The sequence below is a fragment of the Felis catus genome, chromosome C2, assembly GCF_018350175.1.
Source record: "Felis catus isolate Fca126 chromosome C2, F.catus_Fca126_mat1.0, whole genome shotgun sequence".
NCBI classification, from domain to species: Eukaryota; Metazoa; Chordata; class Mammalia; order Carnivora; family Felidae; genus Felis; species Felis catus.
In genome coordinates this window covers 6,212,210-6,354,631 of record NC_058376.1, presented here as the reverse complement: position 1 = coordinate 6,354,631, position 142,422 = coordinate 6,212,210, and the positions used below count along the sequence as shown (strand labels likewise).

The window sequence follows — 142,422 nt, the reverse complement described above, 5'->3', positions numbered from 1 at the left end:
GGGCAGAGAGAGAGGGAGACACAGAATCCGAAGCAGGCTCCAGTCTGAGCTGTCAGCACAGAGCCGGATGCGGGACTCGAACCCATAAACACAAGATCATCACCTGAGCTGAAGTCAGACACTTAACCAACTGAGCTACCCAGGCGCCCCAATGGCCTTCTTTATTAACTGCAGAAGCCCACTCAGGGCGCCTGTGTGGCTCAGTTGGTTAAGCATCCAACTTCGGCTCAGGTCATGATCTTATGGTTTGCAGGTTTGAGCCCCACGGGCTCTGTGCTAACAGCTTGGAGCCTAGAGCCTACTTTGGATTCTGTGTTTCCCTCTCTCTCTGCCCCTCCCCGGCTCACACTCTGTCTGTCTCTCAAAAATAAATAAATGTTAAAAAAATTTTAAAAATACTGTTGAAAGAAACCCAAAATGCACAGCTCTCCTAATCTGTGGGAAATCATTAAAGACTCCAGTAATTTATATAAGTGTTCAATTATTGCATTGGTACCCAAACTTATGGCCAACTAAACTAATTTCAATGTCATCATAGGGATAGAAACTATTGTAAATACCACCAGAGTTCCTCCCATTGGAGGAAGATGTGACTACTTAGGCAATGATTCTTTTTGGATTCCAGCATCTACTGACATCTGTGCATTCAGGAAAAATATATGGTTAGGTCCTAAACAACAACAGAGCCCTGAATTCACTCCAACTTGGCCTATAATGGTTATGCCTCTACAAATTAACATATGGCATCTGGGAAAAGGAAGATTTTGTTGGGAAGGTTTACAAAACACCTCTGTAATACTCCTTGATCTGCTTTGTAACCAGAGTACTTTTCATCACAACTCTACTGCTATATAGGGTAATACTGACCTTGTATCTCAAATAGAATTGTCTGCTTCTAACAAAAATTAAACTAATATTGATATTGATGATGAAATGTTTTGGGAGATAGCATTACAATCACCACAAGATGTAATATCTATGGAAACTAACTGGTCAGAGAAATTGTTCCATATAATAACAGACAATTTACTTACCATTTTAAACCAATCAGCCCAAACATATCACAAAGCACAAATAAGTATAGACAAAGGAAATAGATACTCAAATTAATTCAGAATTACAAAGTACCTGTAATGGATTTTTTTTTTTGATTCTTTTCTTTCTAATTCTGTACCTAGTCCCCATTGGTTGCTTCAAATATTATTAAAATTTTTTTTAAGTTTATTTATTTTGAGAGAGAGAGAGCACAAGTGGGGGAGGAGCAGAGAGAGAGAATCTCAAGCAGGTTCCATGCTGCCAGCACAGAGCCTGACGTGGGGCTTGAGCTCAAAAACTTGCAAGACCATGACCTGAGCTGAAATCAAGAGTCCGAGGTTTAACCATCTGAGCCATCCAGACACCCCTGCTTCAAGTGTTATTAATTGGATTTTTATTGCTATTTCTGTGTTTATGCTATAAATGTTACAAAAGTGCAAAAGCAGCACACATACAATGTTTGCACTACAACTGGATCTTACTAAAAAAACGTGTACATATCTATATATCTATCTATGTATATATATTGTAATATTCCCTATTAAAGGACATACTGTTGGCCCCTGCAACATAGATTCCTAGGTGACTTAAATCGAGCCTAGCATTGAGGGACATAATGGACCCAGGGCAGATAAACAATCACCCTGGCATCAAGGGAGAAAATAATGGTCAATGCTTTCTGTTGAAAGATTATTGATCAAAAGGGGGAAATGATGAGAGAAAAACTCTCGAAAGGTCTGATATACAAGGGATGCTATTAGATTTCTTTCTCAGTCAGCATGACTGTGTATAAACTTTGTTCAAACCAAAAGCCTGATTTACGGCCCTCCACCCATGTACTGTACATCTGGGGATGAGTAGCCTGAAGGAAAACCATCTTAAGATATCAATCAAGACTCCTGCTCCCTGCATTCCTTTGTGATGAAACTCATGATTCCTTCTTATGTGCTAATCTGTAACCTCTTGAGCTTGTGCAAGATGTAAAAAAGTATAACCTTGTAAAAACGGATTATTCTCCGAACAGTTTCTTCCCTGTGAAGAGCACGTTTCCCAAACAACTGTCCTAACATGGGCTCGAAGAAAACTTTACTTTTAGAGATTCTAAAAGGTTTGTTTATTTTGCAAGGCCAGTAGAACCACAGCTCCTTGATTCATTTGATTAAATTCTCAAAACCCAACCTTGGCAGAGGGGTGAGCCAAACATCTTTTGCTTTACCCATCATATATAAATGTGAATTGGGATTATTTTGCAGTAAAACCTCATCTTCACCTAAACTTAACGTTATTACGGGCTGACTGTAAGCAGTACCTTCCGATTAAAACTTATTTTTTAGGTATGCAGCTTTGTAAATTGTTTAGATTTCATTGTTTTGTTTTGAAATGTAAACTCAAGGCATTTTACATATAACTACGAAACCTTTCTTTTTAGTCACTTGCTACTACAATTACGATAGTTTTCCATTTACGGAAAGGCTTATTTTAAAATAAATTTATCTAGGAATAAAAGCGAGTCAATTTAAAGAAAGTACTCGTTACGTAAGTGGTTCGCAGCGACAACAAAATTAGAGACGGGAGCAGTCGAATCACCAGAACCGGTAAAACTGCAGCCAGGACACGGTGGGGAGGGTGCAGGAAAACTACGGAAGCCCGAAAGGCCAAGAAGCATGCTGCAAAGCGTTCGCCGGACCGAGAAGAAAAGATGACTCCGCCTCCCCGCCAAGTGCGGCGCAGTGCGCAGGCGCGGCGGCGCGCCTCAGAGGTCGCTGCGTTTCATTGCGCAGGCGCCCGCGAGGGCGTGGGCGCCGGCGTGGTCCCCATGGAGTTACCTTAGCCGAGCCGGCAGCTCTAGGAGATTCCGGGATGAGCGCGGCGGAGGCCGACCGCTGGGCGTGGCTGCTGGTGCTCAGCTTCGTGTTTGGGTGCAATGTCCTCAGGATTCTCCTCCCGTCCTTCTCCTCCTTCGTAAGTGACTGTCTGGCCTTCCAGGGGGCCGGTGGGTCTCCGCCGCTGTCCCCGGCGAGCCCGGTGTAGACACATGGGACTCAGACCAACCGCGTGAGGGCCGGAGAAGCGTCTTGGTTGGGCTGTTCGCCTTAAGGTTTTTCTTTTCTTCCTTCCTTCCTTCCTTCCTTCCTTCCTTCCTTCCTTCCTTCCTTCCTTCCTTCCTTCCCTCCCTCCCTCCCTCCCTCCTTCCTTCCTTCCTTCTTTCCTTCCTTCCTTCCTTCCCTCCTTCCCTCCTTCCCTCCTTCCTTCCGTTGTTAGCGTCTAAAAGTTGCAAGGCTTTACTCCCAAATCCGGATATCTGGATTCTCGGGGAGAAAAAAAAGAATGACCTGGTAACACCTGGCCACGTTTTCACGTGGCAGCAGCCCTCAGACTGGGAGTTCTCAGTGCCCCTCTGCCAGCCACACTTAGTTCCGTTAACCCCCGGTCCCTGGAGGCATCCAGCAGCCTCGCTGCTGGGGGTCCAGTGCCTGGAGGCCCTGGCCCTTTCGTGCATGTAGTGCCAGAGCGCCAGCTCTTCCAGGTCCCATATGGAAGGATCTCAGGGTGCAGCAGCCCCCGTTCTTGGGGTGAGAGGCAGTGTAGACAGAATCTCGGCACTGTGTGATGCTTCCTGTATTCAAGGGAGCAAAGGGCACTGGAATGCAGCTCTCCGCCGTGCGTTTTGCGTAGGCATGAGTGCATAACCTCGGGTCCAGTCGTCACGGCTGCTGTAAGATATGAATGTCATCCCGTCTCCTTTTACTAGCAGAGGAGTCTGACACAGAGGGTCAAGGGGTTGCACTGTGTCATCCGGTTCGGGACTGCGGGGGTGGAGACTGATCTTGGTTTGTGATTCTCCTAGTTTTGTCCCTCTGCCTGTTGGAGCCCGAAGAGAGGTTTGGTGGCAAATTTGATGTCAGGTGTGTGTGGGAAACAGGGAGCTGTTTCCTGGGGAAGGGCGCCCTCTTTATGTCCACAGCGGGAGTGAGGGACTGTCTGACAGAGCTCAGAGACTGGGTGCGAGCATTGGAGCATTATTGCCGGAAACGCAGTTCTGTACTGATTTAAATTGGTGATGGTGGTGATGGTGGTGGTGGTGGTGGTGGTGGTGGTGGTGGTGGTGGTGGTGGTGGTGGTGGTGGTGTGTGTGTGTGTGTGTATCGGTGGGGGGGGGGGTGGAATTGAAGACTAGGCAGGATTTCTACTTTCTTTCTTTATTCTACCAGCATTCACTGAGTGCCTGTTTTGTGTAAAACTCTGTGCCAGGACTTTACTACCTGCATTGTCCTAAGGCATACAGAATTCTCTCTAACCCCCCAACCTCCCTTCAGAATCTATCCTGATGCTACCTAGTCTTTAAGATGATGTCCCAAGTACTTAGCATTGCATAAAAGACCCTTGAAGAGCTGGCCTCTGCCCATCTCTTTTTTTTTTTTTTTTAATGTTTACATTAGAGAGAGAGAGAGACACTTGGGGAGCAGGGGAGTGGCAGAGAGAGAGAGAGACAGACACGGAGACAGAATCCGAAGCAGGCTCCAGGCTCTGAGCTATCAGCACAGAGCCCGATGTGGGGCTCAAATTCACGAACTGTGAGATCACGACCTCAGCCGAAGTTGGACCTCAACCGACTGAGCCACCCAGGCGCCCCTTTTTCCTTTCAAATAAAAAATTGTGGTACAGTACACATAACATAAAATTTACCATTTTATCATTTTTAGGTGTGTAGTTCGGTGGCATGAAGTAATCCACATTGTTGTGCAACCATTACCACTATCCACCTAGAATTTTTCCATCCTCCTAAACTGAAACTTTGTCCATTCAACAGTAAGTCCCTGTCCTCTGTCACCTTGGCCCTGGCATCCACAGTTCTACTTTCTGTCTCTATGAATTTGGCCACTGTGGTTATCTCATGTAGGTGAAATCATGCAATATTTTCCCTTTTATGCCTGGCTTATTTCATTCAGCATAATGTCTCTAAGGCTCTCTCTGTTGCAGCATGTGCTAGGATTACCTTCTTTCCTTTTTAAGGCCGAATAATATTTCATTGTATGTATAGACCACATTTTGGTTATCCATTCATCTTTTTTTTTTAACGTTTATTTATTTATTTATTTATTTATTATTATTTTTTTCAACGTTTATTTATTTTTGGGACAGAGAGAGACAGAGCATGAACGGGGGAGGGGCAGAGAGAGAGGGAGACACAGAATCGGAAACAGGCTCCAGGCTCTGAGCCATCAGCCCAGAGCCGGACGCGGGGCTCGAACTCACGGACCGCAAGATCGTGACCTGGCTGAAGTCGGACGCTTAACCGACTGTGCCACCCAGGCGCCCCAACGTTTATTTATTTTTGAGACAGAGAGAGACAGAGCATGAACGGGGGAGGGTCAGAGAGAGGGAGACACAGAATCTGAAACAGGCTCCAGGCTCTGAGCTGTCAGCACAGAGCCCGACACGGGGCTCGAACTCACGGACCGCGAGATCATGACCTGAGCCGAAGTCGGCCGCTTAACCAACTGAGCCACCCAGGTGCCCCTATCCATTCATCTTTTGATGGACATTTGGATTGTCTCCACCTTTTGGCCCTTGTGAATAATGCTGCTGGAACATTGGTGTACAAATACCTGTTAGAGTCTCTGCTTTCAGTACTTTTGAGTAAATACCCAGAAGTGGAATTTCTGGATCATGTGGTAATTCTATTTTCAATTTTCTGAGAAACTGCCAAACTGTTTTCCACAGCCGCTGCACCATTTTGCATCGTCACCATCAATGTACAAGGTTCTAATTTCTCCACAATTTCCAACACTTGCTATTTTCTGTTTTGTTTTGTTTTTATAATAGCCATCCTCAATGGATGTGAGGTGGCATCTGACTGTGGTTTTGATTTGCATTTTCCTAATGATTAGTGATGTTGAACATCATTTTATACGCTTATTGGCCATCTGTATACCTTCTTTGGAGAAATGTCGATTCAAGTCCTTTGTCCCCTTTAAATATATATGTATGTATTTTAATGTTTATTTATTTTTGAGAAAGAGCGTGAGGCAGGGAGGGGCAGAGAGAGAGGGAGACACAGAATCCGAAGCAGGCTCCAGGCTCCGAGCTGTCAGCACAGAGCCCAACATGGGGCTCAAACTCACAAGCTGTGAGATCATGACCTGAGCCCAAGTTGGACGCTTAACTGACTGAGCCACCCAGGCGCCCCTGTTCCCCTTTTTAATGCAGCTGTCCCTAAGGGAAGGGCATCCTCTGTAGGCCCACAGCAGGGAGTGAATGGTTTTTTGTTTGTTTTTTTTTTGTTCATTTGGTTTTTTGTTGAGTGAGGAGCTGTTTGTATATTGTGGATTAAACTACTTATTAGGTATATGATTTGTACGTATTTTCTTCCATTCTGGGGGTTGCTTGCCCATCTTTCTTGGAGTATCACCTGGATTCTTATGTACCCCATCCCATTTCATCTCTCATGGGAGCCATATGAAACTAACCTAAATTGCTCAAAGAGGCTATGTTCGTTTTGTGCTCCTCTATGAATCGTTCATAATTTCCCATTAGTAGAGGGGGAAAGAGGAGTGTTTGTTTCGGGCGTGGCAGCAGCTATAAGGAAGATCTGTCATCATCTCAGGCTCCTTAACTAAGCTTCCACCAAACTCGTGCTCTGCAGCTAGTGCACACTCACTAAAGGTTGTCGCTGCAGTCTAGTTGTGCCTGGGGCTTGCACCCGTGGATGTTCATCGTGTAGATGAAAGAGCCCTGGGTTTGCCTTTGGACTTGTGTTCACATTCTGTGCCGCTTCCCACAGGAAGTACAGCCTCTCTGACCTTAATCCAGTTAGCTTTCTTAAACCCGTTTCCCCTTGGTTGTAGCGCTATTTGCCAGGGTTGTGAGCCAGGCTCAAAGGATGATGTATAGTTATCCCATCAGAGTACAGCCCTTATTTTTGGTGTTCAGAACAGGGAAGAGTAATGAAGAGATTGTACAGCCTGGTGGCTGGGTTTGTGGCGAGGGTCAGTGTAAAGCTGTAAGGCATGCTTTGGTCCTGGGTCGGGTAAAATGCTGTTCTTTCACGACACTTAGAGGCTGCCCATTACAGGCCCTCCCGAGGAGAATCCGAAAGCTTAATTGGGAATGGGCCATATCCTCGTACTTCCAATTATAGCCTTCCCTACAGTGTTTCCGAAGCATTTCCCACCCAGCCGGAAGCAGAGGAGGGGCACGCCGTCCCATTAGTCGGGTAGGCTGGTTGAGGCCCTATAATCTCTTAAGTATCACAAGTCCCCTGCCTAGCAAAGCCTGGCCAGGTCCTGGCAGGGGATCTCAGCTCGACACTGGGGCGGAGGAGGGGCCTGGATGAGGATACCCAGTCCCTGGTGTTGACTTGGCTGGCATTTCCTCAGAGTTCTTTCTCGTCTTCAAGCTGGTCACAGGACGTATAGATGACAGAGCCTAGTTCCTATAGTAGGCGATCCAGGACTTTGTTCAGCCAAAGGCAGAGGAACAGGTGGACAAAGATGCCCCCTCGAGCGCCCACTCTGCGCGGGTGTAGGGAGGCACGCTGCGCAGGCGCCTCAAGCCTGACGACGGCCCTGGGCCGGGTGAACGTCCCAGCGAGCTGCGTGCACTGCGCAAGCGCCCCGGGAACACCGGTGAGGGGCGGGGTGTAGGGAGATGCAGTGCGCAGGCGCCCCAGGACTGACGCGGCAGAGGGCGGGGTGTAGGGAGGCGCACTGCGCAGACGCCCCAGGATTGACGCGGCCGAGGGTGGGCTCAGCGCTGGCGTGAGCAGCCCCTCCTTCACGGGTCCTCGCTTTGCTGACCCTAGACGCGGGCACAGCGCAGGCTGTCCCCCTGGGACTTGGTTTGTGGGGCCGACTGCCATTTTTATACTTGATGATTTTGGAATTGCCTTCATTTTCTGCTTTAAAAAGTGGCCGCCTCCGTTTCCCTATAGGGGCCCAGGCCACTGAGACGAGGGGCAGACACTGCAGGACCTGCCACTGTAGGTGCCTTCCTGGGACCCTCCTCTCCCTTTCCAAGGAGCATGGTCACCTAGTGAGTTCCTGTTGCAGGCCAGGCGTGAGGATGACCCCCAAGTATTAGTTGTGGGGGCGCTGGGGGTTGGGTGCGCAGGTGCGGCCTTGTGAATGGGGTCGTCCACGTGCGGGGGACCTGTGCTGTGAGGAGGGCTCCCGACTGGAGAGCGCTGACCCGCCGGGCGTGGCACATTGGGCTTTTTTGGGTCCGCAGAAGGGGCCTTGGTCCCTTCTCAGGATGAGGACTGTGTCGCTGTATTAGGGACACATCTGAGCGGGCAACCCCAGCATGTCATTCCCCCTGTGCCTCCTGTGTTCCAGGAGGGATGAGCCATTGGGACTTAAATGGCATTATGCATTGATTAATTTTCAGATGGGTCTGGTCCAGGGAGGTAGGTGCCAGCCATTGAGTGGTAGAGTGGGGTTTCAGTCTAACCTGGTGTGACCCCAAGTTCAAGCCCTAGCATTTTGTCTGTTGGGAAGGGAGTGTGGAACTTAGACAGGACCTGAGGGTGAGTCTGGTAGGACACTGAGCTCATGCAGGCTGGCGGCCAGCGTCTGGGGCACGAGGGTGACGAGAAGGATCGGTTCTATCCTCGTCTTCTCCCAAGATTCTCCTACTGCCTGTCATCTTAATAACTCATTTTCTGCTTGAGAATTCTTTGTAGACCCATCTCCAGGTCTTTGAAAAGCTGTACCCCACACAGCCTATCTGTTTCTGTCAAGTGGGAGGTTTAATGTCCTGGAAGGTGCTTTTGAGTACATAAGGAGGACAGAGGTTTATTTTTGTTTTAAACATTAATATTCAAAACCTTTACATTCAAATCTCATTAAGTGTTACAATTCAATTCATAATTCTAGAATGTTTTAGTTGTCACTTATAGGGAGGTCTTGGATTAATGTGGGTACATATTTGCAAATTTAAACACTTTCGAATAGTTCTGTATACTTGCAGCTGTCATTTATCCGTTCCCCCCCCCCCCCCCCCAAGCACTGCAGTTGTCTAATTTAACCACAAAACTCTTCACTTCTCCCCAAGCTCATTTTCCCACCCTCGCTCACCGAGTGCTGAGTAAACACCTTTGGCCTTCTCGGTTTGTAATTTTCTTGTGTGTTCTGTATATTGCTAAGTAATGTGTTTGTGCTTCTGTTTCTTCTCTTGAAAATCTAGTTTAAAAAAAATTTTTTTTTTAACGTTTATTCATTTTTTGAGAGACAGAAAGAGGCAGCATGAGCAGGGGAGGGGCAGAGAGAGAGGGAGACAGAATCCGAAGCAGGCTCCGGGCTCTGAACCGACAGCACAGAGCCCGATGCGGGGCTTGAACCCACAAACCACGAGATCATGACCTGAGCCAAAGTGGGACGCCCAACCAACTGAGCCACCCAGGTGCCCCTTGAAAATCTAGTTTTAAAAGTGAGGTTTATTGATGTGTAATTTGCATTTAGTGAAATTGACGTTTTCTAGGTAGGTGGGCAATTTGATGAGTTTTGTGGATCTCTTTCACTCAAAAAGTCTACTTCTTGCCCATTTCTTGATGTGTTAAGTTTAAACATCCATAGACTCTTTGCTCTTAAAGAGGATTCTGTGACTTTCTTAAGAAAATTTGTCCTATTTTCATCTCCAGAGTGGATCAGGTTGGAGTATATCTGTCCTTTAGTTAGGGGGTTGGGTAGGGGCCAGGCGAGGGCAGAGGGGGTGAAGACAGAGCTACTCTTGGCATGAGGCCTGCAGGAAGATGTGCGGTAGCAAACACACTGCTTTGTTCAGGTGCCCTTGAGAGACCTCTCGTGTCCCCACGAGAAGGACTTCATTGCGCAGGCACTGGAGGTTGCCATCTCAGAGGGGGTCCCAGGACCCGGCACTTGCGCGGGCGCCGGGGGAGACCCGTGACGGGGACATGGCTTCCCGGTCTCTTTCTGAAGAGTTGCCCTGTTGTGCAGAGGGGAGCCTAAGCCGGAGGGACCGACTCATTGTGCGCGTGCTATGTGCCAGTACACGTCATACGTTATCTTCTTTCTTTTTTTTTTAAGTTTATTTATTTATTTTGAGACAGACAATGCCAGCAGGGGAGGGGCAGAGACCAGGAGAGAGAGAATCCCAACAAGGCTCTGCATTGTCAGAGCAGAGCCTGACGAGGGGCTCCAACTTACCAACCATGAGATCGTGACCTGAGCCAAAATCAAGAGTTGGATGCTTAACAGACTGAGCCATCTGGGTGCTCCTCTTTAGTCTTTAAGAAAAAAAAATATTTTTTTAATGTTTTATTTATTCTTGAGAGAGAGAGCGAGTGAGCGAGCATGAGCAGGGGAGGAGCAGAGCAAGAGAGGCACACAGAATCCAAAGCAGGATCCAGGCTCCCGAGCTGTCAGCACAGAGCCTGACGCGGGGCTCACAAGCTGTGAGATCATGACCTGAGCCGAAGTCGGAGGCTCAGCCGACTGAGCCACCCAGGTGCCCCTCATCTTTTTTTTTAATCAAGCTTTTAAAAATTTTGTAACAAACATGCAGGAAAGTTACGCATACAGTGCAAGGAACCAATATTGTTTCCTGAAACATTTGAAATTAAGCTGTCAACCTGCGCCCCTGCATTCCTGGATGCACTAGTGTATAAACAGGTGGCTTGTCCACAACACAACCATCAGGGACCTTCCTGATCTCTCGTTCCTGTTTTCACTCCTCCCAAGTGAGGTCCTTTGCAGCAAAAGGATCCTGGTCAGTACCATGCGTTGCACATACTTGTCACGCCTCTTCAGTCTGGAAGGATTCTCCGTCTTTCCTGGGCTTGCAGGGCTGACATTTCTGAATAGGGCAAGGGCAGTGAGTTCGCCCGATGGCCTTCTTGGAACATCCTTGTCTGATGTCGCAGAAGGGATGCCGTGTTCTCATTGCAGGTCTTCTGGCGCTGTGGACTTTGATTTAGGGGTGTTCACTCTCCGCTTGGGGTGGGTGCTCCAGGGTTTCTCAGTCCTTCCCCGCCCCAGACCTGCGCTGTGGTTGGGTCTCACTCCACCCTTGCTGTCAGGGGATCTGTACTTGTCCTGGCCGCTGCCCAGCGCCACCTGGTGGCCGCTGCTCCCTGGTCCTGGGGTGGGAGCGAGTGTCCCTGCAGTTGTGTGTGTGCATGCGCAGGTATCTGGGGACGGTGCATGTGAGCGATGGGGGTCTGGCTGTCGGAGGTGCCCCTTCACAAACCTTTACATCTGTATATCTCCATCTGCGGAAAATCACAAGTTCACACCCATATGCCTCCAATTCTAATTCAACACTGCAGGATTCATTCTATTCTTTTCCAGATCCGTATTTCTAATCCCCTTTTCTGACAGTCAGAAAACCGGCTCCCATTATTTTCATTATGTCTGCTGTATTTGATTAAGGCTTTGTAACTCCCATCCTCACTGCTGCCTGCTCCCCCCCCACCCCCCATGCCTGTTCCCCCATGCCTACTCCCCCTCAGCCCCTGTGCCTGCCCCCCCATCCCCCAGGCCTGCTCCCCCTACCCTCCTCCGTGCCTGTGCTCCCCCTCACCCCTGTGCCTGCTCCCCCATGCCTGCTCCCCCCATCCCCCAGGCTGCCCCCCAGGCCTGCTCCCCCCACCCCGTGCCTGCCCCCCACAATGCCTGCTCCCCCCATCCCCCATGCCGGCCAGCCCCTCTTGGGCTCTGTCTCTGTGTTTGGCTGGGTGCTCCCAGCCTGTATCCTGTGTGACTCCTGCGCTCCCTCTAATGCCAGGCCGCCCTTTCTTGGAGACCCCTGTAGCACTGTGCTTGGCTCTGACCCCCTTGCCATGGTGCCCCTCTGTGGGAGTGCCCTCCTCCTGCTGGGCCACGCCCTCCTCACTGGCCCCCTACGCCCACCTTCCTCTGCCTACCTAAGAGGATGTGTGCTCCTTGTCACCCGAGTGGCAACTGGAATTGGTTTTCATTTTGTAATCACAGTTTTGTGGTTAGAGTGAAAGATACGTCCATTTGCACCGGAGCGATCCATGAGCATATCTGCAAAAGGAAACGTAGAATGTGAATAATGGTCCACATCAGAGGGAGTTTTTGTCTTTGTGGTGGTTGTGGGGGCAGGAGGACCAGGCAGCCGAGGCTGGCTATGTAGGTAAGGGGCAGCGCGCCCCGCTGGAAGAGACCTCAGTGGAGTGGTGGAGGAGGTGGGGGAGAAGGTGTACCCCGTGGAAAGGCGCTGATCCCCGCTGTCCGCCCCGCCAGATGTCCAGGGTGCTGCAGAAGGACGCCGAGCAGGAGTCGCAGATGAGAGCGGAGATCCAGGGTATGAAGCAAGAACTCTCCACCGTCAACATGATGGACGAATTCGCCAGATATGCCAGGCTGGAGAGAAAGATCAACAAGATGACGGATAAGCTTAAAACTCACGGTACTGGTTTCAGTTGTAGTGTGGAAAGCTTTACGAGAGCTGATTAATGGGGAAGTTTTTATATAAAGATTCGTAGAATATATGTTTTGATTCTTCGATGTTCTAAATGTTGAAAGGAGCTTTTAGGTTGTCTGGAAGAAACCCAGTGATCATTATTACTTTCTCCTTACTTGCCTGTGAACCTTTGCTTCCTAAACACAGAAACAACTAACATCGTCTGAGTTTTTCTTCGTTTTCTGTAGGTAGACATTTTCAAATTCAATACATTTTGAGACAAGCCTGAAAAAATGTCATCCTGGATTCCCACGGGCTTTTGTGAATACTCTCAAAAATGCCCAGCAGTGTCCTTACCCCAGTATAGACTTCAGGGTCGGGGTTTGGTCTTGTTCACTGCTACTTTTGCCACCACCCCTAGCAGTCTCCTGTGATGAAGACGTTTTTCACCCATGTTCTGGGTGAGAGAGCTGTCTCCATGGCTCGTAAGACATATGGAAGGGCCCACCCAGGCCCAGGACTAGCCAGGTTTCCACTTCTGGGTTAGTGTGCTGTGTAGACAGGGAGGCCTGGGGAGCAAATATAGTCCTCTTGGTGAGTGATAAGTGCACTATAAAAGGAATCTCTGATGTAGATGGATAGTTTTAAGCATCTTCACAATTAAAGCTTCAAATCTTATAATTTGTGTGTGATTCTATTTCTTTAAAAAATTTTTTTTTTTTTAACGTTTCTTTATTTTTGAGACAGAGAGAGACAGAGCATGAGTGGGGGAGGGACAGAGAGAGAGGGAGACACAGAATCGAAAGCAGGCTCCAGGCTCTGAGCTGTCAACACAGAGCTCGATGCAGGGCTTGAACTCACTGACTGTGTGAGATCATGACCTGAGCCGAAGTTGGCCGCTTAACCGACTGAACCACCCAGGCGCCCCTGTGTGTGATTCTATTTTAATGACTGGCATAATGTGTGGCTTTTAAGAAATTCTGTTTTATATTTTCTTTTTTTTTTTCAATGTTTATTTATGAGAGAGAGAGAGCGCGCACACACACACAAGTCGGGGAGGGGCAGAGAGAGAGAGGGAGACACAGGATCCGAAGTAGGCTCCAGGCTCTGAGCTGTCAGCACCGAGCCCAACTTGGGGCTCGAACTCATGAGCCACCAGATCATGACCTGAGCCGAAGTCCAGAATCGGATGTCTAACTGACTGAGCCACCCAGGCACCTGTCTGGTTTATAATTTCTAAATACGCTGAATTAGAAAACATTTTATAAAATGAAAATGACACATCTGTGTACTTTGAGTATTTTCTTCATTTTTCAGGACTGATAATAATGATTTCATCCTTGTTTTCCTTTCAGTGAAAGCTCGGACAGCCCAATTGGCCAAGATAAAATGGGTTATAAGTGTTGCCTTCTATGTATTGCAAGTAAGTGCCCTATTGTGTCACCTGGGGTCCTTAAAATTGGTACCAGACTGTCCTCCAGAACTCTGCAGCCCCCAGAGTCCAGGTGTGAGAATTCAGGCTTTTCCACTCTCGGCCGCTGTGCTGCGTCATCCTGCCAGCATGGAACCGAGCGCTGTGGATTTATAAGTTAGACTAGAAGAAAGCCTTTCTCTCTCTCTTTGAGTTGAAGTACGACATACAGTGTTAGTTTCAGGTGCACAGCATAATGAATCAACAGTTTTCTGTGTTACTTGGTGCTCGCCATCTGCTTTTTTAAAAATTTATTTAGGTCCTAGTTTTTGTGTTTATTCATCTTGTTTTTTTAGATTCCACATGTGAGCGAAATGATATGGTATTTGTCTTTCTCTGTCTGACTTACTTCACACAGCACTGTATTCTCTAGGTTCGTCCATGTTGTTGCAAATGGCAAGATCTCATCTTTTTATTTTTCTTTTTTTTAAGTTTATTTATTTATTTTGAGAGAGACAGAGACAGCACGAGCGGGAGAGGGGCAGAGAGAGAGGGAGACACAGAATCCCTAGCGGGCTCTGTGCCGCCAGCGCAGAGTCTGACACGGGGCTTGAACTCACAATACCATGAAATCATGACCTGAGACGAAACCAAGAGTCGGACGCTTAACCGACTGAGACACCCAGGCGCCCCAAGATCTCATCCTTTTTAATGGCTGAGTAGTATTCCAGTGTGTGTGTGTGTGTGTGTGTGTGTGTGTGTGTGTGTGTGTGTGTGTGTGTCTGTCTCCACCTCCTCTTTATCCACTCATCTGTCACTGGACATTTTGCTTCCGTATCTTGGCTAATGTAAGTAATGCCGCAGTAAACATAAGGATGGCTGTATAGTATTTCAAATTAGTGTTTTCGTTTCCTTTGGGCAAATACCCAGAAGTGGAATTCTATGTTTAATGGAATTCTACGGTAATTGTGTGTTTCATGTTTTGAGGAACCTCCATACTGTTTCGCAGCGGCTGCACCGGCTGTGTTCCCACCAGTGGTGCGCGAGGGCTCCGAGAAAGCCTCGGTTGGAACTGTGAGACGGTTGGAACTGTGAGACGTTGAGGTTTTCAGCATATGAATGCTGAAGTGGCTTCCCTGGAGCTCTTTCCTACTGCCTTTATTCCAATGCAGTTTGGGGAGCGTGTGGGGGAAGGAGAGAAGCTTATTTAGACAGCGTTTTGTTTTTTGTTTTTTTTTAATTTTTTTAAAAAATGTTTTATTTATTTTTGAGACAGAGAGACAGAGCATGAGCAGGGGAGGGGCAGAGAGAGAGGGAGACACAGAATCCGAAGCAGGATCCAGCCTCCGAGCTGTCAGCACAGAGCCCGACGCGGGGCTCGAACCCACAACCTGTGAGATCATGACCTGAGCCGAAGTCCCACGCTTAACCGACTGAGCCACCCAGGCACCCCTAGAGAGCGTATTTTGTGAGAGTGCCAGTTTGGGTCGCTGGCTGTTTTGTGGTGTGTGGACGTGGAAGTGACTGCCCGCTCTCCGGGGCGGGGGGGGGGGGGGTGGCCTGCTGTTCTCGTTAAAGTCCAGCACATTGATTCCCAGCTTTCCTGTCTGGGGTCGGAAGGTTCCTGCGGAACCCCTGCTTCTGCTGCGATACTCTGAGGTCACGGATGTGCTGCGCACACATGAGCGGCTGCCTTCAGTGACCTCTGGGTTTCGACGCTACACGTGGTCCTCACTGGGGAAGGGATTTGGGCCCGCCCCACACAGCCCAGGTTGTCTGGGTACATTTAAGTATCACCCCAAGGCATTGTCACTGTGACACTGGCTGGTTTCCCAAGGGCAGGAATCGAGCCAGATTCCCTCTTTTATGGTCGCTCATTTGAGTGGCTGATTCAAAGCCACGAAATGGGTGAGGACAACTGAAGGGATGCTGCTTCACTGCCTACTGTGTAGACTCCCTGGGCTCCCTCCACGCGTAGAGGCCAGCACCGTGGGTGGGAGATCGACTGGCTTTCCAAGGATCACAGAGGCGTGAGATCACTTTTGTCACTAATAAGGTGTGTTTATCATAGTCTGGCTACTTAAAGGAGATGCTCCATGAGGAAAGAACCCCTTCATTATGCGGGACCCGGGTTGATTTATCAGCTAATTTAATAGTGCATATTTGTTATTCATATTAAAACAGTAAAATGCCAGCTCACAGAAGGCTGCCCCACTTGGCAGCAGTGCGTGCCAATGTCCTGTGGACGAGTCTCTAATTAGACACTATTTCAGGGTGCCGCCAGCGGAAATTAGTGGCTGTGCGTCTGGGTCTGTTTCCCGCGAGGACTGATTGATAGGGCTTGACCTCATCGGTTTGGAGAGTTTCCTTAGTATGTTTGCGCGTTTCTCGTCTTTCTTGGTTATTGGTTGTGTCACTGGCAGGTTGTCCGCTCACCGGCAGTGTCTTTGCAGGCTGCCCTGATGGTGTCGCTCATTTGGAAATACTACTCTGTCCCTGTGGCCGTGGTACCGAGTAAATGGATAACTCCACTAGACCGCCTGGTAGCATTTCCTACCAGAGTAGCAGGTAAGAGTTTTCTGGAAATCCCAGGGGAAGAATATGGACATGTGGGGTACGAGGTGAAGTAACCCCCACCTCGTCCATTCACTAGTGAGCAGTTCTTGGTGTCTGGGCCTCACAGCAGGCTCGCGGTGAAGAAACAGGCCTAGAGAAGTTACCTGCCGTGGCCAGCGTCACCGGCATGTTCGGTAGGAGTGCTAGAGTTCTCTGTCCAGTCTGCTTACAGAGTCGAGGTCCACTCCTTGAGTTTGATACCCTGTTCATTGAAACGCCCATCTCTAGTCCCTAGATTCTGTGACCTCTCTTCGTTCCTCACGCTTGGCATTTCTCCAGCATTTACTGCTATTGGCTGTTCTTTTATTTTTGAAAGGTAACATCCTTGGGATGTTAAAAGCAGTACATATCATTAATGATGAGAAATACAAGAACAATTTTAAAACCATCTCATGGGCTATAGATAACTTCTCTTAACTTTGTGGTATGTTTTTCCAGTCTTATTTTCTATTTGTTTTATACAATTAAAGTCGTCTGGTACATGTAACTTTATATCCCCTTTTACTTTATATTGTAAACCCTTTCCCGTATCAGTAGACTTTTTAAGGAATTTCAAAAAACTGCTCTTCATTAATTTCTCTGTTAAAGATATTTGTTTAGGTCCTAATTTTTTACTGTCGTAGTCTGGTTATGCACCGTGCATCCTTGCCCGCCAGCCTTTGGTTGTGTTTTGTGATCACGCTGGAAGTAATTTACTGAGTGAAAAAGAATAACTGTTCCCAAGGATTCCAATTTCACCGCATCCTTCTCCCTCTGCCCCTCTTCTCCCCCCAGCCTTGTGGGCACTGCTGGTGGGCTCTCAGGGCTGCTGAGCAGGAGAGCACGAGGCCCCGGCATCTCGGGGGCCACGGGCACTCTTGCAGCCTGCTTTCCTATTGCTGCGTCATCACCTGGGCACGAACGGCAAGGGTAGACATGGCCTAGTTTATAACAGTATTTTGAGAAGGAAAAACAAATAGTCTTACAGGGTGGTTTTCTAATTTATTAATGTCATAAATAACAACACACCTCTCTGGCAGGAAAGAAATTCGCATCATTGCCAGTTCGTGTGATTCTTACTGAATGAAGGAGGCAGCCTGTGAATCAGGTCTGATGAGTTTGAATCCAGGAGACACAGTCTGAGTTTTTCGTAGCCTAGCACTGCTGAGAAAGAATTGGATTCCGGTAAATTAAAGGTAGCAGAGGCCGGAAATACGGGCAGAACCGTTGGCATGCTCTCTGATGTTGAATTTCTTGGTTTCTAGGTGGTGTTGGAATCACCTGTTGGATTTTAGTCTGTAACAAAGTCGTGGCTATTGTGCTGCACCCTTTCAGCTGAGAGACCAGACGAGTCCAGCTGAGACGCTTGTCAACAGTGGATTTTCCCTTATAGGTTAAACACCTGATACTTTTTTTTTTTTTTAAAGGAAACAGAAGCACACAGGTTAGGTTTTTTTGTTGAATGTGTTTGTTCTTGGATCTTATGTGAGATACGAGAGGCCTGATCTTGTGCACTTGTCGTTGAGCCAGACGGCCGGTCTCTGGTCTCTCAGGCGAGTGCCCCGGCCAGCAGAGCCGCACGTTTGTCGGGAGAAGGGTGTGGCGTGGGCGTCCACACGCTGTGACTCGGGGTCTGCCCTGTTGGCGTATTTTAAAGGTCATGTTTTGCCAATGGGAAGTCGGTTTTCTAACTTAAGTACTCTAAAGACTTTGTGCTATTCTTGACCCAGATTAGAAAGCAATTTAACTTTAATACCGCCAGTGGAATTTGGAATCTCGTGTAGTACTGCTAAGAGTAACACTAACTGACATTGCTTGTGTTTTTTCCCTTCCTGTGTTGAAATGTCACGTGTTGGGCAAGCCTTTGTGTAGTATTATCTACGTATCTGAAGCTGTTGATTTTTCATCACTGTGTTTTGTAATGTATTCATGAGATCATAATGCATTGTTTTATGCTTGAATTGTATGTTTTGTATTTAAAGCATTTCAAATGAAGTGTGTTTTCTAAGCATTTAATATTTATGCTCTGTAGAATGGAACAAACAAACTGGGAATTCTGATTAAATTAATTTGAGTGTATACATTTTTAAAAACACTTCTTTTTTACTGTTGCTCTTTTTTTTGAATTATAATTGACACATAATGTGTTAGTTTCATGAGTACAACATAGTGATTGGTATTTGTACACACTGTGAAACGATCACGATGAGTCTAGTTTCTCCGTGTAAAACACTTTTTTATAATTAAAAGTTTTGCAAGGGCTTGTGTGACTTTTCCTTCCTTATGGTTACTTAACTTGCTATGACCAGTTTGTAAATGTGACAGGTGACAGAGGGCTTTGACTGTTAACTCAGTTGGCCACTGCACCTTAAAACTAAATCCTGTCACCGGTTTTTAAAAGGTAGTATTTGTATTCCCGAGTCCCCTAATGACCTGCGAAGCTACCAATTGTGCCGGGAAAAGGCAAAGTGCCAGAACGCTCTAGTGTGTGTCTCCAGAGTCGGGGTCAGGTTCCCCTTCTCGTTCCTTCAGACTTCCCAGCCCCGGGCTGACTTAGCTTTTCTCAGAAAGGACGTGGAGCAGGCATCACGGGAGTATTTCTAGCGAAAGCATCCGAGGGGGTGTTTTGGCCACAAAGGATGAGAGGCCCACCTGCCGAGGCGAAGAGGGGGCACCAGGGAGCCTCTGGGGCCAGGCCCTCGAGGCCGCGTGCCTACCGCTGCGCTGAGCGAGCTGCAGGCCTGGAGGCAGGTTGTATGGAGCCGTCGGTGGCCGGGCACGGCGTGCGCAGGGACACCCGTGGATCACTAGTCTGTGTTCAGTCTCCCTGACAAGACCCTTGCTCGTCTCCTCATGATCTGATCTTCCGCTTAATACTCAAGAATTTTGACGGCTGTCACCGAGGCCGGAGGAGGAGATGCGCAGTCCGGGCCCGTGTCCGTTCCGCACGCAGTACTTGCTTGTGAAGGTTACGTCAGGGACGTTTACACGGCCGTCGTGTTTTACAGCATCGCGGCTTTTTAAAAGTCTGTTTGTTTTTAAATAGATAATAAACATCGTACTGGATTCACGAGATACAGAAAGGGATACAGTGAAAAGTAGATCTATCTTCTGACCGGTGAGTGTCCTGTCAGCCCACTTTCTGTTTCCCGTCAGTACCAGTTTCTTACGACTCTCCCAGCGATACCCCGTGTGTGTATGAATATTGATGGATGCGCTTTTAAAATAATTTTTTTTAATTATAAAAGTAATACCTAGGGGTGCCTGGGTGGCTCAAGTCGGTTGAGCGACCGACTTCAGCTCAGGTCATGATCTCACGGTTCATGGGTTCCAGCCCCACATCGGGCTCTGTGCTGACAGCTCGGAGCCTGGAGCCTGCTTCAGATTCTGTCTCCCTCTCTCTCTGCCCCTCCCCCACTCATGCTTTGTCTGTCTCTGTCTCAGAGATAAATAAACATTAAAAAAAAAGTAATACCTAAAAAAATAGTAAGTGCTCATTTAAAAAGAAAAAAAACGACTCTTCCAACGATACCCGGTGTGTATATGAATATTGATGGATGTGTTTTTAAAATAATTTTTTTTAATTATAAAAGTAATACCTAGGGGCGCCTGGGTGGCTCAGTCGGTTGAGCGACCGACTTCACCTCAGCTCATGATCTCACAGCTTGTGAGTTTGAGATCCATGTGAGGCTCTGTGCTGACAGCTCAGAGCCTGGAGCCTGCTTCAGATTCTGTGTCTCCCTCTCTCTCTGCCCCTCCCCTGCTCGCACTCTGTCTCTGTCTCTCTTTCTCAAAAATAAATAGTAAACATTAAAAAAAAAATTAAAAAAACAAACAACTCCTACTTGGAAGCAAGGAAACAAAGTCCATGATTGCACAGAGCGGGGATTCCTGGTATTAACATTTGTGCTTTTCTTTTTTTCTATTTATTTATGGATAGCTATAGGTTTTGCATTTCTAGTAAAAAATACTGGATATAGGGGCGCCTAGGTAGCTCAGTCGGTTAAGTGTCTGACTCTTGATTTCCGCTCAGGTCATGATCTTGAACACCTAAAGCTCTCTTTATGGTCTGCTTTACATTTATGATAAATCAAGTGGAGATCTTTACACATAAACCCACCAACATTTCCTTTTGGGGTTGATACCCTTCTGTTGCCTGGATGAGGGGTAGAATCCTAGTCAACTAGTTCACTCTTCCTTGACCTGGCCGGAGTTTTAAAATAATCTGTGAGGATGCGGCACCTGGATGACTTGAGTTGGTTGGGCATCCGACTTCAGCTCAGGTGATGATCCCTCGGTTCACAGGTTCAGGCCCCGAGTCGGGCTCTGTGCGGACAGCTCGGAGCCTGCAGCCTGCCTCGGACTCTGTGTCTCCCTCTCTCTCTGCCCCTCCTCTACTCACCTCTGTCTCTCTCTTTCCCTCTCAAAAATAAACATTAAAACAAAACAAAACAAAATTATCTGTGGGGATTTCTTGAGACCTGGGTTAAAGACAGGCTTTTCCAGACAGTTTGCGTTTCTACTGCCCTCTGTAGGTAATCCAGTTTTCAGGCTTCCCGGGAGGTTGAGGGCAGACTGGCTACAGACTCTCAGAGTCTGAGACAATTTCTCCAGGTCCTGGAGGCTGGAGGCCCTGGATGTCCCAGCCTTCCGCCCCATGGGTGGGGCTCCTGGCAGGCCCCTGCTTGGGTGGACAGACTTTGTCCCACTGGGTTTTGTCCTGGAGACTCAGTTCTCCAGTTGTGGCAAATGCCTTAGGCGAGAGCTGACTTCAGAGCTCTGTTTACCTGCCTCTCTGGGCACCTGCTTTCACTTCGTGTTTACCGGCTGTGCGACCTAGTTGAAAACTGAACACATGTTCGTTAGAACTGGTACAACATTTTTAGCTTTCTTAATGAGCAGGAATGCTGGAGTTCCTTGTCTTCCAGACTACAGGAAGTGGCTCTCTTGTTTTTATTATAAAACCTTTTTTTCCTGTTGGTTATAGAGCATGTTCATTGTCGAAAATCATAGGAATAAATTTAAAAGTTGACCACAATTGGGGCACTGGGGTGATTCTGTTAAGTGTCCGACTTCGGCTCAGGTCATGATCTCATGGTTCGTGGGTTTGAGTCCCATGTTGGGCTCTGTGCTGACAGCTCAGAGCCTGGAGCCTGCTTCGGATTCTTTGTCTCTCTTTCTTTCTCTCTCTCTCTCTCTGCCCCTCCCCCACTTGTGCTCTGTTTCTCTCAAAAGAAAAAAAAAGTCAGCCACAATTTTATTTTTCAGAAATAAAAAGTTAGCATTTTATTACCTTATATAACCATTCCTATGCATAATTTAAAAAAATGTTTATTTGTTTTGAGAGCAAGAGAGAGAGGAGGGGCAGGGCAGAGAAAGGGAGAGACAGAAGAGCAGGCTCCAGACTCTGAGCTGTCAGCACAGAGCCCAATGTGGGGCTTGAAGTCATGAACTGTGAGACCATGACCTATGCTGAAGTCAAGAGTTGGACCCTTAACTGACTGGGCCACCCAGGTGCTCCTATGCATAATTTTTTAAAAAGTTGAGATGACCAGAAAGCAACAGTCCTGGATTATATTTTTATTAAGTAGTTCCCTACAGAAGCACTTTCGGATGGCTGTGATTTAATGTTTTGATTTATGCTTTTGTTATGGGTAGGCATAAGAAAAGACCCCTTGAAAACTTCTACATCTGCTACAAGGCAAGTAGATGTTATAACATGGAATATTACTCCGTACACCATTTTTAAGAATCCTTTTAGTAAATTTCCCAGAATTCAGGGCCAGGCATTTATGTCAATTGACCTGCATTTGCGAATCTCCCCTTACAAGCCTGGGAGAGGGCTCATTCTCCCTCTGCCTCCCGTTCTCCCCTTCCTACTCTGTTCCCCAGGGTAGTTTTCCTAACGGTCAAACGCATGGCAGTTACAATATTTATCTCATCTTTGGTTTTAAAAACAATGGTTTTCCACCATGGCTTTCACTCTCTTTTAAAAGTTTTGTTTTACTATTCTCAATTTTTTTAAGTGTTATCACACTCTAACCCAATACACCTCTTTGGAAATAGCACGGTCTCCGTTATCAAGAAGCGGCCCTTAAAAATCAATGCAGGTAAGTAAGCTACTTAGCACTGGGAGTCCAGCCCCCATCTTGTCCCCACAGGAGATGCTGTCAGTATCCTGAATCTGTTAGGACAGAGCGGCTGGCTGGAGTGGACAATGATTAGGCCCATATGCTCTTTCAGAACAAGATTAAAAGAATACAGGTCAAGGTGCGTGTATGCCACCAGTAGAAATAAAAAGAGTGAATCTCAGGTGTACATGAGGAAAGTCACCACAAAGGCCTGGTTAACCGAATAGGAGAGCACTCAAAAATAATTTTCATGAAACCAAGCTTGGTAATCACTGTGCCTTTTTCTTTTTTTTTTAAATAGAGTCTTCTGATCATATTGTTCCCTTTCACAGCTGCTTCCATGTTTTTTAGTTAAAACCGAGTGTGATTGCTGAGAACATTGTTATATATATGAGACGTGTGTGTTCTTGGTGACTAACTTGGTCTTATGAGCCATCGAGGTCCGTAGAATATGAAAGCCATGTAATCAGTTTTCCAAAAGATAATGGACATGTTTCATTTGTGGGGAAAAAAAGATACAATTTTATATTTGAAATGTTTTCATTGGCTAATCACAATGGATATTTATTTATTTATTTATTTATTTTTAAGTGTTTATTTGAAAGAAAGGGCAGGAACAGGGAAGCGGCAGAGGAAGGGAGACAGAGAATCCCAAGCAGGCTCTGCACTGTTAGCGAGATGCCTGACGCGGGGCATGAACCCACAAACCATGAGATCATGACCTGAGCCGAAATCAGGAGTCAGACGCTTAACCAACTGAGCCACCCAGGTGCCCCTGGATTTTTAGAATTAGATTATAATAAAACAAAACCTTACTTATCCAGTCAGTCTAAGTACTACAACACACACACACACACACACACACACACACACACACACACACGCTAACGTTGTAAGATGGAAGGCAAGTAAGAATGAGAATATCAAATCAGAATGTTAGGATAAGGCTTCTATTTAAATAATTATTTTCCTTTTCTCTTCGGTGGGCGAAGACGACTTGGAGTTTACCACAGTTACTTTAGAATCTCCAAAAGCATTGCTGGCCGAGGCCTGACCGGGAGGCGGATGGTGCGCCATGCCTTCTGCAGTCTCCTCGGCCCCCCTGGGGGCAGCCGTGCTGGTCGGGTCATGTTTAAAGGCACAGCCTGACCCGAACAGTTCCTCCATGAGACTGCTTTTCTTCTCACTGAAGGTGTCTTTTGCTTTGGGTCGGGAAGACTTGGCAAAAGAGGGTTCGTACCCGCTCACAGAACGTTCTGGTTTCGGTCCCTCCGCGAGCCCGTGGGCCTTGCCTGCGCCGGCCGGCCCCCCTGACGCGGGCAGGCCCAGGTGCAGGTTCTCGGTGGCTTCCGTGAACAAGTAATGCTTTCTCTGCCGGAAGGGTATTTTGACATTCGCAGCTGCGTTTTTCTTGGGCCCCTCACCCGCGTCACTGACTCGCAGACTTCTGAACTCTTCCTTCACTGCGTCGTCTTCCCGCGTGTCCTCCCTGTCAGGGTGAGTCTCTTGAATTCTCTTTGGTGGCACTTGTTCTTTGGGCACTAAAGTGGTTTTCTTCTCTTGATCTTCTTTTTTCTCCCTTTGTCTCTCAGGGTCCTCTGGAGGTGCTCGTACTTCCAAATGGTCCTCTTCCTTTGATAAATCTGTATGTGAAAAATAGTCTGTTTAGTGATCGTTATTATTTTAAATGTGTAGTTATTATTTTTGAGAGAGAGAGAGACAGAGTATGGGGGGGGGCGGTGCAGACAGGGAGACACAGAATCCGAAGCAGGCTCCAGGCTCTGAGCTGTCAGCACAGAGCCCGACACGGGGCTCGAACTCACGGACCGTGAGAATGTGACCTGAGCTGAAGTCGGACGTTCAACTGACTGAACCGCCCAGGTGCCCCGATACCTCACCCTTTCTCAGGGAGAGGTCCCCATTCTAAAATTCTTATATTTAGATGACTCTCACATAGAGTTCTGCAACTGAGATCTTTCTTTTAGTTTCTACACCACCAGGTTGACTTGCTTGTGAGACATACCCACCTGGAGACCCTGTGGGATCCTCAGAGTGGACAATTTCAAGATGGAACTCATCACCCCCATGCTGTGTGGGCTAACTATTCCCCACCTGCCCCCACGGAGCTTCCCTACATCCCCATAGAATGGCTCTTATGGATGCACCTGCATCCACCTCTCACGTGCTCTGGCTTCCTGCTGGGTTGGGCTCATGGGAGGCACTGGCAGGAGACTGAAGGGCAGGTGGAAAATGGAATCTTCCTGTAGGCCCCGGGCGGAGCCGAAACGGACTGAGCTCTTCCTGCCACCATACTCTCGTTTAGTGGTTCTGTCCAATTTTCTCCCTTTGCACCTTGAGGCTCAGGGTGATGGCTCCAGCTGTTCCCGGCCCCGGGGTGCCTCCCCATCCGCGGCTGGTCTCCCCTGGCCTATCCTGCGCCTCCAGAATCTTCTAACCCTCCTCCGTCCGTCCCACCACGTGTGCTTCCTGTCTCCCAAAGACGCTGACACATACCTCTCCCGTGTGTCCCTTCCCTTTACTGACTCCACGGATGGCATCAGCTCACGGTCAGAACCCCAAGCCAGAAGCCGGAGACATGCTTGTCTCTTTCCCTCACCCCACTGCCAGTAGACCCCCCAGTGCCATAACCTTTTCCTCATAGGTTGTCCTCATGGTCCCCTTTGGCTTAACAGAACCGTTCAAGTTGTGGGACTAAATGAATTTGCCACCGCGAGGTAGTCAGCCGCGTCACCTGCACTTTGGCAGAGACCCAAAGGCAGGCAGGGGAGTAGGAAAGCTTCGGCCGGAGAAAAGGAAGGGCTGCAGGCAGGCCCTGATGGGGGCGATAGGCCTGGAAGAGCCGCGGGCAGCTGGCAGTGGGGCCCCCTCAGCGATCGATTGATCAGGGGGTACGGATTCGCCTTTGTCCGGTTGCCGCCAAGGCGACAGAAGAACCAAAAACCAGGGAGGCGGCAGGTTATCCATCGAATCCTGGCCATTCTGGGCCAGCGGTTAGGGAAGCCCTCGCTTGGCCACCTGGGTCGTTCCTAGAGGTGCCGTGTGACGTCCAGCCGGCTGGCGTCCTGGGCTGCGGATTGTACCTGCCCGGCGGGAAAGGGTTTCCGGGGCCGGCCTGCTGCAGCCTGTGGGTCGGCTTCTATTTTTGTCTGCGGTCTGGCCATTTGCATCTTCAGTCTCTCGGGGTCATTGCCAGTTTTTACTAAACAGCGGCCCCAAAGCTGTTATGTTCCTGGTTATAAAGATAGTATATCCTCCTGGAGAACAGTTTAAGCCACCCAGGAAAGTATACGGTATAAAGAAGAGAGCAAAAACCTCACCCCGGGTTCTTCCAGCAAGCCGTAGGCACCGTTAACCTTTTCTTTTCTTTTTGTAAAAAAATTTTTAATGTTTATTTATTTTTGAGAGAGAGCAAGAGAGAGACAGAGCACGAGCGGGGAGGGGCAGAGAGACAGAGAGAGAGGGAGACACAGAATCCGAAGCAGGTTCAGGCTCTGAGCCATCAGCACAGAGCCCGATGTGGGGCTCGAACCCACAAACTGTGAGATCAGACCGACTGAGCCACCCGGGCACCCCTGTTTGGTGATGTTTAAATCCAGTCGGTTTCTATTTCAAGGTGGCACGTGTAGCACACTTACTGACATCTCCCGACAGGCACATGAAAGGGACAACGAGAGGTGAGAAACCAAACGCATCCAACATTAGAACACAGGGGAAGGTGCCGATAACGAGCCTGAAATGCTTGGCTTTCCTAGAACATACCGGGTAAATAGATTTATGAACCCAAATTATGAAAGAAGAAGTAACATTTGCTAAGAAATTATCAGCGGATGTTCATCATTACCAGCTGGGTGTGGTACCAGTTAAAACAACGAGAGCGTTTTTTTACCCATCCAAATGGGCAAGTGATTTCCAGGTTCGGTGAGAATACAGGGAAATTGGAACTTCCGGGTCCCCATTGGTGGGTGTGTCAATGGTACAGCGTTTTCTGGATGGCGACATGGTCAACAAGTTCGCTTCTAGGACCGAATGCGATAAACACACACCCAGGATGTGTACTGTGGCACGGTTTGGTAATGGCGAAGCGTCCCAGGTGTCTGTCGAGGGGTCACGGTTACAGAAACCATAGCACGTGCCGTCGAGAGGGTTCCAGGCGGTGGTTACAGAGAATGGGCTGCGTACACGTGAGCTGACGGGGAAGGACGTTCACAGTGTGTTGTTAATGAAAAAGCCACTTGAAGGTGAACTTCCCCGGTCCATCTCCGGGCACTCAGGAGGCCCTGCCCTCTGCCTCCCGAGGACGGGCTGCCCCACCACCTGATTACTGACCGGCCGCCCATTTGGGAGGGACAATAGGGACAGTGGCATGCATGCACAGAGTTGGAGGATTTTCTCGCATGAACACACAGAAAAAAAATTATTCATTTTAATCCAGGGAACTAGGAATTCTAGCAAGAGAAGTTGTTTTAAGAATTCGTGGTGAGGGAAGAAGCCAGCAGACTCTAGTTAATTCTAAATGACTGTTAGCTGTGCACTGTATACTTGATGCAGATGTGAACGAGTTGGGGGAGACTGCTCATTTTGTGCCTCTGCTGTTCCCAACCCTGGTCTGTCACCTTCCCTCCTGGCCGGGGTGGGAGGCTCCTCCCGGCTGCACGGCAGCCCACAGAGGCAGGTCTGGTCCCTCCTTGACTCGAATCCTGGCACGGCTCCCCATCGCCCCCCCCGGAGAGAAGGCCCGTGTGCCCAGCACGCTACAAAGCTGCACCACATCTGGCCTCCCCTCCCGTCTCTTCGGCTCCCCCCACCCCCACCCCATGACATCTGTCCTCCGGGCCATGGGGTCTTGGCCTGGAATGCTCTTCTCGGGGGTCCGCGTGGCTGGCCCCTTCCCCCCGCCCCACCGCAGCTGCCCTTCCCTAGCCTCCTCTGTTCCACTTGTCTTCCCACCCTCACTTCACGCCCTCGACCTACTGCACACCTTACCTGTTTTACCCAATGTCTGTCTGTCTGCGCTGGAGCGGACACATGTGCGGGCAGGGCGGTTTGTCTTCATCGCTGTACCCCCAGTGCCCAGGGCAGTACCCAGGGCACAGTATATGTTCAATGAACATCCATCAAATGAACGGATGAAGTTTCTAGCAGAATACGAATTACAAACGGACTAAAGGACAAGCGGAAAACTTAGACCAGTGACCCCAGGAGGAAGTGAAAATGGAGTTGTTGGCTTCTGCCCACTGCACCAGACACGGTGGCTTTACAGGTGAGTCGTGCCAAGCCTTTGTGTTATTGAAACGTGTTCTAGGGGCTCCTGGGTGGCTCAGTCAGTCAAGCATCCGACTTCAGCTCAGGTCATGATCTCACAGTTCGTGAACTTGAGCCTCGCGTCAGGCTCTGTGCTGACACCTCGGCCTGGAACCTGTTTTGGATTCTGTGTCTCCCTCTCTCTCTGCCCCTCTCCCAATCATGCTGTCTCTGTTTCTCTCTCTCTCTCAAATAAACATTTAAAAAAAAAAAAAAAAAAGGAAAAGAAACATTCTAAAGCCAGTCTGGCCCCACACCAAAGGTGTGGCCCCTCCAGAGCCTCTCCTAAAGCCCCCCACTCTGCCGAGGGGGAGCAGGTGACCCGGGGCCCTGGGGGACAGTTCTCTCACGGCGATTGTGCTCACACGGCTGTGAGGGACTCCGCATTCCCCTGCGGCAATAATGTGGCATGCACGCAGTGGGGCAGTGCCTTTAAAATTCTGGAGGGAGATCATCTCCAGCCTAGAAGTTTCTTTCTAGCCAGTTATTAATCAGGTACGAGGGCAGAATCACATCTCCAGGTGAAGGTAAACACATTTCCCCCACATGCACCCATTCCCAAGATGTGGCTCTCAGAGATGATGGCACTGGCCAAGGAGGAGGAGGACGCGGTTTAAGAACAAGACCTAGCAGAGGAGGGGGTGACAGGAGCCTGCAGGGGAAGGGAGGTCCCAGCACTATAGCTGCGCGCCAGAGGCAGAGGGCGACCAGCCCGGACGCAAAGAGGCTGAAGCATCGAGGGCTGGTGTCACCGGGATCCCTGCTCTGCAAAGCTCCCGGGCCCCCGATGTCCTTGGCCTGTCCTGCCCGTGGCTCAATGAAGGTGCTGCCCTCTCCATCGTGAGTGGCAGCCTGGGTCGGCTGGGGACTCTCATTCCACCCCCCAGGAGCTGGAGGTGAGTGTGCTGATCTTAGCACAGGGAATTCGGACTGGCCCTGTCCCGGAGTATAGACGCCACGGCTCCGGTGCTCCCCAGCCTCCCAGGGAGCTGCATGGCCTCCTCGGTGCTCCCGGAGGAGCATCCTGGGAGGCTGAAGCCAGTCTGTGCACCTCCTCCTGGAGTCTTCACGTCAAGTCTTTGTTAACGGGAGCGTTGCCCTCTACGCAGCGGGGTTTGGGTTTGCTACTCAGTTTGTCAGAATGGAACATACTGTTTAAAGATGTGTACGAGGACAGGACATGGGGAGGAACGGCAAGGGAGTGACCGGCAGCAAACTGAAGATGTTGGTTGTTTTCTGGTGGGTGGGGGGGCGGGGAAGTGCTTAGGAAGGGCCCACGCATGTTCTGGGCAACACTAACGTCCTAGCTCTTTTTAAATTAAAAAAAAAATTTTTTTTTTTTATTTTGGAGAGAGCGAGTAGGGGAGGGTGGCAGAAGGGGAGAGAGAGAAAGAATCTCACCAGGCTCCACGCTCAGCACGGACCCCGACGTGGGGCTCCATCCCACGACCCCAGGATCATGACCGTAGCTGAAATCAGGAGTTGGATGCTCGACCAACGGAGATGCCCAGGTGCCCCCAAATGACCTAGTTCTTAAGCAGGAGAATGGCCACATAGGTGTTCATTTCATAATAATTCTTTATGTTGTATGATTTTCCCCCCCTAATTTTTGGGAAGGTGCACGCAGGGGAGGGGCAGAGAGAGGGGGACAGAGGATCCTAAGCAGGCTTTGCACTGACAGGCTGACAGCAGCGAGCCCGATGTGGGCCTCGAACTCACAAACCGCAAGATCATGACCTGAGCTGAATGAAGTCAGATGCTCAACTGACAGCCACCCAGGCACCCCTGTATGTATGTGTTTTATGTGTACTTTCACACACACACACACGCACACACACACAGTAATTCACACTTTAAAAAGATCAGGTAAGAGTAAAGGACACTTTTAAAAGCAGTTAAAATTACCTTCGTATTTTTTCTTGGACTCCTCTTGGTTTGGTAGTTTGCTGATACAGGGAGGAACCGCACAGGTCATTCCGGTGGATTTTTCTTTATGACCAATGTTTCCAGTTGTCTTTTTACCCTATAATTTAGGAAAGCAGCAAAAAAAAAAAAAAAAAAAAAAAAAAATTTTGGGGGGGTACAGATAGTTTTCAATTGTATTTTATTCACTGAATACGAATACTTTCTGTGTAGAGTAAGAGACTGTTCATAGTCTATTTTTGTAAATAGACACTGCAAGAATTCAAATTTGTTGTACCTTAGTTGTCAAAGATGGAACATCTTCTGATTTTTGGGTTTCCTGGTGTTTCATGCTTGTAAACAAAAAACTTCTGTCTGCTTGTACGGATTTTGTTGAAGAAACTGCAGAACAGGTACATTATATGTAAGGAACATATTTTACATGTGGGTGCAATATTGAGTTTACAGAGAAAATAACACATTTGTTGTGTAAAACAAAGTATACCAGATATTACAATTTTTTTCTTCCAATATGTATTTAACATTTGCCAGTTTCCTTTCTTCCCTGTCATTTTGCCTGTTTTGTCTCGTTTTGGGGCCACCAAGGTTGCGCGAATCACAGTGTTAGGCTCCAGAGCGAGGAGGCTTTAGGCTAGGTCCACGTTGCTCTGGGAGGACACGCTGTCCCCGCCACAGACACACAGTCGTGAGGGAGTGAATCACAGGGACGTCCTGCGTCAGTGCTCTTGGTAACCAGCGGTTAGATCGTCCACCGCTAAATCTATACCTCACTTTCCTCAAAGTGTTATCCCATCTAAATGGCCCCATGGCTGGTACGATCATCTCTGCTGGCTGTTCTGGATTACACAGCAGAAGCAAACAAAGGAAGGCGAGAAAATGTCAAGGTTGTTGCCTTTATTTATGTATTTATTTAAAGCAGGCTCCACACCCAGGATGGAGCCCAGTGCAGGGCTTGAACTCATGACCTTGAGATGGCGACCTGAGCTGAGATCAAGAGTCAGGTGCTTAACCAGCGGAGCCACCCCGGTGCCCCTGAAATTACTGCCTTTAAAAGTGAGCACGTAGTGACTTTTTCTACCAAAACAGGGTGTTTCTATTGTACCTCTTCTGAGCCAAGCCTGATGCTGGCAGATCTGGGGGGTGGCAGTGGGGGGGGTGGGGGGAATAAGTACACCCCATCTTGAAGGAAAAGTACTACTCAGCAATGAAGAGGGACACACGGATGATGGCAGCAGCAGCATGGGTAAGTCTCCGAAGTATTAGGCTGGACACGAGAAGCCGACCGAATAGCACGTGCTGTGTGATCCCACCTGCGGGAAACTTGAGAACAGGTAAACGAAGCTGCTGTGACAAGGGAAATAAATCAGTGGTTGTCCCAGGGACAAGGACAGGGACTCGTGATGGCAGGGGGCGCGTGGGTGGCCTGAGCAGGGAGAGGTTCTGCACTGACTATGGTCAAAACCTGCTGAATTGCACACTTAAAATGGGTGCATTTTGGGGCATCTGGGAGGCTCAGTCAGTTGAATGTCTGACTCGGTTTCAGCTCAGGTCATGATTTCATGGTTCATGGGATTGAGCCCCACATGAGGCCCTGTGCTGGCAGTGCGGAGCCTGCTTGGGATTCTCTCTTTCTCTCTCTCTCTCCCCCCCCCCCCCCCCCCCGCTCTCTGCCCCTCCCCTGCTTGGTCTGTCTCTCTAAAATATATATATATATAAAATATAAAATATATATATATTTAATACATATAAATATATACAAATGTATAAATATAAAATATAGGGGCTCCTGGGTGGCGCAGTCGGTTAAGCGTCCGACTTCAGCCAGGTCACGATCTCGCGGTCCGTGAGTTCGAGCCCCGCTTTGGGCTCTGGGCTGATGGCTCAGAGCCTGGAGCCTGTTTCCGATTCTGTGACTCCCTCTCTCTCTGCCCCTCCCCCATTCATGCTCTGTCTCTCTCTGTCCCAAAAATAAATAAACATTGAAAAAAAAATTTTTTTAATAAATAAATATAAAATACAAAATAAATATATTAAAATAAATTATAAATTAATTTACATAAATACATATAAACATTAAAAATATATATTATATAATATATATTATAATTATATAATATATAATTATAATCATATAATATATATTATATATAAATATATAATTATATATACTACAATTATATAAAATATATATTATCTATATATATTTAAAAAAAACAAGCCACACACTAAGAGATGCGCTTGGAAAGTTCGCTGTCTGCCAGACATGCTCCTCCAGGCTGGAAGGTGGCCCTCACTCCGCCTGCAGAAAGGGCACGCGGACTGAGCAGAGGCTGGGAGGACCAGGGAGCACGTGCAGTCCCTCCTACCTGTTCCCCCATATCGCAGCTCCTTGTTCTTCTGGAATCACAAAATGTTTCAATGCCTAATAAACTGATGTTTTTAAAATACCCATTATTTCCGTGATACAAAGTAGGAACATAGGACTACATACTTACAAGTAGATTTTGAGCAAAAATAAAGCGTACCTGTCGGATAATCTTTGTCATGTAAATTTTTAAGTATCCGATTCGCATAGATGTTCCTGATTTCAAGCTCTCGGTCCTTCTCCTAAAGAGAACCACAATACCAATCTCTCTATAAATACTTGCTTTTAGCAGCCTGGATTTCTTCTATAAAACACGTTGAGCAAGCTCAGCATTCTTTGAATAAACTCTGTAGATACTGGCAGGAACAGAAATAGGCCATATCCTTCTAGATCATCCCTGACACCAAAAAGTACCTTTTAACAGAGCAACAAACCATTGTGACGGGGACAGTACTGCTGAGGGGTTTGCAAGCCAGCTGCCCTCACTGCAGGTTCTGTCCCCCCGGGTCTGCGCCGTGAAGTTTGCTGGCTTTTCTCGTGGTCCAGGACAGCCACTAGCCACGCTGTGGTCTAAACTAATTAAAATGAAATGCACCGTTCAGTCCCCCGTGGCACTGCCCATATTTCCAGTGCTCAGTGCTGCAGATCTCTGGTGGCCACGTGACTGCACGGTGTGGTAGAACATTCCCACGTGCCACCAGGTTTGACGAGACAGGCCTGTGTTTCGACAGTACGAGTGCAGGGTGGGTAAAGCCTAGAACAAAGGCATCACTGTTCAGCTTTAAATGTCAGGATTGACTTTCTAAAGTCTTGGCAAAACAGGGGTGCTGTGTGGCTCCGTCAGTTAAGCGCCCAACTTCGGCTCAGGTCATGATCTCACGGCTCGTGAGTTCAAGCCCCGCGTCGGGCTCTGTGCTGACAGCTCGGAGCCTGGAGCCTGTTTCAGATTCTGTGTCTCCCCTCTCTTTCTGCCCCTCCCCTGCTCATGCTCTGTTTCTCTCAAAAATTAATAAACATTAAAAACTTTTTTTTAAAGTCTTGACAAAAGTTTTGAAATCCTGGCTTGTTGAGGGAAAAAAAAAAGATTTCATTAAGCACCAAACACTCCTCTTACACATGCACCAAGAGGCCAGCCTGTTAGACTCAAGACCACTGAGTTTTAGTCAAAGCCACAGTCAAAAGGAGTGGGCACTGGTGCCTGGGTGCCTCAGCCAATTAAGCATCCGACTCTTGATTTCAGCTCAGGTCATGATCCCAGGGTCGTGAGATCGAGCCCCGTGTCGGGCTCTGCCCTGAGTTTGGGGCCTGCTTAGGACTCTCTCCCTCTGCCCCTCTCCCCCATCCCTTTAAAAACACAAAAACGGAGTGGGTATATATGAGTTAAGGCTGTCTTCTGTATGGTTAGACAGAAAGGGTCAGAGGAAGGGGCCCAGAGAAGGAGGGTAGAGATAGGAGGAAGGGAGAGAGAGAGAGAAATCAGATGGGGTTCTGGGCTCCCTGCCCCTCAGGGATATTAGGAAGGTGAAGAAACAACTCTGAGGTTTGGAAAAGTCTCAGCGCAGGAGGCCTTGGTGTGGCCTGGGACATTCAAAGCCCGCGGTCAAGCCCCCCTTCAGCGTGGAGCCAGAGTAGTAATGCATTGCCAGTGGTAAGTTGAAAGGGCAGACACGCCATCCAGGCAAAGGGCCAAAGAGAGCACTTCACTCACTTGCACAAGGAGTGAGACCCAGAGAGGGGACGGGAGCAGAGGGAAGAGCGAGAGCCAGGGAGCCTGCTTCCGAGTCTTCAACGTTACTGACCCAGGTGATCCCACAGCACAGGCTCTGGGACCGACCGTCGAGCCAAGGATCCGATGGCACCTCAAGGCATTGGCATCGACAGACAACAAGCGAAGATGGCCGAGATTTGACCTACGGAGCAGAGGCCATGAGCGTCACCGGCCACGTTCAGTACCTGCCACACAGGTCCCGGGCACCCCACTAGTTAGGACCAGTCACTCCTCAGACGAGGGCAAGAGGTTCCAGAGGGTCAGGGGACTCTTTCTCCTTTTACCAACAGGGTAATGGGTGTGCACCCCCTCTTAACGCTAGATGCTGTCTCCACCAAGAGACGCTGCAAGTCTCAGAGACAACCTAAAATGGGGCCAGTTTTGATTAGAACAGACTGAGACAAGCTTCTGCCTAGTCTCCGTGTGCATCCCTATCCCCACCTCCAACTTGTGGGAACGGGGCTCATAAGGAAGTATGGGTCACTTATGGAAACTAAAAATGTTACATATTTGTGCACATCTGAGTTGGAATGGGCAGGTTTTGTACTGATTTCATTTTTAATGTTTATTTATTTTGATGGAGCACGAGTGCATAAGTGAGGGAGGGGCAGAGAGAGAAACAGAGAGAGAGAGAGAGAGGGAGAGAGAGAGTCCCAAGAGAATCTCTGCACTGATGTGCGGAGCCTGACTTGGGGCTCAATCTCACGGACCCATGAGATTATGACCTGAGCCGAAGTCCAACCCTTAAGCGACTGAGCCACCCAGGCGCCCCTGTACTTATTTTAATCATAAAATTAATTTACTATCGGGGCACCTGGGTGGCTCAGTCGGTTAAGTGTCTGACTTCGGCTCAGGTCATGATCTCGCAGTTCGTGGGTTCGAGCCCCGCGGCGGGCTCTGTGCTGACAGCTCAGAGCCTGGAGCCTTCTTCCGATTCTGTGTTTCCCTCTCTCTCTGCTCCTCCCCTGCTCGCACGCTGTCTCTCTCTCCCTCTCAAAAAGAAATAAACATTAAAAAAATTAAAAAATTAATTTATTATCAGAGGTACATAAATGGATACAATATGAGAATATTAGCCTTTTCTAGAATTTAAGTTTCTAGGAGCAAAAATATCAGTATATTTCTCTTTTTCTTTTCTTGTGATAACACCTCATTTAGCAAGAAAGAACGGTAATGGTGACAGTTTATTACCTGAAGGTGGCCAAGTTTATTCTGGATATTGTTTTTTTAAATTTTTTAAAATGTTTATTTTTGACAGAGAGAGAGAGACAGAGCATGAATGGGGAGGGTCAGAGAGAGGGAGACACAGAATCTGAAACAGGCTCCAGGCTCTGAGCTGTCAGCACAGAACCTGACATGGGGCTTGAACTCACGAACTGTGAGATCATGACCTGAGGTGAAGTCGGACACTCAACCGACTGAGCCACCCAGGCACTCCTGGATATTATGTTTAAGAAGAATATAGTGTAGAACATCTTAGAAAGTTTTTTTTTTTTACCCCCCACTGGTTAAGACAAGAAAGATTTTGATGTTTAGAGGGGCAAGCGTTGATCGTCTGGAAAATCCAGTTACTTATTTTGATTCAGGCTGGTTCCTTGGAGGGTCTAGCATGTGCATCAGCAGCAGAGAGCAGGAAGAAGGCAGATAAGAAATGCTGACTGACAGGTGACAGGTGCAGGGCTGGCTGGGGGCAAAAGGGAAGGACAGTCCTCCCTCAGGCCTGGAACGAAGGTTCAAGTCTGGATGCTGTCCACAGACCTGGGTCCAAGATCAAAGACAACAGGTTCAGAACACAATCCAGGATACTTGTGTAGTTGAGGTCAGTCAGTTAATCAAGAGAAAAAATACTGGGGCGCCTGGGTGGCTCGGTCGGGTAAGCGTCTGACTCTTGATTTTGGTTCAGGTCATGATCTCGCGGTTCATGAGTTCGAGCCCCAACAGGGCTCTGCGCTGACAGTGTGGAACCTGCTTGGAATTCTCTCTGTCTGCCCTTCTGCTGGTGTGCAATAAATAAACATTAAAAAAAAAAAACAATAAGAAAAATCCACATGTAGGAATGCTCATGGCATGTTTGTGGAATATTCATAGGAAAGAGGACTCACCAGCTCCAAGGTTATCAGGTCAGAGTTCGGTGGAGGTTGGGTCATGGTGGGGAACCATGTTAAAAGAGCAGGGCAGATGGCTTCCAAAAGACAGAAAACAATGTCTACACAGACAGTGCCACTTTGGCAGGGGTGAGCTTGTAGCCTGGATGTAGGGTAGAGTTGCAGTACCTTATTTGGGAGCCGTGGAGGACTGATATTTATCCCTTTACTTTGGCCCATTTTCTGGAAAGAGAGCAGTGTCTAGAATTGGTGTTGGATGACTTCGAAAATGAGTTTCAGAGTACCAAAACAGAAACTTTGATCTTTGGGACCGTGCCTTCCCAAGGTCAGGTGCTAGTGATTTATGTTAATGTGGCAGATTGCATTTTCTCAGAATTGCTTCAGCAGTATTTCCGGTCCCATATGCTCTTCCGGAAACTTGTGACTCCCCATGAAGAGGTAGAATCTATTGCTCCTCCCATGGTGCCACCTTGACAAAGGGAATGGGGTGGAAGAGATGCTGTGTGATTGGTTCCCTTTTTGTCTGTATCTCCCCACTCTGCTCCTTGGAACCTGGCTGCCATGTTGTGAGGAAGCCCACACCACATGGGGAGGCCACATGTGGGCGGTTCTGGTCAACACCCCAGTTGCCGTCTCAGCTGTTGGTTGACACCAACTGCAGACATACGTGCGAGACTTTAGAGCACTCCAGCCCCAGCCTTTGAACCACTTTAGTTGATGTCGAGAGTGGCGGAGATGGGCTAACCCTGGCAAGCCCTGCCAGATTGTGGATTCGTGAGCAAAATTAATATTGTCATTTCTTTTTTTTCTTCTTCTTTTTTTGAAGTAGGCTTCATGCCTAGCACAGAACCCAGTGTAGGGCTTGAAGCCAGCACCCCAAGATCAACACCTGAGCTGAGATTAAGAGTTAGATGCTTAACTGACTGAGCCACCCAGGTGCCCCCCAGTATTGTCATTTCTTTTTTAATTTTTTAACGTTTAACAGAGCATGAACAGGGAAGGGGCAGAGAGAGGGAGACACAGAATCGGAAGCAGACTCCAGACTCTGAGCTGTCAGCACAGAGCCCAACACAGGGCTCGAACTCATAAACCGCAAGATCATGACCTGAGCCAAAGTCGGACGCTTCACCAACTAAGCCACCCAGGCGCCCTAGTATTGTCATTTCTTAAGCCACTAAGTTGTGGAGTAATATCTTATGCAGCCATAGTGATTGGAACAGTCAGGTTACTAACACATTCTTAAAGGTTCCATCCCTTTATTCCTTGGGTCAGTACCCGGGATGACCATGAAGTATAAAAGTCTATCTTATTTTTCCTGCTGAAACAGGACTGTAAGGGGGTAGGAGTATATCCTGAATGAGGAAGAAACTATAGGTGATAGGCCATGGGTTGAATGATTTGCATTATGGGAAATGATCCAGTGGATTGTTTTAAATTCTTTTGTATAGCACACTCCCTCGGTATCTTCTTTTCCTTCATGTGTTTTTCATCTGTCTTCTGGCTCTGTTTTGGGGAGATTTCCTCAATATCCCTAGATTTTCCTTATCTGCCAGCTCTTTTACTGAATTTTGTATGATGGAATTATCTTTTTAAATTTCCACTTACTGTTTTCTGATTTTTTTCCCATTTTCGTAACATTCTTATTTTATGGGCACACACTATTGTCTATTCTGCATATTAAACTAAGCCTACAGGGTGTGCTGGTCTGCTTGTCATTCTTGTTCTTTCTGCACGATGCTGGAGGCTGGATTATTTTCCTAACCTACTGTTTTGTGTGGACATTCATTTCTGTAGTTAGGCTTCTTTCCTGAATGGAAAGGCTGGCTCTGGGTAAATCAGTGGGACTTGCCGACTGCCAGGTTTCACTCTGAGGGGAGTCATTTGACTAAGTGCCTCCCATATTCCAGAATTTCCCCTTGGAAGGGCATTACCTGGGATACTGGCATTTACCCCAGGTGTCCCAGCCCCATTTCTTCTCAAGTCTTTCATTCACAGCCTTTCTGCCTGATGGAAAATGCTGGACTCTGATGCTGTGAGTCCTGTTGAGAGGGCAGTCAGGTGAGATTGATGACCCAGTCCCCTGTGCTCAAGTGTCTCTTGCTCCTGTGTTCCCCGGGGCAAATGCTTCTCCAAGCACCTCATGCTGTGGCTTCTTCTGCTCTGTGACACCCATAGAGATGCTTCCACCTGTTTTCTGTCTTCAACAAATGTCCCCAAATCTCTACTGTTGGCTGGTGACTTTCCCCAGCTCTTTGCTTCTGTGGGTCCACTTTCTGTCCTTCACTGATCACTTCTGTGGGGTTCTGATAGGAGGGAAGTTACAGAGAGTCTGTCATCACCAACAATTGAGGCCAGAGCGAACAAGGTCCTTCTCAGGCCAAACCAGAGTCCCTGTCTATCTGCTGGTGAATCTGGTGTAAGGCACCCACACCGGGAGATTCTGATTTCACGGATATGGGTGTGGCTAGGGCAGTGGAGTGTTCAAAGCTCCCCAGATCAACGTGTGGCCACGTTTGAGGACCATGGTTTCAACCAAATGTGAAGACAGCTGCCCCAAGGCTTCGCTCCTACTGTCCACTTGTATTGATTCTGAGCTTGGGGTTTCTCTCCCTGTTCCTGTTAAGTCACCAGCAATTTTTTTGCACTGTTATTTAGGTTGTGATTATTGGTGTCTGGTTTCTCGATCAATCCGAAACATTGTTTTTGATCTTTTTATCTTCCAGAAATTCTTTGGAAGTTCTGGTACGATCATGGTGTCCTTTCTGGGGTTATGGGTTATTGCTTTAAAATATGTTGTGCGTCATTTCCATGGGGTTGTGGCAGGAAGAGATGAAAAGCGTGTGTTTAGCTCGTCTTCTTGACCTGGTTCAACTCTTTAGGGCATAAAATATGTAACTTTTCTTATTTTCCCCTTTGAAGGGATTTTATTATAAAAAATGTCAAACATACACAAATGTAGAGAAAATAGTACAGTGAATCTCCATGAACCAGTGAACCAGCTTCACTAATGAACAACTCCTACCCTGTCTCTCTCTACACACCGCCCTCTGATCCCGTTCCCCAGCTATGAATTATTTTGAGGCAAATCCTAGACAGCATAAATTTAATCTGTATTTCACTATGTATTTATAGGAGACAACGGCATCCCTTTTAAAACCTAACCACAGTATGAACATTTCACCTACCAAAAAAAAAAATAATAATAATCCCTTAATATAAACATCCAGTTTGTTTCACATTTTTCCAACTGTCTAATAATTTTTAAATATTTCATCTATTTATTATTTTTTAAATGTTTATTTATTTCTGAGAGAGAGAGACAGAGCACGAGCAGGGGAGGGTAAGAGAGAGATGGAATCCGAAGCAGGCTCCAGGCTCTGAGCTGTAGGCACAGAGCCTGACGACGGGCTCAAACTCATGCACTCTGAGATCATGATCTGAGCCGAAGTCAGATGCCCAACTGACTGAGCCACTCAGGCGCCCCATAAAGTGTTTATTTATTTTTGAGAGAGAGAGAGAGAGAGAGAGACAGAGTATGAGTGGGGGAGGGGCAAAGAGAGAGGGGAACAGAGTGGAGAGGACTCCGTGCTGACAGCAGGAAGCTCCGTGCAGGTCTCAAATTCACAAACCAGGAGATAATGACCTGAGCTGAAGTTGGACGCTCAACCGACTGAGCCACCCAGAGGCCCCTGTCCTATAATTTTTTTTTTTAAGTTTGCTTGAATCAGAATCCAAACAAGGTCCAAAACATTGAGATTAATAGGTCTCTTAGTCTTTAAGAAACCTTGTTTGTATACAGCTTTCTTGATATTATTCAGGTACCATGTAATTTTCCCTTTCAAATTGTACAATCTAGTGGGTTTTCTTTCTATTTTTTTTTATTGTGGTAAAATGCACAGGACATAAAATTCACCATTTCAATCGTTTTAAGTGCCCAGGTCAGTGGCATTAAGTACACTGTCATGCAACCATACCCACTGATCACCTCCAGAACTTTTTTTTTTTTTTTATCTCCCCGGAACTTTTATTTAAACTGAAACTCTATCCCCATGAAACACTGACTCCCATTTTCCTTCTCCCAGCTCCTGGCAACCACCACTACACTCTGTCATTATGATTTTGACTATAAACTAGAATAACACAGGACTCGTCTTTTTGTGACTGGCTTATTTCATTTAGCATAATGTTCTGGAGGTTCATCCATGTTGTAGCAGGTGTCAGAATTTCCTTCCTTTTTAAAGCTGAATAATACTTCATGTGTGTGTGTGTATATACACACACATTATATTTCTCCACTCCTCTGTTGACGGTCACTCGGGTAGCTTCCACATTTTAGCGATTGTAAATAATGCTGCTGTGAATGTGGGGGGACAAATATCTCTTCAAGACCCTGCTTTCCATTCTCTTGGGTATAGACCTAGTGGAATTGTGGGATCATACACATTTTTCATTTTTTGAGGAACCTCCATACTGTTTTCTATAGTGGCTGTAGCATTTTACATTCCCACCAGTGGTGCCCAAGGGTTCCAATTTTTCCACATTCTTCTCAATACTTTTCTTCTTTCCTTCTTTTCTTTTTCTTTCTTTCTTTCTTTTCTTTCTTTCTTTCTTTCTTTCTTTTCTTTCTTTCTTTCTTTATTATTATTTTATAGTAGCCATCCTAATGACTGTGAGGTGGTATTTCCTCACAGTTTTGATTTGCATTTTCCCAGCATTCAGTTGAGCATCTTTTCACATGCTTATTTTTTTTTTTAATTTTTTTCAACGTTTATTTATTTTTTTTTGGGGGACAGAGAGAGACAGAGCATGAACGGGGGAGGGGCAGAGAGAGAGGGAGACACAGAATCAGAAACAGGCTCCAGGCTCTGAGCCATCAGCCCAGAGCCCGACGCGGGGCTCGAACTCACGGACCGCGAGATCGTGACCTGGCTGAAGTCGGACGCTCAACCGACTGCGCCACCCAGGCGCCCCTTTTCACATGCTTATTGGCCATTTGTAGTTCTTCTTTGGAGAAATGCTTAAGTCCTTTGCCCATTTTTGAACTGGGTTGTTTTTTTTTTTTTTTTAGTTGTTGAGGGTTTCTCATAATCTCTTTTACTCTATAAATTCCTCCCTCATCTCTTTTGCTTTGATTCGCTATTTGTTTGCTATAGAAACTGGGTTGTTTGTGCTGTAGAGTTTCAGATGGCCTGATGTTGCTGACTGCATCCCTGAGGTATTACCGTGTTCCGCTGCCCGTATATTTCTTTTCGATCTAAATGTTTGACCACCGGGTGCCTGGCTGGCTCAGTTGGTAGAGTGTGCAACTCTTGATCTCGGGGTTGTGAGTTCCAGCCCCGTGCTGGGTGTAGAGATGACTTAAGAAAAATAATCTTAAAAACAAATATTGGATCACACCTGGGTATGATTTTTTGGGCAAGAACCCACTGTAGGCGGTGGTGTGTACGTCAGTTAGCAAGTACATAGTGTCTGATGGCTTCTCTTGTCATGCTATAAGCCACCGACAACTTGGATCCGCTAACTCACTGGGACTTCCAAAACAGTGGTACTCTAATCCTCTCCTTCCTTTTTCAGTAATTGGAATGCTCTTATAAGGAGGCTCTTCCCTCCTCACAAACTATTTGGTCCCTCTGAGAATAGGAAAGGTAGAAAGAATTGTTTCTTTGCCTTTATTTACCAGTCTTCGAAATAGTGTGCTGGGATCTTAGTATTCTCTAAAGGTGACTAATCACTGAGGTGTTTTGTTTTGTTTTTTAAAGTATCATTATGGACGTTTGGATGTCTATATATTTGATGGGATTCAACCCACGGAGTTACTTCACTGATCCTCAGATTACCCCACCTTTGGCCAATAAGAACCAATCTTAGGTGGCTCCCGATGTTACACTATTAGTTCTCTGTAGTTTCCTTGCTTTTGTAGGACAGTATGTCCCAGGCTCATGCAGTATATTTCATGTTCCAGACCTGAGTTTTTTTTTTTTTTTTTAAGGTGCCTTGATTCTTTTTAGTGTGGTATGGAATTTGAAGACCATAATCTGGGCACTAGGGCTATTCAATGTTAATGGGCTGGTCACATTAGAATATATGTATTTATTTTTAGTTCTGGAGGCTGGGAAGGCCAAGATCAAGGTGCTGGCAGGCTGGCAGATTTAGTTCTGGGGAGGGCCTTCTTTCTTTTTTAGATTTTATTTTTAAGTAATCTCTACATCCACCATGGGACTCAAACTTACAACCCTGAAATCAAGAGTCACACGCTCTACCAAAAACTGAGCCAGCCAGGCGCCCCATTGTATTTATTTTTAAATTAAAAAAAAAAAAAAAACATTTATTTTTGAGACAGAGACAGAGACAGAGCATGAGTGGGGGAGGGGCAGAGGGAGGGAGACACAGAATCCCAACAAAGCAGGCTCCAGGCTCTGAGCTGTCATCACAGAGCCCGACGTGGGGCTCGAACCTACAAACCATGAGATCATGACCTGAGCCGAAGTTGGACTCTTCATCAGCTGAGCTACCCAGGCACCCCTATTTATTTTTAAAGATAAATTATATCATAAATGCATACTTTCACTTCAGGTCACAAACAAGACTATAGGATTTTTAAAAAATGTTTATTTATTTATTTTGGGAGAGAGATTGAGCAGTGGAGGGGCAGGGAGAGAGGGAGACAGAAATCCCAAGCAGGCTTCGCATTGTCAGTGCAGAGCCCAACATTGGGCTTAAATCCACAAACCGTGAAATTGTGACCCAAGCCGAAATCAGGAGTCAGATGCTTAACCAACTGAGCCCCCCAGGTGGTCCCCCAGGACTACAGGATTTTTATTGACCTCATCTTACTTCTGTATTTTCTTTCTTCCATCCCCAAATCCTAGTTCTCAATGACACCAACATAATTCATCGTGTGTTTCATCCCATAGGATAAACACAACAGCTTCAAAATAACCATGCCCACACTATAATCAAGAACGTATTTCACTAGGCACATGCGGTGAAATTAACATGTTTTAAGTCTCTTGGAATGGTGTCTCTGACAATTTCGCTGCCACTGGAATTTACAGTGGGTTGTTTTCATTTGATTTTTGATTTTTAGGGAATGCTTTTCCATTTTTCCTTTTGCATTTCATTCTGCTTCATAATTATGCAAACCATTTGGTGATTCCACAATTTGATATGGTTCTAAAATAAAATCTACCAAAAAGATATTCAAGGAGAGGCACCTGGGTGGCTCAGTCAGTTAAGCATCTGACTTTGGCTCAGTTCATGATTTCACAGTTTGTGAGTTCAAGCCCTGCATTGGGCTCTGTGCTGAAAGGGCAGAGCCCACATTGGATCCTCTGTCTCCCTCTCTCTCTGCCCTTCCTTTGCTCTCTCTCTCTCTCAAAAATAAATGTTAAAAAAAAAAAAAGATATTCAAGGAAATCTAGGTTCTACAATCACCCCTTCTGATCTGTTATCTCCCTACTTCCGTTGTTACTCCACTATTCCTTTTCTTTTAAAAACATAAATAAAAATGTGGATATATTTGTATTCCTTCTGTTTTTTAATTTAACTTTATTTTTTACTTTTTAAAATTTACATCCAAATTAGTATATAGTGAAGCAATGATTTCAGTAGATTCCTTAATGCCCCTTACCCATTTAGCCCATCCCCCCTCCCACAACCCCTCCAGCAACCCTGTTTGTTCTCCATGTTTTGTTTTGTCCCCTTCCGTGTTTTTATATTATTTTTGTTTCCCTTCCCTTATGTTCATCTGTTTTGTCTCTTAAAGTCCTCATATGAGTGAAGTCATATGTTTTTTAAATTTTTTAAATGTTTCTTTAATTTTGAGAGAGACAGAGCACAAGCAGGGGAGGGGCAGAGAGAGGGGCAGAGTGAGGGAGACACAGAATCCAAAGCAGGCTCCAGGCTCTGAGCTATCAGCATAGAGCCCAACACGGGGCTCGAACTCAGGAACTGCAAGATCATGACCTGAGCCAGATGCTTAACTGACTGAGCCACCCAGGTGCTCCTTTATTCCTCCTGTTTTTAAATTCTTCCTGTTTCCTCTGTCTTCCTTTTTTCACTTATCCATATATCCTAGAGATTACCATATTATAATGTAAAGAGTCCCCATTCCTTTCTACAGATGCACAGAAATGTATAGAGGTATATTTACTTTTTTTTTTTTGTAAATAAATTTGGATCTTACTGCATATAGAATTTTGCATCTTCTTTTTCATTAAGTATTTCATTAAGTATTAAAATAGCATTTCCCCTTTCAAAATTGTTTTTTAATGATTGCATAGTATTTATATGCATATCATTGCATATGAAAGCACAAAATTTATTTTAAAATTCTTTGAAAGTGTCTCCATATATGTGGGTGTGTTTGCCTTGACCAGTGGTTCTTGAAGACTCTTCTGTTAGATTTCTAAGCTAGTTGCTATGGCCACACCCATTTTCTGGCATACTTTTCTCTCTGAAGTTACCTGAGACTCTAGGGAAGAAAGAAACAGAACTCTCTTCCTGCTTTGCAAAGGGAAAATTTACATCCAACTTTCTCTTCTCCCCCCCCCCCCCACCCCAGCTTTCTCTCCTAATATCCTTTCCCTGCCTCTGAGTGCTCTCCAGGCTCCTGGGAAATCTGAATTCTCTACTTGTCATAAAAAAGTTAAAGATTCTTGTCTTAAAGAATCAAACTTAAGATTTGCTAGTTGAGGCTTGAAAGAGCTGTATTTCTTAAGTGTTTATCTAGTTTTTTCCAACTTGTTGGCCATTTTAGAAATCTTGAAGGCAGAAAGATAGCAAAAGTCTGAAAAAATAAATATTTTTAATTCTTATCTTTAAAGCACATTTAAAAATTTTTTATAGCGTTTATTTATTGGGGCACCTGTGTGGCTCAGTCGGTTAAGCGGCTGACTTTGGCTCAGGTCAGGATCTTGCGGTTTGTGGGTTCAAGCCCTACATCTGGGCTCTGTGCTGACAGCTCGGAGCCTGCAGCCTGCTTCGGATTCTGTGTCTCCCTCTCTCTCTGCTCACCCTCTGTCTCTCTCTCTCTCAATAATAAATAAATGTTAAAAACATTTTAAATAAAATGTTTATTTATTTTTGAGAGAGAGAGAGACAGAGGGTGAGCAAGGGAGGGGCAGAGAGAGAGGGAGACACAGATTCCTAAGCAGGCTGCAGGCTCCGAGCTGTCAGCACAGAGCCTGACATGGGGCTTGAACTCACCAGCCGTGAGATCACGACCTGAGCTGAAGTCGGCCACTTAACCGACTGAGCCACCCACGTGCCCCTAAAGCACACTTTAAAAGACAGTTTTGCAAGCATTTCCAAGTAGATTTTATTTATTATTTTAATGTTTCTTTTTATTTTGAGATAGTGTGAGCAGGGGAGGGGCAGAGAGAGGGTAAGAGAGAGAGAATCCCAAGCAGGGTCCGTGCTTAGCATGGAGCCTGCTAAACATGGAGCCTGACACTGGGCTTGATCTCACAACCATTAGATTGTGACCTGAGCCAAAATCAAAAGTTGGGCACTTAACCAACTGAGCCAGCCAAGGCGCCCCAATTCAGGTATGCCTTAAAGTGAATTTGTGGGCCATTAAAATGACTAAATATTTTAATGATGTAAGTTAATTTCCAAATTTGAAAACTTAGTTTGGCTTCCATTAAAATGGTAACGAAATACAGTAATATTAATTCATGGGATGAAGTGGGGGTGGAAACAGGAAGTTTTGTTAATGAAGAGTGTAGAGCTTTAACTTCTAGTGACAGCACACGCTCACCAGGCTGTGAACCCACCCTCGTAATTTCAGATCCTCTATCTGTTCCAATGGTCTAGGGAAAAAGTTAATTTGAGAAAGATTCCCAAAGTTAAATAATTTAAAGAATAGCTCTGATATTTTGGGAAGCAGAACTGAACAAATTTTGTTACATTTTGCTTTAAAGAAGTACCTTAAGTTTTTGTTGAAGGCGTTTTATTTCCATTTGCAGAGTCTTTGTAGCTGCCTGGGCTGCTAACGTCTTCCGGTTCTCAGTGGCCAACTGCCGATTAAAGACTCTATTGTTCAGCCTCAACTGTTTTTCCAAGCTCTGAAAACAGTATATATTTTAACTCTTCCGTAACCAATGTAGTATTGTTAACAAAGTTCAACTGTAATGGAACTAATTGCATTTACGAGAAATGCACAGTTTTAACTTAATACAACTTTAGCGCACGACCGGTGCAGGGGACATATGTTAGAGCTGAACATAACCACACGCACAAATACAAAAGCCGAAAAACCCACATATTCCAACTCTAGAGAATAAATATGTTTGGAACCCAATGATTTTCACACCCCTGATTTTGATTAAAAACATAACCTTTGAACACTTCCTGAAAATTAATAAATATAACCAACGCCATGCTTTAAAACTCAACCCAGGTGGCTGTGCCAACTCCAAGACCTGCTAACGCGTCAGGTGCGCACCGGGCCGTGGCCCGCCTCGTCCGTCGGGGGGGGGGGGGGGGGGGGGAGGGGGGGGCGGGTCAGCAGCAGGGCAGCGGCGCATGCGTGAGTCTCGGATGCCTGGTCCCGGAAGCTCCCGCAGGGGTCACAGCCCCGCCCCTTCCCCATAAAGGAATTCCCTGTCAGGGATTCCCTCCCCAGGGACAAAGGAATTCTCAGACCAGGAGAGGTTGGGCAGCTGCAGGCCATCCGTGCCCAGGGCTCACTGGTGCGCGGGCACCTCCTCAGCAGTTTTTTTTGCAGAACTCTTTGATCTGGACTTTGACAGAGGCTTGACCAAAAGGCCTTTTCTTTCCTTTTGTCTTTTTTCCCATTAAGTGCATTTCCCCCCATATTAATATTAATACTCTGTCATTAAAGAAAAGTGGGCAATATGGTAAGCTGAGAGGATGAAATAATCAGTAAAAATCCCAGTCCCCAAAGTATTAACACTAAAGAAAAATACCGACATGTTCTGTTTGGCTCGTCAACATTTTCTCCCCCAGCAAATGCCCTACAACCAACCAAATTTCTCACACAACCAAATGCTTCTGATAAGAAAAGGGTTCTTGAATTCTTTTTGGTTTTGGTTACAGCTACAAAAAACATGAACTAATTCACATGTATACATAAAAAATAGGTAGGTGAGATACAACTACATTTACTTGACAGACGTGAGCTAACATGGGTCCGCTATTAACACAGGAGGCCAATAATCGGACTTTTCTACATTATTTACGTGACTGAAAATGCGGCTGCTCGTCACTTTCTGTAGTTCACATATCCACTTCGTGGGAGGAAGTTCTCCTTGAAAATAGAGGATTTTTACCAAAGAAGAAATAAATAATAAGGAAGTGGATGAAATGAACTTGATATTTTCTTACTATTTCAAGTTTGTAAAAAATACTTGCCTCTCACCATCATTTAAATAATAAGGAATTAAACAGTAACCTAATTTTATTTATGTTTATGTCCGTAGAGACCAAGAACTAACACACAAAAAATTCTCAGTATAATCAGGATGTTCCCCCAAATCATCCCTCATAGAGCAGTCTCCAAGACTTTGACACCCACGGCTATTCTAGAAAATCAGCCCATTCATTAGTGATTTTAATTCCCCTCCCCCTGCTCAGTTCCCAGGAGCATTCTCCGGGAAACACTTCTGTTTCCAGCCTACCAACAATGTCTCTGCGGTAGCGACTAGACAGCTGGCCAGGGGGAGTGCGAGGAGAGGGGCTGGAGAGATGCGGGGGGCAGGCTTCTAGGGAAGCGGGTCTTTAATAAACAGACTCGAGGAGAAGAAGGCTGGCTTCTAAGAGGTTTCACACAACCCCACCCAACACCTTTCCAGCACATGAACACACTTACAGAATGGTCATTTCCAGACGAACGAGCCTGGCCACAACAGAAGGGACATCTCCCCCTGCCCGCCCCCCCTCCCCCGCACTGGATGCCATCACTGGTGTGGCCTGTGAGCAAAGCAGCTGGGGATGCTTCGCTGCACGGGGGCAAGTGTGACGCACGTGTACTCTGCGTATCGTTCTTGGGACATTACAATTTCTAGGCCTCTGAAATACGGACCTGTATTTTTTTGTTGTTTGCCTCTGTTTTCGTTGTGAGGACAGACAATTTTTGAGTGAGTTCTTCCCTCTCTGCAAGATTTTTGTCTTCAGAAAGCCTCTGCAGCTCCTGCAAGGAGTCTTTAGTCTTCAGCAGCTCACTGTCGGTTTCTCGAAGTTTCCTGGATGCGCTTCTTTCCTTTTCCTGGGATTTCCTAAGTAGCTGCCTTAAGTTTTTGACTTCATTCTGATGTTTTACCATAATTTGAGGTAGATTATTTTGTGAATTCTCATATTTCCCTATTGCTTTCAAGTGCCTAAGCTGAAGATGTTTCAAAAATTGGTTTTCTATGACCGTGGCTTCCAATTTACGACGTATATCACATAGTTCGTTTTTGAGCTCTTTAATCTTCTGGAGCCTTGCTGAGAGGATGCGATGAGTCATAGCATCTCTTCTTTGGGCAATCACATTGTTCTGAGCATTTAAAAGTGGCGCATTCCAGTTGTGCTTTTTTTCAACTGAGATTTCCTTCCGGCCTGCGTGAGCAGATAATCCAGTTTGTTACTAGTCATATAGATAGAGATATGCAGATATGCGCATATGTGTTACCCCCACCTGCACCCCACACACATACAAGGCGAACGAACATGTAATATAGACGTGCTTCAGGTAGGGACTTCATATATAGATACCTCATTTCAGGTCAGTAGTCATCTTTTTTACAGCTAGGGATTATGACTCATTTGTCTAAGGTCACAGAACCACAAAGTGGCATAGAATGGATGGAAAACCAGGCTTTCTTTGACTGTAAAACCTGTACTTATTTCTATTATTAAAGTTCTATTAAAAAACACAATAATAGATAACATTTACTAAGGGCTTATCACATGTTAAGCATTGAACTAAATGCTATATGTAGATTATCTGATATAATCCTTCCAATAATATGTTATGAGGCAATTCGAGTGTAACATGAGAGCCCAGTGTTATATATGAAGATCTCCTATATTCAAAAAGAGCCTTAGAAAGCCATTGAACTGCTTAGACTGTGTGTACGGATATTCCATTTCTCAGTAAATCCAACATAGCTAAGTTTTCCTGTTACTTTGGGCTCTAAAGGAAGTAGTTAGTTGGCTTGTATTCAGAAGTCTATTTCAAACAAAATGTATCTAAACAATGTCACATCAAGCTTATATAACTGAGTTGTGTCAAATGTATGTGTAACGTCACTGCATTATTATCCCATTTTAAAGATGAACAAACTGATGCTTCGCGACATCCTGCTTGATGGGCACACAGCTAGTCAGTGGTGAAATGGAACCCATGTCTGTGTGCCTGTGCTACTGCCCCATATGTATGTGCATTTGCATGACATTTACATGTGTTTATGTGCATACTGTGTATGTGCGTGTGCACGTTAGTATATCTATATTCTTTTTTTAGTTTATTGATTTATATTGAGAGAGCGAGAGAGAGAGAGAGAGAGAGAGAGAGAGAGACTGCATGAGCAGGGGAGGGGCAAAGAGAGAAGAGAGAGAGAATCCCAAGCAGGCTCCACCCTCCCAGCATGGAGCCTGACTCAGGGCTCGATCTCATGAACCGTGAGGTCATGACTTGAGCTGAAATCAAGAGTCAGATGCTTAATCAACTGAGCCACCCAGGAGCCCCTAGTATATCTGTATTATGAGAGAGAGACTGAAACTGGATTCTAGAACTAAAAAAATATATGGTCCTCATCCTGGAGAGAGAAAGCATCTAGTGGCCAGTGTCACTGGAGTCCTAGCCTTAAGCTGTTGCCCACATGTGGACACGTCACCTGAGACACGGCTTAATATGTTTGGTGTAGGTGGTGGAAAAGGTGATTCTGCCTGTGATGGAAATCACGAGCCAACAGAAATGGAAGGTGCTTCCTGGGGACAAGGCATCTCAATTGTGACTGTGACAGAACACATAGATGTGGCAACGATTACAGTATCCGTATCACATCAGTAATCAATGGGCGGTCTTTACAACTGTGCCCCCACAGGTCTTTATTTTCCCACTGGGAACGATTCAGTAAAGGCTGTGCTTGAACGTTTGAGTATTTTGGAATAGGTTTTTGAGCACATTGAAAATTGGAAAGCAGAGGTCAACCTCTGAGGCTGGGCACTGGCTGGGAAAGGCCCAGACCCAGGTGGATCAGGCTGGATTAAAACAGGGGGTGGGGTGGGGTGGGGACTGTCATGTTCTACACCACGTCCAGCATGACCGAAACTTGACTCCCAACTTACAATGTCTCACTACTCTTGGGTGATGTTTCCCGGAGGAGAGAGGGCTCTCCCTGAGACTAGAAGGATGAGGGTGGTGGGTTCTGTGGGCTGTGGAGGCTTATGTCCCTGACATGTGCTGTGCTCAAGTGACGGGAGGACAGAGGCAGCATGAATGGGTGCTTGGGGACTAATCCCTGTGGCCATGGGCACACCTGCCAAGGTCCCAGGTTGAGATGTACATACAGGGCATGTGTACTTTGAAAACAGGAGGTGACCCCATGTGTTTGGACAAGGAATGTTTGTGATGCAAATGAAGGACCAGAAGCCCTTCCCCAAGTGTCCGGTCTGTGTAAAGCCACCCAAACTCCCTCTTCCCCCAAACACATCTGAGACTGAACTGTTTGCCTACCCTAGCTGGTGCTTGGGGGAGGATGAACCAGATTTACTTGCTTCAGGAGATAAACATACCACTTGTATTTGAGTGACATAGAATAAATTTATTCTATAGACATTACGCATACTTGTATACTAATCAAGGTTATGGAAAACGGAAATAGAGTTTAGTCCTTAATGATTTTGCATCTCATTATACTAACCCCTGCCTGGTAAGAATGACCAAATTTATCATTTCTATCTCATTTCATGTAGTGAGGCAGATTTAGCCCAATGATTAAACTACTCTTAATGAAGTGACAAAATTAATTTTGGCTGCTCCCAATTTATGGCCAGGTGTTTCGCATAAAGAACTCAAATACTTGTGGAATAAATAAATGAGGAAACAATTTTTAAAAGTTAAATTGTCAGGCACTTAGAACTCAAAGTGCAGTTCGTGTAGAAATAGTTTTATAAATGCTAACAACCTTTCATACAGCCCCACGGAAGTGTAGAATCAATACAAAGTGTAGTGTATAGATCTATGATCCCTGTCATAAAACCTTGGAGCCAGACTGTTTCTGAATTATTATTATTATTATTATTATTTTGGTGCATATACAGTATTCCCCATAGAATTTCCAGTAGGGCTGGGAATAGCATACTTCAATCAAAGAATATTTTTGTGAAATATGTGGCTATTCACACTAACTGAAATAAAGATCAGTCTCATGTTAGTTCAGATCTGGTTTTTGTTGCTGAATCAGTTTAGGTACCAAAGATATAAAAACTGTTTGTTTTTCAGAGTTTTGTAAATTCAGACGTGGATAGGGGATCATAACCACGATGGAGCCTAACCACGATGTAGTTTCTGTTGTGATAATCTCTTCCAAATGCCACAAACAGACTTCTTTTGACAGAGTCCCATGTGACAGAAGGAACTAGGCTTTTCATCTTCTACCCTCGGCCTTGACCGTGAGCATAAGACTCCTACCTCTCTAGAAAAGGAGCTTTTAGCCTTTTGAGAATCTGGTGGAAGCTCATGGGTCCTTCTCCCTAGAAGAGTTCACAAATGTAAATAGACATAAAAAATGCAAAGATTTTCATGCAGCCCAGAGATATGCGACTAAGATGAAGAATCCCTACCCTATAGCTGGGAAGAAGGGGACCTGAAGGTTCTAGATGACTCTGAGGTAGCAGAGGGAGTCCTAGGCACACCTGGTCACAGGGGGCTGGCTGGGGGGAGACACGGGGTACACCTGACAGCAGACATGCTGTCCACATAGTATTGACGTAGTTTCCAGGTGTTCACTGATGGCAGTTCTGATGGCCACAGCCGAAGAAAGTTTCAGCCATTTCCATATTGGGAATATTTATAAGCCCAGGATTGCCTAAAATGGGAGGAGGTGTTCACAGTCTGGGCAGGGAGGCAGGGAGTGAGGTCAAGGACATCACAAGGCTACTTCCATGTGGACAGTTAGGAACTGGTGTCGGTACTCTTACAGTCCACAAGGGAATGAATGACCTTGTTAACAGCCTTTTGAACCACCTCTGTCTCAAAAGATGATCTTTGCCTCACCGGACTTGTAGACCATCCTCTTGGGGTGCTGACTCGGGTATTTACAGTTCATTGGCAATTCAAACCTTGATTCTTCAGCTGGGATGCGAGGCAAGAGGCCAGCAAAGTCCAAGTGTCGTGGTACTCTGTAACAAGGCCACCTGTTAACTAAAAACGGAACTAACCTCACTATAGGCTCCAGCAGGGTAAGTTGTACAAGAGGGCTAGGTTTTATGTTTTCAGCCTAACTTCCTGCCATCTTGTAATCATTCCCAATTTCTCTATTTCCTTCCATACAAGTTCATTTATAAACACACATTTGAAATAGGGGACAACAATAAAACTGAATAGGGGCGACTTCAAATACTAGTGCATTAAATAATAATGTCATTGGGAACAGAAGTTTGGTCTTGCTTGGGAAATTTTGCTTCTTACCTTTAGGTTGGGGGACTTTAGAGACATTATACGTTTTCTTCTCATTCTTTTTTTCTCTTATCATAGTCTTCTCTAAATAATTTCTATTACAAGCTGTTTCAGAACATTCAGAGAGAAAGTCTTCTGAATAATCACAGGGAGAACTTAAACTTCTGCAGGAACACTGAGATCTGCTGTAATCCACACTCCTATCAGAAGCGTGACTGGGGCTGCCTCTTGAACAGTCACCTGCGTCCTGGGTTCCCGTGCATTCTGCAGACCTCCTCCTGGGTCCTAAGGCCACACAGGGGAGGTGCTCATCTACACTTGTTTCTGCTGGATCAGCCAGAGACATAGCAAAACCTGATAGGAGAAAAGTGTTTTCAGATTGATAGCTATTGACATTAAAATGAACCTCTGCTTTACTATATTTAACTATAAGTGGATCATTAGGAATGGGAGACACCACATCTTGTGGAAGTATTTTCTGGAAAAAATCTCAGTTGGGTTTTGTGTTTTTCTTTGACATAAAATGTAAGACCCCTGAGACAAACTTTGGTGAGACTCTATTCACTGGTAATACAAGACAAAGTTCACATCAGAGGACAACAATGACAGCAATTTGTGAATTAGTGAATTACATCTTCATTCTCTAAGAATGTTGCAAGATTTTGCCTTGAAGAAAACGACAGTGCTTGGGAAGCTTGGATGGCTGGTATGAAATGCAATACTTAGGAAACTCAGACATATTTGCGGAGATGGACACACTTGTATTTATTAGTGATGAAATCACACTTTTGAGATGAAACATATAGCATAGAATATAACAGATCAATCTACTACTTTTTTAGAGTTAATACTTGCTTTAAATTAAGAGTAATCGTGGATCCCAGGGATATAAGCTTGATCCATAATTACAAGGCTTGTCATATTTTAATTAAAAAAATGTGCTTTCCTTTCTGTGCTCCATTTGGACTATTAGAACATGAATAGGACCTCCCCGATTACAGCTACATGATGACAGAAAACAATTCAGGAAAAAATGTGATTTGCATGGAAAATCATCCCATTGTTGGAACCTTTTTGAAGACAGTCCACCCAGTGGAAAATTTACATTTGTTTAATAAAGAACTGATCATACTTTTGCAGCTACACAAAGACCAAACTTTTATAATAATGGATTTGGAAAAATCAAAACCAAGTTTGTCTAATTATTAGAAATTTAATCATTCAATGTGAAAAATCAAAACCTTACTTGGGAGTTAAACAAGACTAAAGCGGACTTCGAAGCAATGTGTTTAAAAACTAAAAATGATGGGGCGCCTGGGTGGCGCAGTCGGTTAAGCGTCCGACTTCAGCCGGGTCACGATCTCGCGGTCCGTGAGTTCGAGCCCCCCGTCCGGCTCTGGGCTGATGGCTCAGAGCCTGGAGCCTGTTTCCGATTCTGTGTCTCCCTCTCTCTCTGCCCCTCCCCCGTTCATGCTCTGTCTCTCTCTGTCCCAAAAATAAATAAAAAACGTTGAAAAAAAATTAAAAAAAAAATAAATAAAAACTAAAAATGAAATGAAATTTGATGATGCAATCCTAATTTCTCATCAGGGACGAAAGCTACCATGTAGTCCAAAGTCCTTGTAACCAAAGGCCATGACTGAAAAACTAATTAAGACCCAGACATAGTCACTTTTATTTCGGTTAGATTTGGTTCAAATTAAGTGCAACAGAAGGTTTAATAAACATAGCAGGTCTTCATTTGTAGGTCAGGAATGTTTTACTGCAGTGAATTACTCCCCAAAGCAACGTCACACATCACTGCAGGGTTCTATGCATCTAGAATGACTTCTCGGCACTTTGCTGCTAGCATCTGCTTGACATTCAGTGAAAACAAAGGTACTGTAGTTTACTTCCACTTTATTTTTAAATTCTTGGTATAGAGCCTAGGCAGTAGTATTGAACTTGATTCAGCTGAATAATCTGTGTGACCAGTAAGGCTAGATGACAAGGTCTCTCACACAGACTCTCCTACACACGCCCCACGAGGTCTGCAATCCTCCATCCAGATTCTTGTTTGATCTAAGGACCCTGGGAGACATGATGGCCCACAGGTAAATGCACACTCCCTAAGAATACAAAAGTTTCACAGGAAAGTTCTCTGAGGTACAATGAGTCCAGCTCCAAGATAGCTCAGGACAGCAACTATACTATACGTAGCTTTCACATGCCCTTGTCCGTGGTTAATATACAAAGACTAGATTCCAATATACACAAGCTTTTTTTTTTTCTTTTTTAAAGTAATCTCTGGACCCTACCTGGGGCTCAAACTCACCACCCCCGAGATCAGGAGTCACATGCGCCACTGACTGAGCCAGCCAGGCGCCCCTGTACCCAAACTTTTGATACTGTTGGTAAGCCTTTAGTCATCTGACGTGAGAATTTAAAATGGACAGAATGTGAACTCAGACACAAGGAGGCTCTGGAATCCTCTATGATGCCGCTGCAGGAAGGCACAGAATACCAGTTCTGTTTTGACAGCAGTTCAAAACAAAGGAACCCATCTCCCAGGTCTTTACGGGGGTTATTGTTTTCATTCAACACCCCCACTTCTTCTGTTTCATCAAGAAGGCAGAAGAGAAATGAGCTGCCACCAGACCCTTCCCAACAGGGATCTAACGTCACTGGCTCTACTGAGAGTTTTTGGTTTTTTTCCCGAGTCAGCTTCTGCCTCTTTCTGCATTGGCTGGACTGTCAAGCTTTCTCTCTTCTGATGAAATACATGAGGCAGTTCACCATCTCCCCACTACAGAAATCTTAGCCCAAATAATCCTCATAACATTAGTACCGTACTTCATATTTAGTGAGTGTTTTTACTTCACCCAAGCTGTGTTTGCATCATCTCATCCTGGCCACGTGAAGGGAACAGGCTCAAGCAGGTTAAGCAGTTGTCCCTGTTTTCTTGCTTCCAGGTCAGGACTTTTTTCATTAAGGATTACAACTGCAAACATCACACTGGTGGTAACATCACACATCCTAAGGCAAAGAATTGATCTTTCCAGACGCATTCTGCCATGTAACAGTGGGTAGATGCACAGGCAAAGATCCTTACTTCTGAACCTTTGCAGATGGATTAAGAAGAGACCAAGTTGCTGGTGTACAAGATCCTGAAGGACCAAAAATGCTCTGCTGTGGCCCTCATGGTCTTGCCTGTCCTTGACCCTAGGAGCTGTCCCTCCTCACCTCTTCCCTCTCATGACTTTAGCCCCTAACTTCCTCCATGCATCTTGTTAAATCCAAATCACTGCAAGAAGCCAATGGCTGGTAATCTGTGAGACAAATTTTTGACCAGTTGTTGGCTGACCTCTGCTGCTAAAGCCCTGTAAAAATTCCCTCCTCCTTGGGAATGCAAGCTGGTGCAGCCACTCTGGAAAACAGTATGGAGGTTCCTCAAAAAACTAAAAATAGAACTGCCCTATGACCCAGCAATTGCACTAGGCATTTATCCAAGCGATACCGGTGTGCTATTTAGAAAGGACACATGCACCCCCATGTTTATAGCAGCACTATCAACAATAGCCAAAGTACGGAAAGAGCCCAAATGTCCATCGATGGATGAACGGATAAAGAAGATGTGGTCTATATATACGAGGGAGTATTACTCGGCAATCAAAAAGAATGAAATCTTGCCATTTGCGACTATGTGGATGGAACGGGAGGGTATTATGCTAAGTGAAATTAGAGAAAGACAAAAATCATATGACTTCACTCATATGAGGACTTTAAGAGACAAAACAGATGAACATAAGGGAAACAAAAATAATATAAAAACAGGGAGGGAGACAAAACAGAAGAGACTCATAAATATGAAGAACAAACTGAGGGTTACTGGAGGGGTTGTGGGAGGAGGGATGGGCTAAATGGGGAAGGGGCTTAAGGAATCTACTCTTGAAATCATCGTTTCACTATATGCTAACTAATTAGGATGTAAATTTTAAAAAATAAAAAATAAAATAAAATAAAATTCCCTTCTCCTTCCTCAGAACTCTCCTTTGAGACAGGCATCCCAGTATTGTAGGATACAGGCTTAATTCAAGAGTGTTTTTCATTTACAGTCACAAACTGTCCAATGCTACAAGAGTGGGAGTGTGACAGTCGAAGGTGGTGGACAACTTGAAGGCAGGCTGACGTGGGCTTGAACCTAAGTCTGTCAGTTAGTGAAGTGATATTGGCCATCTATAAGACATGAATAACAACACCGATTCCATAGGGTTATCACAGGGAGAAATGAGATAGTGTTTGTAAATATCTATCACGGCACCTGTCCCATAGCACGCCATCAGCAAATACTAGTTGCCTCTTGGAAGAGTAATTCTTGAACACACACCAGGACTCTCGAGGGCCCTGCTCGTGTCTTTATGTGAGAGATGCAACCAAGAGTCAGTCTGTTTCCACATCAACTATTTACTGGGAACGATTGCTTGACAAATGGCATTTGACTGAAAACTCTCTGAAGACAGAGACTGTGTCTTGTTTCTGTTGTAACTTCAGGCCACCCACTGCTGCCTCACAACCAAAATTTGTAACCACTTGAATACGGACCACCACCATCACCCCCCTACACTGTATGCCAAGCGCAGAGGCAGCAGCTTCCATATGGCGGCTGACTTCATCATGCACAGCCCTGTGCAATAGGGATCAGTCATCGTATTTTACTGTTGAGCAAACTAAGTAAGGCTCAGAAACGTCAAGTAACCCGTCTGAGGTCACAAAGCCAGTGAGGGGGAGAACTCAGTTTTTAGGCCAGGTCTGTCCGCTGAGTTTTTTTCACCGTACCATACTACTTGACCCCAAATGGACATAATTTGACCCAACTTAATTGTCACTGCAACTGTAAACTGTTAAAGTATGTCAAGACCTGTGAGAAACCTCTGAGGATCACTCACTCTTCAGCTTTTCACGTTTTACCTCTAGTCTAGAGTCCAAAATCTGAGACTATATTGAAACCAATCACGTATCCCTTAACCTTTTAGATTAATCAGTACAACTCACTCAGAATCCGACATGACGGGAACAGGGAGAGATACAGATAAGGAAGTTAGGGTGAAGGAGTGGTTTTTTTTCCATTCCTAGATTAGAACATTGAGGTTTGGTGATGTGCTTGTACTCCAGGTACAACTTTTTTAAGTTTATTTTTATTTTGTGAAAGAAATAGAGAGCAGGTGGGGGAGGGCCAGAGAGGAAAAGAGAGAATCCCAAGGCTCTGAGCTCTCAGCACAGAGTCCAATGCTGGGCTTGAACTCACACATGCGAGATCATGACCTGAGCCGAAGTCAAGAGTTGGATGCTCAGGTGCCCCATACACGTACAATTTTTTTAAAGAAATATTCCCAGGGCTTCTGGGTGGTTCAGTTGGTTGAGTATCTGACCTTGGCTCAGGTCATGATATCATGGTTCGCGGGTTCAAGCCCCATGTCGGGCTCTGTGCTGACAGCTCAGAGCCTGGAGCCTGCTTCCGATTCTGTGTCTCTGTCTCTCTCTGCCCCTTCCTTACCCACACTCTGTCTGTCTGTCTCTCTCTCAAAAATAAGTAAACGTTAAAAAAAATTGAAGAAAAATAGGGGCGCCTGGTTGGCTCAGTTGATTAAGCGTCCAGCTTCAGCTTAGGTCATGATCTCATGGTTCATTAGTTTGAGCCTCACATCAGGCTCTGTGCTGACAGCTCAGAGCCTGGAGCCTGCTTTGGATTCCGTGTCTCCTGTCTCTGCCTCTCCCTTTCTCACATTCTGTCTCTCTCTCTCTCTCAAAAAGAAATAAACATTAAAAAAAATTTTTTTTATTAAAAAAATAAAGTAGTTCCTCTGAATCACATGCTTACATAGGGCTAAAACGAGTTGATTGCCCCATGTCTGATACAGCAGAGAACTAGCCATCCTGGTCTCTTTGTTTAATAAACATTGATGTAACAGGAAAAAAAAAGGACAAAATTCTAATTGAAATCCATTGGAGCCAAATAAGCCTTAATATCTATAAACAGCCTCGCTCTTAAAATAATTCTATGATTAAAATGTACTCTAATAGAAGGCTTTATAGGTTTAGCTATGGAAAAGAAGGTGGATTTGAAGTCATTATTGCTCTCCCCATATAGATTTGCAAGAGCCATAAGCCTCTGTTTTTGGCTGAATTGTCCAATGTATACAATCTCCTGTGGGTCTCTATTTTGCAAGGTCCCTATAGCTAGGAGGCAGTAACTATAGCTCCTTTAAAATGCTTGAGAAAATCGCATACAATTAAAAACATCCCAGTGAGAAGATGAAGATGCCATATTAGCAAAGTTGTCCGTAATCTTTCCTGCTCAATAATTCACCGAATACAATCAGTATCATTTCCACAGGATGGGCCAAAATGCAGTCTTATATAGAAAGTATTTTTGTGAGTGTGTGGGATGGGTGGGTAGAAAACTCATCATTGTCACCAATTATCTAGTGGATGTACTGTCAGCTTGTTTTCAATAAATTTCTATACAACATGGTATGAGACACAGTTATTTTACTCTTGATCACTATTATAATCTAATCTATTTCACTGAAAACATAAGCAACTTCGGATTAATTACTGGGTTCACTGATCACTCTCATAATTAAATAAGCACAAATATCTAAGAATTACAAGCTGTAATTTCAATCCATATCCTTAAGATGTTAATTTTTTTTTGTAATTTACTAAACTTAAGAGTTGTCATAAATGTTTTACACAGTGCTATATTCTTTTGAAACAATACATTTACAACCTGGTACAGCCAGGAGATGAGCTGGCTGTCCCAGTGATTTCCTACAACTCATGAATGTCAGTTGTTTATTAATATCAGCTTTTAGGTAAACTTGATGTGCTTCTTTCTGCTGTAACAAATAGAAAGGCAATTGTTCTTAATGTTAATAGCAGTCTTCGACAAAAAAACGGTCATAAGAGACACAGGGGACCAGAGGGTTTCCTATGAAGCAGTTCAGTAACGATGGTACCAACTTAATAAACTTAAATGAGTTTATTAGGTGAGTCACCAACATTTCAATCATCATTTTTAATGCATCCAGTAGGTCAACTTATTTGGCTTACTAAGAGTATATATAAGGAAACAAATTCTTAAGCAACTGAGATGCAACTGGTTTTTTTCAATCTTTTATTGAGTACATAGAAATACAGTATGAAATGACATATGATAAACTGCACATATTTAAAGCATACAATTTGATAATGCTAGACATGTGTATATACTCGTGAGACTACCACCATGATCAGTAGAGCCTACCTACAAAGTTTCCTTCAATCCCTGTGAGGTTTCTTTCTCCCATCCCTCCCTGCTCCTCCCTTTCCCCCACATGACCACTGACTGTTTTGTCACTCTAGGTTTGCATCTTCTACAGCTTTCTATAAATGGAGTCATACAGTATGCACTTTTGTTTGGCTTGGCTTCTTCGCTCAGCATAATGATTTTGAGATTCATCCAAGTTACTGTGTATATCGGCAGTTCATCCCCCCCCCAATCTCATCCGCGGTTAGTATCCAATTGTGTGACCACACCACAATTTGTTTATTCGTTCACCTGCTGATGGACTTTTCAGCTATCTTCACTGTTGGGCCATTACAAATAAAACAGCTATGGGCATTCATACCCAGGTCCTATGTATGGACATAGGATTTCTTTTTTTGGCGGGTAAATACCTAGGGGTGGGTTGGCTGGACTGTATGGTGAGTGCATGTTTAACTTCTTAAGAAGCTGCCAGACTGTTCTCCACAGTAGCTGCACCATTTGGCGTTCCGGCCAGCGGTGCATGAGCTCCCGCTGCTCCACATTCCTGCTAACACTTGATATGGTTACTCTTTTTAGTTTTATTTAGAAAAAAATAATAAATAAAATAAAAACCTAATAGGTCTGTTTAGGGATACCCTATATGGCTTTAGTTTGCATTTCCCAAATGACGGATAATATTGAACATCTTTTCACGCGCCCATTTGCCATCCTTGGGTCTTCTTTTTTGGGGGGATGGGGCGATGAAGTATCTGTTCAAATCTTCTGTCCATTTGTAAATTGGATTGTTGGTTTTCTTATGGCTGTGTTTTCAGAGCTTTTATACTCTGGACATAAGTCTGTTACTGGATACATGTTTGTAAATATTTTCTCCCAGCCTGTGGCTTGTGTTTTCATTCCCCTAAAAGTGTCTGCAGATGTTTTTAATTTTGATGAAGCCCAAATTACCAATTTGTTCTTTTACTGATTCTTCTGGTATTGCATCTAACACATTTTTACGTAGCCCGAGGCCACAAAGATTTTCTCCCAGAAATTTTATAATTTTGTTTTACTTTGATCCATTTTGAATTAATTATCATGGGTCAGAAATTGACCAGAGTTTTTTTTTTGTTTTTTGTTTTTTTTTAAATAAGGATATTTAGGGGCTCAGTCGGTGAAGTGTCTGACTTCGGCTCAGGTCATGATCTCGCAATCCATGAGTTCAAGCCCCGTGTCGGGTTCTGTGCTGACAGCTCAGAGCCTGGAGCTTGCTGTGGATTCTGTGTCTCCCTCTCTCTGCCCCTCCCCTGCTCGCACTTCGTCTCTCTCTCTCAAAAATAAATAAATGTTAAAAAATAAATAAATAAATAAGATAAAATAAAATAAGGACATCAATTGTTCCAGCACCATTTCTTGAAAAGACCAACACTTTTTGCACTGAATTGCCTTTGTACCTTTATAACTGAGATGCCGTGTGTGAGTCTATTTCTGAGCTCTCTTGGCTCTGCTCACCTAGTTCTCTATCTTTACATTGACACTTTACACACCTTTCTTGTTACTGCAGCTCTATAATTAATCTTTTTAAAAATTATTATTTTTTTTAATGTTTACTTTTGAGAGCGAGACAGAGTGCGAGTGGGGAGGGACAGAGAGGGAGACACAGAAGCCGAAGCAGGCTCCAGGCTATGAGCTGTCAGTACTGAGCCTGATGCGGGGCTCAAACTCATGAACCATGAGATCATGACCTGAGCCGAAGTCAGATGCTTCACCGACTGAGCCACCCAGGCACTCCTATAATTAATCTTAAAATGGGATAGCATTAGTTCTCCAACTCTCTTCTTTCTTTTCAAAGTTGTTTGGCCATTTTATTTAGGTTCTCTGAGTTTCCATGGGAATGTTAGAATCAGCTTGTCAGTTCCCTCAGAAAAACCTCATGGAATTGTCATTGTGATTGTGAGTCTACAGATAAATTCATGGAGAACTGACACCCTGACAAAAACAGCTTTGGTTTGTTAGGCCATCTTCTGTAGTTTGTAGTGCATAGATCTCTTACATATTTTTTTCAGATTTATCCCTAACGATTTCATATTTTTGATCACTGCTATTATACAGGTGTTGTTAAGTAGTATTATCTTTTAATGTCAATTTCCAATTGTTTGCTGCTAGTATATAGAAAAACAATTGATGTTCGTGTATTGATGTCGTATCCTGTAAACTTGATCATTGGTTCTGGTAGCTGTTTTATAGATTTCATCACAGATGATGATGTCATCTGTAAATAAAGAGGGTTGAATTCTCCTTTTCTAATATGGACCCTTTCATTTCTTTTTCTTGCTGGACTGGTTGGCAGAATCTCCAGTACAATGCTGGACAGAAGCGTTGCTAAGAGTTGACGTCCTTGTCTTGCCTTGGAGCTGAGAAGGAGACTGTCCAGTCTTTCACCATTAAGTGTGATGTTAGTTGTAGGTTTTTCCTTTATTAGACTGAGGAAGTTCCCTTCCATTCATTATTTATCTAGGGAAGTAAGGCAAATCTTGAGGGAAAAGTGGGAAGAGAGAGGTTATCAAGAGAGAGGGGGAATAAATAAGGGAGAAGCAGAGAAAGTTAGGATATGAGGGAAGTCCATTTGGGGCTCCTGCTGAAAGTCTAGGGAATATCCACCAGGGAAACCCTTTCGCCTCCCAGCTCAGGAAGTGGACATCTGCCTCATACAGTACAAGCAGGCACTACACGCTAGAACACAGAAACAATGCTTTAATTTCCCAAACCAGTTCTATTCCTGAATCTTTCTGTAAGAACCACTTTGGGCTCCCTTAGATTCTGTCTGTACTATACTGGTTTTAGGAAAGGGTAGTCAGGCACTATCTGGAAGACTAGGAGGCTTCTTTGCTGGTTGTCAAGGGGCAGAGGCCGCATCCCTTCTGTCGTCTACTGAATGGTAACAATCACCTAACTGTAGACCTTCAGTCAGCTGGGGAAACCACCAGGTGATTCCTCTACATTGTCACTTTTCCTTCCCTAGAGAGCCCTGGAGCATGCCAGTGCCTCCTGTGATGAAGAAGGGAGTCCTCATCTACCTTTCTGAGGCTGTCTTTGGAATGTGCTCAGTGTGAGTGGTAGCTTCTCAGATGGCTCCCACAGACTCCCACTTCCTGGGACTCGTGTCCTTGTGTGATCCCCTTCCCTACGGTGTGACTCAGATGTCACTTTCAAGATGAGATTAACTAAAAGGCTTTGATTTCTGTCATCACCTTCTCTTTTTCTCTCACTTGCTCACATTGATGGAAGCCAACTGCTATGTTGTAAGCAGACCCATGGAGAAGTACACATGACAAGAAACTAAGGCCTCAGGCCAACGGCCAGGGAGGAACTGAGACCCTCAGTTGAACAGGCTGTGAAAAACAGAATCCTACCACCAACTGCTGGAGTGAGTTTGGAAGCCTGGAACTACCCCCAGGTGAGTCTGGGGATTACTACGGCCCAAACTGACGTGTTGACTACAGCCTTAAGAGACATCCTGAGCCAAGGAACCCAGCTATGCCCAGATTCCTGACCCAGAGAATAATAAATATTTGTCGTTGTTTTTCCATCCAGTAAGTGTTCATTTGAAATTGGAGACAGACTTATAATAGACAGAAAACTTCTGTGTCAATCTACTTTAGGAGGTTACAAAATCAACAGTGATCTTGTAGAACATGGGAGAATAGGATTTAATGCTAAATATCTTATTTAGGTGAACAGATGCTTTCTAGAATGTTTACTTGATTCTGAAAAAAATCTATATAATGCCATATTTTCTCTATCTCTAATCCATTAATTTTAATCAAATCATGATCTCAAAATAATTTTTTGGAGTGCTGGCCAACCACACTATTGTTTTAACCTGTTAAGTTTTTTGGGTCATTTGTTACACAGGCATAGATAATTAATACACTCAGACATGTCTTCTCAGGATGGTTCAGTTACCAGAAGAATTACTTGAGCTTAACATAAATTACACCCACTAAGGACACAGAACATTCTTAGAATTTTGGAAGTCTCAGGACCCCAGAACTGTTCTATAATTTCTATCTGTAGGACCCAAATTTGGGCCTATTTGGGTTCACCTGTGGTAATTCCATTCTTTTTCATGAAACGGAGTCTGAGAAGTCTCATCAACAATGTCAAATGAACTGTATTTTTGGATATTACTAGTCGGCAACGAGATGTGCCATGAATGCATATATCAAGCAGCTCCCTGGAATATTCAGTCTGTTAAATACCAGTTTTCTCACTGATCTGTTAAAGATGGATGGATTGGTGACTAGTATCAGGTCCATAAATACCCTTTTAAGTTGATGAAACTGTTTCTGTGTGTCTTTGTATTAATATAACTGGTCTTACCTCATTGTTGTTAATTAAAAAATGTATGTAGGCTCCACACATGGATTTCTGATTATGTGGTGCATTACTGAAAAACCAGTCTTAGGCCAACCATCTAATGTTCTTCTGAGTTTATTGACCAATTAATTAATGAAAATGTCCAATCAAAGAACATTTACTTAGTGTCTACTAGGCACTGGGGTTATGAAGAAAGCAAACTTCTGCCTTCAAGGATTTAAAAATAAGCCGTTAGTAATTATGTTATTATTCTTACTATAGAGCGAGCTTACTAATTTTTGATATACTGAGTTTATGGTGGTGTAGAGTTCAGATTTTGGCAAGATTTATATTTTGAACACTAGTGTTTACAGTATAAAAGTTCCTGTTTGGGGCACCTGGGTGGCTCAGTCATTTAAGGGTCCAACTTTGGCTCAGGTCATGATCTCACACTTTGTGGGTTCGAGCCCCACATCAGGCTCTGTGCTGACAGCTCAGGGCCTGGATCCTGCGACAGATTCTGTGTCTCCCTGTCTCTCTGCCCCTCTCAAAAATAAATAAACATTAAGAAAAGTTCCTGTTTTATTGCTCTTGAAGCATAATTGCACATGTTTCTATCATGACAGGGTTGATAGTAGTTTCTTTGCTGTTATGACTCAGGAACAAAACTTACAATCAAAAACACGGCTTGAATGGAGAGAATGTAACCCAACTGATGCTATGCTTTCCTGGAATGCGCCACGTAAAGGCATGGCTGCCCAGAACAACAATAAATTTGTATATCATGTTCTTTTAATTACAGAATTGGAAATAAAAATGTTCAAGATCAAGATGCGCATTTGAATCATTTGAAAACTACATTTTTTTGTGGGTAGTTGTCTTCAATTCTGCTTTTGCGACAAAGCAGACAAAAAAATATGCCAAAATGTTTTAAAATGAATTAACGCATACCTGCTGTCCTTCATCAAACGTTCCTAAGATGTATGACGATTAACTATACATTCTGAGTGGACGGTCCTTCACACCACAGTATTTAGGAGGTCTCCAGGGTAGTAGTTTTTGACATGTTTTGGTCTCTTTTTAAGGAAAGAATATACTTCAAAAAACCTAGAATAACATTACAAAAGGAAAAGGTCAAGATGTCACAAGTGAACATTTATATGAGAAGAATCAGTTACAAGTTTTGCATCAGTATTGATTAATTTATATCTACTCCTTTGTATATGGTTTGCTGTCTACTCCACACACTAAGGCTTCTTATCAAAGTGAATCAGCTCTTCGCAGTTGATCAGGAAATGGGATTCGAAGGAGCCACAACAGAGCAGCGCCTCTGAAAATGTTGTGGGTAGAACAAAAGGTTGTGTGGCTCAACCTGCCTGTTCTTCCTCTCCAGTGCAAAGTTGAACATGAGTAACCAAAGTTTTTGGGTTACCTGTTACTTATCTGCAAACAACAAAAATAAGGAAAGGAAGACTCTCCTGGTACTACTGGTGGGCACTGGATCTTAATTTAGAAGCACTGATATTCCAGACATGGTATTATATATCGCAACTTGCTCTTCAACCGTCCCACAAATTACTACATTCTTGGCTATTACTACAACCAGAAAATCCCAATTCTTTTTTTTAATTTTTTTTTTAATGTTTATTTATTTTTGAGACATAGAGAGAGACAGAGCATGAATGCGGGAGGGTCAGAGAGAGAAGGAGACACAGAATCTGAAACAGGCTCCAGGCTCTGAGCGGTCAGCACAGAGCCTGACGTGGGGCTCGAACTCACGGACCGAGAGATCATGACCTGAGCTGAAGTCGGCCGTATAACCGACTGAGCCACCCAGGCGCCCCCAGAAAATCCCAATTCTTAAAGTAAATATTCTGTAGGAAGCTGTAACGCATTCAGGATAATGATTTAGTTTTCAAAGGTTACAACTAGGTTTCCCACCCCAAATTATCCTGTGGGGAGGTAACTGTATTCTTAACCAGTCCTGCTTTATGGAAAACAATAGCTGACGTTCAAGTTTTCCCTCTTTTCTGATCCATTCTCAATGCTTGCTACTTCCTTTCCCACTTTACTTTTCCCTGTAGCAGCAATCATTATCTGACACAATCTGTATTATTCTCCTTTAGCTTATCCGTTGCCTGACTTCCCCACTGACACGTGCTTCTTGATTACAGTATGTTGACTGTTGTGTCTACTGCTGCAGCCCCAGTGCCCAGAAGAGTTCCCAGGGAAACATAAGTGTTCAATAAATATTCAGTAAATTAATGGTGAGAGTGCTTCTTTCTTAGCTCCCTCAATTCCTGTCTCCATGCCCATTACTCCTGACAAGTTTGCACTGCTGCTGACTCAACTTAAAATGCCCTAAGTGCCCTTTAAATGAACACTTTTCCAATATGGTAAACAAATAGATGTCTCAAACTCAAAAGCCAGCCTCATGCTTACTAGTGAAACATGAACGTACCCTCCCGCAAGGACTAAGATAAGGATGCCCACTATCACTTCTGTGAATGAATACTGTCTTGGAGGCAGCAGGCAATGAAATTAGATGTGAGAAATAAGAGGAATAAACATTAGGAAAGAAAAGCCCAATTATATACTGTGCAAATTATTATCATGTGCAGACGACATGACTGTATACTTAGAAAACTCTAAAAACACTCTAAAGAATATTAATAAAACTGTAGTTAAATGGATATAAAAATCAATCTTTTCTATATGCAAATTAAGATGACTTAGAAAATAGATGAGGGACACCCGCATGGCTCAGGCGGTTAAGCGTCCGACTCGGGCTCAGGTCATGATCTCGCGGTCCGTGAGTTTGAGCCCCGCATCGGGCTCTGTGCTGACAGCTTGGAGCCTGGAGCCTGCTTCAGATCCTGTATCTCCCTCTCTCACTGCCCCTCCCCCACTTTCACTCTGTCTCTCTCTCTCTCCCAAAAATAAACATTAAAAAAAAAAAAAAAAAAAAAAGAATTAGCACTGATTCAGAAGAGAGGGTGTTTGCTCTAAAGAAAAGGCATCTGAATGACAGTAGCAGGCCTTCCAGTACAGCTGGCTGCTTGATGTCAACTGTCTAAGGTCTAAAGTTAGCTCACTGTTCTCAATAACTTCTAAGATCCAGTCCAGCGTGAAAAATCTGTAAATTAAACATATCTACATATATCAGAAATTTCAAGCCTTGATAATGTGAAAATGTGTCATGTTCAGCGTTCGGCTGGTTATAGACAAGCGATGTAGGTTCTGGTCATTTTACAACTTGATATTATTTATTTTTTGACAAAAACTCACTCCCAGACCGAGTGTCCCCAAGAAGTGCCTTTGGGATGAAAAAGGAGAAACCGGGCCTCTCTGCTCCCACCAAGTGGTGGCTAATGCAGTTCACCGCCTGACGCTAAGAAACCAAATGTGAGTTTAGGGCTACATTTCTAGAAGTGTGCATTTGCAGCTCCCCCTCCTGGCCACGGCCACATTTCCTTCTAATTTTCAGTGTTGACCTGGTAATTTTTTCCTAGAATTTTCCTTCTATTTTAATAAATCGTACTAAAATACCCTGCACTTGATATATCTCACACATTAAAATGTTCATTTCATTCATTCTTTCAACACAGACTTGGGCGCTTTCTGTGCACCAGGAACTGCATGAGGTGTGGGGGATGTAATGAACGCAAACAGAGATGTTTCTCTTTTCATTGGGGTTTTCATGCTGGCAATAATCACAATAGTGACTGTTGTAAATGTTTTAGAGGAAAGAGACACAACTCTCTGAAGCTACATGACAGAGAAACCTGACCTGGACAGTGACCATGGAGGTTCTAGAGAAGGACCATCTGAGCTAAGACAGGCCGGTGGGGGCTACCCACGCAAAAAGGAATGGAGGGTAGGAGGGAAGTACACTGGATAGAGAGAGTAGACACTTTCAAGGCCTGGTGGGCGGACGAGGCCCATTGGCTGGGTCCCAGTGGTCCCAGAGCCTCCCGAGGTCGGTGGGGGTGAGCCGCTGCAGGCTCACAGGAGGGCAGGTGTATGATTTGGGTCACTAATCCAAGAGCAATGAGAAGCTAGCAGGGAGCAAAAGCGGGAGGCTGGGGAAGAATGCCATCATTTGCTCTGCTTTCTGACGGTCACTCCTGCTGCAGTGTGGAGTGCAGAAGAGACAGAAGCCAGAGGAGAGGATTCCGGAAGGCTGGAGAAAGAAGGTGGCAGCTTGGGCTAAGGTGCCAATGGCGACTGAGAAGTGAAAGATGCACGGGAGACAATGTCACCAGGGCTTGGTGACCTGCCGGATGCTGGGGAGCGAGAAGGCCAAGGAGGAATCCTTGCTGCCAATGCGAGAGGCCCCAGCTGGGAGGGGTGGTGGGAGACTGGTCTTGGGCACGTGGAGCTGGTGTCGGAGACGTATTAAGAGGAAAGGCCATTCCGCTCGCCGGACATATGGGTCAGCTCAGAGGGCCCAGCTGGAGGGATGAAGTTGGGAGTCCACACGGATGGGGATTCACGTAGATGGTGTGCGTAGATTTGTGCCCAATCTCGGATTATGGGGGGCACGGGAGAGAACGCGACGAGAACAGACTGAGCTCTGAGGAACTGCAAGACCAAGGAGCCCCTGAGAGGAGGGCGAGCCAGCACGGTAGTGGGAGAAGTGGAGGAGGGGGGTGGTGGTGGTGTTTGGGGCGAAGAAGCCAAGGGAAGACAGTGCTTCAAGAACCGGGAGTAACTGTCAAATGTGAATGCTGCCGGAGGCCGAGCAAGAAGAGGCCTGGCAATGTGGGATCAGTGGCTTTTGTTCTGGTACGTGGAGATGAGGGCGGAGGGCAGACTAGAGCGGGCTAAGGAATGAGACGCAAGGCATGGATACACGGAAGGTGGCAATTCTTTAAACAAGTTTGCCTGTCGAAGGGAAGGAGACCTTGGGCAATAGCTGAAAACGAAAGGGAACGGGGGTCAAGGGAGATTTTTTTTCTCTCTTCCGGGATGGGAGACTGGAGCATGTTTAAAAGCCAAGGGCAAGAGCCAGTTGAGACACAACAGGTGACAGCTGATAGTGAGAGTGTAGGTTTCGGACAAGCAGGTGAGGGTGGGATCCAGGGCACAGGGAGGGTGGCCGGGGATAGGACGGACGATGTGCACATAGATGTAGGTAAGGCTTGCAGTTGTGGTGGCTGGAGCTTGAGGAGATTCCCGTCAGACAAGAAGTGACGGCATGAGGGGGAGGTGTGAGGTCAAAGTTGAGGTTTCCGATCAGCAATATCCTGTGGACCCTCCACGAGTAGCAGCAACCCTGCCCTGCTACTTTGGCCAACTGGAGCTTCCCTTGGTGGAAAAAGAAAAAGTGGGGCCTGGGGGTTTACGACTGCCAGGGTACAGGTGCGTGGGGGCCAGGAGCTCCCCGAGGGCAAGGACCTGTCCTATCAATCGCTGCATCACTCTGTGCCTGATGGACTGGAGTACCAGTGCCCAGGCACTTACTACCAACATGACCAGCACCGGGATGATCATTGATCTCCATTTCAATTTGCCTCTTTTGGTGCTTCTCTAAAAAACCAAAGATGAAAGAGAAGGGAATAAACAGAGCCTAAATTCCTACATGGCTTCTTTTTCTCAAAAAGGAAGCTCTGGATTTTTTTTTTTTTTTTTACTCTTCTGTACAGCCAGTTTTAAAGTTCTCGTCAAAGTTCAATCCAGGGACACACTCAGGTACCCAAGAAAGCTGAGGGGCATCTTTCGATTTTTAGCTTAATAGTAAGGTGTTTATGTAGCTTTGGCTACCTGGTTTAAAAGCCGAAATCTTCAAAATACGTATTAAAAATTATTTTCATCTATGGAAACTATGAAATTCCTATCTTTAAAAGAAAGCCTTATTCACTTGAAACAACAGAAAAAAGGTAAGACTGTCTACATGCAAGGGAGGGAGGGCGCACATAAGCACAGAGACCAATTAAGAGGCTACTGAAATAATCCAGGCACCAGAGGATGGTGGCCTGGACCTGGGTTATGATACTGGGGGTTTGAAGAAAAGACAGGATTGTGTCACCTATTCAGAGTACGTTATGAAGGATGTGTTGACAGACTGAATGTAGGAAGGAGAAAGACGTTACTGGTTTCCAGTAATGGGGTGGGTAAAAGTGTGGGAAGACCAGGTGTGAGGGACTGTCAGGGGGTGCCTTAGACATCCAAGTACAGAGGCAGGCAGGCAGGCAGTTGAGTACACGGGTCTCAAGTTCAGTGTTAGGTCAGGGCTGGAGATAGATACTTTTGGGGCTCATTGGCATTTAGATAGGATTTGAGCCTGACACTGGATGGATTCGTGTAGGGAGCCAGTGTAGACAGAACATAGGTTCAAGGTCATGTTCAGCAGTGGAAAACCCCATCCTAAAAAAGTCACCTGTTGGCACAAGCGTAGCAATGAAATGTTAAAGCGCTGAGGGGAAACTGGACAAAGAGCTCCAAGGCTGAGCGAGTGAGGGACACACACTGCGGAAATTTCAAAGAATTCCCATGTCCACGGGCTGAGGATAAGGAAACGTCAGCGCTAAGGTTAGACCGGTGTGGGAGGGGCGGGGAACTACAGCAGGAAGGTAGACACGAACCTGCAGGCATCAGTTTCAGACAGCAAAAAAGCATCCGGCGAAAGCCTGCAGGTCGGGGATGAGGGGTGAAAGCGGCCCCGCGCTACCGCTACGGGGATGGGGGTGGGGGTGGGTGGCGGACACGACCCGGCCCCTTTCCCTGGCGCCTGGCGGTACGAGGGCCGGTCAGTTGGGGCCGCCCCTGCCCCAATGCCCCCCGGGCGGCCAGTCCGCGTGGCGGGCCCGCAGTCGGGGGGACAAGGAATGGGGGCGCGGCGTGGGCGGGTGAGGGCGCAGGCCCCCTACCCGGGCTGGGCGGGCACGGCTTGGGCAGGCGTGGGCGGGCGAGAGCCTAGGCCCCCTACCCCGGCTGGGAGGGCACGCCGACGCCGGCTCTTCACCAGGCGGCGCTCTGCGGCAGGAGGCGGCCGGCGGCCGGGCTACGTTACTAACGAGAGCGAGGCTGCGCGGCCCTGGCTGAGCAAGGGGCCAGGGCTGAGTGACCGGCGGCACCGGAGGGCCCGGAGGCTTGAACAGGGGGACCTGCTGGGACTGGACAGGGCAGTTACCTGCTCCGCGCGGCTCCCGCGGCCCCCCGACTCCCCCGCGTCGCCTTGGAAACCCGCGCGCGAGGCCTCCTGGGACTGGCTGAGCCGCGGGATAGGGCCGCGGGCGCCGCGAGGTCCACGCGCTTGCGCACTGCTGAGCGGAGCGTAGAAAAGTCTGCCAAGTAGCCTCTCGCCTGCCCACCTGTGCGCCCGGGGCCCTCCACCTTCGCCGTGGCCGCGTCTGGGGCTGGCGAACCGGTCCCGCGGCGGGCCCGCCGTTCCTTCACGCTCTCGGTCGCGCTCGCCCCTGTACCGGTGTTTTGAATCCGAGTCCCCTGCGCGTATCTGGCTCCCACGCCTGCGCGGTGCGGGGACCCCGAGCTGGGCGCTCCCAGTTGGCTGCAGGCAGGTTGGCAAAGAGTGGACCCTGCCAGGCGGGTGTAGACGCTGGGTTCCCCGGGAAGGGGGTGAGCCCAGGCAGGCGGGCGTGGAGTCATCGTCCCTGTCTGGAAAGGGAGTGGACAGAGACCAGAGCGCTCCTGTTAACCTCTCTTTACAAAGGTGGATTTCTATGGTAAAAAGAAAATCGGATCCCCAAATAATGCGTGTTTGTTGTAGAGAATTTAGAACATACAACAAAGTACGAAGAAAAATTTGACATCACCTAGATGATGGAATTGCAGGTGATTTTTAATGATAACCTAGGAATTTTAAATGACTGCATAGGCAGAGTTAACGAACATTTATTTTTTTTTTCCCTTTACCCTCATTGTATTAATGGCATGTTTAGTATCCACGTAATTGAATCTTTGAGGTGTGACAATTAAAGGGAAATCTCACGAAAGTAGCTCTGAGACTGGAGGGGGAAGCCCTTACTCAATTAATTACAGGCTCCAACAGAAGACTGTCCACAGGGAAGAATGATCGATTCCAGCCCCAACGGGGAAGATGTGCACTGCGTCTCCGGCAAGAAATTGGCCACTCCTGCAACTCAGTCAACGAGAATCGGTCCTCACCCTGAACTCTTGCTTTCCTGGATGTACTTTTGAGCCATTCTCAACTTTTTCCTTCTCCGTAAAATACCGTTCCTCTCCTGTTTGTTGGACTTGCCTAAGGTTTTGCCATCGTTCAGATGTCCCAAGTTGCAATTCTCTGTTATTCCCGAATAAACCCATTTGCTGGTAAGATAACTGACAGTTTTATTTTATTTTACTTTATTTTAATGTTTATTTATTTTTTGAGAGACAGAGCGCTAGTGGGGGAGGGGCAGAGAGCGAGGGAGAGAGAGAACCCGAAGCAGGCTCCAGGCTCTGAGCTGTCCTCCCAGAGGCCAACGCCGGGTTTGAACCTACGCACCCTGAGAACATGACCTGAGCCGAAGTTGGATGCTTAACCTACTGAGCTACCCAGGCGCCCCCTGACAGTTTTGTTTTTAAGGTTAACAGAGGTCACTCCTGACTCCTTAGAACAAATTCCTACATGTGAAATTGAAGGATCAAAGGATATGCCCACTTTGAGGCTTTTCAAAGGTGTATGAAAGTTTGCCTTCCAGGCAAATGTCTCCAATCCTTAACCCACGTTGGGGATAATCTTTTCCTAAGCTTATTTATTTATTTTTAAGTTTATTTATTTTGAGATAGGGAAAGCGTGTGAGCAAGGGAGGGACAGAGGGGGTCTGAACAGAGCCTGACGTGGGGCTCGAACTCATAAACCATGAAATTGTGACCTGAGCCGAAATCAAGAGTCAGTCGCTTAACTGAGTCACCCAGGCGCCCATGGGGAGAATCTTTTTTTTTTTTTTTTAATTTTTTTTTTCAACATTTATTTATTTTTGGGACAGAGAGAGACAGAGCGTGAACAGGGGAGGGGCAGAGAGAGAGGGAGACACAGAATCGGAAACAGGCTCCAGGCTCTGAGCCATCAGCCCAGAGCCTGACTCGGGGCTCGAACTCACGGACCGCAAGATCGTGACCTGGCTGAAGTCGGACGCTTAACCGACTGCGCCACCCAGGCGCCCCGGGGAGAATCTTTTAAATTTAATTTCTTTAAAACACGTTTGCCCATTTTAAGTTGACACTTTATTTTGATTTTATTCACATCTTTGATTGCTAGGAAGGACACTTTTTTTTCATATTTTTAGTAACCATTTGTACTTCGTGATTTGCCTTTTCCTGCCCTTTGCCCATTTTTCACTTGTGTTCATCTTTGTGTAGAACTTTTGATGTTCTGTGAAGCTCAGGTCTGGCATGCGAAAACTTGGTCTGTGGTATATGTTATAAATATTTCCTCCAGTTTGTCATTTGCTTTAAATTTTGTTTGCAATGTATTTTGATATTTGTGTAGAGTCAGCTTTATCACATCTTCCCTTTATGGTTTTTGCATTTGGATTTTAAGTAATAGGGGCAGAGGGCATTTCTACACTGACACTGTTTACATCTAGTGTTTTAGGGGTGGGTGGGGGGCAAGGCTTCCCCTTCACGTCACCATCCCTTCCTTCTTGTGCTGTTAGAGTGCCCACCCTTAATGTTGGTGGACTGTGTTTCTACAACCTTCGGTGGCGAGTTATTCCTATAAGGTGGGTGGTGGCAGTTTTTGTTGGCGCTGAGTCGGGCAGCAAGCACCTCCAGGAGGACCCGCATCAGACAAGTGTCACCCTAGGCTTGACATTCATGGAAAGGTGCCTGCTTTATGGCTGCTGGTGCTGCCTCGACAGTAAAAAAAAGTGGCAGTTGATTATTACATGACCCTCCCAATGCCGGTACTCAGGACTGGAGGAACCTGAAAGATGGAGGTTCCTCAGAACTTCCTTTCCCATCTGAAGGGTCTCTCCTTTTCTTTGCTAGCTGGTCTCAGTCTATAGCCTTTGTTTCTGCCTTTACATCTGTGTCCACCTGTGTTATGGAAGGGGAGAGACCCCGGGGCAGTGCCAAGCTGAAGAAATGCCTTTTAGTAATTCCGATACATATTGACATACGCCCTTACTTCTCTGTATTAGTTTACTAAGTCTGCTGTAACACATCACCAGAGACCCGGTGGCTTAAAACAACCACCGTTGTACAGGTGGGAAGTCTGAAATCAAAGTGCCGGCAGAGCCATGCTCTCTCTGAAAGCTCTTGGGGAGAATCCTTCCTTGCCTCTTTTGGCTCCTGGTGTTCCTTGGCTTGTGACAGTACTACTCCCATCTCTACCCTTGCTTTTACAAGGTGTTTTTTTTTTTTTTTTCTCTCGGCGTGTCCCTCCTCTTTTTGTAGGGACATCAGTTACTGGGGTTAGGGCTCACCCTAAATCGGGGATGATTTCATCTCACGCTCCTCAACCAACTTCATCTGCTAAGATCCTGTTTCCAAATAAGGTCACATTCTGAAGTTTAGGGTGAATGTGAATTTTGGGGGGACACTATTCAACTCACTTCTGAGCGGTTACTCTGGTAGTCACCGCTGTCATTCTACATCAAATATGCCTTTAAAGGGGCACCTGGGTGGCTCAGTCGGCTAAGCATCTGACTTCGGCTCAGGTCATGATCTTGTGGTTCATGGGTTCGAGCCCCGCATCGGGCTCTGTACTGACAGCTCAGAGCCTGGAGCCTGCTTCAGATTCTGGGTCTCCCTTTCTTTCTGCCCTTTTCCAGCTCACACTCTTTCTCTGTCAAAAATATATAAACGTTAAAAAAAATTAGATGAAATCAGTCTTTCATTAGGTATGTGTACATTGTACACTTTACATATCTTACAATTTTATCTGTCAGTTATACCTCAATGAAGCTGAAGAACATTCTTTTAAAAAATGAGGTCACATCTATAATTGCTGTCATTTCACTTAGTATCAAGGACTTGGGATATGAAATGATTAGCCTTCTACCTCTTCACTGGAGCATACAGCTTATTGCTGAAGTGGATTTTCTAAATCAGAGATTTGTTGAGCTTTATTTTATTAAAAATATTTTTAATGTTTTTATTTATTTTTTAGAGAGAGAGAGACAGAGAGTACAAGTGGCACTTGAGTAGGGAGGAGCAGAGAGAGAGGGAGAGAGAATCCCAAGCAGGATATGTGCTGTCAGCACAGAGCCAGACTCGGGGCTTGATCCCACGAACTGTGAGATCATGACCTGACCTGAAATCAACAGCTGGACACTTAATCAACTGAGCCACCCAGGCACCCCTTGTTGAGCTTTATCACTTGGGGGGAGGGGTGTGCCTGGGTGGCTCAGTTGGGTGATGTCCGCACAGGGCATATCTCACAGTTCATGAGTTGGAGGCTTGCATCTGGCTCTGCTCTGACAGTGGGGCTCAAACCTACGAACCGTGAGATTGTGACCTTAGCTGAAGTTGGACGCTTAACTGACCGAGCCACCCAGGCACCCCTATCAATTCATTATTAAAAGGATAATTCATAGTGCAAGGAGAGGGCACTAGGAGTTTGAGGGTAGTGTATCAGGAGTTTCTCTGATGTGGTGCAGAGACAGATGGGTTGGGTTTGCGTCTTGGAAGTAACATTTCCTGTTCTATCATCCCTAGTTCTCAGTCTTCATCCTTTTTTTAAGAAAATTTTTTACTGTTTATTTTTGAGACAGAGAGAGAGCAAGCGAGCAAGCTGGGGAGGGGCAGAGAGAGAGGGAGACACAGAATCCGAAGCAGGCTCCAGGCTCTGAGCTGTCAGCACAGAGCCCGACGCGGGGCTCGAACCCATGAACCACAAGATCATGACCTGAGCTGAAGTCGGATGCTGACTGAACCACCCAGGCGCCCCTCGGTCTTCATCCTTGAGGAGGGAAAGTAGTAGAATCCAGTGCTAGTGTTGTGCAGATTAAGGAAGTGGTCTATGCAAAACGCTTAGCACAGATGTGGCACGAGGCAAACACCTAAAAACTGTTAGCTCTTATTTCAGGTAGGGTATTTATTTCTCCGTAGGGCGCATGGATGGAGGGGGAATGTCATTGTCAGAGGCAGTATTGCCCTATATGATCAGCAGATGTATATTCTGTACGGCACCTGAGAGTCCAGCTGTAGTTTATGTTACTAATTTACAGAAACATTGAGAAATATGTATAGCTTATTAATCTCTTGTATTTAGGAAAAAGTAGCATGCTCATGTGGTAGATGTTGAGACTAAAGTGTTGAAAGAATACTTTGATGACAAAAATTGTAAATCCTTTGTAATTTTGAAAATACAGAAAAGAAGAGGAGCAAAAATGATTTATAATCTTAGGTGGCCTTTAAAATAAAATTTACAGGGGCGCCTGGTGGCTCAGGCCGTTGAGCTTCCAACTGTTTGGCTCAAGTCATGATCTCATGGTTTGTGAGTTTGAGCCCAGCATCAGGCTCTGTGCTGATAGTGCAGAATCTGCTTGGAATTCTCTCTCTCCCTCTCTCTCTGTTTCCCCCCCCCCAACTCTCTCTCAAAATAAATAAACTTAAAAATTGAAAAATAAAATTTACGGGGCGCCTGGGTGGCGCAGTCGGTTAAGCGTCCGACTTCAGCCAGGTCACGATCTTGCGGTCCGTGAGTTCGAGCCCCGCGTCGGGCTCTGGGCTGATGGCTCAGAGCCTGGAGCCTGTTTCCGATTCTGTGTCTCCCTCTCTCTCTGCCCCTTGCCCGTTCATGCTCTGTCTCTCTCTGTCCCAAAAATAAATAAACGTTGAAAAAAAAATTAAAAAAAAAAAAAAAAGAAAAATAAAATTTACAATGCTAATGACTTAAATTTGGGGAACCAGTAAGCATCTTTACCGAGGGCCTAATTTGGGAAGTAAACTTTGAGAAGTGAAGCTCTGAGTTAAAAGGTAGTGGTTTAAATCATTCATTCTGATGTAAGTGAGTTTGATCTCCATTACAGGGATGGGGCGACCTTTTTCATCAAAGGCACCTATCCAAGGGGGTGGGACTAGACCTCCAGGCCCCGGGGACTCTGGAAAAGGGGGCGGGTAGAGAAGGCCCACAGATCCCTCCCTGCTGTGGGAGGGAGGGATTTATGGTCTGCATAAATCAGATGGACAGAGACTGCGACATTTATTTTCTCCCAACGCCTCTGCAATAGTTAAGACAATATGCTTGTTGAACTCATCCGTACTGACAGCCCGCCTCCGTCGCCCTGCCTCGTCTGGGATATCAGTGAAACCTTATCCGTCTGCGGCCTGTCAGCCTCTGTTCTTTAGGAGGAACAGGTGGTAAAGGGAGAAAACTGTCAACGGGCCACGCATAAAGGAATCTATTGGAGAGTTGGCCGAAGTGTTTTAATCGGCCGGGAAACTCGAAAGTCGGGAAGCCTCTGTTTATTTCAAGGCCCCTCGCTGTTCGTTTGCCAAAAGCCTCGCGAACACGGCGTCCGCGGGGACCGAGCTGGCGTCTTCTGGGCTTTTCCAGCGCCCCGCGCCCACCTCCCTCCGCCCTCCCGCCCGCCGGCCGGCCTCTGTCTGCGCGCCGCCGTCTGATTGGTGCGCGGCGCAGCCTTGCCTTTTAGGGGCTGTTGTCGGGCGTTCAAAGTCAGTGGCTGCTTTTATCGACCAATCACATATTTGCCTGGCAGAGGCCCACCGCTCCCGGGCCAATGGCGGGGAAGCCCACGCCGCCGGCGCCGCGCCGGGCAGGCGCAGAGCTTAAGTTGCGGCGGGAGGCGCAGGGGCTCAGACCGCGCTGGGCGGCCGCCAGCTCGCACCTGGCACCTGCTGCCTGCTCGGCCGGGCTAGCGCCGCGTCCCCTCCCGGGGGTGTGTGTTGGGGGGAACCCTCTTTCCGACTGTCAAAATGGTTATCAAAGTGTTTGTTGCCACATCTTCTGGGTCCATAGCGGTAGGTGTCTGATGGAACTCGTGGGGCTTTCTTCCTTATCGTATTTTCAGAGGAGTTCAGACTGGGGAGTAGAAGCAGCGGGTCCGGCCCAGCGTTGGCCTTAAGTTTCTTTTTGGAGGAGTGTGTGAGTAAGCCGTGGCCCTGCAGTAAGCCCGCGTGCCTTTGCTTTCTGCGTTCGTTTTAACCGTGTTGGAGGAATGTGTAAAATGAGTGATCCAGGCGAGCTGGGTGTGAAAGGGGATTCCAGGAAGGGGGCGTGTTTGATGCTAGAATTTTTAACATGTGATTTGCGTCGTGTTGTGTCGCATAGATTATAGAATCAGGGGCTATTTATTTATTTATTTATTGGTGGAGTGTTTCTGCCAAAAGACTAAAGTTGCAGACAAATGATATTTGGTGGGTGTGCTGAACCCCATTTGGAGGGTGTGCTGAACCCCATTCCTAAAATGACTCCTGGGTGTAATTACAGTTGACCCTTGAACAATGCAGGGGTTAGGGGCACGGACACCCGCGCAGTGGAAAATCCCTGTATAACTTTTGACTCCCCAAAACTTTACTAATGGCCTCCTGTGGACCACAAGGCTTACTGACAACATAAACAGTCGGTTAACACATGGTTTTGTATGTTATATGTAATATATACTGTATCCTTACAATAAGTAAGCTAAAGAAAAGAAAAAGTTATTAAAATCATAAGGAAGAGAAAATATATTTATAGGGCTTTCTGTATTTATAAGAAAAAGAATCCACCTATGGGTGGACTGGTGCGGTTTAAACTTGTGTTGTTCAAGGGTCATCTGTACCTGCGCGTGCGATGTGACCAAACCGAAAGTGTAAAGTTAGCATGTGTAAGAGTATTATTTGAGGAAAATGATGTCACAGTGACAAGAGCAAATATCTCTAAGGCGACAGTTTTAAATGCTCTAGGAATTCAAACAGACCAAAAATAGGTACGAAGAGCTGACCCCCCTAACACTGTCTGATTTCCCTGGGACCAGGCTTAGAGTCACCCCTCCAGTTCCAGCCTTCATTCTGTGCGGGAGAGACCTGCCTGAAGTTACAGGGGTAACACGGGGAGCCATTTGTCCTTGGCAGTGATTCACGCTTTGCTTTTAGGCTTGAACCTGAGGTGTCTATCAGTCTTGAGAGTGAAAGTTCCATGAGCATTTGAACATTTAGGGGGCTGCGGGCAGAAAGCTGACGGTTGGACACCAGCAAGGGGGCAGTTTCCTTTTATATCTAGTTCCTGGGCCATCTTGCTGCTTGGATTTCACTCAGCCAGGATGATACCCTAGGCCAGCCACTGGCCGGGAACAGCCCCAATGCTGGCTCTTCAACGCCCCCACCCACAGCCCTGAAAGTTCGCGCAGTTTCTAGAGGGCACAAGAAGAAAACAAGAGCGATGAGCCTGCGTGTCCCTCTGGGCACAGCGCATCAGCAACTGCTTAGTATCTCTGCAAAACATCTTTTAACAGAAACAGAGGAGGGAACATTCCAGTTGTAAAACTGCAAAGTCTTTTGTGGCCGTTGACGACCTCAGAAACTTTGAGTTGGTCCACAAAGAGCACAGTTTTGGATTACTAGACAAAACGTGATTTTTAATGAAGGAAACAGCTTTAGTGGGCTCTCAATATGCTGTTGACGCTCGCTGCGGGCAACTTTTACCCCTGCCCTGCCAATCTCCTCATGTTCTGTGCCCTGTGCATCCTTCCAGAGACAGCGAACAAACTCGTGGACGTCTTAGGATTATTTGATGTCTTACAGTCTTGAAGTTTGGGCACATGACTGAGTTAGCCTCCGAGGATCTGGAGGGGCACCGTTCATTCTAGGGTCTCGGAAAAGCCACGTTAATGCTGGTTCCCTAAGCAAATGTTGTGTTGCCGCTTGGAAGTGTTTGACCTTGGGAAAGTTATCTCACCTTGCTAAGCCTCAATTTCCTTATCTGTCAAATGAGGATAAGAATAGCACTCATCTCATTGGCATCCTCTTGAGGATTTAGGAAAGAAGGCATGGAGTGCCCTGTGGGTGTCAAACGCTCAGTCAGTGCTTAATACATATTACAATTATTAGTTAATTTTATAATTATTATATATGGCTACTTAATATAATTATAATTATTATATCATATATATTATATATTATAATCGTTGGCTAATGTTAGTCAACATTAATATTGTAGTTGCTGTAATTATTAATATTAGTACGTGTGAGTCTGTGATGATGATGTTTCAGAAGAATTGTCCCAAGACACTTAAGTGGAAAGATTTTTGTCCGATCCTGAAGGATGAGAACTGATTATTCCCATGGTATCAGTGCTACTGATTTTTCCTGGGCGGGGGGGGGGGGGGATTTTATCCAGAAGCTTCTTGGCAGGGGAACCCCAGAGCGACTGCCAGCACCGATGCTGTGTATGTGGTGGTCGTTCTGCGAAACCTTTACTACTTATTTCTTCACTCTCTTTTAAAAATGGGTTCTTGCCTGCAACTTTGTTGATGAGGGCATGTGATTTCTGTTGGATGAACATAATTAATGAAAAAGGAAAAAACGGGGGCACCTGGGTGGCTCAGTCGGTTAAGTGTCTGACTTCGGCTCAGGGCATGATCTTGAGGTTCGTGAGTTCGAGCCCCACGTCCGGCTCTGTGCTGACACCTCAGAGCCCGGAGCCTGCTTGGGATTCTGTGTCTCCCTCTCTGTCTGCCCCTTCCCTGTTCACTCTCTGTCTATGTGTCTCTCAAAATAAATTTTAAAAATGTTAGGGGTGCCTGGGTGGCTCAGTCGGTTGGGCGACCGACTTCGGCTCAGGTTATGATCTCGCGGTCCGTGAGTTTGAGCTCCGCATCGGGCTCTGTGCTGACAGCTGAGAGCCTGGAGCCTGCTTCACATTCTGTGCCTCCCTCTCTCTCTGACCTTCCCCCATTCATGCTCTGTCTCTCTCTGTCTCTAAAATGAATAAATGTTAACAAAATTAAAAAAAAAGAAAAAGTAAAAAACAAATTGCAATCTCTTTATGAGGGCTTATGCATATGCAGCCGTGTGTCACATCTCTGAACAGTTGATCACAAAGCACTGTCACGTATTTTTCTGCTTTACAGAGGAATGTGGGTGAAGAGACCCTAGTAGCAGGAGCAGATCTGTGTCTTCCTGAAGGCCAGTGCCACAGTGGGCTGAGGGGACAAGGGGAGAGAAGACGGTTCTCACTGTTTGCAAGCTGCACAGCCCCTGGAAACTTGATCTTTAAAAAAAAATTTTTTTTCGTTAATTTTTTTTTAATGTATATTTATATTTGAGAGAGAGAGAGAGAGGGCATGAGCAGGTGAGGGGCAGAGAGATGGACACAGAATCTGAAGCAGGCTCCAAGCTGGGAGCTGACAGCACAGAGCCTGACGTAGGGCTCGAACTCATGGACCGTGATATCATGACCTGAGCCAAAGTCGGACGCTCAACCGACTGAGCCACCCAGGCACCCCTAACATTTTTAAAATTTATTTTGAGAGACACATAGACAGAGAGTGAACAGGGAAGGGGCAGACAGAGAGGGAGACACAGAATCCCAAGCAGGCTCCGGGCTCTGAGCTGTCAGCACAGAGCCTGAAGTGGGGCTCGAACTCGTGAACTGTGAGATCATGATCTCAGCCAAAGTTGGATGCTCAACTGACTGAGCCACCCAGGTGGCCCTGGAACCTTGATCTTTAAGGACAGACCGTAATGGTGGCTCCTGGCTTTCTCGATCCTTTCTCCAGTCTTGACTGAGTGTAAATATGATGGGGAAAAATCTTGGCTCTTGGATGAGATGGATCTGGGTGTAAATCTTGGAAAACTCCTTAATTCACCGGTAATTCAGCTTTGTAATTTTAAAATGGTGATGGGGGGGCGGTGCCTGGGTGGCTTAGTCAGTTAAGCATCTTACTCTAGGTTTCGGCTCAGGTTATGATCTCACGGTTTGTGAGTTTGAGCCCCATATCTGGCTCTGTGCTGACAGTGTAGAGCCTGCTTGGAATTCTCTCTCTCTTTCTCTCTCTCTCTCTGCCCCTCCCCTGCTTGCTCTCTCTGTCTCTCAATAAATAAATAAACTTTAAAAAATTAAAAAAAAAAGGTGATCAGAGTACTTAGCCTGGCCTGGTCATCGGGATGAGTCAGTGAGGTAACAACGTGCCGGGTGCCTGACCACACAGGCTCTCACCTTGTGCAAAATGCTCGTCCACACACCGTGTTCCCTGGTTCTCACCAGAGCCTGGGGTGGGGCTGGGGTGGCGCTTAAACATTTTGCAGCCTTAGAGTGGATCCCCTCAGGAGGCTGACAGCAGCCTTCTGAGCCAGGAGGGAAATGAAGGTCGCCTCCCCCAAATGCAGTGTGCGTTTCACTAAGTGCAATGGCCTCAGTTGGAAAAGCTCCTAACTGTACAAGACAATAAAAGGGAGGTGCCAAGCAAGTGGCTCAGTGATCCCTCTGACACATTACAGTAACCAACAGTGGTTGGTGACTTCAGGAAAACAACACTTTTCTTTCTCTCTCTCTCTCTCTCTCTCTCTCTCTCTCTCTGTCTCTCTCTCCTTCTCCCTCTCCCTCTCTCTCTCCCCCCCCCTCTTTTTTTAAGATTAAAAAAAAAAGTTTATTTTTGAGACACAGAGAGAGAGACAGAGTGTGAGCAGGGAGGAGCAGAGAGAGAGGGAGACACAGAATCCAAGGCAGGTTCCAGACTCTGAGCTGTCAGCACAGAGCCCGATGCGGGGCTTGAACTCACAAACTGTGAGATCATGACCTGAGCCGAAGTTGGATGCTTAATCCACTGAGCCCCCCAGGTGCCCCGAAAACAACACTTTCTTATGAGTGAATGTAACAGGATGGGAAAGCAGAGATCTCTGAGCCTCGGCTGAAGTCCCAAAGGCTCCAAATGACCCAGACCCCAGGGACCCCCAGAGGGGCTACCTAGAAAGAGGCTGCAGCCTGCGGGGCTGGCGCTGGCCAGGGTGCCATGGAGGGAAAAGAAGGGGCAGGAGGTGGGGAGGGGAGGGTGTCTGTGGTGGGAACCACTGGGTGCCGTGCCCGCACCTTCCCCCGGGGACCATACAGGGAGGTGCCCCCTGGGAGCTGATGGCTCTCGGGGGTCAGCTCAGGAGGCCGTGTAAAGAAGAGTGAGCACTTTTTGCCTGTGAGGGTCCGGTGGGGCTCCTTGAATAGATACCCACCAGGAGGGAGGACTGTGGGGGAGAGGGCCCCCACTCAGGGTGCAGATTTTTTTTCCTCTCTGTTTTGGGGGGGCGAGGGGCTGGGAGATAGCACTTAAGACAGTATCATGCACCCAACAGTCCGTTAGGTTCCTTTACATGCAGTTGTTTGTCTGGCAAGAAATAACGGGTCTTCCCCTCCCTGGTTCTCTCGCCCTCTTTGACCTTCTCACAGAAGAAACACAAGTCAGGACTTGGGCAAGGGTCCCCAAGGCACCCTTGGGGAAGGGGATTTTCATCTATTCAGAAATCAGGGAGTAAGATGAAATCCTTCTTGTATTTCACCTCAAGTCTTGACGCATGATTAATAGAGATGGAATGTTGGCGAGGTGGCCGTGGACCTCGGCCAGGCTGGCCCGGGCTCCCGGGAGGGTATCTGAGAAGGAAGGAAGACGGGGCTTTGGACAGAATGAAGGATGTTGCCTTCTGACTATTTAATTACAAGCAAACCTGCCTAAAATGAAGACGTCTCCTCCCTTCAAGCCGCAGAGTTATCTCTGGAAATAGCTTAAGGAATAAGCAATTTATAGAGTGGCACGGATAATTATGGACAGGTTGGAAAGTATGTATAGGAAACATGATTAATTAACATAGTAATTTAGTCCAACAACCTGTCATCAGGTCTGATGGGATTTTTGTCATATTCAGAGATTCAGCTGTGAGGCTGTGGCGTTGGGAGCACAGTTTCTGTGCGGAGGAACAGAAGGTCCAAGGGTCCAGCCTTGGGGGAGGACACGTGGGTGTAGAAATCCGAGCCTTTCCTTTGCTTCCGATAGATGTGACACTCAGGAATGTCCCAGCATGTGTGTGCCAGGAGCCTGAGGGAAATTCCATCACCCCACACCTTTCTGTATGACTTTTATTTTTTATTTTGGTCCATGCTTGCCCCAAACTGAGTCTTTCTGATTAAGTGTTGTATTGTAGCTAACAGCAGCCTTCAATTTAGTGATCTCATGCTTTTAGACCCATTATCTTTGTTATGTTGGTAGAACAAATGTTAATGAAAAAGTAAATGTGTGATGACCACTTATATATATGGGTATACACATAACATATATACAATCTTATGTATAATTTATATTTACTTGTAAGGAATTTACAAATTATATTCATTTATGTTATATTTTTAGTTAATATGCAATCAGAGCACCACCAAAATGATATGATACAGAATTTCATTTGGGTGGTGATTTGCTTCCCGGGCTTAAGCATCCATACGTGCCTTCTTTTTCCTTATATTAAGAAAGAAACACTCTACACACAAGTCATTGAAGGATTCATTTATTTTGGGAAAAATGAACAATAATTTTTGGGAGGGTGCCTGGGTGGGTCAGTTGGTTAAGCCTCTGACTCTTGATCTCAGCTCAGGTCTTGATCTCAAGGTCATGAGTTCAAGTCCCATGTTGGGCTTCATACTGGGCATGGAGCCTACTTAAAATAACAACAACAATAATAATAATAATAATTTTTTGTATACATATCTCTGGAAGGAATTAGGTTTGACCCAAAGAGGGATGGGCATGGGCCTTTTATATCATTTTTTGGGGATTCTCAAATTCTAGTATCTTTACTGGTAAATGAGTTACACAAGAATAACAAGGGGGAGCCTATAAAATATGTACATATATACATATAAAATATGTGTATATATTTTATTAAAAAAAATTTTTTTTTTCAATGTTTATTTATTTTTGGGACAGAGAGAGACAGAGCATGAACGGGGGAGGGGCAGAGAGCGAGGGAGACACAGAATCGGAAACAGGCTCCAGGCTCTGAGCCATCAGCCCAGAGCCTGGCGCGGGGCTCGAACTCACGGACCGCGAGATCGTGACCTGGCTGAAGTCGGACGCTTAACCGACTGCGCCACCCAGGCGCCCCATAAAATATGTGTATATATTTTAGAGAGCATGAGCAAGGGAGAGGGGCAGAAGGAGAGAGAGAGAGAGAGAGAGAGAGAGAGAGAGAGAATCTTTTTTTTTATGTTTATTTTTGAGAGTAAGACACACAGAGTGCAAGCAGGGGAGGACCAGAGAGAGACGGAGACAGAATCTGAAACAGGCTCCAGGCTCTGAGCTGTCAGCACAGAGCCCGACACAGGGCTCGAACTCATGAACCACAAGATCATGACCTGAACTGAAGTTAGATGCTTAACCGACTGAGCCACCCAGGTGCCCTGGGAAGGAGACAGAATCTTAAGCAGACTCCATGCTCAGTGCTGAGCCCGACGAAGGACTCGCTCCCATGACCCTGGGATCATGACCTGAGCCAAAATCAAGAGTCCGATGGCTCAACCAGCTGAGCCACCGAGGCATCCCCTTTTTTTTTTTTTTTAATAAAATGTTTTTCATGACTTGTTTTGATATGAGACAACATTCTATGCAGAGAACTTAAAAAATTGAGATATTAGGGGCACCTGGGTGGCTCATTTGGTTAAGTGTCTGACTCTTGATTTGAGCTCAGGGTTGTGAGTTCAAGCCCCACCTGGGGCTCCATGCCCAGGGTGGAGCCTACTAACAAAATAATAAGATACTAGGTATTTTCGTGTCAAAGAAAACATTTAAATTTTACTCATATTTTTAAGAAATGACTTATTTTGCTTTATTTTGCTGATCATCGACAGCGTGTTCGCTCTCTAGGATGTACAAATGGGTTGTTATTTGCATTTTTTTTTCCCCACCCGGATAAGCAGCGTACGGATCTGTTCACGCGAAGAACTCGGTGCGATGTCTTGTGCCGAGGAGAGTGGATAAATCAGTGTTGATTGATGGTTCGGTGGACCACTCTGGACCTCTTTCTCGGAGGCTCTTAAGGGGAGGCCGCGGGGTCTGTGCAGGAAAGGGGCGTCGTGCATTTGGGGAGTGAATGCTCTGAAGAGAGAGAGTGGCTGTAGTTGTCTCTGGGGATGGAGGTCTGAGTTGTGGAAAGGCCCAGCGTCCTGAGAAATGGCGGCTGGGAGACGAGCGCTCGGGGTAGGGAGAAGGGCGCCAAGAGCTGTATCTCAGGCGAGGCTGGCGCCCGCTCCCCATGTGAGCGGAGAGGAGAAAGCCGAGAGAGAGACCAGGGTTCTTTGCCTGTGTTGCGCTTTGCGAGCTGGGAGACACAGCCGCTGGCTTTTTCTGTCTTTTCCTCTGTTCTTTCCCCTTTCAGTCCTCTCCACGTGGGCTTTCCAATCTCCTGTCCTGTTTCGAAAGCCACTTTGGTTCAATGTGACTCACGTGCCCGTTTTCATAACTGTGAGGGAAGTGCTTTTTAGTTGGGTGTGCTTGGTATTTACGTTTCATAGCGAATTCTCTTTTGTCTCTTTTCTTCCTTCTCTTCTCCCACCCCCCTCCTTTTTCATCGTAACCAATTCTTATTTATTTATTTTTTTTGGCGTGAAAGCTTAGCAGAGAATTAAAAGTACGTCAAAGACCTCAAATAAAACCTAGGATGAGGGCATCTCTATTCTCATTAGGTTGATTATACCATGATTGAAACATTGGTGAGATTACAATTTTAGAATTTAAATAATCACTCTGTTGATCCTTTATAATGAAGAGGTGTGATTTCATTGTCTACCTTGTTTCAATAATAGCGAGATTATTTGTGTTGCATGGTATAGTTGGAGAAAGGATTTCTGTAAATCTAAGCAAGACATTGCAAAATAAAGCCAGTCGAATCGTAATCTTTCTCTACTCTTGACTCAGATTAGGAAGAAGCAGCAAGAAGTAGTGGGCTTTTTGGAAGCTAATAAGATCGACTTTAAGGAATTGGACATTGCTGGAGACGAAGACAACAGGAAGTGGATGAGGGAGAATGTTCCTGGAGAGAAGAAACCTCAAAACGGGATCCCTTTGCCCCCCCAGATCTTCAATGAAGAGCAGTATTGTGGGGTGAGTGTTTGATTTCTTGGGAAGTTCTCTTGCATGAGTGTTTACCAGAAATGGTTTAAAGCAGATGAATTTGGAGGCAGAATTTGAACTTGTTGACAGTTTCAGGACACGCTCTATTTCTCCCAGTACCCAGACGGTGGATCCATTGTGAGTAGTCAGTGCATGAGATTTACAAAAGGAGAGAAACAATAAAATGATGATTTGGAAGTTCCTGGGATTATTTTAGGTTCCTTATTTTGCTTTGAAGAATTAGCTCACTTGTTCAAATAAAGTATGCATTTTGTTGGAAAGGGATTCTTTTTTTTAACATATTTTTTATTAAAACATTTTCTGTATTTCAGAGAGAGAGAGAGCATGTGTGCGCATAAGCAGGGGAGGGAAGGAGGGGCAGAGAGGGAGAGAGAGAATCCCAAGCAGGCTCCACGCTCAGTGTAGGGTGTGACTGGGGGCTCGATCTCACAACACTGGGATCATAACCTGAGCTGAAATCAAGAGTTAGACACTAAACTGACTGAGCCACCTAGGTGCCCCTGTTGGAAAGGAATTCTGACCAGTTTTGCAAGGTACCCATCCATGAACCCAGGCAGACACAGGTAGGCTTTCACTTTACAAAAAACATTTTTTTTAATGTTTATTTTAGAGAGAGAGAGAAAGACAGAGTGCGAGCAGAAGAAGGGCAGAGAGAAAGAGAGACACAGAATCCAAAGCAGACTCCAGGCTCCAAGCTGTCAGCACAGAGCCCATGTGGGGCGGGAACCCATGAACCGCGAGATCATGACCTGAGCCGAAGTGGGATGCTTAATTGACTGAGCCACCCAGGCGCCCCGGCTTTCTTTCACTTTTATAAAAATGATTTGCAGGGTCACCTGGGTGGCTCATTCGGTTAAGCATCCGACTCTTGATTTGGGCTCATCCTGATCTCACGGTGGTTAGATTGAGCCCCGTGTCAGGCTCAGCACTGAGTGTGGAGCCTTTTTAGGATTCTCTCTCTCCCTCTCCCTCTGCCCTTCCCCTGCTTGTGTTCTCTAAAAAAGAATGATTTTCAGAAGTCGGGTCTTCATACAGATACCTTAAATTTGTTTAAATGTATCTAGATTGTTTAAAAACTGTCCTGAACACTTTAATTATAACAGCAATTTTATTTTATACATTTAATAGTTCACTTCCCCAGAAAATCACTTTTTCCTCAGAGTTTTTTCCACAGTTCTGCTTTGTAAATCAAATTGTTGAAAAGAAACATTTAAAAACTCAAAGGGCTTTAGAACACGCGCACTGGAAGCTGGCTGGGGGTCATCTGAGCCTTCTAGGTCATTTTTCAGATGCCTCCATCAGGGCTCCGGAGGGTGGAGGGAGCTGGTCAGTGTTGTGTTGTTCCTTTTTTTTTTTTTAAATTTTTTTTTTCCAACGTTTTTTATTTATTTTTGGGACAGAGAGAGACAGAGCATGAACGGGGGAGGGGCAGAGAGAGAGGGAGACACAGAATCGGAAACGGGCTCCAGGCTCTGAGCCATCAGCCCAGAGCCCGACGCGGGGCTCGAACCCACGGACCGCGAGATCGTGACCTGGCTGAAGTCGGACGCTTAACCGACTGCGCCACCCAGGCGCCCCTGTGTTGTGTTGTTTCTGAAGGCTGGAGCCACCTGTAGGAATCTCGACTCACCTCTTTCCTTGCACGCAAAATGGCTGCTTCTTTAGATTGCTCCTCTTGATTCTGTGTCTCATCTAAAGCTGGCATGGTCCAATTAAAGCCTGAAGGCCAAGGCCTGTGGCTGCCTGTTTTAGTAAATACAGTGTTATTGGAACACGTCCACACTAGTTCAATGACCCATCACCTGTGGCTGATTTTGCATAATGGGAGAGCTGAGTAGTTGCCACAGAGACCATATGACCCACAAAGCCAGAAGTATTTAGTATCTGCCCATTTACAGAGAAGCTTTGGGGGCCTGCCTCCGACGTGAAGCACCGACGTGTTTGGTTACTGGAGGTTTGTATTCGTTTCATAAGGTGGATGTAACAAAACACCACAAACATGGTGGCTGTTGTGAGCTGTCTGTGCCCTCCCCAAATTCATAGGTTGAAGCTCTAACCTCCATGGTGAGGGTATTTGGAGATGAGGCCTTTGGGAAGTATCAGCTGAGATGAGGTCATGCAGGGAGGGGGTGCTTTGTGACGTGATTAATGTCCTCAGAGGAAGAGGAAGAGAGAGAGAGCGAGAGATCCCTCTCTCTCCCCCATGTGAGCACACGGCCAGAGGCAGCTGTCTGCAAGCCAGAACCCAGCCATCCTGGCACTCTGGTCTCGGGAGTCCAGCCCCCAGAGCTGTGAGATGACACATTTCTGTCATTTAAGCCCCTCAGTCTGTGGCATTTTGTTATGCAATCCAAGCTGACTAATTCGGTGCTTTAAAATAACAGAAACGTACTCTCGCACAGTTCTGGAGGTCAGAGGTCTGAAGGCAAGGCGTCAGTAGCATTGGTTTCTTCTGGAGGCTACGAGGGAGGATCTGTTCCATGCCTTTCTCCTAGCTTCTGGTGCTTGCCAGCAACCCTTGGTGTTCCCCAGCTCGAAGATATCTCTCTCCGATCTCTGTCTCCATCTCTCCTTGTGTTCTCCTGGTCTCTGTCTTCACTTGGCTTCTGTAAGGACAACAGTCATTGGAATAGGGCTCACCCCACTCCAGTATAGCCTCTTGTAACTAATCACATCTGTAAATATCCTGTTTCTGAATAAGGTTACTTTCTCAGGTTCTGGGTGGACGGGGATTTGTGGGGAACAGCATAGGGCTGTATGGATCTACATGGCTGTGTTAGCATTGTTCAGAGGCTTAACTCATCCTGTGGGAGGGGGGGTGTTTTCAAACAGTCTGAACGTGGCAAACTCTTCTTTAAGAGCATGTATAGTCCAGCCCAGGCCTCCTGTGGGTTTAAGCTGGGGCTTCCCAGGATGTAGAATGGAATTCCTATGTGAGGAAGGGTCCTCCCCTCCACCTCTCACTGTTGCCTTCCCCTGCCACTCCCCACCTCCTGACATCCCTGCATCCTGACCCATATTTCTAAGGCTTGGGGCTCTTTGTTTTTAAAAAAATGTTTATTTATTTTGAGAAAGAGAGTGTGTGTGTGAGCAAGCAGAGGGGAGGAGCAGAGAGAGAGAGGGAAAGAGAGAATCCCAAGCAGGCTCCATGCCGCCAGCACAGAGCCCGGCTTGGGATTCGAACTCACAAACCATGAGATCATGACCTGACCTGAAACCAAGAGTCGGACACTTAGCCAACTGAGCCACCCAGGTGTCCCATAAGTCTTGGGGCTCTTATTGGATGAGGAAGGGAATAGTGGTGGTGGGCAATTTTAATTTTATTTTTTATAACTTTTTTTAATAATTGAAAAATCAATACATGTGCACACTGAAAACTTTAAATGGTTCAGGGGCGCCTGGGTGGCTCAGTGGGTTAAGCGTCCGACTTCGGCTCAGGTCATGATCTCGCGGTCCGTGGGTTCGAGCCCCGTGTCGGGCTCTGTGCTGACAGCTCAGAGCCTGGAGCCTGTTTCAGATTCTGTGTCTCCCTCTCTCTGACCCTCCCCTGTTCATGCTCTCTCTCTCTCTCTGTCTCAAAAATAAATAAACGTTAAAAAAAAAATTAAATGGTTCAAAAGTTGCCTCTGGTAAAAATTATTCTGCCTCCCATGTCAGACCCCTGTGATTCTAGTTCCTTCCCTGAGGTGGCTGGCTTCACGGACTTGTGATCTGGAAAGTCACCCAGGCCCCACACTTAAGAGAGCTCTCTGCTTGGTTCAACACTCTGCTATTGCTGTCTTGAATTTTTTTTAAATGTTTATTTATTTTTTTCAACGTTTTTTTTTTTTTATTTATTTTTGGGACAGAGGGATACAGAGCATGAACGGGGGAGGGGCAGAGAGAGAGGGAGACACAGAATCGGAAACAGGCTCCAGGCTCCGAGCCATCAGCCCAAAGCCCGATGCGGGGCTCGAACTCACGGACCGCGAGATCGTGACCTGGCTGAAGTCGGACGCTTAACTCACTGCGCCACCCAGGCGCCCCTATTTATTTTTGAAAGAGAGAGAGAGAAAGCATATGCACAAGCGGAAAAGGGGCAGAAAGAGAGAGACAGAGAATCCCAAGCAGGCCCCATGAAGTGAGTGCAGAGCCTGATGCTGGCCTGGAACTTGAACCCTGAGACACTTAACCAAGTGAGCCACCCAGGCACCCTCTGCTGTCGCTGTCTTGAAATCTACAACGTTTTTTTTTTTTTTTTTTTTTTAATGTTTTTATTTATCTTTGAGACAGAGAGAGACAGAGCATGAGCAGGGGAGGGGCAGAGAGAGAGGGAGACACAGAATCCGAAGCAGGCTCCAGGCTCCGAGCTGTCAGCACAGAGCCCGACATGGGGCTTAAACCCACAAGCCATGAGATCATGACCTGAACCAAAGTCAGACACTTAACCGACTGAGCCATCCAGGTGCCCTAATCTGTGGACACTCTTAACAAAAGTGCACTGGTAAGGCAGAGGGCTTTGTTTCCAGAAAGTAGCTAAAAGTGATTATTTGTATTGTAGGTTCAGATTTTAAAAGGAGACTCAAAGAAAGGTTCTGAAGACTATGTCAGGATTTTTTTTTTTTTAACGTTTATTTTCGAGAGGTGGGGGGAGGGAGAAGGAGGGGCAGAGAATAAGGGAGATACAGAACCCGAAGCAGGCTCCAGGCTCTGAGCTGTCAGCACAGAGCCTGACATGGGACTCGAACTCCCGAACCTCGAGATCATGACCTGAGCCAAAGTCAGACACTTAACCGACTGAGCCACCCAGGCATCCCTCTGTCAGGTTTAAAATGGTAGAGGGAACCTCAGGGACAAGCAGTGGTCTCTCCCACCAGGGTAGGGAGAGGAGTGGGTGTCGAGGTAGTTCTGAGCACCGCTGTGTCCCTGCCTGTGCGAACTGCCCCGTGCAGAGCAGATGAAGACATTATCCCGAGGGCGTGGCCGAGCACCATTAGCTAGAGAAAGGGGACACCCGACGGGAAGCCAGGCACAGTGGAGGCCAGCTTACCCGCCTGGCAGAGGAGTGCTAACTGGTCGCAGCAGACATGTCTGTCGATGCCAGGTTGGAGGCTGTGCATCTTAGCCCAGGTAAGGACCGGGTGCCTGCCTGGGCCTGAACACAACCAAAGGGGACCTGGGCCACTCAGCACAGGCGGGCATCCTCAGGGCTGCAAGGGAAACGGGATGCAAGGCCAGTGAGGCGGGGGTGGGGCAGGGCTCTCTCGACGCATAGATGTTACTGAACAAGCTATTTCACATCGTTGAAAACTTACTATGAGGGGCGCTCGGGTGGCTCCGTCGGTTAAGCACCCGACACTTGACTCCAGATCGCACGGCTCCTGAGTTTGAGCTCCACGTCTGGCTCTTGCTGACTGTGGAGCCTACTTGGGATTCTCTCTCCCCTTCTCTCTCTACCCCTCCCCTGCTATCTCACTCTCTCTCTCTCTCAAAATAAATAAATAAAACAAAATAACAAAACGAAACAAAAAAGCCATGTGTGTACCAGATATCAAAAGAGACTTCAACACCTCACTCATCATTTCCTTATTTACGTGTGTGTGTTTTTAAAATTTATTTATTTATTTTGAGAGAGTGCACGCATGGGAGGGGGCAGAGAGAGAGGGGGAGAGAGAGAGAATCCCCAAAAGACTTTGCTGTGTCAGCGTAGAGTCCGATTCGGGGCTCATTCTCACACACCGTGAGATCATGACCGAAATCAAGAGCTGGATGCTTAACTGACTGAACCACCCAAGAGGCCCTGTCTTGTTTATTAGTACTTTAGTTTGTTGGTCTTCATCCTACCCCACAACTTAGACATTTCTAATTATTGTTTTTTTAACATTTATTTATTTTTGAGAGAGGAGTGGGAGAGGGGCAGAGAGAGAGAGGGAGACACAGAACCTGAAGCAGGCTCCAGTCTCCGAGCCGTCAGCACAGAGCCTGATGTGGGGCTCGAACTCACGAACTGCGAGATCATGACCTGAGCCGAAGTCGGATGCTTAACCGACTGAGCCCCCCCAGGCACCCCTAATGATTGTTTTTATAGTCAGTGTTTGTTTAGTTTAGATTTACCCACATATTTATTAATATCTTTGCTCATGATTCCTTCTTGCATCTTAGATAATATATCTGCAGTCACTTTCTGTTTGCCTAGTATAGCCTGTAAAAGTTTCTTTGAGTGAGTATCTATTGGTGGTAAGTTCTCTAAATTTTGGAGTAAAAAGGACATTTTTCAGGGGTGCCTGGGTGGCTCAGTCAGTTGAGCATCTGACTCTTGATTTCAGCGCAGGTCATGATCCCAGGGTTGTGGGATTGAGCCCCGAGTCGGGCTCCATGCCGAGTGTGGAGCCTGCTTAAGATTCTCTTTCTCTCCCCTCTGCCCTGCTCATGCTCTCTCTAAAAAAAAAAAAAAAAAAAAAAAAAAAAAAAAAAAGACTAATGTTGGTTTTACCTCATGTCTAAAAAAGTTTCACTGGGTCTAAAATTCTGGGTTGATGGTTATTTTTTCTAAACACATGAAACTATTATGTTGCTTTCTTCCAACTTCTGTGTTGCTGTCCAGAAGCCACTTGTCAATCTAATTGTCTTTCTTTCACGGGGAAGGGTCTTTTTCCTTCTCCCCCTTGCCCCTGCCTCCTTCACTCTCCCCTCCCACTCTGTCCCCCTTTTATAAAACTCCCCACCTTGAGGAGGCTTGAGGCTTTAGCCACTCTCGCTTTTACTCACCCTGGCATCAAAGTTGGCATAAAGATCTGCCAGCTTTGTTGCAAACTCAGCCTCGGTGTGTGCTTGTTCCTAGGACTCCTGGCCTCACCTGGTCGTGATCTTTCCTTTCGTATCACCAGCTCAGCAGTGCACCTACGTTTTCTTTTCTCAGTCTGGCTTCTTCAGGGCATCTAATGCTACTCTAACGTGACTGGAAGTTGAAAAAACCATCTCATACTCATGATTTCCTGTATCTGTTTGTTAGCATCAAGTCAAAAATCACGACAAATTGTTCTTTGGTCCTCTGAAGCTGAAGGAGCTATTTGGACCCAAGTTGAAGCAGAGGACAGTTCACTCAACTATGAGGAAATCGTTCTCGACTGGAAAGCTTCTAGAGTTGGCCAACTAGAGAAGTCATAGATCTTTTCGGAATTTTTGAAAAACAGCATAAATTTATTTTATTATATTTCACCTGCTCTCTACGGGTACTAACGCATTCTATCGTGTGATCCTTTACCAACGCCTAGCAAGTGGGTGCCCCAGGAATCAGCCAGAATTTCTGACACCAAAGGATCACTTGCTCACGATGCTCTATTTCCTTCAACTCAGATTTGAGGCGGCTTACAAACATGTATTCAGCATACAAGAATAAATTTAATCACTGAGGGAATCCAGGCAACAGGTAGGAAAATAATAAAGCTTTGGGCAAGGTCGACACACAAGAATACACAACACTTTCTTCCCCATGTCAGTGGCCTGTATTTGGTTTTAAGGTTCTTAATACACATAAGAGTAGGGTAGACAGTAACACCACTGAGTTGGTGTGAGTGCCGTCTGTTCAAGCTGGGCCAGACACACTGCCCTCAGTGTGTGAAGAGACTATATCACTGTCCTGATGACACACATTGGCAGTCTGGAGTAGTAGTCTGGGGAATACCTCGTATGTTTTAATTGTATGAAATGAGGGGCGCCCGGGTGGCTCAGTCGGTTAAGCGTCCAACTTCGGCTCAGGTCATGATCTCACGGTTCGTGGGTTCGAGTCCCATGTCAGTCTCTGTGCTGACAGCTCAGAGCCTGGAGCCTGCCCCCGATTCTGGGTCTTTTTCTCTCTCTGCCCCTCCCCAGCTTGTAAGCTCTCTGTCTCTCTCTGTCTCTTTCAAGGATATGAAATGAAATTCTTCTGAGCTGTGGACCGTCGCACTACTGGTTTAGGGCTGGACCCGCCTGCTGGGTGGGCTGTGGTGGGGCAGCGGGGTGGCAGAGGGACTTCACTGAGCCCCAGGCTTCAGTCAGTTACCAGGTCTCACCTCCTCCTGTAGTTTCTCCCCTTTGTCGAAACAAGTGTTGCTGTAAGCCCTCCATAATCTTAAGGCTGCTGAGACCAGAAGGTCTGAGATGGGGCTGGTCCCCTAGAAGCTCCTATAGTAACACTGGAGAAATCCTGTGTTGTCTTAGTCCCCGCTGATCAGGGTCCAAATCCACGGGGCCAGATTACAAGGAAAGGAGCTAAAGATGTGAAACTTCTAGAGAATCCTTCACTCTATATATCTGAGTCTTGTCAGCGATTCCTGAACACAAACTGGTGTGTGTGGGGGTGTGTGTGAGTTCTCACTGTTCTGTATTCCACACAGTGAAATGACAAAAACAAATGTAAAGTTCATGGTTAGAGATTCTTAACTTTGGGGGTTAGTCATCTTTGACAAAACAAACTGGGATAACCTTTTGTGTTAGCTTCTAGCTTAATGACTAATAAAAAAGATCAACTTAGGTAAATATTCTGGCTCTCCAGTGTGCAGTGGGTTTAAACATTTTTTTCTTTTCTTTTTTTTTTTTTTTTGCTTCAAGGATTTTGACTCTTTCTTCTCTGCCAAAGAAGAGAATATTATTTATTCATTTCTTGGTTTGGCTCCCCCTCCAGGCTCAAAGGTAAGCTTACACACCCCATTGAGGCTCAGTACGAGTCATAATAAATGAAGATAGAAATCAGCATCCAAGCTGTTTAATAAATGATGATCTGTTTTAAAAAAAATTTTAATGTCTAATTTTTGAGAGAGAGAGACAGAGACAGAGCATGAGTGGGGGAGGGGCAGAGAGAGGGGGAGACCCAGAATCTGAAGCAGGCTCCAGGCTCTGAGCTGTCAGCACAGAGCCTGATATGGGGCTCGAACTCATTAATGGTGAGATCATGCCCTGAGCTGAAGTCGGACGCTTAACCAACTGAACCACCCAGATGCCCCATAAATGATGGTCTTTAAGTTAACACGATTTTTAATATATTCATTATTCTGATGAAGTCTTATGCATAGAGATAATGCAAGGTTTTTACTAAAGTATGTTCCAAAACTATGCTTTTCATATTTTTGCTATATTTTTTCTATATTTTATACCTTGTTGTAGTAAGTTTTACAATACTGAAATTAAGAAATACTGCATTCAGTAATTTTAAATACACTAAATAAAGATGTACAAATTTGAGTTCCCAGATTGTGTTTATGAAATTATTTTTTAATGAACTGACTTCTTATGTGACTTATTTTAGTTAATTTTACAATACTATATCACCCTATTTTAATTCTATTTAAAATGAGTTGAACTTTGCTTTTTTATCTGATAAAGAGGGGGGGGAAAGTAAAATCTAGACACAGTCTCAGCGGCTTTTTTTTTCTTCTGGTGTTGTCTCATCTTTGATTATGTAAAATTATTTCAGTTTCATACAGAATTATGCTAATGAAGCTAATATTAGGAATTTGCCTACTGGAGATCACCTAGCTTCAGTCTCTGCACCAAATCACTGCATCCTTACTTCTCCCGAGATCTCACACATGACTGTCCACAGATACAAGACAAGTACACATTTGTTAGATTTATGTATTTCTTAATTTGTTTGTACTCAGCTTCATTTCAAAAATGATTTGTGATGATTGAGTCCAAATTAATTCTCATTGTAGGAGAAACACCTCAAAATGCTACCTTATAGAGATGGGTTGGTCTCAGAGGCATGTGGCCGTGCTGTCTTTCGTATGTCAGCATTCTTCAGGTAACGCCATTTGGGACCTCTTAGTGCTCAGGTTAACATGTGCGAGTCTAGCACCAATTCCTTGTCCAAAGGTAACATGTAGGTTTCACAGTTGGTTAACGGGTTTATAGGAGGAAGAAAATCTTCCCTTTTAGTGAAATACCTTTCTGGCCTGAGTCAACTTGAATGCAACACATTTCAAATGCCGTATTGACAATTAAAAAAAGGGTATTACATGCAATCTAATCTTTTTTAATTGGTGTAGGAGTTTGGTATGAGGGTTTTATTTGGTATACGAGTTTGTTAACTGGGTCGTATTTAGTTATTATGTTTAAGACACGGTACCTTGGTGTTAAGGTATATTTCTTGGTGGGGACGCTCAGGTGACTTGTGTCTTGAAGATAGGAAGGAAGGGTAGAGGGAAGACTGTTTCGGGCAAAGGGAAGAGCAAGTGCAAAGGCCCTGAGGCAGGAAAGAGCCTGGAAATTGTAAGAGCTGCCACGAGGTCGGCATTGCCAGAGTGAGGGGTGGGGGTACCACAGGAGGTGGGATCTGCGGGTAGGCAGCCCATGGGCCACAGCAATGTTCCAGATTCTATCTCAGGTGCAGTGGAGATGATGTAAGAGGTTTAAGTGGAGAAGTAGTCTCTCTTTTGTTTGTTTTTGTTTTATTTTATTAATTATTATTATTATTTTTAAATATAATTTATTGTCAAATTGGCTAACATACAGTGTGTAAAGTGTGCTCTTGGTTTTTGGGGTAGATTCCCGTGGTTCATTGCTTACATACAACACCCAGTGCTCATCCCAATAAGTGCCCTCCTCAATGCACATCACCCACTTTCCCCTCTCCCCCACGCTCCCATCAACCCTCAGATTGTTCTCTGTATTTAAGAGTCTCTTATGGTTTGTCTAGTGGAGAAGTATTCTTATCTCCTTGAAAACTCATTTTGGCTACTATGGGATAAATGGACTAGAAGGGTACAAACTGTCTTGGCAATGGATGAGATATCATGGCGACTTGGACCAGGGTGGTGGGATAGAATGATACAGAGTGGAGATTTTAGGGCCTGTTTTGGAGGAAGACTTGGTGAGACTTGCTGATGGATTGAATGTGGGGGTGGGGATGGAACGAATGAGTGCTTCTAGCCGTTGGGTATAGACATTCACTTTGGTTGGAGGTGCCATCTTTACAGGGGGGTGTTAAGTTTGAACAAGACATCTAAGTGAAGAAGTGAGGTAGACAGTAGTGAATTGATCTGTGTCTCATTGAGGTCTTGTGGAGGAGGCACATGGGGAATCCACTAGCTTGTGGACGGGGCTAAAGTAGAGAGGGGGTCAGTAGCAAGGAGGCCGGGCTTGGAGGTGCTCCAAGCTTAAAGCGTAGAGGATAAGTAGAGGCCGGTTGAGGAGGCAAAGGTGGACAGTCTTGAGGCACGAGGAGACCCAGAGCGTGTGGTGTTAAGGCAGCCAAGGGGGAACATTTTTCACACAAGAGGGTCTGATGCTTCTGAGAGATTGAGTCAGTGAGGACAAAAAAGTGACCATCGGCCTAGATAACACAGAGGTCCTTGGTAGCCATGTCAGAAGTAGTCTCTGAGGAGGGGTGAAGATAGAAGCAAGATTGGGGGGGTTGAAGGAGAGCTGGTGTAAGAAGGAGGAATTACATATGGTCAGTTATCTCTGGGGAGTTTCCCAGGGACGGGAGAATGTGGCAGCAGCATTGTTTTTAAAGCGTCTGCACATTACTGCTGCGGGAACCTTGGGTCCAGGCGCTTTGAGCTGCTGGCGCCAGGTGTCCTTGCCTTCTCTCTCCTGCCACCTGCTGGACAGACTCCTGCTACTTCTCATCCTCCCCTTTCCAGGCCCCAGACCAGTGGGCGGTGGGAGGGGAGTCTAGATTTTACAGCTGAAGACCCAGTGGGGGGTTTTGTAAACAACAAAGACTTTTCTATTCCGGGTCAGTGGTAGTCTGGCCAAGCCTAGGAAGGAGGATTTTCCTTTAACCTTTTATAGGTCAAATTCTTAGACAGAGCCCCCCTCTTCCCCAGGAGTCACAGTGAATGGGGGGCAGAGGGGCAGCAGAGCAGAACACCCTCTCTGTTCACAGACCATCCTGGGCGTCATGTTCTTTCCGTTTCTTTTCTTGTAATGTGCTGTTTTTCGTAATGATCATTTCTTACTTTTTTAAAAGTTTGTTTGTTTATTTTAACGTTTATTCATTTTTGAGAGAGACAGCGTGAAATGGGGGAGGGGCAGAGAGAGAGGGAGACCCAGAATCCGAAGCAGGCTCCAGGCTCCGAGCCGGCAGCACAGAGCCCGACGCGGGGCTCGAACTTACGGGCTACGAGATCATGACCTGAGCCAAACTCGGACGCTCAGCTGACTGAGCCATCCAGGTGCCCCACTAACTCTTCAATGTTCTAATCTCTTCACTTTCATTTTCTGTGTTTTTGTCTTTCTCTCCCTTCTGGGACATTTCTTCCACTTTTTATACCACCTTCTGTTTTTTCCCCTATCGATCTTGTTTTATTTCTCACAAACTTTTTTTTTCTCTTTGGTTTTCTCTGGCTACTCCCTTACCAAATAGCTTCCTGTTCTTGTTGTACAGGTTCATTATTTTTCTTACCTCTGAGTTTATTAAATATGGTTTTTCTTTTTACACACTTTCTTCAACTCTCTGCATTCTCTCTTTCTCTAAGTGCCCCCTTTCTCTGTTTCCTTTTTATTTTTATGTAAGATGTTTTTCTCAGATGTGTGGGGACCCTTGACTGTATTTAAGATCAAGGTGCTAAAAGGCTGAATGGATGCTCTATATCCATGATCATGACTGTCCGGGTGGTAGACTTTCCCATGGGATGATTTAGAGAGGACTTACTGGCTTTCTGTTAGGGATCCTGTACCGTGGGCTTTTTCGGTTGGTTCAGGTGAACTTCTCCAGGGAGGAATCTTCCATTTCCTGAAGTGGTAGTGGGGGTGGTGGAGGTGATGGTGGTGGAGGTGATGTGTTAGTGGGTGTGGAGGGGATAGTGGTGGGAGTGATGGCGGTGGTGATGGTGGTGGTGGTCGTGGAGGTGATAATGGAGATGATGACTGTGGTGGTAAGCGGAGAGTAATTCTGGTTGCCAGTGTTCTGGATGCAGGTTGGGAAGGGGGATAGGAATGTCTTCTTTTTTATGACGTGGACTTCTCAGGTAGATCCTGGGTCCCCACCTCAGCCGGCCTCATGATCGAGAGGTCCGAGTCTTTCTGGTTCAACTTGTGCAGAGACTCATCCTCTTTGAGTAGGCAGTTGCCTGCCATCCAGGAATGTGGAGGGACTCTAAGTCTGCTTCTCATTCCCCCTCATCCCTTTTTGTAAGAAATGATGTCTTAGATTTTTTGAGGTTAAGCCAATTATTACTCAACCATTTCCTTTTCTGCCTTCAAAATTTGTGCACTTTTTTTTTTTAATGCAGTAGCCTCTCACTTGTTCTTTTTGTCCTTGTAAGTTTACCCTTTATTTATTTATTTATTTTATTTATTTTTTAAAAAAATTTTTTAACGTTTATTTATTTTTGAGACAGAGAGAGACACAGCATGAACGGGGGAGGGGCAGAGAGAGAGGGAGACACAGAATCGGAAGCAGGCTCCAGGCTCTGAGCCATCAGCCCAGAGCCCCACGCGGGGCTCGAACTCGCGGACCGCGAGATCGTGACCTGAGCTGAAGTCGGACGCTTAACCGACTGAGCCACCCAGGTGCCCTAATAAGTTTACCCTTTAAAAGAAAATGTCTTTGGGGAGCCTGGGTGATTCAGTCAGTTGAGCGTCCGACTTCAGCTCAGGTCATAATCTCACGGTCTGTGAGTTTGAGCCCCGCGTCGGACTCTGTGCTGACAGCTCGGAGCCTGGAGCCTGCTTGGGATTCTGTGTCTCCCTGTCTCTCTGACCCTCCCCGTTCATGCTCTGTCTCTCTCTGTCTCAAAAATAAATAAACATTAAAAAAAATTTTTTTTAATACAACAAAATGTCTTTTTTAAAAAACATGTTTATTTTATTTATTTTGAGAGAGAGAGAGAGAGAGAGCAAGCTGGGGAGGGGCAGAGGGAGAGAGAGAGAGAATCCTGAGCAGATTCCACACTCATCACAGAGCTTGATGAGGGGCTCAATCTCATGACTATGAGATCATGAATCTGAGCCAAAATACAGAGTTGGTTGTTAACATGCTGAGCCATCCAGGTGCCCTGAAAATGTCTTTGCTATCATGTCAGTGGGGTTCCGGGAAGGAGCCAAGGCAAGTAGCTGCATTTAATTTCCCATAAATAACTAGAAACTGCCTCTCATTTTCAATGACCCTAGTCTTCTCATAAAGTATCATCCTCTATTCTTCTATTAAGTTCTTTCCATATGTCAGTTAATTCTATCTAATTTATTTCAGTTATATAATGAAATTAAATGTCTAATTTTTGATTGTCTTTTTAAAAACACTATACTGAGATGTAATTTATACACTACACAATTCACCCAGTGAAAGTATACAATTGACGGCTTTTTAGTATATTCACAGAGTTGTGCAACCATCACATCACCATGATCTACTTCCAGAACATTTTCATCAGTCACTCCCCAAAAACCCCAACCCCCACTAGCTGTTACCCACCCCCCCCCCAAAAAAAACTACCCATTCTCTCAGCACTAAAGAACCACAAATATACTTTTTTCTATGTAGATTTTCCTCTTCTGGGCCTTTTGTATAAATGGAATCACACAACATTTTGTTCTTTGTGCCTGTCTTCTTTAACTTAGCATAATGCTATCAAGGTACATCCATTTTCTGGTATATATCAGGACTTCTTTTTTATGCAGATAACATTTTATTTTGTGGATAGACCAATTCTCTTTATCCATTCACCAGTTGATGGACACTTGAATTGTTTTCATTTTGGGGCTATTATGAGTAATGCTCTTACGACCATTTGTGTATCTTTTGTTTAATTTTATTTTAAATAGTGCTATTTTTTAGTAGAGAATCACTTGTATAGGTTTAAAAATCCAGGTACCTGAGTTCTGCTTCAGACCCACTGATCCTGAATTGCTGGGGAGAGACCGAAGGATCTCCATTTTTAAAATGTTCTTTGATTTAGGGGTGCCTGGGTGGCTCAGTCGGTTAAGCATCTGATTTCGGCTCAGGTCATGATCTCACGATTCATGAGTTTGAGCCCTGTGTCAGGCTCTGTGCTGACAGCTTGGAGTCTGGACCCTCCTTTGGATTCTGTGTCTCCCTCTTTCTCTGCCCCTCCCCTGCTTGCCCTCTGTCTGTCTGTATCTCTTTCTCTCAAAAATAAACATTTAAAAAAAGTTAAAAAAAAAAGTTCTTTGGTTGATTCTGATGCACACTTCTGTTTAGCAGCCACTAACCTAGGGACTCATTTAAATATTCATGTACGGGGGCGCCTGGGTGGCTCAGTCAGTTGAGCGTCCGACTTCGGCTCAGGTCACGATCTCGTGGTCCGCGAGTTCGAGCCCCGTGTCGGGCTCTGGGCTGATGGCTCAGAGCCTGGAGCCTGCTTCCGATTCTGTGTCTCCCTCTCTCTCTGCCCCTCCCCCATTCATGCTGTGTCTCTCTCTGTCTCAAAAATAAATAAACATTAAAAAAAATTTAAATATTCATGTACGTGCCTCTCCAAAATGAATGCGATAACATATTTGCTTTGGTTAAAAAACTCGTAGAGAAACTATGAGGTCACTTTGCTTCCTTCCTTCCCTGGAGACCACAAACATCATGAATTTTTAAAAAATTATATATAAAACTATATGTAAAAACTGTATATTTATCTGCATAAGCAGTACATATGTTTTGTATTTTTAATGCCTAATCAGTATCACTTTTTTTAGAATGTTCTATAGCTGGCTCTTTAAAAAAACAACATTATGCTTTGAGATGTATCTACACTAACGTATGTAAATCTGTTTCAGCCTCTGCTGTGTTTTATCTTGTCCCATTTAAAAAATATCTAATCTTAAGTTTTAAATCCTGCCTTGATTTGTGCTTAAATCTGTCATGTTACATGAAATTCTTTTTTTTTTAATTTTTTTTTAACGTTTATTTATTTTTGAGACAGAGAGAGATAGAGCATGAACGGGGGAGGGTCAGAGAGAGAGGGAGACCCAGAATCTGAAACAGGCTCCAGGCTCTGGGCCGTCAGCACAGAGCCCGACGCGGGGCTCGAACCCACGAACTGCGAGATCGTGACCTGAGCTGAAGTCGGACACTTAGCCGACTGAGCCACCCAGACGCCCCTGAAATTCTCTTTAAGGAGAATAAAGGGATGGCCATGGCATTATAAAACCCAGCGTAGCGAGAGCTAAGAGACCATCCAGTCCAGATTCTTCTCTTCCAGAGGAGGGACTTGAAGCCCACAGGGTTTACAGATACTCCATTCACTAGCGGCATAGACTGTGCTAGAATGGTGGTGTCAGCATTGCTTGGCTTTATAGGTGTTTATGCATGCACACATGGAGAAAATCCTTCAGGTGTCCTTTGGGAAGACAGACACTTCATGATTTATGGAAATGATGTTATTTGTCACAGTGTCATCTTGTAGTAAACAACACTGTGGAGAAGTAGCAGCAAGGAAATTAATCTAGCTCTAAAAATAGACACCTTGACAATTACATAGAAAATGTATGCTTATAAAATATTAAGTATTATACACCACATTTTTGCTTTTAGAATATTGTTCTTGTCTAAGGCGGGAGCAGCAGGTCATTTTCCCCAAGAGGGCCTTGCAAGTGAGCACTGGCTCCATTAAGGCAACTTTAGTTCTTTAAAGCCATCTGGTCATATCTGATTAAATGAGCATCATTCTTAATACCACACTCCAGGCAAGGCTTTGATTGCATAACCAGTTTCCAGTTAATGCCCTGGCAATAAGGAATACACATCCTTCTTCTTTTTTTTTTAATGTTTATTTTATTTTTGAGACAGAGAGACAGAGCATGAGCGGGGGAGGGGCAGAGAGAGAGAGAGAGACCCAGAATCCCAAGCAGGCTCCAGGCTCCAAGCTGTCAGCACAGAGCCTGACGTGGGGCTCGAACTTGTCAACTGGGAGATCATGACCTGAGCCGAAGTCGGATGCTCAACTGACTGAGCCCCCCAGGTGCCCCAAGGAATACACATTCTTACTGAACCCAGGCAAATAACTATCTTGCCCTGAAACATGGAAAGACTTAACAAGAATCTTTGAATTCTGAAGGAGTCAGGCAGAGAGAGTATCACTTACAAATGTCTCATTTCAACTTACAAAAATAGAGCCTCCTACATTGTTGAGATTTATAAAAAGCTTAAGAGGAAAGACAGAGGGTTTCCTCATATGTCCAGAAAATAGGACATTAGAATAACGTCAACAGTATTCTAAACAAAACCTGTCCTCATCCATCACTGATTCATTCAGGTCTGTGTAATTAATTCTTGTTCCACTGGACCTGCGGTTGGTAGTTTCATGAACCCATCTGCTTCTCAAGTGAAATTCTGGAAATCCTGACTCAGTCCACTGGTATGGTATCAGTGATCTTTGAGCGTTGCCATCAGAAGCCTATCCGAGAAAGCACCTGCCATATAATCCTTTTCCATGGGGCTCTGGGTCATTCTGTGTGGCAGGTGAGGCATTCTGGCTCCCCGCGGACTGGAAAAGCTTTCGGGGAAGCATCCAAATAAAACAAGCTAAGAAAAATCTCTGCGGATGATGGCAAAAGACTTAAAATAACTGTGGTTAATTTTATAACTGATAATTTTCAAAGGTGAAAGATTTTATGGGAATTATAACAAGAATAATGGCCCGGTATGAACATTTGGTTGTTTCTGTGGCGTGCAAAACAAAATAATAAAGTCAATCCAAAAAGTTTTAGACAAAGTATCTATAAACACAATCACTAAACCTATTTTCTTTTTTTTTTTTAAATTTTTTTTCAACTTTTTAAATTTATTTTTGGGACAGAGAGAGACAAAGCATGAACGGGGGAGGGGCAGAGAGAGAGGGAGACACAGAATCGGAAACAGGCTCCAGGCTCCGAGCTGTCAGCCCAGAGCCTGACGCGGGGCTCGAACTCACGGACCGCGAGATCGTGACCTGGCTGAAGTCGGACGCTTAACCGACTGCGCCACCCAGGCGCCCCATTAAACCTATTTTCAAAGAAGACAGCAAACATTATATTTTATTTGTAAAAATGGATGAATAGCGGAAAACTTTAAAAAAAATTTTAATTAATTAATTTTTCATTTATTTATTTATTTATTTATTTATTTATTTATTTATTTATTTATTTATTTAATATGCATCCAAGTTAGTTAGCATATGGTGCAACAGTGATTTCAGGAGTAGATTCCTTAATGCCCCTTACCCATTTAGCCCATCCCCCCTCCCACAACCCCTCCAGCAACCCTGATTGTTTTCCATATTTAAGAGTCTCTTATGATTTGTCCTCCTCCCTGTTTTTATATTATTTTTGCTTCCCTTCCCTTATATTCATCTGTTTTGTATCTTAAGTTCCTCATATGAGTGAAGTCATATGATATTTGTCTTTCTCTAATTTTGCTCAGTTTAATAATACCTTCCAGTTCCATCCACATAGTCGCAAATGGCAAGGTTTCATTCTTTTTGATTGCCGAGTAATACACCATTGTATATATATGCCACATCTTCTTTATCCATTCATCCATCGATGGACATTTGGGCTCTTTCCATACTTTGGCTATTGTCGATAGCGCTGCTCTAAACATGGGGGTGCATGTGTCCCTTCGAAACAGCACACCTGTATCGCTTGGATAAATGCCTAGTAGTGCAATTGCTGGGTCGTAGGGTAGTTCTGTTTTTAGTTTTTTGAGAAACCTCCATACTGTTTTCCAGAGTGGCTGCACCAGCTTGCATTCCCACCAGCAGTGCAAAAGAAACACTCTTTCTCCGCATCCTTGCCAACATCTGTTGTTGCCTGAGTTGTTAATGTTACCCACTCTGACAGGTGTGAGGTGGTATCTCATTGTGGTTTTGATTTGTATTTCCCTGATGATGAGTGATGTTGAGCATTTTTTCATGTGTCAGTTGGCCATCTGGACGTCTTCTTTGGAGAAGTGTCTATTTATGTCTTTTGCCCATTTCTTCACTGGATTATTTGTTTTTTGGGTGTTGAATTTGATAAGTTCTTTATAGATTTTGGATAATAACCTTTTATCTGGTATGTCATTTGTGAATATCTTCTCCCATTCCGTCGGTTGCCTTTTAGTTTTGCTGATTGTTTCCTTCTCTGTGCAAAAGCTTTTTATTTGGTGAGGTCCCAGTAGTTCATTTTTGCTTTTGCTTCTCTTGCCTCCAGAGACGTGTTGAGTAAGAAGTTGCTGCGGCCAAGATCAAAGAGGTTTTTGCCTGCTTTCTCCTCTAGGATTTTGATGGCTTCCTGTCTTACGTTTAGGTCTTTCATCCATTTTGAGTTAATTTTTGTGTATGGTGTAAGAAAGTGGTCCAGGTTCATTGTTCTGCATGTTTCAGTCCAGTTTTCCCACATTTGCTGAAGAGACTGTCTTTATTCCATTGAATATTCTTTCCTGCTCTGTCAAAGATTAGTTGGCCATACATTTGTGGGTCCATTTCTGGGTTCTTTATTCTGCTCCATTGATCTGAGTGTCTGTTTTTGTGCCAGTTTTGTTTTTGTTTTTGTTTTTTTTTAGAGAGAGGTTGCAAGTGAGCAAGGGGCAGAGAGAGAGAGAGAGAGAGACAGAATCCCAGGAGGGACAAAGACAGATATAGAGAGAGGGAGTGAGAAGCAGGGCTCCCCTGAAGGGGAGCTCATGCTTTTTACCCAAAGTGGGGCTTGAGCTCACTCCACGTGGGGCTCATGCTCACCTGATGTGAGACTCGAACTCATGAACCGTGAGATCATGACCTGAGCCAAAGTCAGATGCTTAACGACTGAGCCACCCTGGCGCCCTGAGGAAAACTCTTGATATAACACAATTACCCAGAAACATACTAGACCACGAATTATACCCAGCATATGTGCCATGAAATATACCACGAATGCCAAGCATATTCTTACCATATATCGTAGGAATATATCAATAATATTGAGTAAGGACATTCAGTAGGCTGGAGTGGATCCTAAACACCTATATATTAATAAAACTATATGAGTAGGTGATGGGAATACCCAATTGAAAACTACTGTTCCAGAATATGCTAGATTGAAATGAAAGAAGTAAAGATTTGATCAAGTTAGGATTTAAAGCAAATTACTGAAGTTATGATTGATAACCTATACCACGGTTGTCAAATGTCAGGAAAAGAAGCACTAGGAATCAGTGTCTTTGATACATTATTTCAGGCACGGGAATATTACTAAGCTATCAACAGCAAACATCCACTTATATATATATAATTAGATTGCCTCTAGCTGGTGGAGAGGAAGACAGCCATGCCCACCTTAGAGCACTGTTCATACACCGCAGTCGGGGGGACGACTGGGCGTCAGAATCCTGTATCCCAGGGAGCCTCTAACACTCCCAACAGCAACACCCACATTGCTCACAAGAGCCTTCCAGACCCTCTGGCCAAGTCAGGCCACGTCCTCTTTGGGAGAGTGGCTTTGCTCTTGGGACACGCCCCCGTCTGATGAACGATACCCAGATGACGCACCTGCATCGTGTCATTTTGGGCCCCAAATGATGTGTGATGAAAGTTTTGATACCCGTTTTCTGGCACGATCGGTGAGCTCCCATCGAAAGCAGTTTTGAGTCCTGGCAACAATATCTCAGCCAGCGAGGCATTTCCCGGTGACCTGAGGGAGGAAGAGCAGGCGACCAGGTGACTGGGGCGCCTTCCACCGAAGGAGACGCGGAGAAACCTCGGGGGCGGGGAGCCGTGAGAGGCCCGAGTCTGCTGCACAAGCACGTGTTCTGGGACTTCCTGACCTGACACTGCAAGGTGAACGACAGCGTGGATGCAGAGGAGGCCCGATGGTGGTCCAGGGGCTCCGCAGGGGGAAATACAAGGAGCAGGAAATAGAACCGTGAAGGAGACACCATGCGTGGGAGCCAGGAGTCTGGAATTCGGACGCAGGAGGCCCGACCTGCGAACACACGGGGGTTCCAGGAAGAACAGAAGTCCCGATGGAAGAGAAGGAATTGTGAAGGGCAAGCGGGAGGGCCCGCCAGGTGAAGATGCTGGAGCCCCTGGTCTCCTGAGCGCGGGAGCCCGGAGCGGAGCCGTCTGCGGACCGGGAAGCGGGGAGGCGCGCCCGAAGGTGGCGGTGGCGAGCAAAGGGCTGATGTGAAGGGGGAAACGAAGGCCCAGAGCCCTGCCCAGGTGGGAGGGGCCCCCAGGAGGTGTATTTCAGCCTAGGGTTGGGGAGGCCGGGGAGTGATGGGGAGCAGGCCGGAAGCGGGGACCCTGTGCCCCAGCTGCACCCGGCCTTTAGCCCTGCAGTGATTAGTGGTCAGCAGAGGTGCCTGTCCCCGGGCGGGGCGGGGCGCGAGCTGGGGGCGGGGCCGGGAGCGGCTCCTCCCCAGGGGGCGGGGTCAGGGCTGCCCTTCAGGAGCACCGGAGAGCTGTCAATGCTGTTTGAATCCAGGCTACCTCCAAGATCAGTTAAGCCAAACTACTAGTTTGTGAGCCGCTTCTGTAAGGGAAGACACTGTAATGATAGTGACATCAGGAAATTTAAACTATCTCAGGAGAATCCAGGAGTTGTGGAAGGGACTATGTAAAGACGGACTTACGTGAGAGTATCTACAATGGGTGGAAGTATGGAGAAAAGAAAGGAAATGCAGGTGTTCTGCACATGTCGCTTTAATTGGAGGAAGGCAGGTAAGCCATTTTGATGGGGGTCCTTTATATCACATAATTGTGATAAATTAACAGGGAGCTTTCAGTTTTATGGATAGGAAACTAAGCGGCAGTGAAAAAACCACTTCAGAACCGTGAGATGAACAAGGTCGAGGGCAGAGCTGAGGAAGACAGAATGAAGAAACTTAAGCCAGGAACGTAATGAAAGGAATAGAGTGGAAAAGACAGATGAAGAGTGAATTAATACGGCAGAAGGAATTGAATTCACTCTATCAGTTCCAATGAGTTTGAAGAGGCTGAAACTTCCTGCCACCCCCTTTCCCTCCACCCCAGAAAGAAGAAAAATAAAAGAAAAAAGACAAGTCAGGTTGGATTCCTGCATAGTTGTTCCACAGCTGATGAGAGAGGGGTGTTAAGATCCTAAATAAGTCAAGAGAAAGACAGGTATCATATGATTTCACTCATAGATGGAATTTGAGAAACTCAACAGAGGAACATAGGGGGAAGGAAGAAAAAATAAGATAAAAACAGAGGGAGGCAAACCATAAAAGACTCTTAAATACAGAGAACAACCTGAGGGTTGCTGGAGGGGAGGTGGGTGGGGGATGGGCTAGATGGGGGATGGGAATTAAGGAGGGCACTTGTTGGGATGAGCACTGGGTGTCATATGTAAGTGATGAATCACTGGGTTCTATTCCTGAAACCAAGACTACACTGTATGTTAACTAACTCGAATTTAATTAAAGAAAAAAAAAGATCTCCAACTACGATTGTGAGTTGTCTGCTCCTCCCTTTAATCCTGCCAATTTATGCTCTGTATCGTTCATAACTCGGTGGTTAGGCGCATTCATACTGATGAGTGTTATGACTTCCTAATGGATTGACATTTTTATCAACTTCAGAGGTCCCTTCTTCAGTCTCTGGTAACTCTCTTTGTCTTTCTGTTTTTTCATCATGATATTAAGTCCACTCCAGACTTCTGCTTGCGGTTCGCGTGGTGTATCTCTTACCGTCCATTTACTTTCAACCTACCTGTGCTTTTATTTTTATGGTGTGTCTTTGTCGACAAGGTAGAATTGATGCTTGTGCATTTTCATTCATTCTGACGGTCTCTGTGGTGGCACCATTTAGTCCATTGATTTTTAAGGAATCATTGAATTGGTTTTGTTTAGATTATTATTATTAGTTTTATTATTTGTTCCCTTTCATTCCTTAGTTCGATGTCATTTTGCTTTCTTTCAGGTTATCTGAGTGTATTTTAGAATTCCCTTTCAATTTACCTATTGGATTTTTGGCTGTATGTCTTTGAACTACTGTGTGCTGACTGCTCTAGTGATTGTAGTGTATATTGTTAGCATTTCACAGTTTAGTTAGAGTTAGTATTGCAACACTTTATAATATGTGGAAGCATTGCAGTCATATATGTGCATTTACTGGCCTCATCCTTTATGCTGTCTTAGCATGTGTATTACACTTGTGTGTATATCAACTCTGTGATATTGTAATTCTTGCATCAAACAGTCCTATGTATTTTAAAGAAAGCAAGAGGAAGAAGAATCTTTTCTATTTACCCAGACTTTTAAAAAAATTTTCTGATGCTTTTTATTCTCCCTGAAGAGTCAAGTTTCCATCTAGTGCCATTTCGGCCCCAAGAACGTACTTTAGCCTGGTGCATTGTTCTAGAGTACATGTTTGCTGGCAATGAGTTTTCTGTGTGTGTGTGTGTGTGTGTGTGTGTGTGTGTGTGTGTGTGTGTGTGTGTGTTTAAGTGTCTTTATTTACTTTGAGAGAAAGAGAGTGCATGTGAGCGAGGGAGGGGCAGAGAGAGATTGGGAGAAAGAGAATCCCAAACAGGCAAGCTCCATGCTGTTGGCACAGAGCCCCACTTGGGGCTCGATCCCATGAACTGTGAGATCATGACCTAAACTGAAACCAAGAGTCAGATGCTTAACTGACTGAGCCACCCAGGCACCCTCTCTTAGTGTTTCTTTCTTTTTTTCTTTTCTATTTTTTAACTGAAGATGTCTTGGCTTTCATTCTTTTTTTTTTTTTAATTAGAAAATATTTATTTATTTTTGAGAGAGACAGAGTGCGAGCAGGGGAGGGGCAAAGAGGGAGGGAGACACGGAATCCAAAGCAGGCTCCAGACTCCAAGCTGTCAACACAGAGCTGGACGCAGGACTTGAACTCACAAACTGTGAGATCATGACCTGAGCCGAAGTCGGACGCTTAACCGACTGAGCTGCCCAGGTGCCCCTTGGCTTTCATTCTTGAAGAATGTTTTTAATGAGTGTAGAATTCTTAGTTGACAGTTTTTTTCTTTCAGCACTTTGAGAGAGAAAGAGAGAGAGAGAGCGCTCAGGGGAGGAGCAGAGAGAGGGAGAGAATCCCAAGCAGGCTCTGCATTATCAGTGCAGAACCTGATGTGGGACCTAATCTCACAAACCGCAAGATCATGACAAGTTGAAACCAGGAGTCAGATGCTCAACTGACTGAGCCACCCAAGCACCCCTCTTTCAGCACTTTATATGTGTTTTTTGCTTTTGTCTTGTGGTCTCTACTTTTTTTTTCTTAAGTTTATTTATTTTGAGAGAGAGAGAGTGCAAACAAAGGAGGGACAGAGAGAGGGAGGGAGCATCCCAAGTGCACACACCATTTGTGCAGAGCTTGATGCGGGGCTCGAACCCATGAATGGTGAGGTTATTACCTGAGCCAGAGTCATACGCTTAACTGACCGAGCCACCCAGCTACCTCTGGTCTCTATACTTCTGATGAGACATTGCAGATTATTTGAATCCTTGTTCCCTGTATGTGATATGTTATTTTTCTCTGGTCGCTTTCAAGATTGCTGTTTCGCATTGGTTTTCAGCCATTTGATTATTAATGTGCCTAAAAATGATTTTCTTTGTACTTATGTTTATTGGGGTTTGCTGAGATTCTGGACTCTGTAAAAATATGTCTTTCACCAAATTCAGGAACATTTTAGCCATTATACTTTCAAATATTATTTCTGCCCCATTTGCTGTCATTTCTCCTCCTGAAACTCTAATTACATATGTGTGAAAACTTTTGTTATTATTCCATACTTCCCTGAGGCTTTTTTCATTTTTTTTAAATGTTTATTTATTTTTGAGACAGAGAGAGACACAGCATGAGCAGGGAAGGGGCAGAGAGAGAGGGAGACACAGAATGTAAAGCAGGCTCCAGGCTCTGAGCTGTCAGCACAGAGCCCGATGCGGGGCTCGAACTCACGAACTGTGAGATCATGACCTGGGCCGAAGTCGGACACTTAACCGACTGAGCCACTCAGGCGCCCCCTTTTTTCATTTTTAAAATATCTGTTTCTCTCTGATCTTCAAATTAGATGATCTTTCTTTCTTTCTTTCTTTCTTTCTTTCTTTCTTTCCTTATTCATTCATTCATTCATTCATTCATTTACATTTTAGAGTGAGTTGGGGGAGGGGGAGAAGTGGGGGGAGAGAGAATCTTAAGCAGGCTCCACACACAGTGCAAAGCCCAACTTGGGGCTCGATCCCACAACCCTGGGATCATGACCTGAGCTGAAGTCAAGATTCAGATGCTCAACCAACTGAGCCACCCAGGTGTCTCCAAATTAGATGATTTCTGTTGGTCTTATCTTTTATATTCACTTATTTTTTCCTCTGTCATCTTCCTTCTACATTCTGCATCTAGTCTAGTGAGCTTTTTACTTCAGACATTATCCTTTTTCAGTTCCAAAATGTTCCACCCGTTTGATTTTTATTATTTTCATTTCTCTGCCAATGAACACTTTTCAATCGTCTTATCATTGCAAGCATGTTTTCCTTTACTTCTTTGCCCACAGGTAGAATGATTGCTTTGACATCCTCGTCTGCTAATTCCAACCTCTGGGTCCTTCCACAGAGTGTTTCCACTTACTGTTTTTTTTTTCTCTTGAGGAGGGGTCATAGTTTCCTTGTTCTTTTTATGTCAAGTATTTTGGATTGTGTCTGGGACATTGTGAATGTTGTGTTTTGCAGACTGTATTTTGTTACATTCCTCTGAAAAATGTTGATGATTTTATTCCAGCATACACTTAATCTGTGGGACTCAGATTGCAAACTCTATGTTTCTAGTAGCAGCTCAGATCTCAGCTGAGTTATTTTTATTTTAGCCAAATCAGTCCCATGCATGCATGGTTAGGGGCTCAACTGGAGATTTTGCAGAGTTTATATACAGACTTTGGGGCTCCCTCTCTCCCGTCCAGTATTCTGTCCTCATTTGCTGGTAGCTGTGGTTGCCCCAAGTTCTGCTTTCTGATTCTTCAGGCCAAAAATCCTGAGGTTTTTTGTTGTGGTTTTATTTCCCCTGTAACATTTGCTTATTGTCAGACTTAAAAGCCCTGAAAACAGTAACTCACTCAGTGTCATTCTCATCTTTTTTATTTTTTAAAAATTTTATTTATTTTGAAAGAGAGATTGAGATCAAGCAGGGGGAGGCACAGAGAAGAGAAGGAGTCTCCTCCCTGTCAGCACAGAGCCCAACGCAGGGCTCGAACTCACGAACCGTGCGATCATGACCTGAGCTAGAGTTGACTGTTTAACAGACTGAGCCACCCAGGCGGCCCTCATTTTTTTAAACCATTTTAACCATTTTTTTTAAATTAAAAAAAAAATTTTTTTTTAGATTTATTTATTTTTGATAGAGAGAGACAGAGCACAAGCGGGGAAGGGGCAGAGAGAGAAGGAGACACAGAATCCAAAGCAAGCTCCAGGCTCTGAGCTGTCAGCACAGAGCCCGACGCAGGGCTCGAACTCACAAACTGCGAACTCATGACCTGAGCTGAAGTCGGATGCCTAACAGACTGAGCCACCCAGGCACCCCTTTAACCATTTTTAAGTGTACAGTTCCGTAATGTTAAGTAGATTCACAATGCTGTGCAAAAGATCTCCAGAACCTTTTCACTTTGCAGAACTTTCTACTCCTGCAACTCCCAATTTCCTCCTCTCCCCAGTCCCTGGTCACCAGCATTTCACTTTCTGTTTCTATAAATTTGACTATTTTAGGTATGTCATGTAAGTCGAATCAAAAACATTTGTCTTTTTGTGAGCGGCTTATTTCATTTAGCATCATGCGATCAGGGTTGCTCGGTGCTGTGGCCTCATGATTTTTAAGGCCTCATGATACTCCCTTGGACGTATATACCACTTTTTGTTTATTCATTCATTCACGGATGGACATTTGGATTGTTTCTACCTCTTGGCTGTTATGAATAATACTGCTATGAACATGAACATGCAAATAATTTTTATCATGTTAAGTATCAACTCCCTCTTGAATCTTCTTACTTTGGTTCCTTTTCCTATTTTTCCTTTTGTTCTGTTTGTTCGTTTGTTTTAAGTAGGCTCCACACCCAACGTGGGGCTTCAACTCATGACCTTGAGATCAAGAGTTGCATGCTCTACTGACTGAGCCAGCCAGACACCCCTGTTTTGTTTTGTTTTGTTTTATCTTTTAAACTCAGAATTTATAGTCATCATCTGTTGGAGGGTTGGGTTTTTTTTTTTATTAAAAAAAATTTTTTTTTTAATGTTTATTTATTTTTGAGACAGAGAGAGACAGAGCATGAACGGGGGAGGGTCAGAGAGAGTGAGACACAGAATCTGAAACAGGCTCCAGACTCTGAGCTGTCAGCACAGAGCCTGATGCGGGGCTCGAACCCATGGACCGCGAGATCGTGACCTGAGCCGAAGTCAGCCGCTTAACCGACTGAGCCACCCAGGCGCCCCTTGGAGGGTTGGGTTTAAAAGGAGATCACTTGGCTATAATGGAATTGGGATTGACAGTGAAATTGGATTTTAACAAAGATTGAGCCATATGTTATATATAAGAGCATAATAAAACAATCATTCAAAGAAAAAATTGAAATAAAGGGATGAGCAGGCACATACAAACAAGAGAGCTGGAGTGGCATTAATATCAGATAAAGAGGAATTCAAGGCCAAAAGCTTTAACTAGGTGAAAAAGATATTGTATAATGAAAAATGATAAAAATCTATGAATAAAATATAGTAGTCATGTATCTTTATGGATCATGCTAAACAGCAGTCAAGCACATAAATCAAAAACTCCTAGAAATACAATGAAAACTCGTTAAAAATATCTTTCAATAAATATGTTGTACTTGTTACTTATCAGACACTATTTTAAGCATGCACACAACTATAATTAGAAACTTCATTTAATACATATGTATAGGGTATACATCCAAACGAATACCAGTATGTTAGATAGATATTAATAAAATATATTCTTCCCTTGTGCTTCCTAAAACAATTTCCATAGCTATCATACACCGGGTCACAAAGAAAACCTTTGTAAATTTCAAAAGGGGATGATTTTACAGACTACATTCTTTTTTTTTATGGCTTTTGGAAAGCCCTTTTTATTTTATTTATTTTTTAATTTTTTAAATATTTACTTTTGAGAGAGAGAGAGAGACAGAGCATGAGAGGGGTGGGGCAGAGAGAGAGGGAGACACAGAATCCAAAGCAGGCTCCAGGCTCTGAGCTGTCCATACAGAGCCCGACACTGGGCTCGAACTCATGAACTGTGAGGTCATGACCTGAGCTGAAGTTGGACACTTAACCGACTGAGCCACCCAGGTGCCCCTTTACAGACTGCATTCTTATCCCAACTACAGAATCACAATCTGAAAGAAAAATATTGTAAAAAATTAAGAAATAAACGTGCAGTATACCATTTCAAATAACTCCGTATCCAAAAAAAACTTAGCACTGATATTACAGATCATCAAGTAATAAGCAAGAGAGATTATTTCATACCCAAACCCCAGTATAGAGCCAGATCTCTGTACAGAGTGAAATTGTTAACTTTAAACACTCTACAAAACCAGGGCAAAACCTTAGTAAAATAAATATTCAATTTAAAAATTAACAACAGGAGGGGTGCCTGGGTGGCTTGGTCAGCTATGCATCTGACTTTTGATTTCGGCTCAGCTCATGATCTCAGTTTGTGAGATGGAGCCCTGAGTCGGGCTCTGCACCAACAGCACAGAACCTGCTTGGGATTCTCTCTCCCTCTCTCTGCCCCTCCCTTTCATGTGTGTGTGTGTGTGTGTGTGTGTGTGTGTGTGTGTGTGTGTGTGTACCTTCTCTCTCTCTCTAAAAAAATGTAACAACAGGAAAATAAAATTAAAAAGTAGGCAGTATGAACCAATAAAAAGAAAAACCAGGGGCACCTGGATGGCTCAGTTGGTGATGATCTCATTGTGGGTTCAAGCCCTGTGTTGGGCTCTGTGCTGACAGCTCAGAGCCTGGAGCCTGCTTCAGATTCTGTGTCTCCCCTTCTCTGCCCCTCACCTGCTCATGCTCTGTCTTTCTCTCTCTCAAAAATAAATAAACATTAAAAAAAAAAAAACAAAAAAGAACAACCAAAATAAATACAAAAGAAGGAGAAAGTATGTGTCTGTGTGCCTATGGACATGTGTATAGGTACATATATATAATTTATATGTGATTTGAAGAAATGTAATTTGAATGTACATATATGTAATTTGATTATATATAATTTTAACAGAGAAATGAAATAGATAAAACCCCTCACCAGTTGACATATTACTCAGAATACTTTCCATTATACGTAGATCAATTCCTGTTATAAATACTGAGGGGAAAAGTCTAAAAATGTTAGCAAATGTATAATGCAAAGCAGAATTTATTCTATTAACATAGTTAATTGCACAGAACTGATTAATGGAGAAAGCCTATATGATTCCATAAGTACAAAGAAGAGATTTGATACAATTCTTCAAATATTCCTAGTTAAAATTAAAATGGATTAAAATATAAATAGAAAGAAACTAACCACGATAAAAACCAATTATCAAAAGGCAACTGTGCCACAATGAATCATGAAATGTTGAAATCAGTTCTTTTACAATTAGAAGCAAAACAGCCATGCCTGTCATCACTGTATTATTATTAAGCTTTGTTTTAGAAACTGTATTTATTATAGTAATGTAAAAGAAAGAAAATGTCTTGTATATGTAATATGTAAGAAATTTAAAAATTATCTTTATTTCTTAAATTTTTTTGATGTTTATTTATGTTTAAGAGAGAGAGAAAGAGAGAGAGAGAGAGGGACAGAGTGTGAGCGGGGGAGGGGCAGAGAGAGACCGAGACACAGAATCGGAAGCAGGCTCCAGGGTGAGCTGTCAGCACAGAACCCGACGCGGGGCTCCAACTCATGGAACTGCGAGATCGTGACCTGAGCCGAAGTCGGATGCTCAGCTGACTGAGCCACCCAGGCGCCCCCAAAATTATCTTTATTTTTATATGATGCAACCGTACACCTGCAAATCTCAAGAAACTCCAATAAAATCTATTAAAATTAATATGAGTTTATTAAATTTTTGGATACAAGAAAAACACTAAAAAATTAGGAGTTTTTTCGGGGCACCTGGGTGGCTCAGTCGGTTGAGCGTCCGACTTCAGCCCAGGTCATGATCTCGCAATCATGCGGGGAGTTCGAGCCCTGCATTGGGCTCTGTGCTGACAGCTCAGAGCCTGGATCCTGCTTCAGATTCTGTGTCTCCCTCTCTGTCCCTCCCCTGCTCACGCTCTGTCTCTCTCTCTCTCTCTCAAAACATTAAAAACATTAAACATTAAAAAAAATTAGTAGGAGTTTTCATTTATATCAACAATAATGGATAGGAAGTTACAGTGTAAAAATCAAATCTTCACAGTGGTGATAAAACTCTGTGAATGATTTAGGAATAAATTTATGAAGAAGCATACAGGGCTTCATGTTATAAAGAACATAATTTTACTCTGAAGGACGCCCACAGCTTCTAAAGTAATAGCCCTACAGTGTCTCTGGGTAGGATGACTTTACAAAAAGAACTGAAAAATTTCTAAACTAATAAATATGTAGTGCCCTTTTAAACAAAAGCTTATTTTTTAAAAATTTGACACTAGGAAAAATGACCTTAAAATTTATTGGAATTATAAATGTCTGAGAAGAGCCAAGAAAATTTTTACAAAGACTTTGTGTAGCACCTTGCCTTTCTGAATCTTAAAAGCTACACTGATAAAAGCAGTATATTGGCATGGGAACTGATAAACACATTCATGGATATGCCTATATATTCATATATAGAATTGTGTATTAACAGATCCAAATATATACATAAAACTTAACAAATGACAAAAACATCTTAGTTAAATGGGAAAACGATGGTATATAAATAATGCAGACATATTTTGCTGTTTTCTGGATGAAAACAGAGCCCTAATTTACATTATATACAAAATTAAATTCTAGATGGATTAGGCCTCCAAATGTTAATAACTCATGTAAAATAATAGTGCTGCATTTCAGAGAATAAAAATTAGATAAATTTATTTTTTTATAAAAGGCTAAGAATTAAAAAACCCCAAACTTGTAAAACTTTATAGACTAAAAATAAAAATTGTAACCTGACAAAGAGCTAATGTTTCTATTATCTAAAGAACCTCTAGAAATTGACAAGACAAACAACTCAAGTAAAAAGGAGCAAAACATATGAAGGCAAGTATCTGAACAGGAAAAGTAAGTGGCTAAAACTTGTGAAAAATATGCTTTTCTCTTCTAGTAATTAGGAAACTGTAAATGAAAACAAAAATGAAATTCCATTTTCTCCCTAACACTTTGTCAGAGATCAAAAACAGAGATCATCTTCATTGGCCTTCATGGCCTCTATCTTCATGATAAAGGAAGAGAAGACATTCATATATTTACTATGGAATATGAATTGCTACAATTTCTTATTTTGGAAATAAATCTAAAAAAAACCCCCACTGTTCAGCTTAGTATAGTGTTGTTTGTAGAAGCACAAATATATGTAAACATTTTGAACAACCATCATCTGGGAAATATTTGGATAAATTATATATGTAATATGAAGCAGATGCTAAAAATACGAAGTTAGAACCATCTGAATTAACCTGGACAAGTGTCCATGATATATTAAAATAAACAATCAAGTTATACCCTGTGTTCCCATGTCTGTTTTAAAAAACACAAAAATAAAAATAGCAACCAACCAAAAAAAAAAATAGCCTCTAGATATGTATTAGGATAGATTTAGGTATGTATCACAGTTTAGTATTGATTATCATAGGAACATGTTACTGGAGGGTGTGTCTATGGTTTAAGTGCCTTTGTAATGAAAGTAACTGATTTCTCCCCCAATTTTATTGAGATATAATTTACATGTAACATCATATTGGTTTCAGGTGTACAACGTAAGGATCTGATGTGTGTGTATGTTGTGAAATGATTACTTCAATAAGTTTAGTTGACATCCACTACCTCACACAGTTATACAATTTTTTTATTGTGATGAGAAAAATAACTTTTAGAAGACAGGGAACTGTGGATAAGTTCAAAGAACATAAATTAGTACGTGTAGACCTAGCTCCACCCCAAACTTGCAATGCAACGCTTTCTGCCTTGACTTTTTTTCTCTAGAGTGTGAATGGTAATGACCATGCTCCTTATCAGGCTACAGTGTTGTTGTAACGATAAAATGAGGGCTGAAGACAAACATAATTTGAATGGTTAAAAGGTGTTAAATTGCAAGCTATTACCCTCAAGAAAATTCTCAAACAGTCTCAATTTATATGACACAGGTGACGAAATCATCCGAGGAAGCATCTTCCCTTCCCAACGGTGATGTCGTGGGAGAGGTGCAGAGCGCCACAGAGGTAAGAGTTGGGGTCTTGAACCATCTTCCCTCAGACCAGCTTGCTCAGAATGTCTACATAGTTCTCATTTTTCTGTCATTCTCCTCTACATAGATAGAATATCTATTTATCTATGTATCAGTTATCATCATCCATCATCCATCCATCCATCCATCCATCCACCCATTTACTCATTTTCTGTCTCTATCTATCTATCTATCTATCTATCTATCTATCTATCTATCATCTATTTACCCTCTATCATCTTTTTTACTCTCTAAAATTATAAAGCCTGCCTCTACTCAAGCAACAGAAAACAACTCTACCTAAACATTGAATCCTTTGGAGTTCTCTTCATGAGCCTTAAATGGGTGGATTATAGCTCCTCGTTAGTGAATCTGTTACTCTACCAGGCATATGAATCAGGTCTATTGACTTAGAACAGCAGGTGCAGTGAGCAATATTGGGGGTTGCGGATCCTAAATTCTAGTAGCCAGGTGACCTGATAAATAGGAAGTCTGTGTTTGCTTTGTTTATATACTGTGTTTACTTATTATCCAAATAAGAAAACCAAAGCATGTGCGGCGTGGTTTTCCCTTGAAAGCTTATCTAAGGTTAGTGATACCGTGGGTTTGCTTTATGACCAGGCAACAGAGAAGGCTGAAGAAAGTGGAGAAAATGAGGCACAAAAAGAGGACAATGAGGATTCGGGCAACCTCGCTGAGTCTCCAGAGAAGAATGTGAGTGTTTGTCTTTTTTTTTTTTCCCACCATCATTTCACTGGATTCGGTTCATCAAGCTTTTTCTGAGCTCCTCCTGGGTGCCAGGAATCTTTCTGGGCACACAAAAGTGAGCACAGAAGCCCGGGGCTGAGGGTTTAGCCAGGGAGGAAGCAGGAGGAAGTGCTAATGACTGTGGTCAAGGCAGAGGGCTAAAAGGAGTGGGGGAGGGACCCTGGACCCAGGCCTGGAGGGACAGGCTAGACAAGGCTTCAGTTATCTTAGTTGTGATGTTAGGGTTGGGTTAGGTTCAAGTTCTCTGTAGAACAAGGCACCTTATTCCTTGGTCATAAGTAATGACGGATTCCCAGCAAATACCCACCAACAGCACTGCCTACTAGGGACACAGAGGTAAGGGGGTGGGGGCATTTTGTGGGAAGCCAACAGGAGCTGAGGATAGAGAAGGGGCCTTGGGGAGGGAAGGCCACCCAGTTCTGATGCAGTCATGGGAATGTGACCTGCTTCAAGGCCTGTGATCTAATTCTAAAGGGGGTCTCAGTCAGGGGGTCACAGAATAAGGGGCGGGGCAGGGGGGTGTATGGGAGGGAAGGGGAGACTGTGATTCTAGAATGGCCAAGCAGAGATAAAGGGGGATCAGATGGGCTACTTAGTCAAGGAATTCTGAAAATGTACCTGGGAACCCAGGTAAGGGGAGACCCCGGTGCACGGGGAGCTGACTGGGGGGGTTGCTGGCCCCTTTCTAGAGTCTCAGTGGTGTAAACGCATTGGGCCGCTTGTAACAAAAACTGTTGACTGAGTACTGATGGTTTGCATTTTTACCTACTTACTGATTCTGGGAGAGGTGTTGGACTCCCATTCCCAGCAGATGGAATGTGGTTAGGAAGGACACTAGGGAAGCAGGCTATGGAAGACTGGGTTGGGGGGGGGGGGGCATCAATTTGTTGTTATCTTAAGGGATTTAAATTTGGGAGGGGCCGGGTCAGTAAATTCCTCATATTAAAGATTGCTATTTCAAAGTGTTGATTACTTAAGACTCTTTGAAGTCTTTTGTTTGGAAGAAAGATAAAACCTTTAATCCTGACCTAGAAGTTAGATGGGGTTTGACAGCAGCCTATATAATTCAGAAATAATAAATGTTAAGTTATATATAGTGACCATTTCATTACCTTGAAATTTGAAAATCCGTGTTTTTATAATTCGGGCTTTACAGGAATTGCCTAATGCACTCCTACAGTATTATTGATGTACACTTGGAAATTCAGTTTGCTTCTTGTAAGACAGACAAAGATAAGACACTTTATACCGTAATCCCTTTCTCCTGGGGACCTAGAGGAAGGTAGCATTTTCATAACCAGACCCTGGTTTCTACAGCAAGGATGGGTCTGCTTTATTTTTTTTTTAATTACAAAAAAAAATTTTTTTAATGTTTATTTATGTTTGAGAGACAGAGAGAGACAGAGTGTGAGCAGGTGAGGGAGACACAGAATCTGAAGCTCCAAGGCTCCAGGCTCCAAGCTGTCAGCACAGAGCCTGACGTGGGGCTTGAACTCACGAACCGTGAGATCATGACCTGAGTGAAGTCGGATGTTTAACCAATTGAGCCACCCAGGCGCCCCAAGGATGGGTCTGCTTTAGCTTCCCAGCTACTATTTAGTGAGGTACTAGGCCATCTGGCCTGGGAGTTCTCTTTATTACTTTTTTTTTTTTTTTTTTTAATTGTGAGCCCTTGACAAAGTAAATTGCAATCTTGTGAATCCTGCCAGGAATTAAAAAAAATCATTTCTGTCATTTTTGCCTGTGCTATGATGAAGAAAACACTAAGTAAAAAACATTTTAATTTTAGATGATTGTATTAGTCACATTAATTATCAAACTCACTTTTCAACTCTTTAATAACATTTAGTCTACATCAGGACAGATTCTGACATTTTCCCATTTGACAAGTGATCCATGCTGTGTGACTCATTTTAATTCAGTTAAATAAAAAAAAAAAAGAACCCATGATTTGTCAGTAAGCATTACAAATGACACAATAACGTGATTGGCTCTGGGATTGAATATATAAGAAAATGGATTGAAATTTAAATTTTTTCTAATGTTTTATATATTTTTGAGAGAAACAGAGCATGAGCGGGGGAGGGGCAGAGAGAGAGGGAGACACAGAATCCAAAGCAGGCTCCAGGCTCTGACCTGTCAGCACAGAGCCCGACGCGGGGCTCGAACTCACAGACCGAAAGATCGTGACCTGAGCCGAAGTCTGATGCTTAACTGACTGAGCCACCCAGGTGCCCCTGGATTGAAATTTAAAAAGGAGACAAAACTATCTGATATTTAGAATGCCTGTATTTTGTACTTAAAGAACCTCCCATCTGTTTTAGTGGTTTTGGGGTTTGTTTTTAAAGGTTAAGCTGGGAAGGCCATCCAGGCTGTTTGATATAACATCTTTTTGCCTGAAGTGTACTCAGGCTTGGATAAACTAATTTGTAACAAACAGAAAAGCCAATTAGATTGTTGTGTTTTACCCTTTAAACATTGATTTTCAAAGTACTAGACATATTCTAGTAGGTTCTTTTTTTTTTCAATATATGAAATTTATTGTCAATTTTTTTTTCAGTATATGAATCTAGTAGGTTCTTTTAGATATTACAGCTCAGAAAAAGCCAATGCTTTTTTAACTTTTTTTTTTTTAATGTTTATTTATTTTGAGAGAGAGAGAGAGAGAGCATACCTTCAGGAGCAGGGGAGGGGCAGAGAGAGAGGGAGAGGGAATCCCAAGCAGGCTGCATGCTCAGTGCAGAGCCCGACAGAGGGGGCTCGATCTCACAACCCTAAGGATCATGACCTGAGCCGGAATGAAGAGTCGGACGCTTAACCCACTGAGCCACCCAGGCGCCCCCAGTGCTTGTTTAGATAAAACTCTGGCTCTGTTGAAAACCATCTGGAACGCTGGCAGGAACTTCAGCTGGGGTGAGGGGCTTTGCAGGGACTTAGGTCACCCCTGAGTCACAGTGGGACGGGGAGAGGGCTCTGGTCCTTTGTGGTGGTCGCGCGGGCACATGGCTTCCCTGCTGTCCGTTGCAGCTACTGAGTGCTGGCCCCTCGGCTGGGTCGGGCCCTCTGCCCCGGCTGGACGCGGGCGGACATGCCTCTGACGCAGGATGGCTGCTGTCCTGGGCGCAGAGTGTCCCTCCCCTTGTCCCTCTGTCTTCAGCCTGCCTGCTTCTGTCAACCCCACTCTGAACCTAAGCTCCAAGCCCCCCTTTTTTAGGGATCACCTCTGTTAGCCCAGGGTTTTGAAAAGCAAGGCCTAGAATTTCTCCCCTGGGATCCCAGAGCCACAGCCAGTCTGGGGCTGTCTCCTTGGAATGTGGGAGGGGCAGACTCGACTCCCTGTCCCCAGTTTTGTGTGGTGGGGAGAACCTAACGGTAATTCATACCCTGGCATTCAGCCACACTATTTAGACCAAAGAATGCACACATATTTTCACCTTTTATTCTGAAATAATTACAGACCTAACCGGGACCTCGTTCAGTGTCCTACCTGGCTTTGCCCCCTGGTGACGTCACAGATAGCCATGGTACAATAGCGACACCAGGAACACGGTGTTGGCGCCTCTCTGTGAAGCAGACTACAGACCTTATTTCGTGTGCACCACTATTTCAAACCTTTCATTTGTGCGTTAAATGCCACTCATCTGTGTGCCACGAGCAGCTTTCAAGCGTGTGACGTCAGCAACTGGCAGTGGTAAACCGAGTGACAGGCCAGCTGAGGAAGTGTCTGAGGTGTGGGCTTGCTCACCTGATCTCAACTGTTGCACATGCTCACTGGGCACATACTCGTAAACACCCAAATGACGCCATTTTGTTTTGTTTTGTTTTACTTTATTTTTAAATGTTTTTGTTTTTTTGAGAAATCACAGGGGAGGGACAGAGGGAAAGGGAGAGGGGAACAGAGGATCCAAAGTGGGCTCTGTGCTGACAGCAGTGAGCCCGATGTGGGGCTCGAACCCACAAACTGCAAGATCATGACTGGAGCTGAAGTCAGACGCTCAGCCAACTCTGCCACCCAGGCGCCCCTCAAATGATGCCATTTTAATGGGGAGGAATATTTATCTAAGAATATCACTCTTGATTTAAAAACAATCAGAAATGGGGCGCCTGCGTGGCTCAGTCGGTTGAGCGTTCAAACTAGGCTCAGGTCATGATCTCATGGTTCGTGCTGACAGCTCACAGCTTGGAGCCTGCTTCGGGTTCTGTCTCCCTCTCTCTCTGCCCCTCCTCTGCTCACACTCTGTCTCTGTCTCTGTCTCTGTCTCTGTCTCTCTCAAAAATAAATAGACATAAAAAAAAAATCAGAAATGGAGACAGAAACCATTGCCTCCTTTAATGAGATGGACCTCCCCTGACCGCCAACCCAAGAGTCCAGGCTCTTAAGCTCCAGATGCCAAGATGGGTGTTACCTACGTGCCGACAGGCTGGGGGGCATTTGGGAGGCGGTGAACACGGGAAACACCATTCGTTTATGCCTAAGAAGATCTCACCTGCTGCTTCAGACCCCCGGTAGAGAGGGGACTTTGTGGTCCCCTTCTCTTGCGACCCGGGAGGGACGAGGGGCTATGGAGGGGAGGGGAGGCTTGTGAATGGTACCTGAGGAGGAAGGGAGGAAAGCCTGAGGGCACACTATGAAGAGGGGGCTGCGGCCCCGGGGCATCGTGAGAACTTGATGGGAGCCTGGAAATGTTCACCTTGGCCTTTGGTTTCCCTTGAGGTAAACTTATTTTAAGTTGTGTTCTTTGCCAACTCAGCGGTCCTCTCCCAAACCTTGTAAGACCTTAGCTTGACTGGCTACGTGATTAGGCCCTCCCAGCTTCCTCCAGAACCGGCCCTGAGGAAAGTTGCTTTCGTGAAGGGCGGACACTGGTTTAGGTCCGTGAGGAGCTGGTGAATCTCAGGCTGGGTCCCTGTCGTGCCTGAAGATCGAGAGAACTCTGCCCTTGTCCCTGAGATTTCCAGCCGCTCTGAGGCCACCTGCCCACCTCAGGTCACCCTGGGCTGGCCCTCGGGCTTCCTTCCACACCAGCCACCTGCCCTGACTGGCCACTGCCTGACACTCACCACGGCCGACACCTGTCCTTGGTCCTGGCTACTTGCTGCCTCTGCAGCCCGCCTCGCTGGCCAAGTCCTGGCAAAAATAGCTGCTGGTGAAGGTTCTAAGGCTCCCCACTTAGGAGGCTTCCCCTCACTAGCTTTCTTTTTTTTTTTTTTTTTTTTAATTTTTTTTCAACGTTTTTATTTATTTTTGGGACAGAGAGAGACAGAGCATGAACAGGGGAGGGGCAGAGAGAGAGGGAGACACAGAATCGGAAACAGACTCCAGGCTCTGAGCCATCAGCCCAGAGCCTGACACGGGGCTCGAACTCACGGACCACGAGATCGTGACCTGGCTGAAGTCGGACGCTTAACCGACTGCGCCACCCAGGCGCCCCATCCCCTCACTAGCTTTCTTACAGGAACAGCAAGGGATAGTGATTTCAAGCTGTCGCTTCATCAGGTGAATGGTGCATAGCCTGTCCTATGATTTGCAAGAGCTTAGCTCAGTTGACCGTGCGATTACAATGATCTTAAAAAAACCCTTTTTGCCAGTGTAATTATTTGCCAGTAGTAAACGTCTGTTCCAGCATTGTATATAGATGACTTTCAATATCTGCCTAATTCTCATCTTTTATAATTCTGTGAACTAAGGATGGAAGTGTAAGTTCTATTTAAATGTTACATCCTCATTAGTTGATGAACGTCTGACTCTTGACCTCGGCTCAGGTCATGATCTCATGGTTCGTGAGATCGAGCCCTGCGTTGGGCTCTATGCTGGCAGCATGGAGCCTCCTTGGGATTCTCTCTCCCTCTCTCTCTCTGCCCTTTCCCTGCTTGTGCTCTCTCTCTCTCTCTCAAAATAAATAAACTTCAAAAGGAAATCATAGATCCCCCGCCCCTCCAGGGGATTCGAGGCAGAACTAGCAAATACAAATTCACCCACTCAACATTTTATCAACAGATTGAATACTGCCACATGCCAGGCAGAATTCTGGGGACTGGGGACAGAGCAATGAAAATGACAAAGTCCCTGTTCCCACAGAGCTTATGTTCCGCTAGAGCCAGTGATGGTAACAGCTGGGGTTCTTCAAAGCATACTTGAGTTTTTTGCATCTAAGTATTTCTGTAAATTCTCTGGGCAATTGCTTAACCCATTTAATGTCTCTTTCAAGAAATTCAGGTCAATTCAGATATCGATAGAGAGTCCTAGGTCCCTCGGTAACTGCTCCTAGCTGACCTGTAAAAGTTGAGACAGGTACTTAATTCCTGTGGGACCCCCTCCAGTCCCCCAGCCTCACTGTAAGGGCACCCTCATTTTTCACAGTGCACATCTTGTTAATGTGTTTGTTTTGGCTGAATACAGTTCATGTAAAGAATTGAATTTAGAAAAAGGTGAAACTCTGTGTAGCTGATAATTCAGTGTTGCATATTTTTATTTGATCTCATGTGGATATGAAGAGAATCCAGTTGCTAGCAGAGTATACGTTCATGGATCTGGTCACTTAGCACATTTTATTGAGCTCTACACCTCGGTTCCAGACAGCGGCTGGATCCTGGAGATCCAAAAATGAGTAAAGATGCAGGTCGTGCCTCAAGAAGAATGCAGACCAGTCAGAGAGAAAAGTGATGGTCGCGGGAGCAGATAAGGGGGTCCCGTAACTCAGCCTTATGGGTCAGGAAGGTCATTTTAAGTAGTGTCCTGGAGGGTGTGGCCAATGTGAGAAAGTTGCATATGGTCCATAAGGTTGAAATAAAGGGTGGGGAGGGACGAGGTGGGAGTGGGGGAAGCAGGGTCTGGATTGTGATGGCCTTTCAGCCATTCTAAGAATAATGGTTGGAAGTTCCATGAAAAGATGGACGTGATCAACATGAGGAAAGCATGGCAGGGTGTTGTATTTTATTTTTCATTATTATGATTTTTAATGTTTATTTATGTTTGAGAGAAACAGAGAGACAGAGCATGAGAGGGGGAGGGGCAGAGAGAGAGAGGGAGACACAGAATCCCAAGCAGGCTCCAGGCTCTGAGCTGTCAGCACAGAGCCCGATGTGGGGCTCGAACCCATGAACCGTGAGATCACGACCTGAGCCGAAGTCTGATGATTAACTGACTGAGCCCTCCGAGGCGCATCAAGGTATTGTCTTTTAAACAACATCCCTGGCCACAGTGTGGAGAGCAGGTGGCGATAAGGAAGACCCGAGGCGCCGTGACCCGGGTGAGAGAAGATGGGGGTCGTGGCAGACGAGGGACAGGCCTGGGCATAACTGGGCGATACTAGAGAGGTACAGTCAGCACATTGCTGAGGAACCAACACCCGAATTCTGCACCGAGTGTGGGTCTCTCTTTTCTTGGACATTATTTTAGCGCTAAGACTTGGCGTGTTGCCAGTGGTGTTTAATGTAAGGGTGAGTTTGGAGACTCCCAGTATTGGAAAAATCTCTGAGGCTGACTCAGCCTGGCCAGCTCGAGCAGCCTTTCAGGTTCTGTGTTTTCTCTGCCAACCTCAGGAATCTGAGAGTATTATTCCAGAACCGGCCAAGAACATGGAGCTAGACCGAGGGATGTGGCCGTGTGATGGGCCCTCATCACCCGCCTTGTATGATTTTGCTTTTTCTGTTACTGGTCTTGAGACATAGCATGTGGAGTGGGAAGGGCATTGAATCAGGGACCAGGAGCCTCGAAGTCCATCCCGACTGTGGTGCTTACTTGTCCTCTAATCTTTGGCAAATTACTTAACTCTGTGGCCTCAGTGTCCTCACCTGTCCAAAGGAGGGATTGAGTGTGAGGCTTTGGGAATACAGATTGCTTTCATGTCCCCAGTCCAAGATTCTGTGAGCTCACTGCCTGAGTTGTAAGGCATTAGGAACTTTTAGGCACTGTTCCCTTCGGTTAATTAAAGTAATTGTAGTACACTGGCCTCACAAAGGCTTCTCATAGGGCCATTTTGGGAAAGGGATGGAAAAACTCTTCCTTCTTTGCCCTTTTAAGAGATACAGCCTGGTCCTACAGCTTTAGGGACGTAGAAATTCTAGTGAGCAGAGTAGACACCTGTGTGAACTTGGCATGGCCTCACCCTCTCTTACCTTGTAAATTTCTTTCTTTAACCAGAAATCAGTGTTTAACTACTAAATGGTTCAGCAATGTTAGTATTTTGTTTTGATGGAAGAAAAGCTTTTGATGACCTACCTTTATTTGCCGTTTCAAAGCTGAAGTCAAGGCATACTTATAGGCACGTAAAGTCAGAAAAGACATAATTTTGTTCGGATTTTCTAATTGCTTACGTGTATGGTCTGAATTTTCCTGGGTAGTGATAGAGATCTGCAATATTCTTTGAATACAGACAAAAATTAATTATATAATTAGGCACTATTAAAAATTTTTTTTATGTTTATTTATTTTTTTTGAGACAGAGTGTGAATGGGGGAGAGGCACAGAAAGAGGGAGACACAGAATCCGAAGTAGGGTCCAGGCTCTGAACTGTCAGCACAGAGCCCCACGTGGGGCCGGAACCCACGAACTGTGAGATCATGACCTAAGCTGAAGTCAGACACCCAACCGACTAAGCTACCCAGGTGCCCCTAGGCAGTATTACTAATTAATTATATCTTTTCAGGAGTAAGAGTGGTGGAAAAACGTCTCTAATCTCATAATATTCTAAGGGCTTGAAATATAACGCATGAAATAAGTAGGCATTGCTTAGTTATCGTGTCTTGGCTATTTATATATTTTATCAACAAATTACTGTCTTTCATTTCAATGGAATGTACTTTTATCGTAGTTGGCTTCATTTTTAGATTCAACTTAAAATTTATGTGAATTCGTATTTTTTCCTTTATTTTCTATTTATGGACCTAAGGAAGAAAAGGGAGAGGCAGCAACGGAAGAGGTACAGTAGCGGAATTAACGGTGGTGCCTAATGAAAACATCTCTTAGGTCAGAGAATCGCAGCCTTAGCCACGTTCTCCTTGTTCTTCATGACGTGAAGAAGCCGATGCAGCCTGCATCCCAGAACAGCCTCCCTTAGGCTGCTGAGAAGGGAAATATAAGTGGGAGGTGAATGTATCCAAGAGGGGTGGCTAGAAGAATAGGGTGTGGCTAGAGAAATGGGGCGTGGCTAGAGAAATGGGCGTGGCTGCGGACCTTTTCCGAGCCTTGTGTCTGCAGAGTCAGGCCAGGCTGGACCGGGTCCTTCTTCCACTCTGCCTTTACCCCTTATTGCATAGTGTGCACACTTCATGCAGCTTGCACGGTGCTTGGCAGTGCTGTTTTGACCCGGTTGGTGAGGGAAGGATTCCCTTCCGGTGGCCACGGGGATGGCTGATACCTGCCGCGTGACAGCGGGCAGATGAGACTGCCAGCAGATGACTAGTCACCTCTTCTCAAAGCCCAAGGGATGAAGACATCAATAAGACGTCAGTACAGTGCAGGGACACAGGGAGCTGCACTGGGACAGTGTGAACAATCGGGGCGTGGGAGGCGGGCTTTGTGGATTCAAGACAGCGAAGCGTGTCCTGGTTCACTTGTTTGGATTCGCTTGTTTGACTCATCGCAGGGGACGGGCAGGCACTGTGCCCGGGTCCTTGACGAAGCCGGCTGCTTGGCTAGGAGACCTCCTTTGTGGGAGCATAGGCCAGTGTGTAGGCCATTTCCGGCTGTCCAGATTTTACCGGATGTCAGGGCAGCACATAATATTGAGTCCACGTTAGACATTGTGCTACGGCTACGTTTCGTGGAAACTGGGAAGCTTAAGCATGCAGCGCATCGCTGGGTGTCTGGAAGGTATGTGACCTTAGGAAACCATAACATGGTCTGGGGATTTCTAGTGGGAACCTACCCAGGGAGAGCCTTATTGATTTGGGAAGAATTACTTTTTTTTTTTTTTTTTAATGTTTATTTTTGAGAGAGAAAGAGAGCACACGTAAGAGACAGCCAGCAGGGGAGGGGCAGAGAGAGAGGGAGACACAGCATCCGGAGCAGGCTCCAGGCTCTGAGCTGTCAGCGCAGAGCCTGACAGGGGGCTTGAACCCACAGACCATGAGATCGTGACCTGAGCCGAAGTCGGATGCTTAACCCACGGAGCCACCAGGCACCCCAATGACAGGTTTTTAAGGTGACTTACATGTACAGGGTCTTTCCAAAGCATTCCATTAAGTTCACATAAGGAAAAACATCCTTCCGTACTCCTATTTCATTGATTTCCATGGTGTCTGTTGAAATTGTGGAATTACAGAACGGCTCTAACTTGCATACACAAGTATGTCAACATAACCCATCCTGGAGAGTGAAGACTGCAGTGGGTGCCGATGGCAAACGTACTGCTTGTGAGTGCCCCCCGTGCTCTGGTTATCAACCAGCGTGATTTAAGGGAGATGAGGTAGACTGCGGCAGGATTCTCAAAGTGGGGTTCCGGGGCAGTAGCCGCAGCCTCACCTGGGAACCTGTACGGACACACACTTTCAGGCCTTGTCCCAGATCCACCGAATCAGAAACCCCGAGGCGCAGCCCAGGAAACTGTGGTTCGGCAAGCTCTTCAGGTGTTTCTGATGCCCCATCACGTCTGAGAACCGCTGGATTAGAACCTAAGTTCTAGGTAACCTGATGTGTTTGCAAGGGGAGGCCAATTGCAAGAGTTCCAACTGTTTTTTGTTTTTTTTTTAAGTTTATTTGTTTATTTTGAAGGAGAGAGAGAGCGTGCACGCCTGAATGCGAGCAGGGGAGGGACACAGAGAGAGATGGAAACAGAGAATCCCAAGCAGGCTCCGCGTCATCAGCATGGAGCCTGAGGTGGGGCTTGGACCCACAAACTGTGAGATCGTGACCTCAGCCGAGACCCAGTCAGACGCTTAACCGACTGAGCCACCCAGACGCATGAAGAACTCCCACTGTTTTGATCCTCATCATAAAAAGTCCATTGAATTTCAAAGACAATAGGGTTTACTTTATGTTAGGAACTTGTGTTTGGTAAAATGAAACCCCAAACCCTTATTTTTCTTTTGGGGATTGAAATGAGTAACAGGAGATGAGAAGGGGGATAGAGACCCCAGACCCAGGAATGTCTGAAACTCGGCTTAGGTCTTTTTACGAATGAATTCTCTTCTTTCCCGTTCTTTTCCCGCCGGTTGAAATGTTCTAATTTTACCAGTGTAATTGTGAAAGCTTTCAAGAATGATCTTTTTCTTGTTTGAGAAATTTTGTTTTGCTTCCGGATAGGCACTGGGGGCGGACTTCATTATAAGGAACTTCGTGATAATTGTCGTTAGTTTAACGCTGCAAAGGCAGCATCCTGTGTTTGTACCGCTGACGATGTGCAAGAGGCACTCCGTGTCAAAATGAAGCAGAATCGAGATTCTTGCCCGGCGGCTTGCTGGTGGAATCTGTGGCTTAGTAGCTGAGCGTTGGGGAGTTTTAAATTTAAACCCTCATAGGGATGAAGTCATGTCAGTGTGTAGAGGCATCAGTTGAGAGAATGTTAGTGGATTGTGAGGGCAAGTCCAAAGGGGCATTCTCAGATTCTCTCTCTTTTTTTTAAAATATATTTTAAGTTTATTTACTTACTTTGAGAGAGAGAGAGAGAGAGAGAGAGAGCGCACAAGCATGAGCAGGGGAGGGGCAGAGAGAGAGGGAGACAGAATTCCAAGCAGGCTCCTCACTGTCAGTGCAGAGCCCAAGGGGGGGCTCGAACTCACGAACCGCGAGATCATGACTTGAGCCAACACCAAGAGTTGGACTCTTAACTGACCGAGCCACCCAGGCGTCCCAGCCCTCATGTTAGCTGAGTCTCAGTGACTTTCATTATAATCAAGAGTTTTAAGAATGCTGTGAATGAACATTTTGGATTGTTTTAAAATGCTAATCAGGGAGAGCTAAATTAAAATGGAGAACTCCAGAAAAGGGTGACTAATTTACCAAAAATCACCAAATGTGTTGTCTCGGTGTTTCTTCAAATCCTTTATTGGTGAGGGTCATCAGCATTAAAGAGGATCCCACATGTCGAAAGAAATTCCCCTAAAAAAACCTTTGTTTCTTTTTAAATTTTTTTTAATGTTTATTTATTTTTGAGAGAGAGAGAGAGCGAGCAGGGGAGGGGCAGAGAGAGAGGGAGACACAGAATCCGAAGCAGGCTCTGAGCTGTCAGCACAGAGCCTGATGCGGGGCTCAAACCCACAAACTGTGAGATTGTGACCTGAGCTGAAGTCGGATGCTTATCTGACTGAGTCACCCGGGTGCCCCATGTTGCTTTTTAAAATTATAAATGGTTCATGGTCTTTATAGAAAATTTAGAAAATACAGATAAGAGAAGAACACAAAAATAGTTTATAGCTCATTACCCAGAGATAACCACTAGCTACACACAGCACATGTACACAAACGCACACATACATGTACACATGCACACGCACACACATGCACACATGTACACGTACATACAATACACATGAGCATGCACGTACTCATGTATATGCACACACATACGTGTACATGCACACAAAACGTGTGCACAACACATGTGCACAGAACATGCATACATGTACACACTCAGATGTGCACACACATGTACACACATGCACACACAGGTGCATCCACACAGACATGCACATATTTATCAAACCTTGATGAAGACTCCTGTATTCTACTTTCATTCATGGAATGTGTGTGTATTTTGGGGGAGGACATAGAAAATATAGATCTGCTTCATTATTTTTAATGTCATTTTGTCAAATTAATCCCTGTTTTTAGACCTAAAGGTTATTCCTAGCCTGTTTTACTCTATGATTTTTAAAATTATAAGTTATACCTTTCCAATAATCAGTTTTTCTCTTGAGAGGCGAGTTTCCATTTTTAAAAATCCATTTTTATATATAAAAATAAGACAAAGGTACTATTAATTTGAAAGTAATTTCAGGTTATATGTGTGGGTTGCTGATGACTTGGGATTGAAAAAATTAGATTGCTGTAACAAAATATAACCAGCTTCTACATTTAAAAGCTTCATCTTTTCTGATAACATTCTATTTGCTGAGATTCTCTTTGTATTTTATTCTTCCAACTGCTTCTGAATTTTTAAACGTAATCTGATGAGAATAGTCCATTAATATGAGTAAAGACTACATGCTTAAGAGGAATCATGAAACCCATTAGAATTAACCTACTGCTCTGCAGCACCGTCCTAAATTGTGGGCTCTGTGTGTGGGTGCTGTGTGTTGTGTGTATTGTGTGGGTGATGTGTGGGTGATGTGTGTTGTATGCCGTGTGTTGTGAGTATTGTGTCTGTTAGGTGTTGTGTATATTGTGTGTGTGATATGTATTGTGTGTGGTGTGTATGTGCTGTGTGTGTATGTGTACTGTGTGTGTGACACATATCGTGTGTGCGTGCTTTGAGTATGTGTGTGTTGTGTGTGTGATGTGTGTTGTGTGTATTGTGTATGTGATGCGTGTGTATGTGTTGGGTGGGGGATGTGGGAGGCCCTCATCTCTAGTCTGAGATTTTACATCTCTTTCCTCGCTATATCTGTGATCTTCCTCAACAATAATGAAAATTTTGTTAAAATTAAGACGGAAGAAATAACCGAAGAGGGAGCAGAAGGGGAAGCAGAGGAAGAGGAAGCTGAAAAAGGAGAAGAAGAACAAGGAGAAGAAGAAGATTCTTAGGCCTTTTCAGGCTTTATTTCTTCAACTTTTCCAGGTAATCGCCAAGTCCTGGGGTTGAGAACATGTTCATTATACTGTTGGATTTCTTTTTTTTTTTAAGACTAAATTTTGTTTTAATGTTTACTTAATTTTGAGAGAGAGAGAGAGAGAGAACATGAGCAGGGGAGGGGCAGAGAGAGAGAGAGACAGACAGACAGAATGTGAAGCAGGCCCAGGCTCTGAGCTGTCAACACAGAGCCCGATGTGGGGCTCGAACCCACAAATGTTGAGGTCATGACCTGAGCTGAAGTCAGACGCTTAACCACCCAGGCGCCACCACACTGTTGGATCTCTAGTACCCCTGGCTTGGCAGTGGGAGACGAAGATCCAATTCAGGCCTGTCTGTCTCCCCCCACCAAGCCCCCAGGCTGCCCCCTTCTGGAGCCTCAGGGCGGGTGAGCTCCGTCTAACCCGTGTCTCGCAAGCCAGGGTATGGGAGGCTATGGTTTATATGATTTCTAGGAAAAAAGCGTACCTTGGAGGCTAGGAGGAGCTTATTTTGTTTTTATTTCCTCCTCTTCCTCTGTGTGCCCTTCATTTAAGTGAAAGCACGGGTGTGTTCTGTTAATCCACGTTCCATTACACTGACGCCTACTGCCCAGTAAACTTGCTCATCTACAGGGGAATGACAGCCGGGGTTCGCAATGAGGGCAGTAAATTACAACGTTAAAAAATCACAACTCTGACTGCTGGTCACGAGAGAAAAATATCGTTGCTAGAGATTTTGCGAGAAGTACTCGACAGACATTTTCATTTATCAAATATTCACCAGAATACTCCTGTAGAAACATCGTGGAGTTCAGTGCAGATCGCCTGGCGTATCTTTGACCAGTATGCTTGCTGTAATTTTAAACTTCGGACCATGTAGAATCGTTATGTAATTCTTAACAGTTTGTAAACATATGAATATGATAATGATAGTATCTAATGACAGTGGATATTGAGGACCTGGAGGAAATGCTCAAACACTGAGTTGATTCAAAGGGGGAAAAAAGCAAATACAGCTGTAGCCCAGACATTTTGCCTGTTTCACTGATTCTTGAGTTTAGAATCTAGTCCATAGTAGTCTTTTGTGAGGTTAAAATGCCTGAGAGTGAAGGAGTGAGTGACATCCCCCTAAAGTCCTCCCCGCCCCGCCCAACTCCTGGAGAGAGTTCGTACGTACCCTTACAAGTGCAACGTTGCAATGCCATCGTGCTTTCAACTGGGCAGACCACTCAGTGTCCAAAGCCAACCCCATCTCATAGCTCATGGGGAGTCCACGCATTTTATCTGAAAAGGTGGTTTTAAGTACAACATGGGGAGAACAGTGAACCGAACTAGAAAGGAATTCTCATTTCCTGGGTTTGAAACTGATGCTAAATTCATGCGCCAGGAGAAATAATCTATAGTCTGAGACTGAATTCTTCCTCCCCAAGACGGTTGCTTCTCAATACTGCCCTCTAGTCTCGGTGTGGACCATTTAAACATCCTAGTCCGGGGCTAAGCTGTAAATTCAGCCTCTCCGTTCTCCATCGAATTTCAGTGGGGAAACTGTTAATTGGAGATGTTGGCATCCTTGTGGTGTTTGATAGGTGTTAGCACAGGGAAAGGATATAAACCCGGTCTAGTTTTCCATGAAAAACATTCACTTTCCTGTCCTTGCACTTGGAGGCAAATGGTGAGTAGTGGTTTACAGAGTAAAAGGTAAAACTTCTCCCTAATGCATGATAAATAATGAAGATTGTGGTGAACATTGTCTGTCTCTCCTTAACACTCTTCTCCCTAATATTTTCTCTTTCTTTTAGAAAACTCAAGCCACGAAGCAGTATTTCAACCGTCTTCCCCCAAACCAACCTCAACAAAATGCTTTGGCACAAAGCTAGCACCCCTCTCTCAGTACGCCCGGGGTTCACTGAGGAATTGCGTTATCTGACATGGTGAGATGTATGCGGATATGTCTCCCTAATCGTATCAACGTGAAATTCTCCATGAGGACAACACACATATACCTTCATGTGCCTGACATCTTTGGCCTTTGCTTATTTATTTTATCTTATTTTTTGCTCTGCATGAATAGATCTTCTTACTAATACCCTGAAAAAAAAAAAGGATGTTGAAAAATGATTTCAAAACATACAGCTTCTCCTTGTGACATAATCAAAGTATTTCTTCGTATGTGCCTTATGCGACTTGTCTGATAATTCACTGAAAACAAAGAGCTTGGAAAATAAAGATCTTTCCAGAAAACAATCCTCCAAATAAAGATTAATAGCAGACATCTTGTCCCAAGGAACATTAATTTTTTATTTATAATGTCTACTTGGATTTGCCTGAACTCCGTCTGCCTGTTGCCAAGTCTGAATTCTCAGCACACCCTTTCTGTCTGCGCCGGGCTCCGTGTTTCCTGAGGCACCGGTTACTCGGCCCGTGTTTTCCAACGACACTGGTTGTCTTGTTAGGTCATATTTTGTGTTACACACTCAACCAGGCACATTATCTTGGAGGCCTTCTTTAAGTGTAAGTCTGCCATCCGCATGCGTGGGGATGATGGTGAGGGCAGATACACTTGCGCCCCAGTGCCTTTGCACGTTTCTGCGCCAAGGGAGTGTCTGCTTCTGTTCCCGCGGCCTTTTACTGATTTGTAGCCAGGGCTGCTGTAGGCAGAGCCCCCTACTCTCATTGTGCCTCGTGATGCCACAGTTGACCGAGAGCCAGTCCAGCCCCTCTGACTTGTCCACCAGGTAGGCTTGAAGCGTTTCTCTGCACACCCACCCCATCTCCGATCATCAGAGGTATTTTTTTCTTTCTTGTCCAATTATGTGGACATCCCTCCGCTCTCGGCATCTGTACTGTTCCTTAATATTTCTGTTGCTGCAAAAGCATTGCTTCCATCCTGTCAGAAGATCTCGCCCCCTCGATGCATTTCTATTGAACGATAATTCTGGCCCTTCCCCCTGGAGTGGCCGTCAACGGCACCTCCTCCGTCTGCCTATTGATTTTGCAGTGAAGCGTGTTTGCATCATTTGGGAACGTCTTGGGTGGTGGCTGAGGTTGTGGGCATCACAGAGACTCTGGAAACCGCTCTTTTCTTGTTACCCTGGTAACAAAACGAGGCATTTTGAAGAGAATTAAGATTATTTTGTTCCTGATCGTTGAAATAGGCTACCTGAAAAACATTTCTTTCTGGGGCGCCTGGGTGGCTCAGTCGGTTAAGCGTCCGACTCTTGGTTTCGGCTCAGGTCATGATCTCATAGTTTGTGGGTTTGAGCCCTGTGTCAGGGCGGTGTGGAGCCTACTTGGGATTCAGTCTCTCCCTCTCTCTGCCCCTCCCCCCCCATTCTCTCTGTCTCTCTTTCAAAATAAATAAATAAAAACTTAAAAAAAATAGAAAACAGCAACAAAAAATTCTTTTTTGCTAAAAATGAGGTGAGACTACAGTGAAATGAAAATTCATATCACTAAAAATTAATGTCAATTTTGTACTTTATTGCAGTAAATGTTCTCCTATCTAAAGAGCACACATAATTTTGTAATAACGCTGCTCATAAGAAGCCTCAAGCTTTTTGCTATTGCTGGGGTTGACTTTTAGCTCTTTTGTGGTGGAGTCCGATGGAGACAGATTTATTTAGCTGGATGCCAATTTTCCTTCTCTATTTCTCATATTTTTAAATGAAAATGACTTTATGCTAACAGTAAGCAAGATAACAAGAATGACCACTTATTTAAATTGAATTGTTTTTCTTACATCGGTCTTTCTGTAATCAGAAAATTAACATTGTGTGAGTGTGGTCGTATTTACTCTCCTTTCTTTGTCTTAACGTGTTACCGCAATGCAGACTTCCCTTAGGTCCGTAGTGCCATACAAACAGCATCAGCTTTCGTGCAGGCTCGGTTTAACCTTCAGTGGCTGGTGGGTCCAGTGGCACAGCGAGGAAAATCCCCCAATATGGACTGTGCCATATCAAAATGCAGTTTCTTAAATAATTTTTTAATGTTTATTTATTTTTCAGAGAGAGAGAGAGAGAGAGAGAGAAAGAGACAGAGCGTGAGTGGGGGAGGGGCAGAAAGACAGGGAGACACAGAATCCGAAGCAGGCTCCAGGCTCCGAGCTGTCAGCACAGAGCCCGACGCGGGGCTCGGACCCACAAACCCGTGAGACCATCACCTGAGTTGAAGTCAGACGCTTAATCGACTGAGCCACCCAGGTACCTCATCAAAATACAGTTTTAAACACACTTTATCAGCATAGGAAATTTCTAGAAACCAAACAGCATTATGAGTACGTAAAAAAAAAGAAACTGAAAAGGAAAACCCAAGTGAACAAGCAAAATCGTTCCAAAAAAAGAAAACATGGTAAAATGGAATACATGTCTGATGATCTGAAGGTAATAGAGGTACAGAATTTGATTTATTAGTTTACAGGGGGCTGAATTTCAAAGTAATGGTTTCTCTTTTCTTTAATGTTTTAAGTAGAAAAACTACACAAAAAAAGTCTAAACGCACTTTTCTAGCCCCTAAGCAATAAATGCTCCCTTCTTCACTCTACTTCTCCCCATCTGGGGTCTCCTCGCATTTCCTGGGGTTGGAATCTTCATTTGGAACCCAGATCCAAGATGTGTGATAAAGACAGTGTGTGGTTTTAAGACTCAGTGTGAGAGGCGCATGAACAGAGTGAGATCTATTGCCTGCTGAGTTCCTTGAGGAATTTCAAAAAACATTTTTTTTAATGTTTACTTATTTTTGAGAGAGAGAGAAAGAGAGAGCATGAGCAGGGGAGGGGCAGAGAGGGAGGGAGACACAGAATCCAAAGCAGGCTCCAGGCTCTGAACTGTCAGCACAGAGCCCGACGTGGGGCACGAACCCACAGACCATGAGATCATGACCTGAGCTGAATGAAGTCAGACACTGAACTGACTGAGCCACCCAGGCGCCTCCTTTGGGGAATATTTTTCTTTTCTTTTTTTTTTTCTTTTTTTTTTTTTTTTAACGTTTTTTTTTTTTAATTTATTTTTGAAACAGAGACAGAGCATGAACAGGGGAGGGGCAGAGAGAGAGGGCGACACAGAATCGGAAGCAGGCTCCAGGCTCTGAGCCGTCAGCCCAGAGCCCGACGCAGGGCTCAAACTCACGGACCGCGAAATCGTGACCTGAGCTGAAGTCGGACGTTTAACCGACTGAGCCACCCAGGCGCCCCTGGGGAATATTTTTCAATGTTTTCTTGCAAACCCAGTTTCGGCATAACGCCTGTGCACGCGTGGTGAGGTGTAGTGACCCTAGTGAATTGTAATAATGGAGAAGGACCATTAGGTGGTGATAAAACACAAGCTTCTTGACACAGTGTGCTGCCCCCAGAGCCCCCTGGCAGCTTGTACAAGGTAGGGTACTGTTGAAATCAGGAGGTGGGTCTAGGGGATTTGTCAACTGGACAGAGGAAGGACAAACAGAAACCCGGTACACCCACTGGTCAATTAATTAGCACATTGTTTATAAAGGTTTTATCTGAGATCATTTATCTTGGGTAAAACGTTGTGCATTTTTTTTCTTTTAATATATTTTTTAATCTTGTTAATGTTTATTTATTTTTGAGAGAGAGACAGAGCACGGGTGGGGGAAGGGCAGAGAGAGAAAGAGGGAGACACAGAATCCAAAGCAGGCTCTGTCAGCACAGAGCCCGACACGGGGCTTGAACCCTGAACTGAGAGATCATGACCTGAGCCAAAGTTGGTCGCTTAACCGACTGAGCCACCCAGTCGCCCCCAAAATGTTGTGCATTCTTAAATGTCAGGAAAACCATTGTTTTGTTTGGATGGATTGTTTGAATTTCACCTCCTTGCCTTACCCGGAAGGAGTGTAAAGTCAGTCAACAACTGATGGCCTACGGACACTTCTGGTATATAAGTGCAGGATCCTCCTGTGGCCTATAAATGGTTCTAACCCCTCCCAGGAGTATAAACAGAGCCCTGAGGAGCCAAGTGGCCGATTGTCCCTCCCCATTCCAAGCCCTTCGGCCCTAACACAGCATATTTCCAAATGTCAGGAGATATATTCATGATCCTCACAAAAGCATTTCTTTCGTGATCGTCTAAGATCCTTGGCTTTTTTTTCTATTTCTTTTGGAAGGACTCTGTTGTAAGTAGAAAAAAATGAGCTGTGAAATCTTTAAACCTATCAGCCGGTCGGGTTGTTTTCCAGAACTAGAAATCCAGAGATTGTTGAAAGACGTGGTGATGCTCGCAGGGCCGGAAGGTGCACCGTGAGAGGTGACTCAGCCAGGGGGTGGGTAGTGTGTGTAAGGTGTAGGGGACAGGGAGTAGCTGGGGCGGAACGCATTTGCACTGGAGTATGATGCCTTCTCGGCGGGTCACAAGATTCAAACACACAGTTCAGGATTCAAAGTGGGCCCGGGTTATTGTGTTTCATCATGTTTTTATTTGCTAACGTTTGTTGGGTGTCTGCTATGAGTCAGTCTCTGTATTAAGGGCTTCGCGTAATCCTTACAAGTAACCTGATGAGGTAGACATCATCCTCATTTTGCAGATTAGGAAAGTGAGGTGGCGGGGAGGTGGGGCGGGGGAGAGCGTTCAGTACTCGCGTAAGGTCACACAGCCCAGAAATGGCCAAGCTGGGACTGAGATGTACCTGTGTTCCACCCCACGGCCAGGACCAGCCTTCCCAATAAACCCTTTTCTTTTGCCCTTGACCACAGCCACACTCCCTGGACAGTTTCTGGTTGGGCAGTGGGCAACGGGTGCCTTGTCCTCAGAGCGCGTCCTTCCCAGGACTCTGACGGTCCTCGTGTTCTGCGTTTAGACTCAATGCCATAGTCAAGACGCTCACGCATGGAGGAAGGGAACTGGAACTTCTCAGCTGTAATCCACATGTGCTGACTTCTCAGTTGAACCATCAGGGAGCAATTCCATCCCCTTCATTCTCAGATTCTTGGGCCGCTTGCTGTGGCCGCCAACGCCAGGCCCAGTTATAGATGGATGTGAACCTCTGTCAGCCCACAGTACTCTAGAAATGGGTCGGTGGCTTCAGACCCAGAGTCTTAGGTTGCAGAGTGAAGAAACGAAAAACTGTCCTCTGCCTTTTCCAGTCTACTTGTCCTCGGGTATACCTCGCTTGCTGATGCTGAAGGGTATACCCAGAATTCCTCCGGGGCTTAGCTGTCACTGGCCACCCAATGATGCCCCAGTGTCTCAGCTAGCTCCTTACGGTATTTTTAGCAGAGAGGATGGTTCCTTCTGGCTCTTCGTTGAGGAAGGTTTAATGAGGCGACATACACTTGAGTCCCAGGACATGAATTTTTAGTTTGCCGGTTTTGTAGCAGATCAGATTTCTCTGTGTTCCCTTTACAAAAAAAAAAAAAAAAAATGCCTGTCTACCACTGCAAGGAAACAGAAATTATCTTGGGAAGAAAATGAAGCTCATATTAAAAACCTCATACTCACAGGCTAATTTCTCTTCAGTTTCTTCAAAAATGAAGCAGAGAAGTACAACCTGGTTTTATTTTGCTCTAAGGAGTGGAGCTCTTCTCCAGCCTTTAACTAGGTTCATAGAGATTTAAATCTTGAGATGCTATTCAGTCAAATCCACCAAAAGGCAGCTTGATGGTATCTCAGAGTGGTTACAAGGGATTTCAGTGATATGAGGAGGTTCTCTGTGAAATATTTAGGCAGGAGAATGAGAGTCCCGGATGGTTCCTGAACACGCATTGGAGATGGCTCTCCACCTGGCTAGCATCCTTGGGACTTTTCGTACAACAATGGTGTCTTCAACTCACCATGAAGGCATCAGAGTATTTTTGGAAGCTCCTCAAATGATGAGATGTGCAGCTGGGTTTAAGAAATGTCGGGGCGCCTGGGTGGCGCAGTTGGTTAAGCGTCCGACTTCAGCCAGGTCACGATCTTGCGGTCCGTGAGTTCGAGCCCCGCGTCGGGCTCTGGGCTGATGGCTCAGAGCCTGGAGCCTGTTTCCGATTCTGTGTCTCCCTCTCTCTCTGCCCCTCCCCCGTTCATGCTCTGTCTCTCTCTGTCCCAAAAATAAATAAACGTTGAAAAAAAAAATTAAAAAAAAAAAAAAAAAGAAATGTTGGCCAGAAGGAGTCTAGACTCAGAGAAAGAGCCAGGCCCTCATTCTCTCACCTACGAGGGCCAAGCAGACTGATCACTCCCAACGGACTCTTACAAAGGAACCAGTGGTTTTCAAATAGATATTTTTCAGCCATAGAGCTCTCAGTTCAAATGGATCTCCCTCCAAGTGTAAGAATCAGATGGAAGGAGAGCAGCTCTGAGTAGGATTTTGTGGACCTTGGCCCCGAAGACG

General features: G+C 45.2%; 3 protein-coding genes and 1 long non-coding RNA gene across 15 annotated transcripts; 3 read left to right on the top strand and 1 right to left on the bottom strand.

The window, feature by feature from the left end:
- Nucleotides 1-2,796: 2,796 nt before the first annotated feature.
- Nucleotides 2,797-18,690, top strand: GET1 (guided entry of tail-anchored proteins factor 1). 4 transcript variants are annotated; one of them, XM_023238728.2, is made up of 5 exons: nt 2,797-2,997; nt 12,264-12,429; nt 13,779-13,846; nt 16,288-16,402; nt 17,695-18,690. In XM_023238728.2, exons 1-5 carry the CDS (start codon nt 2,896-2,898, stop codon nt 17,766-17,768), a joined length of 525 nt encoding a protein of 174 aa, XP_023094496.1. In that variant the 5' UTR covers nt 2,797-2,895; the 3' UTR covers nt 17,769-18,690. The 4 variants fall into 4 exon arrangements, with proteins under 4 accessions (XP_023094496.1, XP_023094498.1, XP_023094497.1 ...); XM_023238730.2 differs by lacking the exon at nt 2,797-2,997 and adding an exon at nt 4,827-4,845; XM_023238729.2 differs by lacking the exon at nt 2,797-2,997 and adding an exon at nt 7,876-8,017.
- Nucleotides 18,691-23,494: 4,804 nt separating this feature from the next.
- Nucleotides 23,495-71,517, bottom strand: LCA5L (lebercilin LCA5 like). 8 transcript variants are annotated; one of them, XM_019839369.3, is made up of 10 exons: nt 71,429-71,517; nt 65,245-65,400; nt 52,683-53,024; nt 52,269-52,415; nt 48,090-48,604; nt 45,973-46,110; nt 32,331-32,412; nt 30,083-30,186; nt 29,788-29,905; nt 23,495-24,203 (listed from the first exon to the last, which is right to left on the bottom strand). In XM_019839369.3, exons 3-10 carry the CDS (start codon nt 53,014-53,016, stop codon nt 23,515-23,517), a joined length of 2,127 nt encoding a protein of 708 aa, XP_019694928.3. In that variant the 5' UTR covers nt 53,017-53,024; nt 65,245-65,400; nt 71,429-71,517; the 3' UTR covers nt 23,495-23,514. The 8 variants fall into 8 exon arrangements, 7 of the variants coding, with proteins under 7 accessions (XP_019694928.3, XP_044892533.1, XP_023094491.2 ...); XM_045036598.1 differs by lacking the exon at nt 71,429-71,517 and adding an exon at nt 70,881-71,003; XM_045036600.1 differs by lacking the exons at nt 23,495-24,203; nt 71,429-71,517 and adding exons at nt 26,054-26,767; nt 70,881-71,003.
- A 70-nt stretch (nt 71,518-71,587) lies between these two features.
- On the top strand, nt 71,588-72,594 carry LOC123379857. Its single transcript, XR_006584785.1, has 2 exons — nt 71,588-72,090; nt 72,298-72,594. It is a non-coding gene; the product is annotated as an uncharacterized LOC123379857 (long non-coding RNA).
- Nucleotides 72,595-77,999: 5,405 nt separating this feature from the next.
- SH3BGR (SH3 domain binding glutamate rich protein) lies at nt 78,000-136,373 on the top strand. 2 transcript variants are annotated; one of them, XM_045036603.1, is made up of 7 exons: nt 78,004-78,189; nt 87,102-87,287; nt 95,889-95,969; nt 119,545-119,619; nt 120,246-120,338; nt 133,981-134,110; nt 135,903-136,373. In XM_045036603.1, the coding sequence occupies exons 1-6, from the start codon at nt 78,145-78,147 to the stop codon at nt 134,074-134,076; spliced, it is 576 nt and encodes a 191-aa protein (XP_044892538.1). In that variant the 5' UTR covers nt 78,004-78,144; the 3' UTR covers nt 134,077-134,110; nt 135,903-136,373. The 2 variants fall into 2 exon arrangements, with proteins under 2 accessions (XP_044892539.1, XP_044892538.1); XM_045036604.1 differs by lacking the exon at nt 95,889-95,969 and having other exon boundaries at nt 78,000-78,189.
- The last annotated feature ends 6,049 nt before the right edge of the window (nt 136,374-142,422 follow it).

Coding starts and splice junctions, on each gene's coding strand:
- SH3BGR (XM_045036603.1), top strand. CDS start 78,145: ATGGTTATCAAAGTGTTTGTTGCCACATCTTCTGGGTCCATAGCG. Junction 78,190..87,101: donor CATCTTCTGGGTCCATAGCG/GTAGGTGTCTGA, acceptor CTCTTGACTCAG/ATTAGGAAGAAGCAGCAAGA. Junction 120,339..133,980: donor CTGAGTCTCCAGAGAAGAAT/GTGAGTGTTTGT, acceptor GTTAAAATTAAG/ACGGAAGAAATAACCGAAGA.
- GET1 (XM_023238728.2), top strand. CDS start 2,896: ATGAGCGCGGCGGAGGCCGACCGCTGGGCGTGGCTGCTGGTGCTCAGC. Junction 12,430..13,778: donor GGATAAGCTTAAAACTCACG/GTACTGGTTTCA, acceptor TTTTCCTTTCAG/TGAAAGCTCGGACAGCCCAA. Junction 16,403..17,694: donor ATTTCCTACCAGAGTAGCAG/GTAAGAGTTTTC, acceptor CTTGGTTTCTAG/GTGGTGTTGGAATCACCTGT.
- LCA5L (XM_019839369.3), bottom strand. CDS start 53,016: ATGTCTCTGGCTGATCCAGCAGAAACAAGTGTAGATGAGCACCTCCCC. Junction 32,413..45,972: donor GCCTTCAACAAAAACTTAAG/GTACTTCTTTAA, acceptor GGTTCTCTTTAG/GAGAAGGACCGAGAGCTTGA. Junction 29,906..30,082: donor TTCCATCTTTGACAACTAAG/GTACAACAAATT, acceptor CCTAAATTATAG/GGTAAAAAGACAACTGGAAA.